The sequence below is a fragment of the Pholcus phalangioides genome, unplaced genomic scaffold (genome assembly GCF_987345545.1).
Source record: "Pholcus phalangioides strain wild (caught in Gottingen) unplaced genomic scaffold, Ppha-v1.0 ptg000015l_1, whole genome shotgun sequence".
Classification (NCBI taxonomy): domain Eukaryota; kingdom Metazoa; phylum Arthropoda; class Arachnida; order Araneae; family Pholcidae; genus Pholcus; species Pholcus phalangioides.
Window position 1 is genome coordinate 117,074,173 of NW_028301608.1, and position 129,126 is coordinate 117,203,298.

The 129,126-nt window shown below is 36.4% G+C and overlaps 2 protein-coding genes across 51 annotated transcripts; one reads left to right on the plus strand and one right to left on the minus strand.

Moving 5' to 3' along the window:
- Positions 1-4,180: 4,180 nt before the first annotated feature.
- LOC149077705 (uncharacterized) lies at positions 4,181-119,961 on the plus strand. 50 transcript variants are annotated; one of them, XM_089245291.1, is made up of 54 exons: positions 4,181-4,303; positions 13,660-13,683; positions 16,431-16,637; positions 19,876-20,046; positions 25,684-25,905; positions 27,561-27,584; positions 30,190-30,417; positions 31,381-31,440; positions 32,201-32,425; positions 36,950-37,141; positions 38,189-38,395; positions 39,208-39,396; positions 40,371-40,559; positions 44,710-44,898; positions 46,648-46,836; positions 51,621-51,722; positions 53,115-53,216; positions 53,497-53,601; positions 54,506-54,607; positions 58,319-58,429; positions 60,241-60,336; positions 62,279-62,374; positions 63,311-63,412; positions 65,492-65,584; positions 71,005-71,112; positions 71,756-71,854; positions 90,491-90,589; positions 93,271-93,369; positions 93,491-93,580; positions 96,863-96,961; positions 97,081-97,170; positions 98,627-98,725; positions 98,846-98,935; positions 99,530-99,628; positions 99,743-99,832; positions 102,643-102,741; positions 102,843-102,932; positions 104,320-104,418; positions 104,528-104,617; positions 107,477-107,575; positions 107,689-107,778; positions 109,366-109,464; positions 109,579-109,668; positions 111,402-111,500; positions 111,657-111,746; positions 112,172-112,270; positions 112,393-112,482; positions 112,649-112,747; positions 112,865-112,954; positions 114,057-114,155; positions 114,283-114,372; positions 115,231-115,320; positions 117,109-117,210; positions 119,742-119,961. In XM_089245291.1, the coding sequence occupies exons 1-54, from the start codon at positions 4,240-4,242 to the stop codon at positions 119,774-119,776; spliced, it is 6,090 nt and encodes a 2,029-aa protein (XP_089101417.1). In that variant the 5' UTR covers positions 4,181-4,239; the 3' UTR covers positions 119,777-119,961. The 50 variants fall into 50 exon arrangements, with proteins under 50 accessions (XP_089101417.1, XP_089101418.1, XP_089101423.1 ...); XM_089245292.1 differs by having other exon boundaries at positions 51,624-51,722; XM_089245297.1 differs by lacking the exon at positions 117,109-117,210.
- Positions 82,317-88,871, minus strand: LOC149077706 (uncharacterized). Its single transcript, XM_089245346.1, has 17 exons — positions 88,221-88,871; positions 88,031-88,132; positions 87,885-87,947; positions 87,711-87,773; positions 87,417-87,625; positions 86,850-87,333; positions 86,078-86,754; positions 85,646-85,993; positions 85,221-85,561; positions 84,794-85,136; positions 84,589-84,711; positions 84,346-84,508; positions 84,034-84,257; positions 83,846-83,945; positions 83,558-83,745; positions 83,208-83,311; positions 82,317-83,072 (listed from the first exon to the last, which is right to left on the minus strand). The coding sequence occupies exons 1-17, from the start codon at positions 88,299-88,301 to the stop codon at positions 82,783-82,785; spliced, it is 3,903 nt and encodes a 1,300-aa protein (XP_089101472.1). The 5' UTR covers positions 88,302-88,871; the 3' UTR covers positions 82,317-82,782.
- Positions 119,962-129,126: the final 9,165 nt, after the last annotated feature.

The window sequence follows — 129,126 nt, forward strand, 5'->3', positions numbered from 1 at the left end:
ATATGATGAGCGCAGTCGGAAAGGTATAAAAAACATCACACGCCAAACAAACAAGTCATTATAGAATCCATACTGAAAAATCCTAATAATTGAATGGATACAACGCAAGCCATTCGACGATACTTCATTTACAATACGTCGAAGCCGTACAAAATTTTGTATCTTCCCCCAGCACAAAAAAAATTAGACTTTATGTCCAAACATATACCTGCATAAAATATTCTTCGTTTCAAAGTGATGCACCGTGGTCTAATGCGTATAATCCACAGACGTAAATTTTACCACATTCAGAAGAAAAAAAATTTATGCAACGCCATATAATACGAATGCGGAAATTTCATTCATTAACAGTGAAATCTTTAAGAACGAAATGGATTGTTTGCCCCGTTTTTGTAGGAAAAAAAAAAAAGTCGATTTTTGTGCAGGCACCCCTCGATTTACGCGGTAAATTGGTTCCGCAAAATCATCGCGTAAAGTGAGTTGAATTTAACATGAGTAAGATGGGCATTGGGATTTCCTTTACAAAGATAAAAAAAATGAACCCAACTTCCAGCAGCAAAATAAATTTTTTCGGGATGAGAAAAAGAATTTGATTTAAACTTTCAAATAAATCTCACAAATTCAAGATATGAATGAATGCATTTATATATATATATATATATATATACATAATTTATAGTTTTTACTTCTTTCTGTATCTGCAGTAGGTACTTCTGAATAATTCTAGTACGGATGTGGATGTTTTCTTTCCTGAAGAGCTTGGTATGATAGGGGTTGGTAACTTTTTTTAATGAAACAATCGAAATTTGCAGGCGACAAGCCTGCATTCTTCATCTCTATAAAAACTTCAGTAGCAAGACAATTGCCAGAGATGTCTGGCAAGATCTGAAAATCCCTCGTATATGTACGTACGAGCAGTTAGCGAATACGTTTTTACGTCCATTGCCGAATTCCTACCTCCAACGCTTCTCTGGACAGAACGTATTTATGGTTTGTCGCGTTTCTTTCATCTAGACTAATTTTCTTGACTATTTCTACGAATTGGCCGTTCCTGCGTTATAACCCTCTTGCCCCCACCCAGTCCTGCAAGTACAACTGTGTCTCTAAGTCACTCTTGGTCCAGGAACGTCATTTCAACTTTTTCTGGGGGGGGGGGGGAACAAAAAACACGTATTCAATGTATGTATGTATATGTATATACCATTTTTAGTGTATTTTCAAAAGCCGGGGTGACAACGGCCCTCCCGACCCCCAAATGACGGGCCGGTCTTGATCACTCCCATGCTCACGCACACTCTAAGGTCATTCTTTTGGTCACTCGCTGACATGGGCTCTTCTGCTTTATAGGTCACTTTTGATCGTTTACACGTTTACACATTTTCTAGGTCTAGGGCAGGAGTCCACCAGCTTTCTCGAGTAACGAGCACTGCCAATGCCCATCATCAAAAGAGCGGCAGTCCTTACGGCATCTTCGACGTACTTATGCCTGAAATCTCCATAATTGTAATCATTGAATGCAATTTTTACAGGGTATTTAATTGAAGCGTTTCTCAAGAGCTCCCGAGCACGTAATCGGACACGAGCATTGAGCACTCTTGATGCTTCAGAGAGCACCATAGTGCTCACTAGTGACAAGTTTAAGATGGCTGCTATAGGTAATTTTTTTTGCTCATTCAAATGCTTGCACACGCTCTAGGTCAGGGGTTCAAGTTCAGGATCACTGTTCAAAAGCCAACATAATTTGTCAGTTGCAGAGTCGCGATCCACACCGCGACGCGACACAAGCCGCACCCGTAAAATTACACAGGAAGAATCTCAAATTTGTGTCCGCAGATTATTATGGTGAAAACGCGCAACTTAAACATTAGAAATTCCCCCCCCCCGGGCTCCACTTCATAAATGATAGTGATAGGAACCGAGAGACACCCAGGCTCTGTCAAACTCAGTGATATAAGTACATTGTCCCTGGGGACTCGGGTGCCTCCGGGGAAACCTAACCATTTATTCATCTTGAGAAAGATATATTACATACATGGGCAGGTGCCATTACGCACCTCGCCAGTAAACAAGTATAAAATTTGTGATCGAAAAATGGTGATTCATGTAAATAAATCACAAATATAAATCACAGGTTATAAATCACAAAATCATCGTAATAATCGGGAATAGTTCTTGATAAAATTTGATCTGCTTCTCTTCAGGGATTTTCATTGGATCAGTAACTATCACATCAATGAAAGCTGTCAATCTGCTGCAGGGATGATCTAATCGCTGCACCGTGGTGTTTGATTTGGTCCAAAGACATTCGCAGTAATTGCTGCCTGTATCCAGCTTTTCGATAAGCCAGCGTGGATCAAACTATTCTCGACTACTCAGGCTCCTCTTCTCTAAACAGATGTACGAGATCGCTGTCTGGGTGTAGTTGACGTCGTAGTCTAGTGGATCTCCTAACTGGCATAGGTGGCTCTCTATCTGGTTCTGGCTCCGGGACTGTAGTTCTGATATCCTCAGGGTGCTGCTCTAGAAAGCGGACCAGTTTACGTATTTTACTTTTCGAATCTACTCCCGCTTCAGGATGCAATCAAGCCAAGGTATTCGCAAATGTTCAGCTGGCTCTCTGAAGTGGAAAGCCGTTGTCTTGGGCATAGAGTTGCGTAGTGAAGAGGCGTGCCTATGGCCAAACATGAGCATTTATCACTGGGGATTGATTTGAACCTATGAAGGTTAGCCGGAAGTGGACCATGGCCCGTTACGAACATCATCATCTCACACTTCTTCATAAATGGATACAAAGGCCTATCCATTGTTTTTTCTGATTCCCAGCTAGTAGATGCAATGCATCAAAAATTAGTGTTTCTTTTGCATATCAGTCCGTTAAATTTTTGCACTTTGGAATTATTACGGTCTGCGTAACTTATAGTCGGTTGTAGTTTCGAGGTGTCATTGTGAGTCGGAATCCACTTCGAAAGAGTTTCGTCACTGTGAGCAGAACACCAAATATGCATTCAGCTAGTACTATATATACATAGGCCACCAAAAGAGAGGCAACTTGCCCAACGAGGTGGCGGAAAGAAATGGAGTAAAAATGCCCATAACAAAACTTTAAGTGTTAACTATACGTGTGTACGAAAAGGTATTGTGATGAGAACATTGCTAATTACTGTCGTCATTAGAAATAGTGAATGTAAATACTCTGTTGATCAGGTAGGTCTGCTGTGGAAAATGATGGCTTAAATAATGATAAGAAAATCAATTTAACACATAGTTATTTTAACTAGTCGCGGGCAGCATGCGGCCCGCGGACTAGCTGTTGGTCACCCCTGCTCCAGGTCACTCACTGACCTGGTCCTTCACTCTGTAGGCCACTCTTTTGGTCATCCACATACTTTCTCACGCTAAGTCACTCTTGTTCACTCACGTGCGTGCAAACTCTCTAGGTCAATTTTTTGGTCACTCACTGACCTAGTCTCTAGCCCCCCATCCCTGTCTGGGCAGCGGCGGATTTATTAAGGATCATACAAATTTAGCCACCCTTCTCCCATTCTACTAATTTTCTTCTTCACTCATTACTCAAATTTGCAGCCAATCTGAGCTTGCAGCCCCGGGTTGTAGCCCACTATAAGCATTTCCTGTAAATACGCCATCGTCTCTGGACTGAAATTCTCCTCGAAAAGTGTTCAGTAAATACAATTTTTCGTCTTATTAATTATTCGTTCAATTTGTTTGTGTATCTTTCCGATTGTAACGTCCATTTAACAAGAGCCCCACACACACACACCCACCCACCCACACCCTTTATCGTAAACTGCAACTGGATAACTTTCCAGGAATACTACAGGAAGCCCCAAACGAATGTGTGCAATTAGAGAACCGGCCATTTCTGTGGCGTGATGGCGAAGAAATAATAATAATGATTATAAATAAAATAATAAAAAAAGAACTCGCTTGGCTCAACCTTGATTTTCGGTCCGTGTGATGGACAGATCAAGAAAAAGAAAATTGGGAAAAGAACATCATGTGCTGGATTCTGATTGGTTGCGGAGGACAGTTTCGTCACTCGATGCCACCCGCCACTGGCAAAAAAAAGAAAGAAAATTGAAATACATTTTAATAAGAATTTCTTCTTTTAAAAACAAAAGAAGATAATGAAATAAAAACACAAGCAAAAAAATTTCGAGTTGATTTTCCGATAAATAAGCTTGGCTTTAGGTTCAGTGAAGCCTCGGCTCTAACACAGAGATGTTGATGTCGTCGCTTACGCTACTGTTGGGTTTCGTTCTCGTCGGATGCCGGGTTACAGCGCGTAAGTTCCATTTCAATACCATTCCTTGTTTATATGAGATTATTTGTTAGAAATATGAATCTTCATGAGACGTAGATCATCCTAACCATTTATTTACTACAGGGGTCTTCAACCATTCAGAATTATTCCCGCCCAACTCATACTGAGGTATTTATGATTGTATATGTCACGGGAAAAGCCCTAAAAGACTGGTAAAATGTTAGGTTTTACCAAAGCGAGGTGGTAAAAGAACGAAATACGCTTGTAAACGTTTTCACTTCGGACTTTAACCAAGTCAAAGCCCGTTATTAAGTAATCAATTGACCATCACGAACTCATTATATCCTGGCGGTCATTAATTACAACTACAATTAATTAATAATTGTAATTATTTAACAAATGAACTAATTAGTCTACATGAACTTATTAGTTCCCGACATTCTCATAAATAAATAAATGAATTAATTTGAAGTCCATACTGTTCGAAGTAAATTAAAAAGCCAGTTTTTAATCAATCAATTGGCCATCATGAATTCATTAGTTACTGCTGCTTGTTAATTGATAATTATAACTATTTAATGATTATAATTAATTGTCGATTAATTGATTACAATGATCAATTATTAATCAATTAGTTTATGATCATGAAAAATTGCTGAGTTAGCGTCACACAGGAACACGTAGTTCATGTTGGTTAGGTAATTCATTTTTTATTATTAAATTAATCATAATTCTAAACAATTAAATAAATTATTAATTATTATTATTATTATTATTATTATTATTATTATTATTTAATTATTAAATTATTAAATAATTATAATAATTAATTTATTACTATTGGCAGGAAACGGTGGGCGGTTCACGACAAACAGATAACAGCTCCATGGGCCAAATGTGGCCCTTGGGCCATGCGGTGAAGACCCCTGTGATTTACTAGATTATGAAAAGGGGGGGGGAATAAGGAGAACGTGTGACAATAAATGTAAATAAAAATATAATAATCTCAGCATGTGAATTCTTCGGTTTGTCATTTTAGTTCTAATTATACATAAAAAAATGAAACACATAAATATTGTTTTCCCTACAATTACTTGGTGCATAAAAAATATAAATTTTTATACGGTCTTCCTATCTTGTTATTTTCAATTGATCTGTCTTTTATGTGTCCAACAAAAAAATTTCTGACTACAACATTTGCTGAGGTATTTGAATTCAATTTTTCAAATCTTTTGGCGTGAAGAAATAAATCACTTCGTGTTCACACGCAAATTTTTCCAGCCAAGATGTTGCAGGCAATCTACAGGGTGATTCAAAAAAGATGGGAACAACTTTAAGAGGTGATAGTACACACCAATACAAACAATTGTCATCAGAGAATGCATGGTCTAACATGAAACACAAACGCGCTTCGAAACGGCCGCTCCGCAAACGTTAAAACAACATTCCTGTTGAACTTTATCGGGAGAAAAAGAACACCACGCATGCAAATGTAACCTGGGGAAGAAGAAGAAACCGTATGCAAATCTGCGTCACAGTGAATAAAAGGCGCGGACGCCAGCACCGTGAAGTTATTCCTGCGTGCAACCGTTCTAACAGTTGTTAAGTATGGGATAATGGAGATAATAATTAAATGCAGACATGCATTTAATTTAAGAGCTGCAAACGGAAGTAACACAGAGGTAGCACGAATGTACGGTGAGCGTTTTCCCCAAAGGCGGTTGCCCAATCCGAAAACATTTACGTGCTTGCATCGGCAGCTGTGCGAAACGGGATACTTTCTTGCTTCCCGGTCTGATGCACGTCGTACAAGGACTGGCAGAACAGTATAATTATTGTAAATTATTCATTAAAATTGCCAATTGTTTTTTTTAACATATACGCCATTCTTGTGTTTTCTCCTCGTATCCTCGGTTTTACTTTGTTGAGCCCTGTAGCACGTTTGCATTTCATTTTAGACCATGCATTCTTGGATGAAAATTGCTTGTTTTTATGTGTTAAAGTTTCCTCTTAAAGTTTTTCCCATCTTTTCTGAATCACCCTGTATGTTCATCTTCACATATAATTTTTGCCAGAATTTTATTGCTAATTTTATGTAGTCACACTTTTTCTAGGAGGCACTTTCTTCTGGAAGCTATCTGAACAACCCTTCCCCAAAGTTCAACTTTAAGTGCTGCCCTGTAAGGAAGCCCTCCCAAAGTTCATATTCACCATATTCTAACTCAACACTTACACAATCCGTTAAGGCAGGGCTTGACTCCCTGAGGTCAAAAGAAAAAATTCTACAGTGAGAAGAAAGCAACCCACACATATGTAGCACCAGGGTCTGATAGGGGTAAAGTTCTTCATTTTTTGTGGCGAATCAAAACGCATGGCCTAGGCCGGGGGTATTCAAATTTTCAACCATAGCGGGCCAAATTAAAACTATCCACGAAGCCCGCGGGCCACCAAGTTCAAACAGGATTTCCCTAATATTATCGAATACTTTTGTTCTGAAAATATTTCTTTCATTAAATCTGATTTTTATCTATTTATTTTGAAACAACTTTCACTTTTCCGATTTTTTTCGAAAATTATCTCTTTTATCAATTTTGAACTTCGTCCCGACAATTATCTGTAATTATTTTTTCATTAGTTTTAAATTTTAGTTGATTGCGAAATTATTTCACCAATTATTAATTTTTTCATCAATTATTAGTTTTAACATTTCCGAAATTACTCTCAATAATTCTGAAATTATTTCTATCAGTATATATATTACGGTAAATGTCATAAATCTGGGTTATTATGCATAATCACCAAGCATTTTGGTAAGTTTGATAAAGTTCCCTAAATTTATAATTTTTACCGGCGATTATGCATAGTAACCAAGCATCATTGCTAAATTTAATAAGTACCAAAACATCTTCACTTTTACTGACGATTATGCATAATATCACGTCGTTGGTAAACATAATAAATCGCGCTTATATGATATACACTGTACATGATAATTCATACATGTATTGTATCATTATATCGGGTTCGACTATATGCATCACACATACATACAAATTTGGAATTTTTTTCATATTTATGAAATTTACCAATTACACAAGGGTATTATGCATAATCACAGATAAAGGCGGTAAATTTCAAGTATTTATCAAATTTACCAACGCACTTGGTTACTATGCATAATCGCCGGTAAAAGTGATAATTTTCTCAGTATTTATCAAATTTACCAACGACGGCTAGTTATTACGCATATTCGCCGGTAAAAGTGACAAATTTATCAAACTTACCAAGACGATTTGTAAGCATGCATAATAACCGGTTATTATACTGTAACCGCTTTATCACATTTACTGTAACATATGTATATATAAATCTAAGTTTATTAGTTTCAGTAATTCTGTAGCTATTTCTTTCCATTGATTATAAACTTTCATCAATTATAAAATTATTTCTTTTTTAAAGAATAATAATAAAAAAGATTATTCTGAGATTCTTTCTTTCACGAAGGTGTTTTTGAGGATTTCTGTAAATTCTGTAAGTATTATCTTTTTGGATGCGGAATTTCGCCTCTCGAAATATAATGAAACCTCGCTACAACGAAACCACTCATAAATGCATTTTATTGCGACACAATGCCAATTCACAATAGATGCCAGCAACCGCATAAATTTGGTGGTGCTTGATGATAATTCTATCTCTCGATAAAACGATAATATTTCTACAACGATATTTTTTTCTCGGAGGATCGTTATATTGAGGTTTCACTGCATATGAAATCATAGGAGTCAAAAATTGTTTGGCTCCCTTCATTACGGCGCTTTTTTAATTTTAACCCCTTCGCTTGCAAGCGATTGTCAACAAATTCGGATGATCGCTATTTGAATCGGCAATAAATATTTTAACCTTCTCCTAACCTAACCGCAAGTTAGAAAAAGGAGAAGAAGGAGAGGGGAAAAAAGTAGAAGAGGAAAGGAAGAAAAAAACTAATAAACGAAAGAGTAAATCAGTTGATAAGAATATAAGAGAGTAGGTACAAAGCAGAGATTTCTCTTTTCACCCTAACCGCTATCTTTCACTCTTACATGTATATAGTAGAAAGATACATCATAAGTGTAAAAAAATCAATCTGGATATAGAAAAAAACGAAGAAAAAAAAATACATAGGGTTGCAACAAATCTTCGCGACGATGAGGAGAAAGGAAAGGAAACAGGTAGACTTGTTTGAATTTATTTCACTGGCGTTTGGACGCAATATTACCCCTTTGATTGTAAAGAGGTTAATGTATCAAATGCACGGCATTGCTGATGAATCTGGAAAGTATCTCACAGTTGTAAACGGAATGAAATGAAAGAATCTCGCGTTACAGATTTCCAGTGGCCAGTGATCTTTAACGATTTTTTTTTGTAATTTAATGGTTTCTTGTATGTAAAATAGTGAATTTTCTCAAAATTTTCGGCGGGTCACGGCAAAAAGCTCGGAGGGCCACATTTAGCTCGCGAGACACAACCCTGGCCTAAGGGTTCCGCTGAACTGTTTGGTTTAGGGGCCATGGCCAAACAATAAAAATCAATTAATTCTTCTTTTATTCCTTGTTGTTTATTATTTTTCTAAAAAACTCGAGCACCAATTTATATATATATATATATATATATATATATATATATAAACTGTTTTTTCTTTCTAAAACGAAGAGTTAAAGAAATAAAAACAAGAAGAGTTTTTTTGGGCACTTGACCTCGTCGTATATCTTTTCCATCATCCGAGAGATAGGTGCACACACACATACATAGTATATCGTCGATGTCCAGTAGGTGAAAGTTGAAGTTTCTTCATTTTTTTATCATGTTCGAGCATCTTCGAGTGACCTAATAACTTAATTCTCACAAAAGGTCACTCGTGTCGAAGGAAAAAAAACGAACACGATCTCTCTCTCTGTCTCTCCAGTGTATCATCTTTTGGAGCTCCAATAACAAGCTCATGGAATATTGTTACGAAAAATGCATTCCACCAAAGCAATAAAAATGTTCAAGAATCTCACGCGACAGAAGTGAAACTTGCATATAAATTTTGCAACTCATATTTTATTCTCGGGTTTTTAAGTTGTAAAATGATGCAAATCAAAACATAATTTTGACGTCACCGATCAGACCGAATTAATTGGAGGGGGGGGGGGGGGGAGGCGGCATGCCAAATATGGGCCCCAAGCTATTGAGTTTTCACCATTTCTGAAATTATGTTTTGCGTAAATTGTCATATTTTCATTAATTTTAAAGCTACTTCTCTCATTGATTTTCGATTATTTTATAAATTATATATAATTATGTATAAATAATAACCCTTATGGACCTGCGAAAGATATTCATGTCCCTTGGGGTCAATAGTGTGTGTGTGTTACATGTTTGTATATTGTATAGATGTTTGTATTTGTGTAATTAAAAAAAAATGAAATAAATATACGGTGAAACCTGCAAGAAACTGAAATAATATTCCGTTTTAGACATATTTCCGTTTTATAAAGGTGCAAATCATTGGGCAGACTATATTTTGATTCCGTTTTTAAAAGGTTTCCGTCTCATACAGTGTCCGTCTTAGACAGGTTTCGATGTAAATAAAAATAATTACATATAAATTGTATATATGATAAATAATTTGTTTTCGTTTATAAATTATATTATATTAATTTATTCATTGATTTTTTTTTGGAGAATATAGTAAAATTAAAAATTCATGAAAGAACAAAAAGTTTGATATTTATTACTTTGAACCAGTCAGAATTTTCATTTGTTCGTCCATTTTTGTGTGGTCACATTGTTTTGCCGATCGCGCTCGTGACGATCGATGGAACTTTCACACCAACCAAACTTCGTTGTTCTTCAAACTGAGCAGTTCCATGGCCACCCCCTTCGCTACCCCCCCATCCCCAACCCACGCAATTCCGTCTAGGGAACTGACTTTTGAGTGAAAGGAAAGCTTATGCTATTTCCGTTTCACATTTTTTCTGACGTACATTTGAAAATTCGCACCCTCCCTAAAGAAGTTTCACTTCAAAAATACGAGTCCATTGAGTGACCATTGGCCATTACATATAAGTTTTGTAAATGGCGTGACATCCAGGGCCCGACTTTGACTTGCTTGATGGGTCCCTGGGCAAAAGAGGTATTGTGGACCCCTTCGACTGCGGTCGAAGATAGGTTGTCAGTACATGTTTGTACACGCCTAAATCAAAAAGGATATGTACTAGTTTAAATGAGAAATGTAATATAAAATTTTTCCATGTGTAAATATCTTGCTATATAAATACTCTTTTCACACTCTCACATGAGCAAAATCATTGATAACGTCATCAAAATCAAATTTTTGTTATCTTAGCTTAAATACCAGATGCGTATTTACTGTTTTGTCACCTGTCGGCGCTACGTGAATTTTGCCACCCTTCTCTCATTCTATTCCGTGACCACTTATTCCTCGAATTTACCGGGCCTCAGCGTATTTACACTCCCAATAACCCGCTTGGCCGCCACCTGTGTGTGTAAGTGTCTATTTTGGTCATTCACCTGATTGCACACTGTTCTGGGCACTGAGATGTTTGCATACTAGGCATGTTTGCTCTAGGTCACACTTTTGATTACTCACTGACAAGTTGTTCATTCCTTATGTTACTCTTTTGGTCATTCATATGCTTGCGCGCACACACTCTAGGTCAAGCTTTTGATCGTTCATCTTTCACTGACCAAGTCCATCGCTCCCTGGGGCTACCCTTTTGGCCATTCACATGCTTGTACAGGCTCTAGGTCACTCCTTCGGTCATTCAAATGCTTGCAACCACTCTAGGTCACTCTTTTGGTGAACAAAGTTATTCATATGTTTGCACACACTCTAGGTCACTGTTTTGATCGCTCACTGATTTGATCTTTCACTTTCTAGGTAACACTCTTAGTCATTCGCATGTTAGCACACGCTCTAGGTAAGGGCATAAAAAAATCTGAGACGCCAGGTCACCATGGCGACTAAAAAAAAAACATCGGCGCCTAAAATTTTATTTGTTTGATTATTAAATTGAAGTCTTATGACACAACACCAAACTTTTGGAACTTTTTGCAATTGTGAAATTACTTATTTATTTCAAATAATTACAAAAAAAGCATTCACAAAAAAGAACAAAACAACCAAGGAGACGTTAGTTCCATACCGGATATTTGAACAGGTGCATGTGGCTGTCGTGTACATTTTGACAGCGAATAAATGTTGCATCAGTTTTGAACAATGTCGCCCATTCAACGAAAGCGTTGAATTGGTGATTGTCACAAAGTGTTAGTCGATTCCTCGATGAATAATGACTGAGATTATTGGACCGGTTTTTTTTCATATTTTGCCTCCCTCAAAATTGATGGTCATCTTCTACCCGTTTTGTTTGTGAGCACCGCACCCAAGAGTACTTAAAGTTGGGCCAGATTTCACAGGTAATAGATAGGAGAGCATCCACATTACTCTGTAGAACGGGGTTGAACACCCCTAGAATCAATTCGCGAATGTGATCCGAATTTCTTACGTGAAATTGAAATTGGCACCCACAGATATGAAACTCTTTCGATGGTTATGTCCACTTCGATGCTCGCGAGTTATCGATGAACAATCTAACACTATTCGTATGATGATTTATGATGATTTAACTTAAAGCACATGTCAGAGTTTCAGTATGAATGTTATGCTTTTTTCCCTTTTGATAATATGAATAGACAATCGGAGGTGAATTTATGGTCTTAACGCCCTTCTTCCGTTCCAGTCTAATTTTGTGACCGTAACCATGAAACAGTTATGTAGAGCCTAAGCTACAGTTATGTACCTAATTAAATTTATTCAGTCCTACATCTCCTTCATCTTGGGGATCACTAATGACGGGAATGTCCGAATTCCAACAATTATAGAATTTTTTAATTTTCTGATAAGTAGCAGAAACCCCCAGAAAAAACGCATGATTTTAATTTTTAGTTCAAAAGTTTAGACTATCTCCATTGCACAATCTGCTATTGCACGCAGGATTGATCCTACTCTCCTCATTCTCCTCATTGCTGTCTCAAAAATATCATGGTACAGAGAATAAAATTTGTACCATGCCATTCTTCCGTCATATTTTTTTCCCCATTTTTCTCATCTCAATTTTCTTCATTTGTTTCTAACAGCCATTTAGCAATTATCTAACTAAGGTTTAAAACAATTTTATGCAATTGCAAGAACTAAAATGATTCATATCACTACCTTACAAATTATCAATTATACATTTGTATATTACAAATATTTACTGTACCAATGTATAATAAATGAGCATAAAAAAAAACAAACAAAATCAATTGACATATATTCTAGCACAGTTACTATTTCAAAAAATTAAATGTGATTTATACGCGGCTAAGATGAGAGCAATACGGTTAACATTCGAGTTTATACATACGCTACTTCAAAGAAAAATATAGTTCAAAATATAATTAAAAACGATTTCTAACTATTTAATAACCTATTTACAATTTTACTCTTACGACTTATATCTCCTTATACTTACTTTCTATGAGGTCATATGAAGCTCATCAAAGCTCTTTCCTGTACTGTACATCATCAGCACGTTCTTTGGCCTTAGATGTTTTAATCTTTCATCCTGATCATAAGCGACAATTTCTTGAAACTGATCAATATTTGAGTTTCCAAGTGTTTCAAATTTTTTTTTTGAAATTCTGTTGACATATTTCAATATGGATTCGACCTTGAATTCTTTATGTTGTTCTAAAACTTCATCATATTTTGGCGCTCCTGTATAACGTCTTAATACTTTTCTTTGGATAATCTGTAGTCTGTACGTGTTTATTTTGGTCTTCTCTTATTGATCACTCATTCCTAAAATTTGCCGCCAAAATATTAAAATACGAATCGGCCAACCTCGAATCAATCATTCAAATTGTGTTGATTGTACTACACGAATTCACACAAAAGTACACAATGTCATTTCCTGCGTATAATCCGCAGATGCGAATTTCGCTATTCTGAGATGAGTGTCATCTTATAGTCCGCAGCGGGATATAAACCATAAATGCAAACAAACTTCATGTAACAATAACGAAATCTTAAGGAAAAAGATCGTTCCGACACGTATTTGCAGAAAAAGCCAATTTTTCGACTCTTATCTATACGCCATCTTTATACGTAAATATTTAAAACAAATTACTTTTCACAAATAAATTTTGAAAACATTTATATCTATCAAATCCTCTCAGAAATATAAAATATGCAGAAAAATACGGCACTTATATTGAGTTTGTTTTCATGTGGCCAATCGTATTTATTTTCCAACGTCTTCATTAACTTACAATCTTTTTTCTTTCAAATACAGGCTCAGTTACCGATGGAAGCGGAGGTAAGAGTTCTTTTTCTGTTATATACAAAGTGTACATCTACTTGTATTAGTATGTATTTTCTCTAGATCTCTTTGGAGAAATTTATTATATATCTGACTTTTTTTTTTTTAATGTAGCCTCATTTTTACCTGAATCAAAAGCTGTGTTTTTCAATCTCTATGAATCAAAATTCGCACAGTTTGCTGAAATAAACGTACGCATCAAATCTTGACCTAAGATTTAGGCCGAGCTCCACGTCCTGGAACTGGAACCATGCTAGGATTTAGACTGTGTACTTCCCTTTTTACTAAATAAAATTATTTCTCCAGTAAGTTTATAGATATGAAATTAAAATAAATCTGGGTCCTCGGATTAAAATCCTGTCAGTCTCCCCATTCTCTTGTGGAAGGTGATAGGTAGTGCCCGGAAATTTTCAGACAAAATGCCATAAATACCTATTTTTTTTGCAAAAGCACCCCTTTTTGAATTTTTCCTGATATAAATGCTTATTTTAACATTGTTTTAAATTTGTTCGTGAATTTTAGAGGCCGTATTCTTAGATATTTTGAGCAGGGGGGGGGGAAGCTTCAACAGACTTTTTAAAACTCTTTTAGTATTAATTATTATCAGAAAGACCCCCCCCCCCCTTCCCCTTCTAACCCGATTTAAACGCGAATAGGTGCAGCTGCCTGAAAAATAGAAAACTTGGTGTTGCCCTGCATGAACTTTGCTTTGGCAGGATGGTGCTGGACACAAACGTTTTTGATTGAGACGAACGCAACTATGTGTGAGAGAAGCTGAGAAAAATTATAAGTTTGTTTCTCCTTTTAACATATCTAGCTCATGTATTGGATAGCATTGCATATGTATAGCGGACCGTTCTCTGTCTCAAGAGGCAGGGCCGGTTCTATACATTTTTCCAATGTAAGCGAATGAAAATCGCCCCTCCCCTTTTAGTTGATGCCCTAAAAATCGCCCTATTCCGTTGGCACTCTAAAATGTCGGTTCCTTTCAGTTGGCGCCTCCTGCGACGGCGTAGTTCGCACGATTCAAGATCCGGCCCTGTCGAGAGGTCGTCAGTTGACGTCTTGGCTCACAAAAGCCGTGCAGAAGTTGGGAGGGCTCTGGTCCTGGGGCCAATATCGTATTGGAACCTATTTTTTTTTGCACCGCAAAAATATTGCAAACAACCATGCAAGTTATTTTAAATATTTAGTATTCAATTGAATATGGCGATAGACTTGAGTTGTGCTCGGAATTTAAAAAAAAAAAAAATTGAATTGACTAGAGACGACCTCAGGATCGTGTGACAGGTGCGGCCACACCGGACTCTGCCTCCCCCCCATTATGTCCGCATATGTGATAATATAAATGAAAACAAATTATTTATTATTTTTTTTACAACAATAAAACATGGGGGGGGGAGAGAAAGCCGTGTTTCAACTATAAAAAGTATTTTATTATCATCAGATCATTTCAAATTCATTCTTTTTCATGGACAGGAGAGGATTTTTCTATACTTTTTTGGACGCAAAGAACACCGTGATGCCTTTAGTTCCTCAACAGTTCGGCAATCCTTACCTATGTTAGTCATTGATTGGGATAAGATGGTCTTATACGTTCTATGCATCGAGATCCGAGCTTAGGGCTGGTTAGTCCAAACAAGGCGAGTTGAGCTACTAAAGTTGCCGTGATCTAGTGGCGTGGGGGTGAGATACTCGTCTGTCACCGTGCAGGTTGCCGTCAGAACCCAGGTTCAAACCGGGAGAAGAATGTAGATAACAAGATATTTTTTCCTAACGAGCTTGAGGCGACCATCGATAAATGACACCTTCAAACCTAGCTTGTCAATGGCAGTAAATTGGAGCGTAAGGATACGACAGGAGTTGGTGTGTGGTTAAAGTAGTATAAAAGCTACCACTTTTTTTTTGTAGACGCGGAAAGATGTATTAGGCCAATCTTGTGTTGAATACCCCGTTTATAACGCTTTAGTTATTTCCCCAAATGTGAGCAGATGATGCTCACGAGTTCCCTGAAAAATTTCAAACTCATAGAAAAGACGAAAAGGTCTGTTCGCTGAAGTTAAAAGCTCTATAAACCATTTCGGACTTTCATTACCATTTCTTATCTGACGTAGAGACATTTTCTGACCAAATGCCATTCCACTTCACTGCAGTCGTAGTACATGGCCTTCCATGTCGTGATTTTGGCTCAGAATCTATATTACTGGATAGCGCACAGGGTGTAAATACTTCATCTGGACCGTTGCGAAGCATTTGAAATTTCGTTAACACCCTTGCCTTTCATTTTCAACTTCCACAACTAACCTCTGTCTTGGTTTTTCGATGACTTCGACATTTTGATTTTGTGATGAAATCGGTAATTCTTCTTTGACATGACACGTGATCTTGATTGTTCAATCACACGCAGAGATTAATTTGCGTAAAATGATGTTTGTGCATAAACTTTTGAAACATTTGTTTTTCCATACTTTGAAACACCCTGTATTTCACTACACTATTAAGATTTTCGAAATTTGGTAACAACGTATATGTAGCCGTGTGCGTGTAAATAAATTTCAAGATATTTTTTTGCTGCGTCATCTAGTTTTCTCTTTCTTGCAATTTACTTACTGTGATTAAACTTTTGAAACAGACTGTATGTGTACTGATATCGTGGTTTAAATGGGAGATAACCGTGGTTTCACGGTAAATTAATTTTTTATACTGAGAGTTGTCATTCAAACAAGAATTTGTGATTTTTGCAGCTTTCACTTGTGATTACAATGGAGTTAAATACCAAGTAGGTGATCGGTTGCCAACCTGGGGACAGTGCTTGAATTGTAGGTGTAAAGAAGGATTCACTGAACCCAGTGCACAGCAGTGTGATGTGATTGACTGTGCCGAGGATTGGAAAGGCGATTGCGAAGCAGTATATGCGACTGGAGAATGCTGCCCCGTTTCGTGGAATTGTAGTAAGTTTCACTTTTTCAGAGTATTGCGAATTTAATAGGGCGCTTTCATATTTTTAATCCTTGAATATCGCGGTATAAATCCAAGACTAACACGCCAATTGTTGCGCATATGTTACCGGCAAAGTATGAAATCCGACATTCAGAATGCTTTGGCGTTATATATTGTACAATAATGCCTGGTCGTTTCAGACAAAGTATGAAATACCGGTTATATTCTATACTTTGACTGGGCATTCTATAGAATAACTAGCCATTCTGTAGAATGCCGGAATACAATCAGGCAAACGTTCTTCTTCAACGAAACAAAACATTGACGAAATTTTCATTATATAAGCCGCACGATGCCAAATGCGCCAAATGAAATAATATATTTTTGTTAAATTATAAATTTCAATACATTTTTGGTGGATAAGCCGCATGATCCATTCTTTTTACTCCGGGAAATGTTTCCCTTCGGAGCTCGTGAGTACGGATTTGTTAAGGGGCGATATAAAATATTCGATTTTCGTCAAATTAAAATTTCACACAATTTTATTCAATGCTGTACACATTCACCAGCCGCTGTGGTGGTCGAGTGGTCATAGTGACGGACTCGCATCGTGAGGATCCGGGTTCGAACCCCACCGGCGCCACAGTGGTGGTTGGCTGAAGTTGGTTTTCTGTGGTTTCCAACTTCAAGGCGTGAATGCGAGCCGATCTCCCCGTTAAAAAGTCTCGCCACAGAGAGCAATAGGCCTACTACGTAACAAATATTCAATGATTACACTTCACTCACAACTGCAAGTATAGATGGCAGCACTGAAATATCAAGCACAATACTAGCTACACACTCTTAGTGCACCTAACAGACTGTTAGGTGCACTAAGAGTGCAGCAGTAACAGACTCTGCCACGAAGCTGGGCTGGAAGAGATCTCGGCAACGGGATAAGTCCGGTGGCAGAGTCCCTGGCTTTCATTCATTCATTGTACACATTCACCAATAAGTTTGATACACATTGATCACTTTTAATTACGCATAAATCTCTCGCGATTACAGTTGGTAATTATGATAAATATGGAAGTAATCATGCGGAAATATCTCTTGTATTCTACCACTAATCAGTATCAAACGCACGTCATGGGTGCACTACACATAATTTGCTCTAAATATTAAGTTGAATGGAAATAAGTATACTATAGGTATACAAACGTATAAATTATTATCAGTCTTGTAAAAGCTTTCTTCACATTTAATCAAAACTGTGTGAAATTTTAATTTGACGAAAATCTAATTTTTATATCGCTCCTGAACAAATCCGTACTCACGAGAGCCGAAGGGAAACATTTCCTGGAGGATAAAAAATGTATCGTGCAGCTTATCCACCAAAAATGTATTGAAATTTATAATTTAACAAAAATGTAGGGTGTTTCAAAAAGAATCACCCGATTTGAAATGCGTGGCTAATCAAAGTTTTTTTACAAACAAAATTGAAGGTGCTCAATATGTCCACCTTGGGATGTACGGCATATGTCTATACGGTAGTTAAATTCGTCCCAACTTTTTGCGAGCATGTTTGCATTTGCTGCTTCCGTTATGAGTATCTTCAGTTCGTCTAATGTAGGAAATAACGAAAGTTCGAATAAAATGAAAAGGGGAGGCACATAAACGTAGTCTTTTATAAACCCCCACAAGAAGAAATCGCACACTGTGAGGTCCGGTGATCTTGGAGGCTAGTGATGTTTAACCGAATCGTCAGGTCCCATCGTTTAGGAATGCGAATGTTCAAAAATTCTCGAACGTCCAAGCTCCGGTGTGGTGGTGCCCTGTCCTGCTGGAAAATTAAGTCATCCGAATCGGTTTCTAACTGTGGGAAAAGCCAGTTTTCAAACATATCGAAATATGTGATTTCCGTAATAGTGGTCTCTATGAAAAAAAGGGGGTTCATACTTTGCCTGAAACGACCAGGCATTATTGTATATAACGCCAAAGCATTCTAAATGTCGGATTTCATACTTTGCTGTTAACATACGCACGGTAAACTCAAAGTCTCGCAACTCATTCCCCGCAACAGGTCATTCACCTCGCAACAGGTCCCGTGGTATAGAGCTTTAATGTACAGGGCTGCAACTAGGAGGGGAGCACGCGGGTCTGGTGTCCCTGGCACCGGACCATAGGGAAACGTAAATTTTATTTTTTAACCTTTCCCTCAACGTTGCAAGAGGGCGCGAAAATTCGTGCTTGCCCCTCTGACCAAGCGTCTAGTTGCGGCCCTGTTAATGTATTTCATTCCCCGTTAGCGGACAGTAAAATCAGGAGCACTAATTTCTTTCTAAACTCTAATTTATTAATTTTGGTCATAAACCGAGAATTTATTAATTCAACCAAGATTATATTCAATCCCAAGCTCGTGTTGGCAAATATAATAAATCGTCGATAAATTACTTAATTAACTGAACGTAACTATGCTCCAGGATATTGAATTCGAATGGCAGTGTTGGTTTCGTTTGTTGATACGAGGTGAAGAAAGCTGACATTACAAGACTGATAATGTTGTTATGAATTTATGTGTGCGTGTGTTTTCATCTCTTCTTCACACCTATTTTAATTAATTTAATTTTTATTGCAAAATATGTGCAACGCATGTATCATGTACGGGTAAAAACAATTGGTTTAATGAAGAAAAAAAATATTATAAATTTGCTCACTTTATCACACCTTCCAATTTTACTTGGAAATTATGCATAATCACCGGTGCATCCCTTTTACACAGCAACATATACTGTACATTTTAACATAAAAACGTATAGGAACCAATTGCAACTGAAGCCAAACGTCGTATAAACGACGTTTCACTCTGTCTGTGTGTGTGTATCGTACCTCCTCTTAGTGGACAATCCCCGTTAGCGGACAAAAGTTTTGGTCCTATGGGTATCCGTTATCTGGGGTTTCTACTGTAGTACCATTACTGTATGAATCTCATGACAGTATTCATTTATGGTAAGACTAAGTATATGCAGTCGATTCCTACTACAACCAACTAGACATAATGAGTCTCTGGATATAACGATCAAAGTTTCACTCTGTTCCATTGGGTGTTCTTTTATTAAATCACATGTAGCGAACGAAAATTTCTGCCCCCCTTGAAATTCGTTACAACGGGGTTTGACTGTATATGATATTCATATATCGGAAATATTACTGTTTCGTTCATTAGCGGTGTTATTCATTGATAAACATTATATCATTTTGTTGTTGCAGCCGTTTCATCAGGAGTGGTGCCACTATCATTACCTTCTTCGGGTGTTTGCAACTGCCCGTGGCGTTTTTTCAAGCATTATGCGGCTAAAGAATGCAAGCCCGTGTACGAAAGAGGCTCCTGTTGTCCAATCAGATTCGAATGCCCGAATGTGCTCAATATCGATCAATCAGGTGCGTTTTTTTAAATTATTTTTTATAAGTAAAATCAGTTTCAGTTTCGCAAAATCTTCACATTATAGTTTTCACCTGTCCCAGTATGATGACCATAAGTCTCGTTTGGCCGAACGGGACTTATGAAAACGGGACAACTTTGTTTTTCTTTACACATAACTAGTTGCATAATGTTCACAATCGTGACGTTTTTCTTTTTTTCATAATGCTCTAAAACGGGATTTTTTTCTTTGAACTAAAATCCTGCATTTTTTTTATCAGCGATTGTGAAGAGTTGCAATGAAACTGCCTAATGTTTGACGAAATTACGATAGACATTTTTTTTAATGTACGGTATGTTGCATGGATCCCTTCAGAATGTTTTCCAAGTGGAAACTGAATCTAAACAAGTGCTTCCAGTCCATGTCCCATTGTGGACCATATTATCTTCTCGTAGTCTTCTTGAAATATCTAGGGCCTTCTACCCTCACCTAAGAGTGAGACCCGAGACCTTTTTCACTTATCGAATTTTATCAAAACTAAATTTGTAAAGAACAAAAGTTTTATAAATGATCCATTCTCACGAAATTGGACAAAAAATGGGGAAAATATCACAAATAAATGTAAATAGAAAATCCAAAAAAATTCTGAGAGACACTTCTTTACCTGCTGATGAATAAAATATAGGCAGCAGTGAAGTTTGTTTAACATTAGGGGCGAAAAAATTAATTTAAGTTTCACCATGTTAAGGGATAGGCAAATCCGATGTGGTATGCTGCCTATTCCAACACTAATTAGATGCTTACTAATTACATGCAACACTAATAATGCTTGACATTCGCAACATGCTCTATCTATTTTAGTCGCTCATTTTCATTTCGGACAAGCGCCTGATATTCTGAATATTTTTATTTTATCAATTGCATTTTTATTTCCTTTTTTTATTTGTGTTTCTCGTTCCTTTTTTCATCGATTTTATGAGAACAAATTTCTAATTTGCGTTTATTTTGCTAAAGCACGAGAGGCATTCCCTTAATGCAAAACCTCTAGATGAAACATTACTGCAGCTTGATATTCCAATAGAGAAATCCGGATTTTTTTTTCAGTTTTTATCTCCTTTAACTTACGATCAGGAGAAAGACATTTTTATATGTTTTGCAACACTGATCAAAAACTGAGCATGTTGAAAACGTGTTTTTCAGAAATAATGGAATTCCCTGAAGTGAAACGTGCGTTAAAGGGAAAACAATTTTAAATTTTTTATTTCTCAAAAAAAAAAAAGAAGCCGGGAGAAGGTAATTTAATAAAAATATTCTCCTCTTTTTTTCATGAATAAATTCGAATTTGTTAAATAATTTAAAATTTTAATTGATTCAAAAGGAAGTGCAAGTGATGGCAACATCCTTCTTAACCTTTACAACAAAAAATTTGGCAACTGGTGTTGTAGTACTTGAATGAATGTTTCTAAATTTTCATTTGGCTGTAAACTATTGATGAAGAATATTTGAAAATATGAAAAGGATGAAGCATGAAAGTATATACTAGTCTTAAGTACATAATATTGAGAAAAATAAAAGGAATATATTTTTGTTTTAGGATATAAAAGTGTTATACTTTTTGAAATTCGAGAAACGTTTAAGGACATTTCCTTAACAAATGAAAATTGGTTCAAGAAAATTTTAAAAATCTATTGCCGAAAAAAATTAAAAAACAGAGTGATGACTTAACAAGTTCCATTAAAGGGGAACAGTTCCATTTTTGCTAAATTTAAAGTAGAAATGAAAAACGTATTCCGGAGAATACGTTTTTGTTTTACAAAAGTAGGTAGCACGTAGGAATGGTAGAAGAATATTTAAATACCTAGTTTCTTGATCAACATTCAAGGGAGTTAGTTATCCACATTTGAATTTTGGAAACGTTCCGTTTCGAAAAAAAAATTAGTGGAAAAATATTATCTTTTAATTAAAATTTGTGCTGGTCAAGTCTGAAAAACTGGAAATTTCTACGTCACCTGTTGATTTCATAAAAGGTTTTAACTATGCCCACTAATTGTTGCTCCAGTATTGCCGCATGGCTGGCGGGATAAACAATTAGCCAATTGGATCGCCAAGCTATCCAAATGGCATGCTCACGGGTCAATACCTTCTAAAGCAGACCCCTTAAAGCAACACTTGCAAAGCTTGCAATACCTTGCTCTTGAAGGCGTTGCACGGGTACGTACACAGGAACACCAAACAGGAACCACTCAGGAACAACGTGAACATGCTTAATTTATATACTGTGTCAAACTAAATTCTAATGTATATCAACCGTTTAATTTAATGTGATAATAATGTGATAGTTTTTCCAAATTAAATTATAAATTAAATTAAATCAAATGATTTAAAATTTTGAAATTCAATTTCAAGTGTGAAAATATTTTTCGATGTGTATATTATCCTACTAAACTTTCCGTAGGTTACAACTCGTGTTTCCACACTAGATGAAGCTATAACACTGTTTAGAGGCGGTACAACGCTATCTCGCTGAGTTTTTCTCAGTCCCGGGGAAAGCGGGAATTAAAGTCCTCAACATCCCCGGGATTCAGAGATTATCGCAAACATATGAGCAATTTAAGTAAATTAGAGGGCAAACTACAGAAAAATAATTAATATCAGAAAGATATGGAAAATTAAGGTTTATTATTTTAAAACCCATAGTTCTAAAGGAACATAAAATTTAAATTAATTCCCCGATGAAAAAAAAATTAAATTTATTTTTTTAGAATTAATTTTTTCACTTTTCCCCGAAGGTTCGACTCCAGAAAAGGTAAAAATGAGAAAGAATTATGGTTGACTTATCTAAGCATATATCCCAATATGCGTATCGTATTTCCTTTTAAACGTGTAAATCTTTTTGTCGTAGAATTTACGACACCTAGTGGTTATCTATTCCATTTATTCCCAACGAGTGAAAAAGAATATTTTAAATGGGATTCCTTAGTGGAAAAACTCCCTAGTGAATCTCCAGTTTAAATGAAAAATATACGCAGTGCGGTCCTGGGCACATTTTAAAAATTAATAACGAACCAACCAATTGGCATTACAAGGGGTGCGGCTTGCACTAAACTACTTATCATAGTATAGAGCAGTGATTCCCAACGTGGGCGTTAACGCCCCCGGGGGATGGTAGAATGTTCCAGGGGGGCGGTAGAAGCTACGGGTATAGCCTAGGATCCTATGGGTTGGATTGCGTTGGGGGGCGGTGGGAGAAAAAATATTTCTGAAGAAGGGGACGATGGGACAAAAAAGGTTGGGAAACTATGGTATAGAGCATAGTCTCCCAAACTTTTTGTTCCATCGCCCCCTTCATCAGAAATTTTTTCCTCTCATCGCCCCCCAACTCAAGTAAACCCATAGGATCCAATGTTAAATCAGTAGGTTCTATCGCCCTCTTGGACCATTCCATCGCCCACCACGGAGCGATATTGCCCACTTTGGGAAACGCTGGTATAGAGTATTCATTTATTGATAAATTAAAATATGTTCCAATTTTGCTCATACGTGTCGCTGTAAAACGAAAAACTCAACATATGAAAATGTGCAGGGCCGCAACTGGGGGCAGCAGACGGGTCACGTGCCCCGGGCGCTGGACCCGAGGGGACGCAGATTTCATTTTATACAAATACAAATACAAATACAACGCCACAACAGGCAAAATGCCCAACGAGGTGGCTGATAAAAAGATGCCCATAAAAATATGGATGTCATATGTTTCAGAAATACAGCAACCCAATTAAAAATGCAATTAACACAAATTACAAACAATATATACACATGATAAAATATTATACAATGCCCATAAAGAATACTTATGGTTGTCTTATTCTAAGAATGGATAGCTTCTCGATTTACCCCAACATGTTTATCGTATTTCTTTTTAAACGTGTCAATTGTGTTACAATTTACTACCTCCGGGGGTAAGCTATTCCATTTATTAACAACCCTATTGGAGAAAAATTCCCTGCGACACCATAACCTTGCATTGTCCCTCACCAATCGACTGGTGTCCCCTTGTAAAAGCAGTCGATTGGCGGTGTACTAAAAGTTCATGGTCCATCCTATCCATCCCATTGAAAATTTTGAACACTTCGATCATATCTCCTCGACACCTGCGTTCATCCAATGTAAACATATTCAAAAAATGAAGTCTTTCTTCATAACTCAAGCCCTGTGTACCAATAAGGAAACGCGTAGCTCTTCTCTGCACCCCTTCAACCAAGTCTATGTCCCTCTGTAGGTATGGTCTCCAAAACCTTACAGCATCTCGATCCTCTTTGCATTTTGAAACATCTCCTTCAACATTACAAGGGGGCGTCAAAATGCGCGCTTGCCCCGGGTGACCAAGCATCTAGTTGCGGCCCTGAAAATGTGAAAGTATGTATGCATGTTTGTTCTTTATACAAATCTACAATTTCATACGGATCGCCAATAAAGTTTGCATATATATACCAAACAGGACCGGAATTGAACCATAGGCTACTTTAAAAGTTCGTCAGAGCTGGGCAAATGCCCGAAATGGGCAAAAAACCGTCGGGCAACAATGGTTCCTGTGCCCTAACAGTCACTTTCGGAACGTTTACTTCGGTTACCGTGGTTCCCTATTCAATGCGTTTCAGACATGCACATGCCTTTACAATGGTTTGCCTCTTCTTTGATATTACGTATAACAGTTTATTCTATTATAATGGTTTGTAATTTTTTCAATCCTCCCAGCAATTGAAGAAAACCAGGGAAGTGCTGGGTATTTTTGCTAGTAACACATTAAATGCAATGCAAACTGTTAATGTTTATGACATAATTTACGTTACTATCACATTTCAAATTTAACGTCCATATTTTAGCTCGAGCTATATCTAAACGGATGAAAGGGTGCTCATGTTGAAATAATGGAGTTTTATGTAGCGCAAAAATTATCATAAACATCAATTATGCACTGTTTGTGCTGCATTTTATGTGTTACTCGAGTTTTTCGTTTCAAAGCGTCACCTGAGAGTGAAATTTTAACTCTTTTTTTATTTATCAAAAAAGAAACACACTAGGCCACACATATCAGTATTTTTGTGAAAACCGTACCTTTTTATATCAATTGGTTAATTTGTTATTAATTTTTAAAATGTGCTCAGGACATTTCGTCTATCCTGTATATTATTTCTGTACCATCTGGTCGTAATTCACTGCACTTACATTTTCCTATGGATGGAACCCCGCACCAATCAAGGTTTTTAGTCTTTGGAACCCTGTGACCCCACAGCCTGCAGTTGTCTCTTACCAAACGATACTCAAGCTCCCTAGTCGACGGGAGGTATTAATAACTCATACCCTCCCACCATCTACGTTATTCTAATGTAAACATGATAAAAAATATCAAGTCTCTGTTCAAACCTCAAGCCTCGTGTACTCACAAGACACCACGTAGCTCTTCTTTGAACCCCCCTCCCCCAAGCTCAATTCCATGTCCCTCTGTAAGTATGGTCTTCAAAACCTTACGATATACTCCACCAAAACCCAGATATTGTGTTTTATGTTATACGCAAGTATTGTTATATTTTTTGATCGACTGAAAATTGAATTTGAATGAATAAACGATTTTCATGGGAGGTGTGTGTTGTGTTTCCAGTGTGCCACTACGATGGGAAAACGTTCCAAATTGGAGAACAGACAGAAAGTGGCTGCGTCCCTTGCACGTGTGAAGAAGATTACGAAGATCCTACGAAAGCAAAAGTGGTATGTGCTGCTGATGGTTGCGCTTCAGACATGTTTGAAGACCCTCGTCTCAAGGATGGACGATGCTACCACGTATATGAAAATGGCTCGTGTTGTGCTACTGGAGTGAAATGTGGTAAGTTGGGAATTTTGAAATTAGAATTAATTTTGATTTTATTACTGTGACATGAATGTCGCTCTCCACTTTCGGTTTCTCGTTCCGTTCGGCATATATACGCTCTAGCGAAGGAAAATCTCTATCTCCTCTGTAGCTTAGTGGTCAGAGCACTCGTCCGGCAATCGAGGGACCCTTGTTCGACTCCCGGTAGAGGCAGAGATGAGTTTTTTCCTTCCTTAAAAAAAAAAAAAAAAAAATTAACATCTCAAATAATAAATATCTTCACAACATCCAGTCTTCTGTATATCTTGTATTTTATTACTGTTGTTCAACAGGTTCCAAAAGTTATCATCGAGGGCGTGAAGGTGGTGTTACTTGATAAAACAATGAATGCTTATTCAATTACATTTCACCTTAATTCCACCGTTCTATTTGTTTCTGTTCAAGATGCGTTAATCCTATGCATATTTTTTTTATCTCAAAATCTATATTTCACGCGTGATAATTACTGGAAACTTAATTATTGGAAAAAAATAATTGTAGTGTGCGTGGGAAATTTCTAAAAATCATTGTTGTACAATAGGCGAAGTCACATCATAACATTGTCGAACCTGACCTCGCTCAAGGTCATCGAGAAAGCATTGTTGTTGAACAATATACTTGTTATACGACGCGGTTGCTAAGTGTAACAATGCTGTTGGTTTAAGAAACAATTGACCGAAATGGCCTCCAGAGCGGAATATGAAGGAACTGTTGATCCTAGCAGGAACGTTTTTAATATATAGTATCTATATTGATTTCGGTGCTGTGTGCCGCAACATTTTTTGCGTGCCAAAGATTGACAGGGACTCACCCGATTTCTTATCCCGAGCGGTCATTCACCCACGGCTCCATTACCTGCTCCCTTGCTAAAGTTGCCAGCTAGAGCAGATTATTATCAGACGCGGTATCCAGAATAAAAGTTAATCACGGGACTCCACATGACAATGACTTTCCCTAATCCAGGGGCTTTTACCCCGAGTTCTTAGTTCCACGGACCCTTGGCACTAATAACACGAAATCGGCGGACCTCCTGTACCAATAAAATGAAAGCCAGGGACCCTTTATCTTTACAAAATAATATTGGGTAGATAGTAATCTAAAAGCAATGAGCTGGTTGTTTTCTCATCCCAACTCTCGGACCCCTTAAAATCTCTCCAAGGACCCTAGTAAAAAAAACCCTACTTTAATTCCTTATATTTATGTTTTCATGAACATTTCCAAAGTTGAAGTGCAACCATCTTGTTTTATTATTGCAAAACAAAACAAAAAAAAAGTTTTAATTTATCATTACTATTAGAGGGAGTGCAGGTCCCCCTTCCCCAAAACGTAGGGCTCAGTCGAACCTGTCGCACACCCTTGAGGGTGTGTATGGGGTGATTCCTTTCCACCTTTCTTTTGTTTTATATATAATTTCTTCAGATGTTTGGAATTGAGAGGGTGATCCGATTACTTTGAATAAATTCTACGAAAGCCTCAAAGTTAAAACGGGAGTAAAATATTGCAAAGCTCAGAATTTGTACGAATTTTGATATTCTCATCAGTAGAGCTAAGTCAATTGATTTTTTGTGACCAAAAAATTTCTCTTTGTAATTATTATCAATATTTCACAATATTTTGCATTTTTATTTCAGATGATGCCAACTCAGACTACACTGGTGAGAAAATGATTTTTTTCCCTCCTGCTTATTTTTAATGGGACTTTTTAAAGGAAAGGAAAGTAAATTAGTGCACATAAAGCATATTAATATACGTATTGGTTCATGAATTTACTCACCTTCTCATCTCACACAGTACTAGTAGGATCCCACAAGTAACATTTTTGTTTGGAGGAAAGATGGAATACATATTTCGGTCTTGGTGCATGTATGTAATTATCTTCCTCATCACATGAAAGAAGGTAGATGAAAATGAGCGTGAGAGTATGAGACATTAGATCTCTTCGCAGACGTCGAATTCATAGTTCTTCTAGGATGCTGCTTGTCTAAGTGATGTAGAGAGTAGTCATATACACATCAACCAAGTGACAGCAGGCGGGAGCATAACAACTACCCTTTTCTCCAGAAAAATTGTCATTACTAGAGCCCGAACTATATGCAAATGAATCAATTTGCATATAATCGTAGCCAAAATATGAAGTTATCGGTTTTTTCCCATCACAGGCGGGATTTAGGGAGTTAATACAGAAATGATTTGTAACATTTTCCCAAACATCAACTGTTTTATTGTAACGATATTTTTAGAGACAGCGTCAAAAATGTTCATTTGTTTTAGAAATAGTTATTTCAACGCTATTTCTAGAGAATATCTATTGTTACTGGTGTATTTCGCAACTGAGCAACTACGACTAACTAGAATTTAAAAATGCCTAAATAAAAAATATGTAGAATATATATTTACATATGCAGTACATACACATGTGGTGGTATTTGTAAGTGACTATGCACTAAGAAATATAAAATATGAATTTTTTTTAAAAATATATCTCCTTTTTTTTTGCATGGTGATTTTTTAACGCATATTTCTCTTTTTTGGTAAATATTTTGAAATTTTTAACTTTTTCGGATTTTTTAGTGCATGTTTTGTGTTCTTTAATACATATTTAGAGATTTTCTAGTGCATATTTCCATATTCCGCCACTTTTTTAGTGCAAAAGTCCAGGCTCCACTACTCTTTGGTCCCCTCTCCTACATTACACAGCACTAATGATTTCGGCATAATGAATCGAAAAGTTTACGAATAGGTTTCATCGTCAAAATTCTTGGGGAGTGTTTTTTCATAACTATTAAAGTTAAACATTTATTATATTTTTGTTTAAAACTGGTAAAAATACCGAAATTCTTCAGCTGGGTCTCAATGATTCAAAGTGAAAGAGACCACCTCAGATTTGAGATATCTGATAGCTTAAAAACAACAAGAAAATGTGCAAAATATTAGTTGTAATTAAAATAACTAATATTTTACACATTTCCTATTACGAAAAATACACGCATGCGAGCTATAGACCATTTTTATAAAATTTTCGCGCCGCACACGGCGCAAAAGTTCTGCTCCTAGGAGAACCCGGCTTTAAGCCGGTCGTCCACTGGAAGCGACTTGAAGCGATAAACAAGTCGCGCGCAGTTGTCTGTATTCGTAAGACTGATTCCATTGTACAGAAAAGAAGAGAGCGTCGTACACTACAAAAGATCTTTCCCAGCGACAGCAGCGGACGACCGACCAAAATCGAAAGGTGTTAAGCGCGTCTTGCCTTATCTGCGCAGGCGCAATGAGGTTGTTTAAATTTTTTCGCTTGCTCTGTTTTTTTTCTCTTCCCTTTGATCGGTCTCTTTCTATCTCTCTCTCTCTCTCTCCTTTCCCGCGTAAACATGGAAGCTGAATTGATAATTACCGTGTATGGGTTGTGATGCGGTAAGTAGGTAGTAACCGATTAAATATTATTCATTTACTCCCAACATCAATGCCTTGTAGGAATTTATGTTGGATGTCTCATTAAGTATGGAATCAATAAAAATACAAGTCCTCTGGAACCATTTCTCAAAATTTTAGTTTAGCAATACTTCTGCAAGATTATTAACGAACACACGGAGTGTAGTCGTGAATTCAGTAGCGTCTAAAGTTCACTTTCATTGGATGACGTCAGCGCACCTAGGCGTCTGACTCAATGTCGACTGTTATCACTCGCTTTGCTTGCCGCTTGTTGTCGCTGCCAGTGGATGACCGGCCTAATTCATTACGAACAGGATTGCAAAATTCCTTTCATACTGAAATCACTTGTATTTGTGGGAAAAAACTGAAGCAATTTGCGCTCTTGGGAAAAAGTATATAAGATGCTGTATTGAGAAGGAAATTCTAAATATCTTAACGCCTGAAGTTATCCAAAACTTTGATCTTCCAGGATTCCGAATTTTCGAAACTTTACTGCAGTGGCTCTTAATTATTGCCTCTATCTGGACAATTCACAGATTATTTGAAGGGTGTGCGTGTGTGAATGTCAGTTAAAGTTCGCAAAGTACTCTAAATTTTAATTTGAAGATCACAAGGGGTTGTGGCCTGATCAGCTATATCTATTTGGTGTAGGTTTTTGAGGAAAAATAAACTTGTGTGATTATGATTTGCGCACTACTATTACGATTTTGACGGACAACTTCCGATTCATTTAAACACCTTTTTGTTTCGCAAACAAACAATTATTTGATGTAAAATGTCGCACAATTTTTTTTTCCGAATGGAATTCTTCACACAATTTATCTATCATTTCAGATAAGATCACTTGTGTGGTTGACGGTAAAATCTACCACGATGGTCAAAAGATTTATCCTGAGGGCATGCCATGCAGCGAATGTTATTGCAATGAAAACTGGACCGGTGTCCATGGCAGCACCTGCCGTCAAATAAACTGTAACTTGTTAAATGACTTGGACTTACTTCAAAAAGGATGCTTACCAATATATCACGAAGGAACTTGTTGTCCTGTAGAATGGCATTGCAGTGAGTGAACCCCTTTTTCTTACTTAAGTTATATCTATTATATATAAAAAAAAAAAAATCGGTTTTTTATTCTATATATAATCTCTTTCTCTCTCCAGGTGTAAAATTATATTAACTTCTAATAAAAATAGTTTATTTGTGCAGAATTTAATGTTTGCTAAAAGTTCATCCTTGGTTACATTGTGTACATTGTCATTTGGTCATTTGAAACCTTGCTGGGATTACGCTAAAAGTTTTATAAAAATTCTTTTATTAAGCAAATGCAACCAATAAGCTTTTTAGTTGCATTTGCTTGAATATAACCGATAAGCTTATTGGATGTATTTTTCAGATTTTATAAAAGAACTTTCACAAAACTTTTAAAGTGTAATCCCGGCCTCCTACATTGTCAAGTATGATATATTTACAGGATGCATTAGCTACCAGCACGCATTACATTTTACTGGCGATTCATTGATCCTTGATCCTAGAGGCATTATTCCTATCAGGCGCGGATCTAGGGGGGGGGGGTGATGCATCCGATTCAGCCCTTAGATATCATTTTAGGGCTGGCGGTATTAGCCTATACAGGGTTAGCATAAATGAATTATACGATTTTAAAAATTAATGTTTTCAAAACTATTGCTCATAATATAATCAGTGATACATAAAAATAAAGAAAAATATTCCAAGTTTTTTCCGTTACAAATGTGTTCGATGTGTCAACCCTTCGTAACACGACAAACATCTAATCTGTAATCAAGTTCATTCCGCACATCTTGCAGCATCATGGTCGATGGTTTAAAAAATGGTTAAAAATGCAGCAGCTTCAAGTTCATTGAGTGGTTTTTGGTAATGGTAGTTTATAAACAATTGAAGAGTGACTAAATCCAAAGTGACCAAAGTAAATGAATCACATTCTTAGTTACTTTGATCGCTATATATTTGCTCTACTTACTATTGCTATTATCTCTCTTCCTTTAGTAACTGGAGAAGAAACTTTTATTCCTGTAATGAATGCTTTTGGTGATTATGATGATCCAGGTAATTTTTTTTCCTTGCATATGAATCAAGTTACATTCTATTTACGATTGCAACTTATTGTGATTATATTTATGAGTCTTGAATACATGATATCCCCCCTCAACAATTGGGCTGACTGTTTGAAACAATGATCCATATTTTATCAAAATTTTTTTTATCTTCTGAAAAAGAAGAAAAAAAGCACTCACATACAATAAATTGGTGCCCACCCGGGGGCGGTGCTACTTTTTAAGTTGCCGTCACTGTCCCCGGTTCAAAACCGGGGGAGAATATGGATAAGATATTTTTTCGCTAACGAGCTTGAGGCGACCACCGTTAGATGGCGCCTTCACTTTCAACCCAGCTCATTAATGGTAGTAAATTGCAATCTAGCGATAAGGCCATAGTTGGTGTTTGATGAAGTAGTCGTTAAATTAAATTGTTTCAGAAAATGATTGCGATGAATTTGATCCCTCCAACTGATTTATAAAAGGCAAATTAAGAAATTTTCCTTACTAAATTTTTTATTGCCGAAAAAAGGAAAATCACTGAGAGTTAATGGGATAATTAGAAATCAGGTAAGAGACATTATCTCGATGTTATTATCCTATTTACATGAAAAGTTTTCTATGTCTACAAAATCCTAAGAATATGACAATAAATAAATTTGATGACACTTTTATTGTAAATCAGAAACCATAAAATTAAATTGAAAGAGGGGCTTCATACCACACCATAATTGCTATATATTCTCATTGTTTATTTATTTTTCTAATTTCAGAAGGCAAAAATAAATGCAAGTTTGAGGACAAGAAGTACAGCATTGGATCCATTCTCAACATCCATCACCCCACTCATTGTGTCAGCTGTACATGCATGACTCCACCAGATTTCACGTGCATTCATAAGCGATGCCCTCCTCCACCAAACAATGATTGGATCAACTGCAAGTCAATATACAATGAAGGCGAATGTTGCCCAAAATATGACTGCGAACAAGTAACTCGTAAGAAAACTTTGAATGAGCTATTTCATAATCGCAACTGCCATAATTTTCAAAGTCCTATGTATTTATTTCAGTCAATTTTTTTAAAAATGAATTTCATGTTTATGTAGTAGTAATTGATTCAAAAGTTTCATTCAGGTGATTACCCAATTTTCTTATGGAAAAAAACAACAACAACAAAAAACCCTGATATTGCACGAACAACACAAGCAAAAATAAAACAAAAGTTGTTTTTTGTGTTTAAAAAGAACTCCAGAAATCCATTCAATTGAAGGTCAAAAGAATTGTTATTATTACTATTATTATGTTTTCCATACCTTTCCATATTCTGGTTCATTTTGATTTCTATATTTTTTCGCTTCGTAAGATATTGTGTGATAATAATAGTTTTCCCAATTCTTCCAGAATCATTCTTGTTTTCATGTTTCGTTCGGGTTGAGTTCTCACTATTTTCAACCTGCCACATCAATTCATATTACTGAGAGACACTAGTGATATATTGTAACTCATACATGCTCACCCCCATGGCTAACGGCTCAAATGTGACTTCGAAGTCATGTGATATGGCCCCGCAAGCTCAAACCTAATTTTGTAAAAATAAACTTGGTGTCACATTTTTTTAGATCACTGAAGTGACATATTTACAGATCATTTTAGTGTCCCACGCAGATCACTTAAATACTTAGCCCGTGACACATTTACAGATAACGTGACTGATCCGCGGCACAATTCCACATTACTGAAGCGGCCCGCAGTATATTACAGATTACTCAAGTAACCAGCGACACTGTTTCAGATCACTTAATTACATAGCCCGTGAAACAAATACACAGTGTAGTCTTCCTCAACTTCAGCAATGAAGAGCTGAAGCTTTTCTATCTGAAGTATGTTTCGCCATAATATCCAGAATGTTTCTTTCTGAGCAGATGGCGGCTGTATGCTGAGAAAAAACATGCCTCTTTGTACTGTTGCCACCTTGGGCGATTACTGTGAAAATTAAAAGCGGCTAAAATGTCTCTACTCAGTGAATCATGCTACTACGCATGTTATAAAGGAAGAAAACTTGTGTTCTTTGGGTGTATTGATTTGCGCTCCTGCCAGGATTGCAGTAAAGACCCGGGTTTGATTCCTATTGGAGACAACACTTTTCTTTCCGAAGTTTTCCTCGACATAATATTCAGAAAGTCTCAAACTCTTGGATACCAATAGATACTTGTTATTTGGGCAATTTGAAAGTTTACTGATTTGTTCACCCAAGTTTCAAAATTAGGAAGAGAATTATAGACGTTCCGTCTTCAAATATGACAGAGATTTTCAATAGGTATCAGTAGAGATCCTTGAAATACCATGTTGACTCATCCATTATCTTGCTCAAAGATAGTGGAAGAAGAGTGTTTTCAGTACTATAGCCATAATTCAGAGGCTCTCAATCTTTTCTGACTCGCGGAGCCCTTTTCAGTGTATAATTTCCATGGCGGAGCCCTGTTTAACTTGAGGAGCCCTTTTAGTATATTATTTATATGGCGGTATACTTTAGGCATCTTTTTTTGTTTATCAAATTTATTGATTTATTTTATTATCCTCGAGTAGCCACGGAGCACCAGGGAAGTGCACACGGAGCACCGGTTGAGAACCGCTGCCATAACTGATCGCTGCTCCTTAGGTCGATCGTCCACTGGAAACTATTAGGAACGAAAATAAGTCGCGTGTATGCGCAAGACTACTTGACCACGACTTGTTTTCGCTTCTAGTAGCTTCCAGTGGACGACCGGCCCCATCCTCCCCTTGTTTTAACGATTTTCGACACATCACTTGAATTTGTTCAAAGATGGATGACGAGTCCGCTCTTCTTTATAGCCTAAGGGTACGTCCATAGTGAACCGCTTCTCGCCACTCGCTTTATCGCGGCTGAAAATAGATCGTGAAAACTCATTGCGGCGGCCATAGTGCGCCCGCCTACCTGCTTTTACCGGCTTAAACTGCTTTTACCCGCTTTAACCGGAATGAATTGTTATTTCTTTTTCTCGCTTGACCGACTCACCGCTTGCACTTTAAAACGGATACTTTCCTCTAAGTGTTCGTTTTAGAGTGGAATAGTAAATCGACGGAGTTGATTGACTAATCGTTGATTAATTATGACATAATAAGAGCAAAATCGTTAATCATCAAGTAATTAAGGAAAATTAACAATTATAGTGAATCCTATTGGAGTTTTTGTGAGAATTAATTATTGTCAATACTAATCGTTAACTAGATATGACATAATAAAAGGGATATCGGTGATTAATCATTAATTAAGGTTAATTAACGATTATACTGAATCCAACGGAGTTTTTGTGACGGATAATTGTTGCTAATTCTAATCGTTAATTAGTTATGACATAATAAGCGAAATCGTTAATTAATCAAAATACCGTTGGATTTCGTTTTAGCGTTTAATTCGTTAATTAACTAATTAAGTTGATTAACTAATTAACGATAAAACGAAATCAAACGGATTTTGCCGTTAATTAACTAATTATCGGCCAGTTTAGTTTTATCGTTATTAGTTGATTAGTTAATTATCGATCATGATTTTAGTTTTATCATTAATATAAACTAATTAACGATAAAACTAAATCAAACGGAATTTTGTAACGATTAATTCTCGTTTTTCTAATCGAAAATTTGTTGTGGCGCTAAAAGCGAAATCGCTGATTTATCAATTAATTAATTAACTATAATTAGCGATTACACTAAACCTATTGCAACTTCAAGGCGAGTCCATGTACATATTTTTTGTTGTCAACAAAAACACAATAGATCCCCACATGATAGCTCTATGATGCCAACTGCTCATGCAAGCAGACGCTCCCGCGAGCGGTGCACTATAACCACCACCGGCTAGAATCGCGCGACGTCATCTCGCCTTCTACAACTGCCGCGGTTTAAGCAATAAAGCGAGAAGCGGGAAGCGGTGCACTATGGACGTACCCTTAGGGAGAATTAAGTACGAATCGTCACTGAAATGAAAGCTTTTATATCGTGAAAGTGCAGGTTCGATCCGAGGATGGTCACTCATTCGGTAGTCGGCCGAAGCTGGTTTCCTGTCATTTGAGGTGCAAATGCCAACTATCCTCTACCTTATTGAAAAGAAAAAAAAATTGTCTTCGTAATAAAAATTGTTTGTGGTGTACAGTTGCGATAATTGAAATAAACTACGTACACAAAAAATAGAATTTGCAACCTAAAAAAAATATAAAAATTACGAAAGATATTTGAATATCAAAACTTTAATCGCTAAAAGTTTCTGATGAAATCTTTATCTTAGACCAGGGTTCTTACATCAACAAACAAAACCAACGTTGCCATTCGAATTCACCATCCTGGACTATAGTTCACCAACCATTTTCAATCACTGCTGGATGAAAGTCTCCTCTAAATTTTTCCATTCTGCTGTGTCTGATGCTTTAGCCATCCAGTTGACTCCTGCCACTTTCCTGATCTCGTCAATCAATCTTGCGTGAGGACGCCTTCTCGGACGTTTAACACCACGGGGGTAACCAATCTAGAATACTTGTGGTCCATCTGTTGTCCTGTCTTCTTGCAATATGTCCAGCCCATTTCCATTTCAAACGTTTGATTCTTCCATGATATCATATACCTTTGTGTGGTTCCTTATCCAAGTGATTCGTTTTCTGTCTCTCCTTGTGATGCCTAGCATACATCTTTCCATGCTCCTTTGTGCTGCCTGTAGCCTTCGTATCGTCTTGCTTGTGAGTGTCCATGTTTCGGCTCCGTAAGTCAGAGCTGGTAGCACACACTGGTTAAACACTTTTCTTTTCACGCATAATGGCATGTGGCTTTTCAGAGTTACACAGTTTTTGCCGAAAGTGTTCCATCCGATTCTGATTCTTCAGTTCATTTCATTAATGATTCCGTTTTCCATGGTAATTTCTTGTCCCAGATATGCATGGCTTTGTAGTTCTTCTATCTTTGTGTTGTTGAGCAAGATCGTCTTCTTCAAAGCAAAGGAGTTGAAAATCACTTTAGTCTTTTGCAGATTCATTTTCTAACCCACCTGAATACTTGCCTTTTCCAGTTCTTGTATCATTTCTTCTAGTTCGCATAGATCTAGTCTGGATCTCCCAGTTCGATTCCTCAGGACCATAGTTACGTGTAGTTAATTAAATAATTAATTGAAGATTTATTATATTTACCAACACGAGATTGGGATTGAATATAATCTTAGTTGTATTGATAAATTCTCGGTTTGTGATCGAAATTTAATAAATTAGAGTCTGGAAAGAAATTAGAGTATGCGAGTCCGCTATCGAGAGTCTCCGCTAACGGCGAGGGAAATATTTCAAAGCCATATTACCGGGACCGGGGATCAGAAAAGTGTCCGTTAACATTGAGTGTCCATTAGTGGGGAGGGATATTTATTATTTTTTAATTACAAAACCGAAACAACTTTATCAAAAAAATATAATAATAATTGTGTTCTTATAAATTTTTTTTTTTGCTCTCTTTTTATCTAATCAGCATCTTCCACATGCGATCCAGTTAGATGCCCAGACTCGTGTTCAGAAGTTGTGTATGCTAATGGCTGCCCAATGTGTCGGTGTCAGGATCTTCTGTGTGCACTACCGAAGTGTCCATCTGAATGCACTTTAGACTATTTCTCTGGTTCTGGCTCTTGTCCTACTTGCAATTGTCCTGGAAGAGATCCGACAGGTGAGGATTGATTTAAAATTTTCATTTTGTTAAAAGTTTTACCCAAAAAATTAAGACATAACAAATAAAGAGGACAAATGAAAGATCGTTCAAAATTTATCTTCCAGATATTTCAATCATCTGATTTTTTACGTGCAGACAAATTACGCATTTTGGACGCCTCATCTTTGTTTATTTTTGTTTGTTTGAAATTGTGAGATATCCAATAACCCCAAGCTGAAATAAACTGGTGGGGGATGATTCTTTGCATACTTTATTTCATAAGAAATAATTTTGTGATAAACATATGCGCGTATTTTTAGAATTTGAGTTCAATAATGTACTTTTATAGAAAGAAGCGAGGGAACTGGGAGGTATTTTCAGTCAAAATTTATTGTTTAATAAAGAAAACCGAGTATTTGTATTTGATTGAAAAGCTACAAAACGTCTGTTTGAAAAAGGATTTCGACAAGATTTAGTTTAATTTAATGAAAAAAACGTAATACATAATTCGTGCTGTCAGATATTGGCTCTTTACATTTATCCTTATTATGTACAGTATGTGCTTCAAAACTAATTGTTCAAGAACTGTACTTAGATACAACCATAATCTTAACAAGACTTAATCTTAATTAGACAACCATAATATTTTTTATGGGTTGTGTATTATATGTTACTAATAATTTTTTTTGGAGATATATGCTTTGCTATTGGATTGTTGTATTTTGGTTATATTTGACATTTACATTTTTTGTGGGCATCTTTCTTCAGCTACCTCATTGGGTAATTTGCCTGTTATGGCCTTTGTATTTGTATTTGAAAATGTATACAACGAATTCTGTTCAGTACAATACAGCGGAAAACTATTCATTTACAAAATGAGAGAAGAAAACTTCATAATGAAAAGAAACGTTTTATTTGAAATAAGTAATAAATAGTACAAAGATATAAATAAGAGCGTTTGGCTCTGAATTTTGTTGATTTGAAAATAACGACGCAAAACAAAAGTTTTACATTGGAGAAAAATGTCCACTAATATTGAAGTTTTATTCTATGTATTTGTTTCAGTTGTGCCCAGATGTGCACCAGTGCGATGTGGACCGCAATGTCATGAAGCTATTAGTCCGCAAGGTTGTCCAATGTGTGTATGTGGATCTCTTTGCTCACCACCTAAATGCGATCCAGGTTGTCACGTGGAAACCTTTGTTCTAGAAGGGCAATGTCCAAGCTGTGTATGTCCAGATACACCCGGGACAACAAATTCTTCTAACCTACGTGAGTAGTAAATTGCAAACTTAATACTAAAAGCTTAATTTAAATGTTCTCAGCTGAAACATATTCTGTTGGAATAGTTGATGTTTTCAAAAGATGATATCACTCTCTGCTATCCATGCGGAAGTTTTTGCCTTCGTATGTATAGCAGAGAGTGACATCATCCTTGGATAAGTCACCATCTGGTGGCAGAAATCAGCAATTGTGAGCTCTGGCCTGAGTTACGTCCGACCGTCCATGTACGGTCCCGTTCAGCACACAGGAACTCCAAGGAAAGATTGAGATTCACTGTTTTTGCTCTCACTCGGCAAGTGAGAGGACGTCGGTTCAATTTCCCGTAGGGACAGTTGAGTTTTCTTTCTTCCCTCTTCACATTCATCTTCGCATCAGCCAGCTGTTAATACCCTTCGTAGTTGATATTTTGTATGATAAAAAATTGATAAAAAAATAAATGAGCTGATATATAATTACATAATTACTAGGTCTATTATATTTATGTAGCTTACAGGATATATTTACCAAGCCTGGTAGGTGGAAACATAATCCTAATTAACTGAAATTTCAGTCTGGAGAGACTGTGGATTACCAATTCATTGGTGTGCTTTATCACCAATAGATGTGTGTATATCTTTGGTTTTTCTTAACCATTTATCCCCTTTTCAAATTCCTGAAGGTCTTTTATACAAAAAATTTGATGCACAGTGAGCTGTGAAATTGTATAAAAAACAGATTATTCAGAAAAATTTTTTTCTATATTCTTCTCGAATCCAAACTACATTTATTTTATTATCATTATTTTTTTACTATTTTTGCAGTTCCAAAAATTATGTGTGCTCCAGTCAAATGCGGATCTTACTGTGTGGAAGTGACCGGTCCCAATACCTGTCCGATGTGTGATTGTGGTCCACTTTGTTCTCCTCCAAAATGCGATCCTGGATGCAGACTGGAAGCCGTGCCTTCATCTGGTCCTTGTCCTGAATGTATCTGCGACAAATTACCTCAAAGTAAATTTATGTTTAATTCATATATATCTTTATATCCGAGGATTATACGCAGGAAAATACGGTAATGGGAAAAACTACGTTATTTATAAAATTTTTTACTTATTCCAAATGAGATCCGACTCGAAAAATGGTCACAAAATTTATTTTATGCAAATAATCCTCAGAATAATATTGAGTTGCTCTAATGTTTTATTTTAAAGCTGATTACAGAGGTCTACAAAAACCCTAGTTTTTGAAAGCTTTTTTTAGTTTCGATTTTTGTCATTTTCAGTGCTGATTCCAAAAATGCAATCCATTAAATAGTAAGGGTTTTCACAAAACGATTTCATATATTTTGGGGGAAATAACCCAAATCCAAATATTTTGGAATTTTTATTTTATCACCTCAGAAATACATGCTTCACATTTATATCCTAACTCTGTCATTGTACTGATAGTCCCTAAATTCAGAGAAATATGAAATACATATGATTGGATCATTCAATGAATCGCTTCGTTCAGCGAAATATCTTTGAGTTATGAATATATAGTAAGTCATTGCCACAGTATCGTTGTGATTTGTATGCCGCTTATGTATTACCATTGAAATTTGATTTTCACTTCATCTCAAAAAGTAGAGTCCATCTGACAAAAACCAATGACAGATTCGGAATTAGCACCCAAAAACTACCATAAAACTCACTGGAATATCTTTGGAAATGATTTACTATGTTTGTTTATAACGCGTAGTTCCAATGTAGTTTGTATGCTGCCCATACATTATTACTACTGAAATTTAATTTTCATTTTATCTCCAAAACTGACGTGATGGAATTTTTTTATGACTTTTCCAGTAACTAGCATCGAAAAAACTACTAATTATATATATTTAAGAAAGCTTTTTCATCGTACACCTATGTTATCTATAATTTCCCCCAATAATATACATGTATACATATATTTTTTTGATTTCTCTCCTGTTTTTATTTTTTTAGTTATTCAATGCGCACCAGTGCAATGCACTGGGAATTGCCGTGAAGTGAGAGTTCCTAATGGTTGTCCTATGTGCATGTGCGCAGATATCTTGTGCTTACCTCCTAAGTGCCCTCTCGGCTGTGAAATAAACAGAGATGTAGTACCTGGGAGTTGCCCCGACTGCCGGTGTCCACCAACAATTCCAATGGGTAACTATTTATTTAATAATATTTTAATGCATCGGAATTAAGTGGCGTCACTTCAATTCTTTTCCCAAATCTATAAAAACCCAAACATCGAGGGAATTTTATCATTTTATTTTGGCATCGAGTTCGGATTTTGCCAGTACATTATGAGATTCTCAGAAATCAACATAAACCTTTATTGTATAGTAAATCCCTCGTTGGACGTTCAGACTCACTACTGCATTATGATGAGAAAGAGTTCGGCAGATTTTAACAAGAAATCCAATCGATTTATGCTACTTACGAATTGTTTTTCCCTTCTTCAAACCTATTGCAATAAATTGAATGTGACTGAAAAAAAAAATTGGTCATGCTCAGTTTACTTTTCACTTTTTAGTCTTTTCTACCATCAAAGAAGATTCTTAGCTTATTTTGTTACTATTAAAAAATATGTGCAAAACATCATAAGCCATTAATCTGTTTCTTTCCTTGGACTAATCGAATTTATATGAAATGACATTGTATTGCATCACAACAGAACCATAAGTTAATTATTTATTTATCTCGCACAACAGGCATGTGCACAATTTCAGTGAAGGGGAAAAAAAAACATAAACAGAGCACAAATAAATATTAAAAAAATACACTAATAATAAAAAAGTTCAATGCAAATAAATATAGCAATTGACTGTATTAGGTTTTAAAATAGACAGTGAAAAAATTTCTGAAGTGTGTCCATGTGTGAATGTAATTGAAAAAACTACAAATACAAAAACAACGCCACAACAAGCAAAATGCCCAACGAGGTGGCTGAGAAAAAAGATGCCCATAAAAATATGGATGTCATATATTTCAAAAATATAGCAACCCAATTAAAAATGCAATTACAAACATATATATATACATGATAAAATATTATACATTGCCCATAAAGAATACTTATGGTTGTCATATTCTAATTATGGATAGCTTCTCGATTTACTTCAACATGTTTATCGTATTTATTTTTAAACGTGTCAATTGTGTTAGAATTTACAACTTCCGGGGGTAAGCTATTCCATTTATTGACAACCCTATTAGAGAAAAATTCTCTGCGACACCATAACCTCACATTGCCCCTTACCAATCAATACTGGTGTCCCCTTGTAAAAGCAGTCAATTGACGGTGTACTAATAATTCATGGTCCATCCCATTGAAAATTTTAAACACTTTGATCATATCTCCCCGACACCCGCGTTCATCCAATGTAAACATATTCAAAAAATGAAGTCTCTCTTCATAACTCGTCTCGTGTGCCAATAAGGGCAAGAGTAGCTCTTCTCTGCATCCCTTCAGCCAAGTCTATGTCCCTCTGTAGGTATGCTCTCGAAAACCTTACAATGAATGAATGAACGCCAGAACTTTGCCACTGGACTTATCCCGTTGCCGAGATCTCTTCCAGCCCAGCTTCGTGGCAGAGTTTGGAACACTTTATTTAGTGTCAAAAAAAAAACCATACAAACTTTTTTACAACATATTTTCCCCGGACAATTGGGTACTTTCGCGATTAACAAATTTTGTGGTGATCGAAAACCTTACAGCATACTCCAATCAAGGACGAAGTAAGCCGTGAAAAAAGAGGAAGAGTGACTGTAGGAGAACGCGAAGAGACCTTTTTCAAAATGAAACCGAGCATTCTATTCGATTTTTTGACCACAACTGAGTAATGCTCAGAAAACGTAAGCCGCTCGTCAATGAGAATTCCCAAATCGGTGACCCTAGTTGCATCCAGGATTGTGACACCATTGAAGTCGTAAGAGAACCGTGGGTTATTAGAACCAAAATGAGGGATCATGCACTTGTCAACGCTAAACGTCTCAAAAAAGTTTAAATGCATTTATTGTCAATGTAATTTATCGAAAAAGAGAAGGATGACCACATATCAGCAGTGTGTCCATTATTTATATACAGCAGTGGTTCTCAAACTTTTTCCACAAGCGGCGTCCCTTTCTCTAACCAACAACTTATCCGCGGCTCCACAGAGCAGTATAACAAAGAATCTTTTCGAAATACCATTGTCAGAGTCCCCGTTCTGCGCGGCACCCCCCTTTCCCCCCAAACCTAGCACAACTGAGGTCCATCGCCACGGGCAGTTTACTACCTAGTGAGTTGTGTCGGAAGTGTAAGTATATGTACCTAACAGTCTGAGTAAGTATCTAGTGTCGTGTCTGATTTTTTAGTACTGCCATCTATATCTCAGAAGTGAAGTGAGTGAAATGTAATGATTGAATATTTGTACCGTTTGTAGGCCTGCTGCTCTCTGTGGCGAGACTTTTTTAACGGGAAGATCGGCGGCACCCGCTGACAAAGGTTGGTGGCGCGCAGTTTGAGAACCCCTATATAGGGAGTATAATTGGGAAATTCCACTGGGGTATCGTTGATCCTAGAGACATACTTCCAATTAGAAAATGCATCTAAATAATGTGTGGGACTCAACTACGTCAATCATATTGCAAAGGGTTGTAATAGTTATTAAAATGAAAAAAAACAAAAACCAAATAAACAAAAAACAAACTTTTTATACGGACAGTCTGTCCTAAAAACCCCAACTCGACAGTTGTTGAAAGGCCAACAAAAAAATTCCATGTTTCTTAGTGCAATATTCGATGAGATAATGTTTACTCTACCCACGTCACTCTACGCAAGTTATTTTCCTAAAATGTTTTGTAATGTGTGTTTCAATAGGGCATTATTGAAACACACACATGTGTTACATTCGCGTTTCAGGCATAACTTAGATAGCAAAACAAGATATCCAAACAGTTGATAAAAAACAGGAAAATTTGTACATTCGTGCTTTCTGCATGCGGCAGATGATATCAAGTTAGTACTTTTACAGGGCGACTTTTGAAATCGAATCACCCGATTTCAAAATTGCATATTTCTGAAAAATTGCAAACACAGATTAGAATGAAAGTAATATGCGAATATAAGAGGGAAAAATGTGTCTACGCTTTATGAGCAATTTTTGTTAATGATCGATTTCAAATGCAGAATCATTTCGAAATCGGATGATTCTTAATCACCCCGTATACGAAAAATAATGATTATACACCTCGATATACTTCCATTTTGCATAAGGGACACTTACGTACATTAAAAAATAAATAAATATTTATAAGATATTAAAAAACATTGAATATCTTTGGAAGTAAATTTCGTCCAATTAAAATCGAAACAAGCGTTCGGAAAAGGGATTTAAGGATAACGTGTTCACTAGCAAAAATCGCAATGTTCCGAAAAATCAAGACTTACTGTCAGCCAATGTGGGGGGTCGCGGGGCATATGGTCAGCCTATGTAGGGGTCGCCGATAAATTTTTTGTTCAAAAAGGGGTCGCGCTTAAAAAAGTTTGCGCATAAAAAAGTGGAGTTTTTTTTCTGGCTTCAGGAGAGACAGAGCAACAACTTTCGAGTTGGGTTTTTGAGGACAGACTGTCCGTATAGAAAGTTACTTTTTTAAATTTTAATAACTATACAATCCCTTCCGATATAAATAACGTATCTGAGGTCTACACGTAATTTTGATATTTTTTTTTATAATTAGAGTTTCTTGGATCAACGGTTCACCTGTAAAATGTAGCCAAAGCATTTTCCTTACTACCCTATATATGCTGCAATGTAGTATATAAAGCATATGTACAATCAGTATTGGGTGCCCGAAACTTTTAGTTCGCGCGCTATATTTTACACAGGATGACCTTTACGGCCTCCATAAGAGATAAATAACATTTACGCAGGTTGAACATCAGTGAAAAACACTAATAAAATTGGTTTGAAAAATTTTAATCGGTGCTGAGGTTCTTTTTCCATAGTTATCAATGCGCCGAATTGATGATGATGCATCATACAATTTTTTTCCATATGCATGTTGCCTAAGAGCGCAATAAACTTTAAAATAATGATAAATTTTTCGAAATCACTTCTGTTGTCGGTTGAAATTTTTGAATTTGTCAGGAGCGTGGCCGGAGTTTGTGCAGCCGCGATTTAGAAGAAATTATCGTATATTTGACCCGATGATTATAAAAGTTCATGCAATCATAGGCAATTCATTTGTCTCGCCAATTCTGCCTTTTTTAAAAACGTTAATTTTTGTGTTTATCGTATTTCATTTATTGACCTTTTCTGCTCCATAGAAAAGCCAATTTGCGACCCAGTGAAATGTGGTCCACATTGCCGTGAGGCCGTCAGTTCCGAAGGTTGTCCGATGTGCATTTGTGCACCTTTATGCTCTCCTCCTAAGTGTGCTGCTGGTTGTCATTTACAGAAAGAGGTTGCAGAAGGCCAGTGTCCGGGTTGTGAATGTCCTAAAGACGATGCAAGAGGTATTCAAGTCTATTTTACAATGTTTCATAGTTGTAAACTTGTATCGAGCCCTCCCGATATATTTGCCGCAATCTTTATCATATCTATTGAAAAATGGGTCTGAACTATCTCAATAGTTCCGATAATAATAGTAATTTCTTTTAAAAAAAAGACGTTTCTTTTCTCCCTAAAAAAATTATTTCTGTTTATTGACAGAAAATTAAAATTGAAAATAATTATATTATATATTACATTATAAATTATATTATGAATTTTTTTAAATCATAAAAAAATACGTGTAAAGAAAAATGTTGAACGCCCCTTCATATCCCATGGGAGAATTTGTAACAATTTTAATTTGATTTGATTTTTTAGAATTTATGAGAAATAATTTCAGAATAAATCAGAAGCAATTCAAGGAATTAAGAGAAATAACTTCAGGATAATTCTGGGATTATTGAAAGAAATGATTTGATAATTATCGAAAAAAAGGAATATTTTCAAAAATTGGTGGAGGAAGTTATTTCATAATTATCGGAGGAAGTTATTTCATAATTATCGGAAAAAGTTATTTCGCGATTCATGAAAATTCATAATAAATGAAAAATATTTCCAGAATTCATAAAAAATACTTTCGCAATTATAGGGAAATATTTACAGAATTATTGAAGGAAAAATTTTCAGAATTAATATTTGATAAAGGAAAGGAAATAGTTTAAAAAAATTCTGAAAACTGGTGAGTTTTTTTTTTTTTTGCCGATTGATGGCAACGTTTATTAATTGCCGTTTTTCTGTATTTTGGCGCATTTAAGATCTCAGTTTTCTTAATCAAATCCGGTCATAAATTCACGATGAATGTTTGTATCGTGAAAGACATTTTTGTTTACTGTTATTTGCAGTATCAGCTCTTTATGTTCCAACCATTGAGCAATTGCAGTATTAAAACAAGTTTGTCATAAATTTTATTAAAAAAAGGCACCGACTGAGTAAAATAATCGCGAGGGTGTCTTAATTTTACAGTCCGTCTCAAAAGTTTAGTTTTACTTTTCTTAAAATAACAAGAAAAATGCGGCGAGTATAATTAGCACCTTTTAATAGATAATGCCTGAAACATTTCTACATTTATAGGAAAAACAATTTCTACGAAAGACCATTTATAGTATCAAAAAATGACTGTCTCAAAAATTTAGAGAAAATTCAGATTTACAAATATTACAAGTTTTTAATAGCTAATGGACTTTTCATTTTTTCCTAACAACCTCAAATACACTATCCTCCGTGGATCTTATTAAGTTCTGTAGGGTTTCAACATAAAAACTGTACCATGCTTCCTCCGATAGAGCTCTATATACAAGTCGACAATTTCTTTTTAAATGAAACCGATAGCTTTCCGCTTTTATACAATCACGTCTCTGATACGCCACATAGACGCAATCTTCGAAATTTGCATATAATCGGAAGTTTTTCTAAACTTTTGAGACAGCTGTTTTCCAAAATTTTCAGTTCAAAAAATCCAAAACTTACTTTCTTTGACAATGACCGAAGTTTAAAGTAGGTTTTTACATTCTGACAACAAGCAAAAAAAAAATCAAAATTTGAAACGGTATCCATGGTGTGGTTAAAAATCTATAGTGTCTAAACTTTTGAGATGGACCGTATTTCCGATATACCATAGCCCGATATTATATTTGGGACGCGGGTGCAGTTATTTGAAAGTCTTGATGCCAATAATGAATAAAAAACCAGCGAATGATTCTTTTTATTTTCAGATTTTAAAATTGAGTGCGGGACAGTGAAATGTCCAATAATGTGCATAGAGGCCCGCGGAGAAAATGGTTGCCCGACATGCGTATGCGACTACCTGTGTTCACCTCCCAAGTGTGGTTATGGTTGCCGACTCGAGCACGCAACACCAAACTCACCATGTCCGCAATGTGTCTGCGACGCAGTTTCAGAAAGTAAGCATCCCTATATGCAATTAAACATTTTTTTTTATTTCATACAGAAGAGGTGAAGGAATAAATTTACAAAACATTTACAAGCTTTTCTGTAGTTTTTTCTTTTTAAATTGACCTTTGAGAACCAAACACACCCCGCTTCCCATCTCATTGAGATATCGAAGCGTTCCTGAAGGATGGGTGTGTTTTTAAATTGACCATATTTGCCAGTCATTTTCTTTTTAGAAATCCTTTATTTTGTTTCTTAAGGGTTCCTCACATTTCTGTATCAAGCTTATTTTATCCATAGAAACAGTTATGAAAAATTCATTTATACTAGTGCATATATTAGTTTATAAGACATGTTATGTGATAAATATGGTTAAAAATTAAATATAGTAAAATTACCAAAATCGCTAAGCATTTTGGTAAGTTTAATAAATTTCCATAAATTTATCACTTTTACCGGTGATTACGCATAGCACCCAAACGCGGTTGGTAAATTTAATAAGTGCTAAAAAAATTTTTACCGGCGCTTATGCATAATACCCAACTGTCGCGCCGCTGGTAAAAATGATAAATCATACTATATGATATAAATATACATGATAATTCATACATTTATTGTTTGTTATATCTGGTTACGGTCATAAAATTTGTTATCATTATATCGGGGTCCGACTATATTCATCACACATATTAGACTCATTTGGATATTTCTTCACATTTATTAAATTCACCAATTACACTATAGTATTATGCATAATCACAGATAAAGGCGATAAATTTCTAATAATTATCAAATTTACCAGTGGCACTCGCTCGGCTTTTATGCACAATCGCCGGTAAAAGTCAGTTTAATAAAAATTGTTCTCAGTATTTATTAAATTTACCAACGATGTTTGGTCAATATGAATATTTGCCGGTGGAAGTGATAAATTTATCAAACTTACCAAGACGATTGGTAAGTATACATGGTAACCGATTTATCACATTTACCATAACATATACACATGCATATGTTACGCTCGGTAAATGTAAGGAATCCGGCTATTATGCGTAATTACCGACCTTTCGGGAAGTTTGGTAAATTCCCTTAAATTTATCACTTTTATCTGCGGTTATGTATAATACCCAAATGTTGTTGGAAAATATGATGAATCACATTAAATTCATCACATTTGCCTGTTATTATTATGCATTAATTGCCATTTCGTATATGATGAACCGGTCTAATTGCCGGGGTAAGATTTATTGTATAGATGACCGTAATTGTGAGCCAGAGTCTGAAGTCTAAACCAGATATAATGAACTCTGATTTAATGAAAATCAAACACACTAGACTTTTTTTCATAGTCATCAAATTGACCAATTACACAAAGGTACTATGCATTATCACCGGTAAAAGCGATAAATTTCAAGTATTCATCAAATTAACCCGATACGCTTGGGTATTATGTATAATCACCGGTAAAAGTAGTAATTTTTTTAGGATTTATCAAGTTTAGCAACGACGGTCATTAAGAATAACCACCGTTAAAAGTGATATATTTATCAAACTTAACAGGACAACCGATTATTATGCATAATCATTAGGGCTGGGAATCGACTAAAATTTTTAACTGGTTAATCAAAGTGTTTTAATCGATTAACCGACTGATTAATCGAATTTTAATCGAATATTTTGTGTGACCATATAATGTTAATAAGATGATATAAAATCATATTTTATTTATTTCCCGAATTTATCCGGCAGATTCAAACAAATATAGGAATGGATTAAAAAATTAGGGCTGCCTCCGCTTGAAGAATTTTGATATGCTAAACATAATTTTGTCAAAATCTGTAATGTCTTCATTTGGATCTTGTCGTTTTTAAAAAAAAAATCGGTTATTTTAGGTTACTCACTGATTTCGAAACTAATTTCGATCATACTTTTGCTTGCTCTACTGTCTTTTGGCAGTTTCAAATGGCTTTTGAAACTGCTCTCAAGTGGTACATGAGAGAAGAGGAGTTGATGCTAACAAGAAAATATGAAAAACTACTGCTCACAGTGAAGACGATAAATTTTGGTCTTCTAAAACTCACATTAAACTCAATTTGAAACTGAGATCATCAGTTTTGTTACCATCATCAACCGGTCGAAAATCAGTATTTGATCAAAATATTGATTCAAATACTTTTTAGTATGGTCACTCATCCAAAATGTTATGTATAAGAACGTAAATTGTATAAAAAATCTATTCAGTTTTTCCAAATCTTTCAAACAAATCATGTTAATTCACAAACTTATAAAAATTTTAATCGAATTGATCGAGTTCATTAACTGAACTAAAGTTTTTAATTAAGATCAACAATTTAACCGACCCGATTAATCGATTAATCGGACCAGCCCAAATAATCATATTACATTATTTTATCTCATTTACCATAACATATACTGAATTTATGTAATTTATACATGTAACAAAGCTGATATATCCCCAAGTAATCTTTTTATCTCAGTATGCATGCTATTAGTTGTTTGTGAGCATGTGCACACACACTTGATCTGGACTTCCGGAAGTTATTTTATGAGATTTTATAAGATTTATTTTAATGGGAGATCAGTTCATTTTCCTAAATTTATCACAATTTTGGGCAAATTGGGTAAACTTTTTCAGGCACCTCGTTGGGCAATTTGCCTGTTGCGGCCCTTGCATTATTTTCTATTTGCAGTTTAAGTTGGGAAATGCCAGGAAATCAATTCTGTTGAATATGCTTTGCATGTTCAAACTTTGATCCGGGGCGCTGTAGCCCAGGCTCGATAAGATACTCGCCTAAAGTACCAAAGGACGTTTAGAGGTATTACGAGTTCGATACCCGGTTCGTCCTTGTCAGAAACTTCCCTGACACCGGGATGCAACAGAACAGTGGCATGACCACAAAAAAAGATTGTTACCGCAGGGAGTCCCTTAACGAGGGGTTCGCGCATCAACCTCTCGGTTAATATAAAAGAGAAAAGGCTGCCGTTCGAAATCGGCAGTAAATTATAGTTTCCGGTCTAATTAGCCCTTGTGTGCAGAAAATGATCGTGGTGAGACAAAAGCGATCAACTCTGATACTTTTGTACATGAGGGCACGATATATCCCGCGTGACATCCAGATATTGCGTACTAAAAACTTGCTTAGCCAATGAATTCCAGAAATAGCTTAAAAAATATGAGATAAAACTTGAGGAGGGAAAACCGGTTTATATAATCATGTTAAATATCTCTATGTTTGAATTTTCGGAGAAAATTAAAGTATTTTTTGAAACTAGCAATGATATTCCAGTATTTATCATTTTTCCAATGTGCGCTGCTATACCATATCATTTACGAAAAAAGTAAGAATCTTGAAAAGTATTTTCAAGAAATTGAATTTTTTTTAAAAATCTAGAAATTGAAGCATTGATTTAATGGTGCTTTTGTAGCTTCAACTTGCTCATCGTAAATGTCTGCGATTATATACTAAAGCAGAGTGTCTCAACCTGTGGTCCGCGAAACCAGAGGTGGTCTGTGACGATGGCATAGGTGAACCACAGGCAGACGATAAAATTATTCACCAGTTGTAATTGATATTAATAATATCCATATGGATTCAAATTACGATCTTAAACACGGAATATCACTAAACTTCGCCAAAAATTGAAATTTATTGCTTTAAATGCAATTTACTAATTACTGCTAAAATTGCTGAAGGAAATACAGGCGCTAGAAATCACAGTTAGCAAAAAATGTACAGTATTTCATGATAAAAAAATTTTTTTAGTGATCTGATGGCTATATTTTCTTGAGAAAAATGCGGTAAACTTGTATCTTAAACGATAATCCGTAAAATAATATACGGGACATCGTCTATTTGTCATCAAAAACATTGCCAAAAGTAGGGATAATTATCAATCATAATTAAAATTGTTGAAAAAATAGTTAAACCCGACAAATATGTGAGATGAATATTTATAATTTTTGTCATAATTACCATAATAAATTTATATTATGAAAACGCTGTGTTATATTACTATATACTACTTTGGTAATCATTACAAATTCAGATAGGTATCGTTGAAAAAACGAGACCAAATAAGTATAGTAAAAAAAAAAAAATCGGAACAAAGAAAATAACAAGTATGTCTAGTAATACGGGACACAAGTAGTCCTTCAAATTGTTCCAGACATTTTATTGGTCTTTGTTTTCAGAAAGGTTCAAAATTTTATACAAAATACAAATACAACGCCACAACAGGCAAATTGGCCAACGAGGTGGCTGACTTAAGAAAATCATGGATCCCCGAGCCATTTTGGAGGCCCTACCTACTACTGCTACACCACACATGATCTAGTGTATTAATTAAATGCAAACAAATACAACGCCACAACAGGCAAAATGCACAACGAGGTGGCTGAGAAAAAGATGCCCCCATAACGAATATGGATGGCATATAATTCAAAAATACAGAAACCCAATTAAAAATTAAACCCAATTAAGAAAGAGTATTGACACTGTGTTAGAAAGAGAAATGCTATTAAAGATATTTCTTTGAATAAATAGAGCAATAGAAACTTCTCAGGTCCGCACATTTCTAGTACATGTTATGTCTGAGTATGTTAGAGATTTTCTAATTTAACTTAATCTTAGTACTCAGCAGATGGATTTCAGATTATTGATACATAGCACAGACCAAAACAATTATCAGATAAAGTTAAAAACTTAGTTTGTAATTTTTAATTATGTGAAACCGTTATTTTGTGCGTTTTAGAACAATATATTCTTTTTGATTGTAGTAGTTGATGAAGTAGCTTGTTCTCCTCCAATATGTGATGATCCTGGTTGTAGAATTGATTATACGGCACGCCCCTGTCCTGCTTGCGTCTGTGATGGTGGAGGTAAGCACAGATTCCAAACAACTTTATATCGTTGAAATTAAAACTGCAAGTTTTTTCTGGAGCTAACGGGTCAATAAAATACAACATAAATCGAATACGGATTATAACGAGAATATTCTCTTCTACGAGTGGTTTGCATCGTCAACGAGCCGTCTTATGTAAAAGATGCAAACAACATGCATGGTTTATATCGAGTAGCAAAATTTGGAAGCATTTACCATACAGTCAAAAAATAGAAATTATTATCTTAATGGCTTGACAAATCGAAATGCATGTCTTGTTGGAGATGGATAAAAATGAAGACCACGAGAACGGTTTTGCAGTAGTCATGCTAAAAAAAACCCCATCCGATTAAAGGAGAGATTTATCATTGCCATGGAACAGAGATAGTAATTGAAAATTTTAACTGTTCGGACGATTTGTAATTCTTTTGTTTTTTGAGAATACAAATTCTATGCAAAAACCGTTTGCAAACAAACATTCATTTACGGACGAATTTTTTTTTGTCCCACCGATGTCTGCAAAAGAGGACTTTTACTGCGTTCGTTTTGTTTCACTATTTATGAGTTTCTGAGGCAGGGTGGCCAACCGACGGCATTCGTGCCAAAAGGGGCACGCACGCCACGGTATCAGGAGTGGCACGCGAAAGCTTCTCAAAAATTAAAGAAATTCTTTTCCACGTTTGAAAAAAAAGAAAGAAAAATTCTCTCCAACTTTTTTGAACAATCTATTTCTTATGAATGATGGTCTTGTAGGCTGCCAAACCTATATTTAGTATGGTAGGCATTCTTATGACTTTATATTCAATGTTTTTCTGTTCTCGTCTTCGGGCATAGTTGCTGGTGTGTGCGAAATTCAGGATCGTCCGACATTGTATATCCATGAATTCTTGGGGGGGGGGGAAGGAGGAGGTAAGTGCTAAGCCCTCTTACAAAGTCTACTAGGAAGGCGAGCTCAAACACCTCGAGTCCTCAGGTTCCGGTGTCTGCGTAACATGGTGTAGGTAAGGTGAACTATTACCGATGTAAGCACATACACGCAATCTTTATTCCGATAATCGAATTTATGACTAACAATAAAAAATAATTTAAAACTCGAAAAAGTGACAGACTGAACATTTTTACAGAAAAAAAAAGCTGAAAAATATTTTGCAGGAACGGAGAGAATTATTTTGTCCTGTAAAGACGGAATGTATGGTCTGCATGTAAAAATTCGTAGATTGACACGTGCACCTAAAATAATCTTGATTGTGGCACGGCTTTGAAAAAAATGTTGGCCACCCCCTTTCTAGGATGACAGTATTATCTACAGAAATTGCGTATAACATCATTTATGTATATGTCCGTTTTTTTGGTTTCTTCAATTTTGGTAATTTTTTTTTCCATTTTTTAGTACCAGACATTGCCTGTTCTCCTCCGATATGTGATTTCCCGGGTTGCCAGATAGATTATAATTCAAAGCCATGTCCTCAGTGCATTTGCCTCAGTGGACAAAGTACGTGTTACAAAAATATACTGCGTAATTTACAATTTCATGATTTAAAATTAGCGTGAAAAGCATTTCGTGTGAAATTCATAATATATATATGGTGTGGTTTCCGTAAAATTGCTTTCACTAGAAGGCAGAATGCCATAAAATCAGAAATGAACACTTTGATCATTTCGGCTTTCTATTTGCCTAGAAAAAAATTAGGTGCGATGGAGATTATGCCTTAAATTTCTCTGTTTAAATTTCAAAATTTCTTATATTTTCGTCTGTATATTTTAACTTTCAGGTGCTATGTGTTCTCCTCCAAGATGCACAGAGCCAGGATGTTATGTTGACTATTCAAAACAGCCTTGTCCAGAATGTGTATGCGATAATGACAGCAACTTGGGATGTATGTATTTATTTATAATTTATTCATCAGAATACAGGGTGTCCCAAAATCGACTGACGGTTTTCAAAATGGCGAAACGACAAGGAAACGGTGATAGATATTAAAGTCATTCTATTGAAGTATAAATGTGCAAAGTCAAGAATTTAAGACACGCCAATCATGTTGCAAGGGAATGCATATAGTCACTAAAATTAAAAATTAACTTTTTATAGGACACTATATTCCCAAAAATCCAATTAGAAAGTTGTTGCCCTGTCCCTCCTGCGGCCAAAAAAAATTCCACGTTTCTAACAGCGGATTTCAATATTCCCTGAGATATTCGAATTTAGACAAGAGTTCGGAAATAAACGTAGTCCGTTAGTGTTTTTTTGTTACTTTCCAACTTCCTCCGATTTTTGAATTCAAATACCTCTGTGAATATTGCACTTGGAAACGTGATTTGTTTTGTTGGCCTCAGGAGAGACAGGGCAACAACTTTCCAATTAGGTTTTTAAGGACACGGTGTCCGTATAAAAATTTACTTTTTTCAATTCAGTAACTGTGTGCATCAGCTTGCATTATGAATGACATATCTGAAATTCTTGACTTTGCACATTTATATTCCGCAAGAATGAATTAGATATCTGTTACCGTTTCTTTGCTATCGCAGTTTGGAAACCGTCAGTCGATTTTGGGACACCCCGTAGTTTGTAGTGCCATCGATTTGATGATGAAATGTTTGTAAAGTTAAAGGCTAGAATTTTCAGGAGTTTGTAACACGTATAATGACATTGCAGTTGAATCATTAGATGTAGGGCAGGCACATCAACCTTTACCAGGATTACCTCTCTTAGAAGGAAGGTAGTCCAGAAGGGAAGTAAATGAATGAAAGTAAATTATCACTCTTTTTATTTTTTTATTTTAGCACATTCCGTTCGTTGCTCACCACCGAAATGTGATCAACCAGGATGTAGAATCGATTTCACTACCAAACCTTGTCCTTCTTGTACATGCGATGATTCACAGGGTGAGTTGATTATGACATGAAAAAAATGTTTCTGGGATTAATTTGTATAAGCAGCTACCAAAGTAAATAAATAAAAATAAAATTACAATAAGCGGTTTATGCAAAAAATTATAAATTTACAAGATGTTTGTGATTGAAAATATGTTGAAAGTAACGAATAGCAGTCATACTATTAGAGATTGAATTAAGCAGTACCCATATCACAGTAAATGATAAATTTCAATTTTAGTATCCCATAGGCATAATATGAACGCCCGTGATTGGGGTCTGCCATGCAAATCAGTTTCACTAAAATTTATGCAGTTGCAGAACCATACTTTACGTATGGGGTATCGATCGATTCGATTGACGCGTTTGTGAGCATGTTTCTTTTGTATATACTATATATAAATACGTGTTACGGTCCAAGTCCAACGCCTTTGCGCCCAGACACTACTTTACCGCACACCAACTCCGGCCATATATCGCCATCTCTAACCAGTGGAGTTCGGTGGAAATGAAGATGCCATCTATCGGTGGTCAGCCCAGGCTCATTAGGTAAAGAACTTCTTGCTGATATTCTTGCCCGGATTCGAACCCGTGGACCTTGACATGAAAAAACCTTCACAGTGGAAGACGAGCATCTTGCCATTGCGCTTTTCATCCGGAGGCTGCACTTAAACTTCGTTAAGAGACCGAACATTCCCTGGCCAATTCGCGAAGACTAACTCGGACCAAAACATATGCACTAATATTAATTCAGAATATTTACATTTCTTATGTATAACACGTGGGCTAACCAAGGAAAAAAAGTGTATTTTAATGCTCTGCAATCAGTCTTGATAAGCATAATCTATTGTCGTTTATTTACCGTTGTTTGTATTGTCTCACAATGCGGATCGATCTGGGCAATCGCGCTCAGTGAATACAGCGAAATAAATGATAGAAACAGGTAAATACGGGCTACTTTTTTTAGCTACAAAAGTAGTTTTTAGCTGCAAAACGGCGCGTGCTCAAAAGTATATAGACAATCGTTTTTTATAAATAACAAATCAAGCATTTTACATTTCGATCTCAATTTTTTTATAAATGAATGTCATGCTGGTAAAGGCATATCACAATTGTTTAGCAGAATTTTGCTCAAGAACTAAATCAATGAAAATTAAAAAATAAAAAGCAGCCTCTTGTCTCGAAACCATGAAAACATCAACAGTTTAACACGTGTGCCGTTGCCACGAATCGTTTGAATTACTTGATCGGATATGATGAAAAAATGTGACATCAGAGTTCCGGGTGAAGACTCGACCTTTGTCCATACTTGGACGTGATACTCTTTCAATGATTACGTCGTAGCAGACACGTTAAAATACACAAATGTCGCGATCTCTTGGATTTCAAGCAAAGTGTACATACTCTTTTGACAGGCTATTTATCATTGTTTTAATTTTCATTAATTCAGTTCTTGAGAAAAATTCCTGTTGAAAACGATTGTGAAATGACTTTATGTGGGCATGGAGTGAATATACAAAAGAATTAGAGATCGGAATGTGGAGCGTTTTATTTGTTATTCAAGAAAAACGATTGTCCATATACAGGGTGGGCAAAAAGTCCATAGAAACTTTAAAAATTCATAAACCTAAAAAATAACCGAAATAAAAAACGGGTTGCCGGGTTAGCATCGCTAGGTCGTGGGGATTTTTTTTAAGACATGAAAAAACAGCCGATAGGTGGCGCTGACGTACACAAGTAAAAAAACATAAACGCAAATAACGAATAGAATGCCTCCAAATCGTTTATTACAGCAGTATGTGGTTCACGTGACCACCACCACCACAGGGGTTAACACATTGCAGGCGAGTCACAAATCCAGCAACGGCAGAGTGCAGCGGGTTCGGTCATGACACCTCTCGGCGGATCGCATCTTTCAGTTCCGACAGATTGGATTGACCGGATCGATACACTTTTCTTCGACTTACGTGTACGTCAGCGCCACCTATCGGTTGTTTTCTGAATTATTTTTTCCCTTGACAAAAAAATTCTCGTGACCTAGTGATGGTAACCCTGCAAACCGTTTTTTTATTTCGGTTATTTTTCCGGTTTTTATGCATTTTTAAAGTTTCTACGGACTTTTTGATCACCCTGTACTTTGAAACAGGCTATATATATATGTACATTAATGCTTTTTTTTCAGTAATTTCCTATTCGAACTATACACAAGATAACATTATGTTTACTCGTATACATGTATATTCTGAATATACAGCGCGTCCAAGAAGTCTTACAGAGTCCTTTTTTTTCCAAGTGTTGGTTGTAAACGAAAACTTTCAGTTACAAAAATATTTTAAGGCAATTGACCACGTTCAGGAAAGTTTTTATTATTTTTTTGAAAAACACTGTGGTTTTTACAAAACACGTGCCGTTTGAATCATAATATCGTATAAAACAGTGAAATCGAGTGAAATTTCTAAAATATTTCTACAATTTTTTTGAGATATCTCTACCACATGTTCTCGAAATTAGCTTATTTTTATCACTTACGCCAAATATTGCACACTGAAAACAACAGCATACATTCAAACAGTTTTGATATTACGTGTTTCTAGGACATGTTTATGCTCAATAACGACTCATTTTTGCAATGAATTAAACGTTTTAAGGTACATAAAATATTCTCTGAGATATAGCAGTTTTTGTAAAACAATACGTGAATTTTGACTAAAAAATCCGTATTTTTTTTCAAACAAGCTGTAAAATATTAAATTTCTAATTATATAGCCAAGATCCTAGCTCATTGCATAGCTAATGAAAAATTTCATGAGAATATCTTGCATAATTTTTGAGAAATTTAGTTTCGCGTGGAATAAAGCAACTAAAAAATGAATCTTCGCAAAACGCGTTTGTAAATTGTTTATTGCTTTTTTTAAACCAGATGATTTAAATCAGCTATAAATTTGTTTTTACTTATCGCATTTATAAGAATAAAACAGTTTAGGGTTGCGTGTGTAAAAAATTCTTTCAAATAAATTTATGAAACAATTTTCGACAATTTCCGAAAATTCCGTCATTCGAACGTAGGCAGTTGCCTTAAGTAAGTTAAATATTATTGCTCTTTTACATAAATTTTGTAATTTTTTCATAAATTAATTTGCTTAACTTTTTATATCCCCCCTCCATCTATATAAATAGGAAAAGTTTAATGGAACATATTTCATCACCGTTAGGACATAAATTGAGTGAGTGACCTACAAACCGAGTAATCATTGCATTAACACTTGAGACATGCTTTAAACCGATATCTAATTATTTGGTCGAGCACAAATTTAATTACATTTTGCTGCTCGATTTGCAAATGATCCCGAATCCTCCTCTCAAAAATTTTAAAATTTACTATACCTGCCAAGTATGGAAATGGAATATGCTTTGTTTCACATATTGCTGCAAAGACAAACGTTTTCAAAATATGACTATAGGGCCTTCAGACGAACATAAAAGTAAAATTTTGTAACTTTTAACAGAAATTAATTTGTTTATCGTCAGAAAAGTATCATAATATGAATATTTACCTCATTTAAGAGATTTTTGCTACTGGAAGTTTTTGTCTACGACCAACGGTTGAGAAGAAAAAGGCCTGGGTAAGGATTGAGACCTCGAAGCGCTGTATAGATTATTATTAATTAAATTTTCTTATTAATTTGGTTCAGATAATTTCTTTGTTTCATATCTTATTTATAGTTCCCATCCCTTGTTCTCCTCCCAAGTGCACTAAGCCAGGATGTCATATCGACTACTCAAGGAAACCATGTCCAGAATGTGTGTGTGGAATCGGTGGCACCAGGCTAGGATGTTAGTTAACACTCATATGTTAACATTAATTTTTCACTAACAATCATCATTGTTGGTTAAAATTGGTTAACACTCATTTTCCACTAACAACCCTCATTGTTTGATATCAGTATTCTTTCCATGGTCACTATGATAATTTCCGAAATTTTTCATTGAAGTACAGTTATATGAAAAAAGAAGCAGAGTGGTGTAAGAAAAGTCTATAAAATATCGGATCTCTCTATGCAATATCAGTAATTTCTCAGGATGTAAGGAAATTATTCGGAAAAAACTGCGTTTAAAGTGAGCAAAAGAGGATACTGCAAAGCATACATGCTCAACCTACAGTATGACCCGCGAGTAAAATGTGGCTAATCCTGATAAAAAATTCCTCCCCTCCAGGTCAACAGGAATGCATATATAGATAATCGACTACTAGATTATATTCCTTTCTATGAAGGCAGCACCCATTGTGTCCAATCATATCCAGTCGAACTTGGCTATATCGAAGTCCGAAGTCACTGAAAAAAGTTGGAATTATCCAATTAATATATCCTGGATCCGTAAAATGACTACAAATTGTAACGTAATCATCAACATTGACATAGAATAATAATTATCAATATTTAAAATTTATTATCAGTTACGAAACTGTTTTCCAAATTCCCAAATTTTAATAATAAACAATAATAACATTATTAATAATAATAATAATAATGATGATAATAATGATAATAATAATAATAATAATTTATTTTCTACATTATTTCACAGATTTGGAATCAGCATCACTGTAGAATTTCTTGACCATGCTCAAAGCCTGATTTACGGAAACAGTTCAAGATTATCCGTTATGAAACTTTTTCCAAATTTTGTTCATTCTTATGCTATCAAGGAAATATACTTTCATTAATGTTAAATGGAAATTCAAATTAATTATTTTATTAATTTAAACTTCCTAATACTCTTAATGACGACAAAAGGATTAAGATTTTGAATGTTACACCTTGATTTATAGGTTGAAAAGCATAATCGGTATTAAGTTGTCTCGATGCACTCCATTCGAACAATGTTAAAACAGGCATTAAATTATCAAAAAAGAGTAGAGGAAAACAAAATTTTAAAACTCATTAGTTTTTAAAAGTTTGTTGTTTAACAGTTTGATCGAGAAAAAAAAAGCAAATTCTGGCTTCGCTTCTTGTAGTTTTCCAAACTAAATTTGCTCATACAAAAAAATCATGACTCTCTTTCCCGTAACTTGGAATTATCCAAAGTATTCGAAAAAAATTCAAATTGAACAAGAAAAATTTTAACATTAAATTAGAAAACTCGAGGAGAGTTTGTAAAGGTTCGAATCCCAAAATTCGAATTTACCAAGTTGTACTGTATATAGATTTGAAACTTCTATTTCAAATTTCCATTGATTAAAGCAGGGTTGGAACTAGGTCGGGGGGGGGGGAAGCAACTGCCAAGGGAGGCAAAATTTAGGGGTGGCAATTTTAGATGGGAGCAAAGAACACCGTTATAAAATTATCGAATTTGTAAGGTGTGGGGGCCGCAAAAATAATAGTTACAGACCTGATTAAAGTATCTATAGTAGTTAATATATAGTCTAACTATCTTATAGAACTATGCTTCTTATGTTTGAGTGTGAACGATTATTTGAATTAGAGGACTTCGTAATGAATCCATGAGCTACTGATTGAGTTTTTTCTCCTTTTGCCTCATGAATGATGTTTACCTTCTCACATTTGTTTTCATAATTACTTTTATAAGGAAGTTTTCTAAAAATTTGAATAAATTGAATCCTAATTTTTGTTTTTTTTGTGCAGTGCTTCCAATCCCATGTTCTCCACCAAAATGTGATGATCCAGGCTGTAGAATCGATTACACAACTCGCCCTTGTCCGTCTTGTACGTGTGATCAAGGTGAGTGTGTATGCATGAAAATACGATGTAGTGAATCAAGCTTGAGTCGTTGGTTACTTTGGTTAAGGTAAAAAAGAGTCGAATTGGGAAAATTTATAACCAGAAAAGATGGAAGAGTAACCGAATGAAATTTTTAACTTCAAAAAATGCATTATTTTATATGTAATGCATATGCATAACCATTTTTTATACACAACATTCCACTTTTCCAGTATTTTTGAAAATATAAACTAACGATTGCATATTGAATATGCAGGGTGATTATATAATTTCCCTTGCCACATTTTACTGGTGAAACTTTGATCCTAGAGGCATACTTTCAATTAGAAAAAGTATCCAAATAACGTGTAGAACTCGGATGCATCATTCATGTTGCGAGGGGTTGTAAGATTATTAAAACATAAAACATTAGCTTTTTTGTTTGAGCATTTTGCCTGTTGCGGCGTTGTATTTGTATTTTTATACGGGCACCCTGTCCCCAAAAATCCAATTAGAAAGTTGTCGTCCTGTCTCTCCTGAGGACAAGGAAAAAAAATTGCGCGTGTTCAAGTGCTATATTCGCAGAGATATTTTGAAGTAAAAAATCGAAGAAAAGTTGGAAAAGAACAGCATATATCAGGGGAAAAAGCATTGTCCGTTAGTTCACTCTGTTCTTTCCAAAATTTACTTCATTTTTTGAATTTAAATATCTTAGCGAATATTATATTTGGAAACATTGAATTATGTTGTTGGCCCCAAGAGATATAGGGCCACACAACCAGGGCCGGATTAACCTATATGAAGGCCCTAAGCACACAAGTGATTTTGGTACCCTCTCCCCCTCCATTCCTTTACTTTTAACCTTAACGCATGACCCGGGACTCCACGTGACAATTAGATCCGTTTAAAATTTTCAAGAATGAGCATGTGAGCATGTAAATTGGTAAGCAGGTATTCTTAAGTGGGGGGGGGGGTGGACTAAAAAAAATCATTTCACTCGAGACTTATGATCTCACGGCTTGGGAGCCTCGAATGTCGGGAAGGCCTCATGACAATTCGATCTGGTTATAGTATTGAAGAGAGTATGTATGCAAATTGGCAGGCAGGTATTTATAGCTGGGAAGGGGGGGGGGGTTGCTCAGAAAACTTATTTTTACCCGGGGGGTCTCTGATGCTACTGAGACGGCTCTGAGCTTATTTTATGGAAATGGAGCAAAATTTCTCAATCCAAAAACTGAGCAGTAACACGAGTTCTTGTTCGCAATTAACTTTCACCCTCAGGGCCGCAACTAGTGTTACTTGGGAAGATCTGAATCCATTCTGGCGCGCCCCCCCCCCAATTTTTAACGAAAAACTCGGCACCCTTCCTGGTCCGGTGCCCGGGTACCAGACCCCCCCCCCTTCCTGCTCTCCCTTAGTTGCAATCCTGGTCAATCTTTCCATAAAGATCTTCAAATGTACAATCAAATGCTCTTCAAAGTTTGGGATTTTCTACCGGATGATTGATACTGGGGGGAAAAATTCAAATTAAAAAAAAAGAAGTATTATTTGATTATTTTTGCGATGCCCCTTTTCTATTGATGGCCTACGCACGTGCTTTTTTGTGCTTAATGGTTAATCCGGCTCTGACACAACATTTTAATTTGGTTTTTAAGGACAGGGTGACCGTATAGAATGTTATTTTATTTTATTTTAATAACTATATAGCTCATTGCAACATGAATGACGTATCTGAGTTCTACACGTTATTTGGATAATTCTTCCAGTTGGAAGTGTGCCTCTAGAATCAACGGTTCGCCTGTAAAATACGGCCAAGGGAAATTATAGCATCGCCTTGTATAATATGAATTGCTCTTTTAAACTGACAGTTTTTATACCTTTTTCTTTGAAATTTTTGTTCTCTCACATATTTTTTTCTTTAGAAAAGAAGTAATAGAAATTTTTTGATACGCGTTTCTTACAGAGCCTCCGATCCAATGCTCTCCTCCAAAATGCGATGATCCAGGTTGTAAGATGGATTACACAACCAAACCTTGTCCGTCTTGCAATTGTGATGAAGGTAAGCGCGTGAATTATAATACTTGCACGTACAGATCATATATACAGTACTATATAAATTGTTCCCACCTTCACAAATAAGGTGGTTAATAGAGATAATTTATAAATAAATTGGGAGTTTGTTTCCTTCGTAAATAATATCAGAAAGGAGAAATTTATCCATAAAAGATAAATGCGTACTGTATTTATGTATTTTGTATGCAGAATAAAAGAGGAATGAGAGAAAGTTGGAAAACAAGACTAGTAAGTTTATAGCCAAAAATGTATTCTTTCGAGAGATATTAAGGTATTTACACTTTATTTCTTGAATGCCAGAAAAACTCTCTTGAAAAAAAATGAGATTCCTGGCAAGTCATCAAATGAGTTTTTTTGCCAAGTTGCAGTTGTTTTTTCTCGAGTTGATTCGTGTTTTATATAAGGATACTAAAATATAAAAGATCTTGATCTCAATAACGCAATTACTATGATCTGTTAACTGTTTCTCTGCAGTCGTCACTTAAAAGAACCAGGCTGGGGGTAATTTGTTATATTCTGATGTACTAACTGATTGTTTGAAAAACAACTTTACATTTTTTTTTGTCTTTAATTAGAACTAGAATGACGGCTTATTAATTTACACGGTAACTATTTGTTATCATTATTATAATCATCTGTTTATTATCATTTTCTTCTTATTTTATTTTTCCATAATGTGGTAGATATAGGGTTAATTTCGTCAACATGTGACTTTCTTTATATTGGAATAACTTGAAAGTATATAAAGTAAGAATTACTAGAAAGGAAGATTTGCAGGCGTCGCATCAAATTTATTTTTCACGTAGATGAATCCAGTTTCTTCTTGGAGTAAATTAGATTTCCCCCAATATCTACTCCACATCAAATATTTGTGAAAAGTGGATTACGTAAAGTAATCTGAAAACATTTCTTTTACTTGCAGAACTGCCTATTCCTTGCTCTCAACCAAAGTGCGATGAACCTGGCTGCAGAATGGATTATACTACCCATCCGTGTCCATCCTGTGTCTGTGATGGTGGTCCAGGTTTGTGAATTTCATGTTTTGCCACACTAAAATTTTATTAGCGCACAGATATTATATTTGATCAGTTTTTTAAATGTCTCTCTGTTCCGTCGCGATGTCTCCCTTGCATTAAAACAGCGATTCTCAACCTGTGGGGCGCGCCCCCACAGTTGCCCCCACATTTCAGTACTATCGCACCCCCCCAGGGGGGGGGCGCGATAGTACTGAAAGGGGGGCGCTAGCATATCGAAATAAATATGTATTATTTAAAAAAATGATTATTTTACTCTGAAAGGAAAGCAAAACAAAATGCATTATAAGATAATAAAAAATAAAATTCGCATTTACACTGATATAATACACTTCAAATAGGACTTTATCAGTACTGCACAATGTATTTAATAATTAGAATACATCCCATATTGTTCAGTATTTTCGTGACTTTCTCAGAGGAAAGATTGTTTTATTTTCGTTTAAAATAAGTTGATAAAAGTAATTTTCAGCAAATTATTTGAATGTAATATTCCATATGAAAGTTCCAAAAATTTCATGGGGGGGGGGGGGAGGTGCCCCTCTGTGCAGCACTTGTGGGGGGAGGCGCGATGAAAATTATGATTGAAAATTGGGTCGCAAATACTGAAAGATTGAGAAACGCTGCATTAAAAAAAACGACATGTTAAAAACTTTACTGATTTTCTCTCTTTTATATCGTGCACAGGAAAGACAAAGCAGGTACATGTTTCAAGTCCAGTAAAAGAATATTTAAAACGGATATTATATACATTGTTTTTGATTTTATGGTAGTTCACACTGGAATGATAGAACGGGCTTTTTTTAATTTCCACATATATCGTAAGATCCGGAGTGTAATTCACGGTGGCGTATAATCCACGAATGAAAATTTTGCAACTTTGAGAAAAATGTCATTCCTCAAGGTTACAGAGAATCGTTATATCGAGATTTCCCTGCATTCATATTTATAGTCATAATTATCATAATATAATTTATAAGTTGGAAAAATAATTTTAGTCCTTGATTTTTCAATGAAGAATAAAAATTCAAGAGAGAGAGTCGAACATGTAAACGTGTGGATACCTTTATCACCAATAATGAATTGCTAGAAAATGAAAAGGGTCGTGGTCATGTATTTTTAGCAAAAAATTCTTCCACTCGCACCTATACGTCGTCAGTTATGTATATGTAAAAAAAAAACAATTTTCGCAAATTATTAATTTTCTTTTAATTTCAATAGTTACTGATAAAAGCTGCGTAAAAAAGATGTAACGTGAGATAAAACGTAAAAAAAGAAGACAACAGCACACAACAAAGTGATGGAGAAAAGTTTAATGTTTTGTCCTTAATTTTTTTAGTATTTCAATTACGATTGGTGATTGTGCCTACTTGTGACAATGTTTTTGGTGACAATTGGCGATGCCCAGTATTTTACGGATTATTATTTAAGGTCGCAGTTTACCGAATTTTATTTTTCTCAATGAAATACATGTGTGGTCATCAGATCATTTGAATATTTTTTTCGAGAAATACATTTTTGTTTACTGTGATTTGTAGCAACCCTTTATTTTCACACCCTTCAACAATTTTAGCAGTAATTAATAAATTGCATTTAAAACAATAAATGACAATTTTTGGGAAAATTTAGCGATATCTCTTATTTAGGATCGCAATTTCCTGCGTTTTCCTCGATATTGTATAGTGAAACTAAGTGTGAAGGTGTAATTTTATTAAATACCATATGGATATTACTAATATCAATATTACAACGGAGGAATAATTTTCTCAAGTCTGCCTGCGGACCGCTTATGCCATCGTCGCTGACCACCTATGTCCGTGGCCCATAGGTTGAGGAAACGTTGATCTATGCAATATCTGAGTTTGAGTACCATCTATCTTTTGCGAAAGAAAGCTAAGCTTTCTAAATTCCAAGCTTTTGTTGAAAATCCGGGAAATTTTTCAGATTGCACAGGAGAAGGAGCTTGTCTCCAATTATTTGCGCATTAAGAGAACTAAATTACTTTTGATGCATATATTTTTTAAAATTTAAAAATCAGTGTGTGATACTCTATCATTTATTCTTTACAGATTTTCCTATTCCTTGCTCGCCTCCCAAGTGTGACGAACCAGGTTGCAGATTGAATTATACGGCATATCCTTGTCCAAAATGTGTTTGTGATGGTAATTTCCTATATTTTCTTCAGTCTAGATATGTTAATAACGGCCGTATTGCATTGCCGGCGTATATCAGTGTATTATTGCAATATAATTCCTCAAAAAGAGTGAAAAATTCTAGTTACTTAAGACAGTATATTTTTTTTATTTAATATAATTTACATTTTTTCGAATAATGCCTCAGCTATAAACTTTCTCCCAAACGTAGCATGAAATTCACGACATTCCGTATTTACACTATTATTGGACATTACCTCCCGCACAACCCCCAAAATGTATCTAGGAAATTGAGGAAAGCGGTCATCATATGTGAGAGGAAAAAAATGTATATCGTTGTAAGGGATTTATCGTTGCATCGAGTATCGTTGTAATGAAATTTCATGAAATATAAACTGTATATCAAAAGAACGGTATACTTCCGGAAGGGTGGGGGGGGGGGGTTAAATCGTCGGTGTTCAGGCAGAAGTCACCAAGTCTTAATCTGTCGTTTTGAGATATAGGCAATTTAAACTTTTGAGTCATTATGAAAAAAAGGTAAAAATTATTTTACAGGTTTTAACTTCTGTGTGTAGTAAATTTACTGATAAAATGGTAATTTACAAAACATGACTGGTTGATGTCGTGAAATATGCGATCGACTGCAGTAGTCCGTCAAAAGGTTATTTTTTGGACTTGGTGACTTTTTTTTGCCAAAATATAAACTGATTATGTGAACTGTTTTGAATCAGTAATAGCACGACTCTACACTGATTTTATCGCCGAAAATATCTCAGTGATTCTAGGGTGACTTTGGGGTGTTGAATCCGAATCTGGTTTGGTTTTCTCAGATTGGCTCTAAGTTTTGGGATGAAGTGAAAATTTAACACACATCAATATTAATGCATAAAAAGTAATAAAGTAGTAAAATAGTAAGCATGCAAATCTCCCATTGGAACCGTGAGAAATGTAAACCAATAATAAACTTAAGGTCAATGTGTATGTATAAACCACTGATGTCCGAATGATGATAGAAATGTAAAAATGTAGCGAATAAAATAAAAAAACCAAATAAAAAATTAATGGTAAAATTCCTAACGCTAAAATTTCAATGTTAGTCGTTTGGACCAAATACATCAATCGGTAAAGCTGATACATTTTGGTTAATTTCAATCGCCAAGGAAAAATACTCAAAAGATTTTGTGAGGCAGAAAGGATAAGAGTGCATACAACTGAAGAACCAACTTATTTTCCAAGAATTATTGCAAACCAGCCAGATATACTGGACATCATGTTATCCAAAAGACTCAATATATATGTAGAACCTAGAGTGCTAAATGAATTGGATTCAGATCATCTGTCAGTTGAAATAATTATGGACTTTTCAATATTGCACAAAATGGTAGTGAATAAAATTACAAATTGGAAAAAATTCCAAGAAAAATTGCAACAGGCACCGATTCTTACAACAAACCAAAACGCAAAAGAAGAAGCGGAGGAAATGATTGAGAAAATAACAAATGAAATTTTAGATTCAGTAAAATATGCAACTAAAGAAAAAATTGCACATCCAAATCCTCTGGGACTTCCAATGTGGATAAAGGATAAAATCAGGGAAAAAAACAGACTACGTAAAATGTGGCAGAGGACATGGAATTGGGAATTTAAAAGGCAATACAACAGAAAGGCTAAACAAGTTAAAAAAGACATTGATGAACATACAAACATTCGATTTTCACAATTTCTTGAAGAGGCTTCGCCACAAGATGGTACATTATACCAAGTTTATCACAGAATGAAAAATAAAAGAGATAAATTACCACCAATCAAAAACTCAGAAGGAGTGCTAGTGTACAGCAATGCAGAAAAGGCTAAAGAATTTGTTAAGATCTATGAAAAGCAGTTTTCGCCAAATAGAACTATAAATCAAAATTTCGTTCGAAATATTGAATCAGAGGTCAATGATTTTCTGGAAAATGAAATTCCAGTAGACTATACAGTATTCAGACCCATCACAATAGAAGAAATAGAAGAAAATATGGCAAGTATCAAGCCAAGGAAGTTACCTGGATATGATAACATTACATCAAAAGCAATAAAATTAGTAACACCGAATGTCATTATATCAATAGTAAATACATTTAATTTAATCACGGAAATAGCATATTTTCCAAGCATGTGGAAAAAAGCAATAATAAAAGTAATACACAAAGCTGGGAAACCCAAAGAAGAAGCCAGCTCATACAGGCCAATAGCTTTGTTGCCCCATTTGTCAAAGTTATTGGAAAAATCGATAACAACAAGAATTGTGGAAACTACAAATCGACTCAAACTAGGTCGCATAGAACAATTTGGTTTCAAGACCATGCATGGAACATGCCACCAACTACTAAGGGTAATAGAACATGTCCAAAGAGCTAAAATAAAGAAAGAGTATACAGTAGCAGTGGCATTAGACTATACCAAAGCTTTTGATTGTATATGGCAAGCAGGCCTACTTCATAAAATGATAACCAGAGGATATCCACCAATTATTATCAAATTTTTATCATCATATTTCTCAAATAGAATTTTTCAAGTGCAAATTGGAGAAGAAAAATCAGAAGTGGGAAAGATTACAGCAGGAATTAACCAGGGGTCCAACTTGGGTCCTTATATTCATAACATATTCATGGATGATTATCCAAACATGGCCAATGGACTTTTGGCTATGTATGCTGATGATGTAATACTAATGACATCAGACGACGACCCACAAAAGGCACTAAAACAGGTTCAAGATGAAATATATAAAATTGAACAATGGAACTATTTCAACAAAGCGAAGTTAAACCCAGGAAAATGTGAAATGGCATGGTTCTCTTCTAGAGTTCTACCCATAAATACTTTTGTTAATATCATGGGTCATATGATATACCCTTCCGAAGGTATAAAATATCTTGGAGTATACGTGGACAATAAACTGAATTTCAAAAAGCACGTGGCAAACAGAATTAAACATGCCACGATAAATATAGATCAAATTCTGAGATTCTGCAACCCCAGAACAAAGTTAAGCATAAAAAACAAAATATTAATGTACACACAAGTAATTAGACCATCTTTACTGTATGCTGCTCCGGCAAGGGCTTATGCCTCGAAAGGAAATATCTATATACTACAGGTGTTTCAGAATAAAGTTCTGAGAAGGTTCACAGGAGCACCGAAATATTTTAAGGTAATAGATCTACATAAAGAATTGAATGTGGAATCAATTTACAAATATGTGAAAAGAACAGCAGAAAACTTCTTCAATAGGTTGGAAAACTCAAATATTTACCATTTCCAAGAATTAGTTGCATACAACTATGATGAAAGAATGAGACATTTAAGACCAAAAAATGTACTGATGACTCAGTACAAAAAGGAGTTTTAAAAAAAAGAAAGAAAGAAGTCTAATGGAGACATATTTAGGAAGTTATGTAAATAGGTAAGTGATGACAGGATTTCAAGGTTTTTTACTAAAAAATTTTTTTTTTGGTAAAACAAAAAACCAGTGTCACTAATTATTTTCATTTTGTAAATAGTCAACATACCAGTTAAGAGAATTTACTGGTAAAGGGTTAAATAGATCTAGCACTAGGGAAGAGTTAGATCATTTTTATTTTTATTATGTATAATCATTATCGCATATAGCCGCATAATCAGTGTTAATATTTTGAGAATATATTTTTTTTGTAATTTAGAAGATAACTGCAGATGTTTTGTATTTCATGTTTCGAATTAATGAATAATAGAATTGAAGGCAAATGATAAATGAGAAAAATATCGGAAATATTTTGATGTTGAATGGTATTGAAAAGTGAGAAAAAAAAAGAGAAGGACCAATGATACATGAATGAAGTTGGGAAGAAAACCTAAAGATTCAAAAAATAAAATAAAGATAGACAATGTGGCGAGTTGACTAACATGGATCCTACGGGCAATGACAGAGTGCGCAAGAAATAGTGACAAAAGAAGTCTAATAAGCTTTTCCTGGGGAACTGCAAAATTGCAGTAATTAAATATATTAAAAAAAAAAAAATTGTTATCCAAAGCCCTTTAATCGACCACGCCAATAGTGGTCACAATGATGAAGGAGATGTAGACCATTATTAAAAATGGGTCTGGCGCTCTGTATAACTGTTTCACGGTCACAGTCGGTCACATTTTGGTTTCGATTCTGCCTACCACATGTGTCAGAGAAAAATTACAACCTTCAATATTTCCTGGGAATGAAGCCAGAAAACGCAAGATCTGCAACCAATGTCTTCTATTGGAAGTATAGTTCACTGGACTGAATACAGTGAACTCTGCTTGAAATAAAAATTAATAATATAAATCACCAAGTCCTTTGGATGACCCATGCACATTGACAGTAAATCGTCGGCGTTCAAGCAAAAGTCACTAAGCGCAGTTTTGAGATTGTGTCAATTTAAACTTTTGCGTCGTTATGCATAATTGTAAAAAGTACTTTGATGATTTCTAACTCCTACAGTAGATAACTGCTTCGTGGTTCATTTCATTAAATAAATAACTGGAAATTTTTTTCTGATCGATTGCAGCAGTCTACCAAAAGGTCTTTGGTGGACTTGGTGACTTTTGCTTGAACACCGACGAAATCTGTTAAAAAAGTGGAACACTAAGTGCACTTATTGATTTCTGCCTGATAATAAACGTGCTTACAGGACTTGGAATACAGGAATGAAATATAAATACCTCTGTTGCGCTTAGCACGGGAAATTTAATTTCGTTAGTGAACTTTAGGTATAGTGAACAGACTGCCGAACATTAATTGGAGATGTTGCTGGGGTAATTATCTCGAAATCGCAATTTTAGGACTTAGTGACTTGCCTGAACACCGATAATATACAGTTTAGCCTTGCTACAACGAACCTAGATTATACCGAAATTCTAGGCTCATCCCGTAGGATGGATAGAGAGGATCTAATAATTTATGAAGATTGTTTATTGTGAATCAAATTTTTGGTCCCGGGAAGTTCATTGGAACAGGATTTGACTGTATATATAAATAGCAGTAAAGCTACAGCTGTTGTCTCTTTTTTTAATCCCGTGATAATGTTCCCACAGTAATTGCTTTTGATTTTATATAATTATATTTTTATTGTTTTTATTCGCGTCATCCAAAGAATAGGTCGTCTTAAATGTGAAGGTCCTTTGAAAGTCACGTAAATACGGTTTGTATTCATGCAAAAAACATAGGTATAAAACTAGAAAGGGATTTCCTGATAAACTGATTTAGAAATTAAAACCAAAATTTTGTACATTATAAGTTTTGGAAACTGAAGTGATCAAATTTTTATTTTATAAAGAATTTTTTCTTTTCTTTTATTATATTTTTTCGTACGTTAAACAGCATGCTCACACATTACTTTCCATTCTCATACGAATGAACTTTCCATTACTTACAGCTCTCAAAGTATCTTGCTCGATGCCAAAATGTGACGGACCAAGATGTCGAATAATCTATCGATCAAAGGGATGCCCGCAGTGTGTATGTGATGATAGTGATGGATATAGTAAGTGCAATTTATTTAATATGGAGAAGCCTAGTTTAACTATTGTTGTCGTGGATTTGTTTATTTACGTTTGGTTAGAGATGCATAGTTTTCTTATCATTTCTTATTATTTGTTTCCGAGTAAAATTTTCTATCGGTAATTGTACATAAAACCTTCTTAACGACGTCAGTAATTCCTGGACTCGAGCATTTTTAGTGACTCACCAGCTCAATTTATAAAAATTTTATTTATTTTAAAAATGCGAAAGAAAACCCTCAAACCTTAGTTTCAAAAATCTTGACGTGTATGTGTATCAATAAAAATCTTATATTTTGGGAGGGTGCTCTGTTTGACACGAGTTCGTTCAGACGCCCCGACGGTAACTACGATAAATTCAAGTTGGGATCTGGCAAAAAATAACAATTTCAAAAAACAAATATCTATAATTAAAACAAAACCATTTTATGTGAGTTTAGGAAATAGTTGAATACTGAGCATTAGTTAGTATATCGGTGAATAAGAAGAAAAAAAAGCATGCTCAAAATGATCACAAGTGACATCCAATACCGAGGAGCCGAGTCTATAAAAATATTTTGTTTAATTACGGTTGTAATTTTCAACTGTGGCTTACGTTTCATGTTTTTTTTTTGCCCTCTCTTTCAGTTCCATTTGTATCTTGTTCCATGCCTAAATGTGATGCCGGCTGCAAAATAAATTACAATGCAACTCCATGCCCATCCTGCGATTGTAGGGGACGATCTGGTAAATAACATCTGTATCTTGATTTTATATGATTGTTAAAGGTTAAATTTTTAGAATACAAATTTTGAACTTTTTCATTCATATGTAACAAAGAATTTCCGAACCACATTTATTGTCTACAGCCACTGTGCGTGTATGGTCAGTGTTACAAACACACGGTTTGGAAAGCGACGCATAATAACGCATTGAACAATTTTTAGCTCGTCTCGAATTTCAATATTGTGACGCGGGCATTGCTTTGATTCTGAGGCCTGGGGAAACAATGTGAATTTTCATCAACTTCAGATATCTCTCATTGTACTGCAATTCAAAAATTTAAGATATCTTGTTTCCTCATAGGATTTACACAGAGCTCCGAATGTGCTCTTTTTTGCTCATCATGCTTTTCGAAATGTATATATCTAACAGAATTAATGTTTTTTTCCAAGCTTGCAAGGAAGAAAGGGTGGAAGGAATACGAAATATGGAGTATGAACTTTGTGAAATGTGGCTATAGTATCAGGACTGGACAAATCTATTGCCCGACATGCCCAAAGCATGTACTGTTTTCAACCACATGTCCGATGCTGGCACGCAAAAAAAACAAAAAAAATTAGAACCCTTTTCGTGTTTTGATTATCGGCAGCGATACAAGATCATTCATTTTATGATTCACTACAACAATAGTATGGGTGCTTAATAAGCTGAATGTGGGGTTTTGTGGCATATAAATAGAGCGTGTTCGGAAAGCTTACTGGGGGTGGGGATACTAATATATGACATGTAAAATGAATAAGTTATTTGAATTCTTTTCAATTGAAGGTATATTTCAATAACCGGTTTAAAAGAAAACAGTTTCAGTAAGGACTTGGGTTTGGCGATGGTACTTCCTAAATATTCGTTAAGAAGCTATTGTAGTTACTCTTATTTAATTTCCAGCTAGGACTTTGTAAGGCGGTTGCGATGGATTGTATAGTCGATGCATTTCAGTATATTTTATCTTTACGACCCTTAATATCAGGCGGCCTGGTGCTGCTCTCGTTCCTCGCACCTGTCCAAGTCCGGTCTCGGAACGTAAATCGACTGTTTCTACGAGCTAAATGAATAGTAACTCACTGACTCTTTTCAGAACGCGGGAAATTATAATTGACTGATCTTAGATTTTCAACTGGTGACCGCATTAAGCTTTATGAGGATCAGCATCAATATTCTAAAAATTGATGAATTTTTGATCCTGCATCTAAAAAATATTTTTCTGACGAAAGAGGCAGTAAGAGACAAATAAGATTGGGAAACTCTTTGTTGGTTTTCATCATATTTTTCCGGATAATGTCTTTCACACAAGTCCTTGAAATGAGTAAGGGACGAAACAAAATGCAGGACGTCATAGATTTATTCAGAACAACTATTTACACGTATTCATAAGCGGAGATTTTACTATACACGCTAACAGAGAGCCTCTGAGATATGGCTGTTCAACCACAAGAGTTTGTCTTTTTTTCTCTCAACTTAGTTTTGCTTTGGCGGCGCTTTTATATGGGAAAATCGAGATACTTCTCCATAATTCTCGCGAGAGAGAGAGAGATCCCATTCTTTGCTTTTCTTTCTACTAATTTCTCTTTGCACTATGACGTCACTAAATGGAATGTTAAAGCAAAGGTAAAAATTGCTGAATTTTTCCTTATCTTTCAACTTAATAGGATAAGAAGTAGTAACTGAAAAAAACAGATGAAATAACGGGAAAATCATAAGGTCATATTTTTGAATTTTAAGGTCATATTTTCACGTTTTTGAGGTCATAAATGGTTGTATATTTGCAAGATTTTTAAGTCACAAAAATCCGAACCCTAATAATGACTATTTACAGGCAATAAATGATATAATAAAGGATAAATTAGGACTATTTACATAATTTTCGTAACAATATCAATTGTCACAGCAGTGACATGGAAGGTTCAGATGATAATTTATATTAAAATTTTTGTGCGTTCATTATGATGTTTTTTTTGAAGAAGATTATGCGAATAACTATTACATGAAGCTATTTTGTGCGCTATTTTTAAACAATGAGGAATAATTTATTCAATGGAATAAGAGTAAATCCGGTAATATTTAGGAGCATTTTTCGGGCATGTAACATATTGATTTCGGCATTTTTTATTTAACCCTTTCAATACTAACGGGATATATATGTCTTAGTAAACGTAAAAAAAATCAGTCTAAAATGAAGTCACGTGTCCGACCGGGCATGTAATGTTTTTGATATTTGTCCAGCCCTGTCTAATCAGTTACCAGTAGGTGGTGCTGCTACTGGTCAGTTAGATATTTTTAAATCCAAAGTTAGCCCATTCAAATATTTATTTTTGTCAAACGTGCGTCTACTTTGAAGTAGATTAAAAAATGGATAATTTTTCTAGAGGATCTGGAAGCTTTCTTTGTCATATTTGTAGTGCCGCTGTGGTGGTCGAGTGGTCATAGTGACGGACTCGCGATGCGAGGATCCGGGTTCGAACCCCACCGGCGCCACAGTGGTGGTCGGCTGAAGTTGGTTTTCTGTGGTTCCCAACTTCAAGGCGCGAATGCGAGCCGATCTCCCCGTTAAAAAGTCTCGCCACAGAGAGCAACAGGCCTACAACGTTACAAATATTCAATCATTACACTTCACTCACAATATGAAGTATAGATGGTAGCACTGAAATATCACACAACACTAGCTACACACTCAGATTGTTAGGTGCACTCACTTTGTTCCAGACTCTGCCACGAAGCTGGAAGAGATCTCGGCAACGGGATAAGTCCGGTGGCAGAGACCCTGGCGTTCATTCATTCATTGTCATATTTGTAGGTGTACATTTGGTGCAAAGGGGTTGGAAGTCCATGCTTTACTATCCGAAAGTTGTGAATATAGAATTCTATAAGGATATGACTGGTCCACATCGATCCTCGGCGATTATAATTTACATTTGATCATAAGATTTGACGTTTGATCTGTAGGGGACTGGCATTTACAGTCAGATGACTTCGCTCTTGTGAGTAATGTCTGAACGATTTCATTGAAGCCTGCCAATGCTGTTATGTGCCGGGTCTGTATTGCACACACAGTTGTTTCCAGCAAATTGTATTGAACAATTGTGTCCTTCGAAATGTGAATGACGATTCATTGGTTTTATGGCATTTAATGCCGAACAAATGAGGGCAAAAGTTTTGGATGATAGCTGATGGCAGTGGAAGCACATGTTTTGGATATATTTTCTTACTCAGGTAAAGTTTACTTTAGATTAGAAAATGAGTGATTGAGCGACATGATGATCTTGATCACACCACTCATGATGAGCTGATGATAATTTTCCTGCCAAAGCCATATAATGATGAATCGCATAAAGGCCAGCGGACCAAATATGGCCCTGGGGGTTATCTGATGTGACTTGCCTTCCTCAAACCTAATTTTGTAAAAATGAACTAAGCGGCACATTTACAGATCGCTTAAGTGTCCCGTGGTACAATTCCAGAGCATTTAAGCGGCCCATGGCACATTTTCAGATCACTTAAATGACCCGAGGCAGTAGTATGGGCCCCACTCCACCGCCGGAAGTGACGTCACACTTCCGGTGTTGAGATATAGTACGAGGTGTCTTATCTCTTTTCCGGTGTTAAGTGGCAGCTGTTGTTAATTAAATGACTTCCGGTGTTGAGATATAGTACGAGGTATCTACTATAGTACGAGATGTATAATTACAAATTATCTCTTTTCCGGTCATTAAGTGACATCTGCTGTTAATTAAGTGACTTCCGGTGTTTATCAAGTGACTTCTGTTGTCTATTAGGTGACCTACGCTGTTTATCTCTACAGAATGCCGACATCCGGTCATTAAGTGACATCTGCTTTCGATTAAGAGACTTCCGGTGTCTTATCTCTACAGAATGACGACATCCGGTGTTTATTAAGTGACATCTGTTGTTAATTATCCGACTTCCGGTGCCTTATCGCTATTGGCCGCTGCTGCCTCATCGCTATTGGCTACTGATACCTTGTCGCTATAAACTTCCGGGGGATCGGTCGTCATTTTTCTCAGTACAGAGTGTTTCATTATGCAACAGGAGACGGATATCGCTGTGACGGCCCAGAGAAAATTTTTTAGCCGTGAAGAAACCGGAAAAGCCTTAATCGGGATCATCGTTGTGTCCGTGATTATAATTATCACTTTATCTAGCCTTGCATTGACTGCGTACGACGACCCAAGCTTTAAATTTAGAGGAAACTGTTCCCGTTCCGAATCTCTTGGTGATGGTGTTTTTTTCACGAGATGTAATACAATTTATGATATTCGTGTTTTTGTCAATAACACACCGACGATAAAAGGAATAAATTTAAATTCCAGACAGATGTATAAACTTATCGAGCATGCAATCGATATCTTGATATGAATAAATATTTGGACTGAATGAACTTGTTGTGTTTCATTTTACTACGCGTGAAGATTATTCACATAACATTTTAATAAAAAAACTTCAAACGACAGAAATAAAAGACAACACAATGTATCGGCAAAATCTCTTTATTACTTCTTGAAAAACATTCGTACAGCAAAATGTTTTTTCACATACTGATAAACAGCAAAATCATTTCCTTTTCTGTTTAGTTTCTTAACAATACTTTCTAAACTTACATTTCTACTTCTCTGTATCACGAAGAACACAGCATACTGTCCACATACATTGGAGGTAGGTGATTGTAGAGGAGTCCAGTTCCATAAAATGTTTTTATATCTTCTTGTAAATGATGCAATTTCTTTTCCGTAAGTCTCTGGTTTCTGTCCGTAAGAATCGAAAAATTCCAAGGTGTTCTTATCCGGAATGTTGATTGCCATCCAGTGAGAACCAGGTTCTGTATGCTTATCTGCGTTCACAACTAAAGACGCCGGATAAGTTTGAATATGCAAAGGTAACATGTCACATGGAAACACGCCGATGAAATATGGTGTTTCCCGCTCTAAAATTGTTTTTATTTGAGACGAATACATATTTTAACTGCTGAAATCATGGAGGATGTTTCGTGCCTGATTTATTTCTACGACGTTGTCGAACTCCAGGTAGACAATGACAGAGACTGGTTGGACAAGCGGGGATTTAAACTTTGTTTCCAGTCGTAGGTTGCCGTGCCTGATCAGATTGAAATGATCACCTTGGCAGAGATCGGCGCTGAGATCAAAGGCGTAGATAGCGTACCCCAATGGGAACTCACTTCGAGAGATGTCTATACCCCTGTCTTGACAGGCTTTTTCAGTCCCTAAAAACAAACTATGATACGCTCTGACATATAATCCTTGATCATATTGGGGCTCTAGAGGCTTGAAAGGTACTGGCTGTCCGTCAGTATATGCGGCTATGAAGTTAAGATCGTAATGTTTAAACTCGAACGGCGATTTGCTATACGATCCCGAAAAAGCGTCGTTGTCTACTAAAGCGACTACCACTCTCTTGGGTAATTGTCCAACGACGACACTGTCTTGAACCCACGACATGCTACCCTGATGTAGCGAGTAAACTTTACATATTACTCTGTCTATCGGATACTTGGCTGGAGTATGGCTCAGAGCTTTCGCATGTCCCACAAGCACACCAGGAGACACTTTGACATGTCTTATGTATAAACAGGCGTCACGGAGAATGACTTTGAAGTTTGCATCTTTGTCTGGTGAAAGGAGACAGAATTCTGACTTGCTACGTATTATTTTTATTCTTAGAGAGACAAGATTCAGTAGGAGTCGCTGTTGACAAAATATGTCTCCGTGAATAGTACCCATCATGTCGACGGTCTTACTTTCTTCGATGAACGCTGCTCGTTGTATTAGACCTTCGTTGGGATCCTCTGACTTCGGGTCCACATCACTCATTTTTCCGGCAGTGTCTTTGTAAAAGAGTTCTGTAGTCAGTTGGCTGGTTTTGCTTTCGTTTCCGTGATTCAGGAGTTTTTCTATCATAGCTCGGTAGGGGTACGTGTTACTGGAAGATGATATCAGACGGTCATTCAGGGAAACATCAACTTGGGAAAACATGGATTGCAAGAATAGGTTCACAGGGGCGACTTTACTCCCTTTATCCAGAAAAGTTCCATCGCCTTTCACGACCTTAGCTCTCACATGAATTAACGTTTGAGAGAGATCCAGATACTCGTCACCACTTCCGCCAATGTTAAATTCCAGTGGGCCACCATCGGAGACGTTTGAAATTGGGTAATAGGTAACCCATTTTCCACTTTCTATGGTAGTCTGTGTTCCAGGTAGAGTGAAAAGGTTGAGTTCAGATTTTGCCAGTTGAGGAGAATCCTTCAAGAGAAAAGCCATCACGGATCGAAAATATCGTGTGTGTTCACGCTGGGTCGTTTGGCTAAAATGATGCGTTTCACCTTCTTACGTTTCCTTTTATGTCCCGCTCCAAACATGGACCGAGTCTTGGCCACTGCTTTCTCCGTCAGTATCTTACCAGCTTCACCCATTCTTCTTTTCGCTGCTTTTTTGACGTTTTCCCCTTTCATTACGTCATCAACAATATCAGCGCCGGAGCGTAAAATCTGTTTGCCAACAGTTTTAGCTCCTTTTTTTAGAAAAGGTAAAGCTACTCTAAAAAGACTGCCGAATATGTTTCCTAGTCCATATCCTCTCTGCATTACAACGCCCGAATAATACGGCAGGCCTTGGCCGGCTTGTTGGACATAATAGTCTTCAAACTGTTCAGTGCAACAATGGTATGGAACCTTCATCTTTCGTATCTAGTTCGTAAATGATAATAGGTCGATAAGACCGGTGTTTTTATAAGAGTTGTCTCATGCGGAAGTGAAGAATCAGAATCGATTTTCCTCTACTGAAAGGTATGTGATTTCCCGAACTGTCTCGAATTTCTATCTCTATAGTCTGGAATTCTTTTCGAGCAATAGGGAGATAGTGAGGTCTATCATAATGAGAGCTTATAACCTCGTTATCTTTTCCTTTCACGCGAACGACTCTCAGTAGTGGAGCTTGCACATCTCCCACAACCTGAGGCTGCACGATATCTGAATAGACGTACAAAACTGGAAAAAACACGTTTGTGTCAGCAACGTAAGGACTTTCGGTAGTTTCTTCGATCAGCAATGGTTCAAATCCCAGCAGCTCCGCAATGCCAGTTTTTAACAAAAGTTTTGCACCATCTTTTAGAGTTATTTTCACTTTTCTCGTGTTTTCATTGTAATTAAACACTATTTTGTTTCTTAAAGCCGGTATCTTCATACCGTTCAAGAGATCGGGAACTGTCTCGTAATATCCGACTGGAACGTTTCTTCCATGTAGTTTGTCATCACCCAGATCGAATCCGAACAGATTATTTTTTTCGGTTATGTTGTACCATGTGTGAGAATAAACAATCTCCGAAAGTGCACACTCCCATTCACCAGTCAAGCTTATTGGAAATGGCAGTCTTGTGACAAAATGGGATATAGTGTTTTCAGGATAGTATGATCCTGAACTGTCGCTGGGGAGTGTTACATAGAACGACATCTTGTTGAATGACTGATAAATGCGCAAACACTGTCACTTATATACGCTTGAGATGACTCACCCATGCGTTGAACTTGCTGTCGTAGCCTTTAAATTTTACGTAATACTCCATTCTACCTCTCAATTTGCGTCTTTTTAGAATTTTTTCTACTTGATAATATTCGCTCGGCTTCACCTTCTGCAATTCAGATTCGTAAAAAGTACCCTGGACAATCTCACCGTCAGAGTCGCTTATCCTGTACACTGGAGGTAAGCGCTCGAGTCTCTCTTTAATAGTGAAAATCTCTCGAGTCCAATTATGTTCATATCCTTTCTCGAAAATCATTTTGACGCGACTTATGCGGACCGTATCTCCAATGTCAAACTTGAATTTTGTCTTCACGGGTTTCAAGATATCCTTATACAGTTCATTCCAAACGACCGATTGATTCTCTTCGGTAACAAGAACGGGTTTAGTCTTTATACTGCGGTGCCACGTGTTGTTGTAACTATGTAACAGATCGCTTAATACGTCTATGTATTTGTGCGTATTATTATGTGTGAAATATTTAAACATTTTCTGTTTTAGAGTTCTGTTGAATCTCTCGACGACAGAGGCTTTTTTCTCGCTCTCTGTTGAAAAATGTGTGATATTCATCGATTTTAGATAAACTTGCAGAGTTTTATTTTTGAATTCTGTACCTTTATCGGTCTGCAAATACTTGCATACGCGGCCTCTGAAAATTTTTCTGAACGCTTCGGTAACTTCTTTTCCGGTTTTATCTTTTAAGGGTATGGCCCAAGCGAACTTTGATAAAACATCGATACAAGTAAGTAAGTACTTGATGCCTTTGTTTTCCTTCTTCAGAGCCTGCATGTCTACCAAATCGGCTTGAAATTGTTCGTTTATACCTCCCACTATCACTCGATTCCTCTGAAAATTCTTCCTCGATGGCTTGTGCAAAGTATATGCTTCGTTACCCTGCAATAATTCTTTGACATCTTTCAAAGTCACGTTTTTACCGACTTCTCTCTGTCGCCTGTGAAACGCGTTGATTCCGCCAAAACTGGCCGGTTCGGAGGGACTTGTATATTTCTCCATATTTTTTCAAAATCGGACATTCTTTTCCTAAATCTTATCGCATCCTCGAGCCAAAACCCTCTTCTATCCTCGCCTCCAACTACGAATATTGATACGTTATCGCTAAAACACACCTGTTTCTTAGCTCTGTTCATTAGCAAATGAGAGTATAATTATATCGTGTGAGAATATATACTAGAAAAAATAACACAGGTTTCTAAATTTTCACATTTTTATTGTATTATAGTTACAAGCATAACCATTGAGGAGACATTATTTGTTCAACGGAATTTTTAAATGCTTCGTTTCCTCTAGGTACTTTTCCAAATTTCTTCTTTCGCAGATTATGTCGTGTTAGTTCCACGATATTTGTTCCCGGGACAACAACGCCATCTTGAACAAGTTCGCCATCCTCATTCCAAAACAGCTGTCTATTGTTCATTTTCAAGGTGTCAACCAGTTCTCTAGCTCTTTTCTTCTGACTCGGAGCGACTTTTCGTATGATCATGTTCTCAAAATCGGGTCTTATATCTTCTTTCTTTTCCCCTAAAATTTTAGTATCCACATTTTCGGCGAGTGCTAGGTACCTTTGCAATACCTGTAAATACTGTTTCGCTTTTTCATCATCTCTCAGACCTTTCTTCTTGAGAACAGTGCTGATATCACCATCTAACTTGCTTAGCTGTTGTTCTACAGCGTTCAAATGTCTATCTGCCGGCACGATGACGTATTTTTTAGCGTGCTCCATTTATGAGGGAAGAGATAACGGATATAGCTGCTGGTAAAAGTAGACTGAGAAAACCGTTACCTCTCTGGACTAAAATACGCCGTTTTTTATATAGTGGGAGATTCTTCTTAGACAGATTTCTCAGACTCCTCTTGTGACGACTGAGCTTAGCTTTCTGAGTTTTCGTGACAGGAACGTTACCTTTTAACACGTTAAGACACACTTCGCAGAGGGCCCGTATGACACTGTTGCTACTTTTCTTTATCAATTCAGTGCGCTTTCTGCCTCTACAGCAGGTTAGCTCTTTAAGAGTTTCTAAATTTTGTTGTGCATACCTCGACATCTTGATCCTCACTGACAGTCGAAACCTCTTTCTCGTATATACATAGCGTATTTGACGGCCTTGATCAGTGCGCAATGGGGATGATTAAAGCCGTGTTTGAAACAGCGGACTTTAGGATTTGGTAAAGAGGGGGATTGAGGATAACCGATGAGATCGTAACAAGGCTTCCCCATCATCCGCTGTATGAACTTGCACTTATCTTGACCTTTGCAGTAAATAACAGAATACGAATCCGATAACAATGAAAGAATACCGGAAAGTTTGTCATAAGGTATGTCGCCGTCTCTCCAAGAAATATGATGTAGCTTAGACATTACCCATGTAGCAGACGCTCTTTCTTTACTGCTCAGTTCGGACCATTCATAAGGTGGCTGGAAAGTATAGGCCCCGTAACTACTACCAACTAACGAAAAGTAAGCCAGTTCCTTAACTATAAATCCTCTCGAACCACATTGGAAACCTTCAAAGTCTATGACAAGACCCCCTTCCATGATGTGACCACTTTGGCTGCTCGACACGAAATGAATTTATCTGGGTTGGTAAGCGTAATATGTATCATCCTGGAAAAAACCGGTTCTCAGTCTTAATTGTTCTTCCGTATTCGGTTTCAAGTCTATCAACAGGTAGCCGTAAGCGGGTTTGCAGGCATCATTAAAAACCTCTTGAAAAAATGCTTGTCTACCCGGATACATCTGCCTAGCTAAATGTTGAACTTGGCTTCTATCTCTCGGATTTTTGAACAAGACCAGATAATGTGCATTCAAAGATATTTCTCGCATCTGACTACCTTTATGAAAGAAATTTTGAACGATGAATATCACAGAAAGGTTTCTGTGGTGGCTTCCGCGAATAAACAAATTAGTTAATCGCCTGTCATTGCCTAGCTCTGACATCAGATCATCGATAACGAATAGCGTTCGTGAACCGATGTAAGACTCGTAATCTGTAGGTAAACCTTCTACGAATTTGACACCTGAAATCTGTTCATAAAACGATTGATAAATACCATAGAACCAGACAATTTCCGTAGGAAATGGATCAATCATTTTTTCGGCTATGAGTCTCGAAACAAAACGGGTTTTTCCCGAAGAAGTCGGTCCAGACACTATACATCCAAAAGGATGTTTAAGCTTCAACTCCTCCATCGTAAATGACAGATATTTCTGTTTGCATAACATTAAATACCAAAATAACACAAGAACGAGAGAAACAAATCTATAACAAACAATAAAAAATTTATTCATTAGAGTAGAGGTCTTCGCCGTTATTGCGATAATCAGAAAAAAATTAGTACCCATAAGGTAATGTTGTAAAATCAGGCAGAAGAACCCTCTTGTCATATACGATGCCGTATTTCTTCTCTTCTACTCGGGTTGTGACACGCCTCCTTTTCACCTCTCTTGTAATTTTGTATTTGTCTTGAATGACGACCTTCGTGGAGAAATCCATTGACTGTACTAGAGCCTTCATAGTGTCGAAGTTGAGAACTTCCGAATTCTTGAAGTTTAGGGTGAAGCCGCGAATCTTGCAGTACGTTTTACCGTCAGATCTCCTGTAGGCATAGTTTTTGGCTCCACCTGTTGTTATAAAAGTAATAAGAATAAATTTTCCGTTGATAAAATAATGAGAATTTTTGTTGATAAAATAATGGGAATTTTCGTTTATGAAATAATGAGAATTTTCGTTGAAAAATAATAAATTGAAAAAGGTACCTGACACAAATTCGGTAATCACATGACCATCGAGCTCATCTGTAAACTGTCCCAGGAAATCTCCCAATGGCGGGTCATTGTCACCATCGCTAGCATAGATGATTCTAAAATAATAGAAAAATCAAATAAATGAAAAATCAAATAAATGAAAAATCAAATAAAAGAAAATTCAAATATAAAAGAAAAATCAAATAAAAGAAAAATCAAATATAAAAGAAAAATCAAATATAAAAGAAAAATCAAATATAAAAGAAAAATCAAATATAAAAGAAAAATCAAATATAAAAGAAAAATCAAATGCAAGAAATGCTCACATAAAATTAGTTTCATAAAAATTTATAGATACTTACGAGTCCGTGTCAAAATACAACAAGGCATCGCCTAGTTTCTCCATCTCGGAGTATAGCTTCAAGCGAGCCCACGCTGTTGTAAAGGCAGCCAGGAAAACATTGGTCCTGTCGGTCTGGGGTATGAAATCCGACTTGTACTGCCATTCAACTGCAGCAACGTTCTCAGTTGGCAGATACAAGTCCTTGACCTGCAAAAACAAAAATATTTTTTAGTTTGATGAAATCAAATGTGAACATGTTAAATATTTTATGAAGAATCATAGCACATAATAATTATTAAAAAAGTACCTCTATCGCAGGATCATTCATCATCTTATAAAAATCGGAGGCTTTAGTCAAGTACGACAACTGCGACTTATTCTCCTGCATACCCCAGCGACCCCAGAAGCTGAAAAAAAGAATAGTTTGTTTTACTCTATCTTAAAAAAGCAGAATATTTAAAAAATACATAAAGATGTTGAAAAATTGATAGCTACCTATTCAGACATAGCTTCGCCACCTGTCGACGTCCGGGGTTAATATTAATGTTTCCTGGCTCCAACTGGATTCCTTCAACCTGGTCATATTGCTTCACGTATGAGTTTTTCTCCTCATTCGTGACGCAGTTAGACGGCCAACCCGAGGACTCCTGCTTGATTTTCAGGAAGGCGTTTATGTAGGGGGCAAAAAGACCTTCCCGAGATTCTTCGAAATGATAAACCTAGAAAAGAAGTTAAAACATATGACTACACAATATATTGCTAGAGTAATAAAGTGATGAGATTAAAGTGATGAGATTAAAAAAATACCTCGTAAATTTTCATCACGACGTAACCTTTTTCAACTGCCTTCTTGAGCTCTTCTGTAACCCATGTTCCCGTAATACACCTTTCCTCGTCGTTGTGGTGGCATTCGTTAGACAGTGTTTCCACACACGAACGGCATAGGGGAAAAGTCAGCTTTCCGCCGGATCTAGAAAAAATGAAACTCATTAGTACCTGTTATAATGATATGTGAAAACAAATAATAAGAAAAAAAATCATTCCATTTACCTGTATGGGAGTACGGGCAGATATAATCCTCTTGGTGGCTGTACTTTGCACTTTATGATACCAAAATACGACCCCAGCTCCCCAAAGTTCTCCGTAATAATCCGGGGGTGGCCAACCGGATATCTGCAAATGAAAGGAAAATTCATTTAAAAACATTTCATACGTTAGGTCATAATAACTTATAAATAATATTTAAAGTACTTACCTGCAGTATTTATTGACCCACGGGTATAATGACGTGAAGTCAATGTATTTTGCTGTTCCTTGGTAGAACAGCTTGGTGGCATTTGTTCTACCACCATAAAATGCATCTCTGGGTGCCAACCTGTCGACATAGTGGAAATCCATCAAGAAACTTTTCAGACCCCCGTCCGTTTTCTTCATGGCATTGAAGTCATGCTCCCACATGACTTCAAGCCTGTACCCGCCTTGACGGATTTTCTGCTCTTGTTCTGATGTTTTCTTGTGGAGTTCCCACATGTATGTCTGCGTGCTAGGATTCACCAGGTCCCTATCGAAGCACTGCGGGCAGCCGTGCCAATAGCATCCTGAAAAGAAAAAAGAGAAACATGAAAAAAAAAAATAATAATTAGAGAAAAAAGTTTTGAAAATAAAATCCGAAAAGTAATTACCGTGAAACAGATACACCGTGTTTGTTTCGGTACAGAAACCGTCCACACTGAGACCAAGCACTCTTTTTTCTCCAGTCCCGTTTCTGGAATGGTGAATTTTTAGGTTGTTCTTCTCACCCAGGTATGACAACCATTCGATACTAAGGCGGCTGCTGTTGGTTTGATTCACGTAACCGTTGACGGGCACCATCCCAATTGACCCCACCTCAATGTACTTCGACCTGTACGTTGCCATACAGGCCGAGGCTATGGTGAGGTATTGGAATGGGTCGACACCGGTTAGCTCCAGGAATTCCTCACGAAACTGCAAGCAGCACCGTCGAAGAATATCGACGTCTGACCTAAAAAAAATAAAAAATTTTAAGTACAGTGAAGAAATAATAGAACAATAAATAAAACGTATTATAATATAGAAAAGGACTTACTTGCAGTATTCGTACATTTCGTGTTTGAACACGAATTTCCCGTTTTTTCTCTGCTCATACCAGCCATCGAATTTCGCCTTCATATCGGCGTTGAATGTTTCCGGGTTATAGAACGCTTTCTCCGGAAGGGCTCCATCGTAATCCTGATTTTCTGGTCTGTTGAGGAGATGAGGAAAGAAACCTTTCTTCAACTCTTCTAGACCGAAAGTCTTTGGTAGTTTGGCCAAAGCCATCGGGAGAAAGTTGAGGCTGTCTATAACCCGGATTTTTAGGGTGTCCAGCCGCAAAGCCATAATCTTTGATCCGCACGGCACAACTGAAGGTTTTACTCCTTGCTCTAGGAGATATCTACAAAGGAAAAAAAACAACACATAAAAAAAACAGTAACGTGGTATTTATGTAAACATTTTCGAATAGTGGTAAAAAACTTACTTGAGCAGGAACTGGCCATCGAATCCCTTCATGTTGTGGGCGATTGCGGTGTATCCTCTGTGTTCCTTGCGGAACAGCCATGCGCAGAACTCGTTGATGGTGTTGTAGCCACTGAAGACCATCTCTTCGCCGTCCGCATATTGAGCAACTGCAAAGTTGACAATATGCTCCCCCGTTGACTGGTCTGTCTCAAAATCGAAGAAGATGAGCTTGTCGGTGGGGGCCTTCACCGTCTTCTTCTTGAGAGAGCATAGGTGTTGTTCGTCATGATGGAAAACTTTGCAGTTGCTGCAATATTTTTCCCCGCAGACGTGCTTGACACGAGGCCGCTCTTTCTCGACGAGAAACCTCTTGCAGGACGGGCACTCGTAGAATTGTTGGCAGAAAGTTTTGCTCTTGCCTTCAAGACTCTTGTGCCTTGCGTAGCAGTCGGCGGATCTACATGTCCTGTGGCAATCCCTGCATAATTGTGGGTCTACGGGGATGCATGCTTCGCTGAAGCAGGTATTGCATCTCGTAGCACATTTGTGTTTTTGAACGTGATCATAAGCTTTGTCGCAGTCCGGACAGTAGAATTTCGATGCGTGAAAGCCCTTGGGAGATGTTATCAGGTCGTAGTGCCCGCCATGAAGCAACAAAAATATTTTTTTGTCCTTCTTGGCCGTCTTGAACACCACCTACATAAAAAAAGACATAAGTAAGAAATTATATAAGAACATATATTACATTGTATAGTATAATATTAGTATAATTCTCGGTGATGATAAATTACCTGGTAAAATTCTTCGGAGGACTTGACAAATATTTGCACGTCCAGGACCTCGGCAAATTTGGCGATTGCATCAAAACCACAAGGACCTTCGGGTACTCCGGCTTCTCTATACAGATCCAAAGCCATTTCCCTCTGTATATTCTTACGGCCGTCTTTCACCATCGAGAGCTTCGGATGTTTGTCTAGGACAGCTTTGCCTATAACTATTGCCCTGGCACAACAGAGTCCGTCTTCGGGCGTACGTATGATTGACATCTTTGTCAACCGGTCAGACGATATATTGACGATCTTTTGTCGGCCTCCTCCTCGTGGTAATCTGACTGTGATAACGTCAAACCTTAGAGAAGGGTCGTCCAGAGGTATGGAGTTTTTACTCTGCAGCACTTTCATTATTACTGCCAGCAGCGACTCAATCGTGAGCGAAGCCACTGGAACAAGTGATGTAGAGATTGGCCGGTCCAAATTGTCGGATGTCATGACGATTCTGAAAAAGGAGAAAATAATCAATTATTCCAAATAATTCGTCACTTTGAATATCCAGTCCCTAAATATCCAACAAATACATACCGTATTCGGTCCTCGGGGTGCAACCCGCTAGTTGTCTCGTCTATCAGTTGCCTCAACAACGCTCGCAAAAATGCCACAGCAGCTATTAAACGAGTTGACGGGTCCACCAACTCCTCCGTTCGTATTCGAGCTGTGAAGGTGATCTGTTCCGCATTAAAGCGGACATTTTTCTTGCGGGACTTTTCCTGCAACACGTATGGTTTCGTGTTCTGTAAGAGAAAAAACGAAAATGAGTATTGTGGGGAAACAGTAAAATAATCAAAAATAAACAAACTCTATTTCAAGAAAACTTACTGCATTTTGTCTCGATGTACCCTCGCCAGGGTCCCTTACTTGACCTATCTGATCCTCGGGTTCCTGTTAGAGAGAGAATAAATGTTAGAATATGTGAAGAGAGAAAACAAGTGTTTTTTGTATATAACAGTCAAATAATCAGTAATAAACATGTTCTATTTCAAGAAAACTTACAGTATTTTGTCTCGATGTACCCTCGCCAGGATCCTTTCCTTGACCTATCTGATCCACGGTGTCCTGTTAGAGAGAGAATAAATGTTAGAATATACGAGGAAAACAAGTGAATTGTAGAAAACAGCCATAAGACAACTGAAACTAACCTTCTCAGCTTGGTTCATATCTATTTCTTCCAAGAACGGGTTTTCGATGAGTATCAGTTCTGCCTCGTCCATGGTAAAATCAGATCCGAACAGATTAGAATTCTAGAAAAAATACAGTATTATCATCAGTATAAAAATCAGTGTTAAATACTAGGTGAATCTTTTAAATATATGAATTAAATAAAGTTACCTCGTCCCAATCGATAACATCAGGCAATGAATTGTTGTCAAAAACAGATTCCACGTCGAAAACATTCTGGAAAAAAAACATAAATTTAATACGCTACATTAAAACACGATATCTGCACATTTAGAATTGATGAATATATAGGTACTTACATTACGATTTTCCATCTTGCTCCGAGTCGAAAAGAATGATGAAGTCGATGAGAGAAAGCGAACAAGCTAGAACGGTGAAGAAAAAGCTAATGGTATCTGTCTCTCACAGACCGCGCTATTTATATGGTAGGTCCGGAAGTAAATAGGGGTCTGTAGAGATAAGACACCGGAAGTATCTTAATGAACAACAGATGTCACTTAATAAACACCTGAATAGAGATAAGGCACCGGAAGTATCTTAATAGAAAACAGATGTCACTTAATAAACACCGGATGTCGTCATTCTGTAGAGATAAACAGCGTAGGTCACCTAATACACAACAGAGGTCACTTGATAAACACCGGAAGTCGGTTAATTAACAGCAGATGTCAATAAACACCGGATGTCGGCATTCTGTAGAGATAAACAGCGTAGGTCACCTAATAGACAACAGAGGTCACTTGATAAACACCGGCAGTCGCTTAATGAACAACAGATGTCACTTAATAAACACCGGATGTCGGCATTCTGTAGAGATAAACAGCGTAGGTCACCTAATAGACAACAGAGGTCACTTGATAAACACCGGCAGTCTCTTAATCGAAAGCAGCTGTCACTTAATGACCGGATGTCGGCATTCTGTAGAGATAAACAGCGTAGGTCACCTAATAGACAACAGAAGTCACTTGATAAACACCGGAAGTCACTTAATTAACAGCAGATGTCACTTAATGACCGGAAAAGAGATAATTTGTAATTATACATCTCGTACTATAGTAGATACCTCGTACTATATCTCAACACCGGAAGTCATTTAATTAACAACAGCTGCCACTTAACACCGGAAAAGAGATAAGACACCTCGTACTATATCTCAACACCGGAAGTGTGACGTCACTTCCGGCGGTGGAGTGGGGCCCATACTACTCGAGGCAGTTCCAAAACACTTAAGCGATCCGTGACACTTTTAGAGATACTTTGAGTGACATGTGACGTAGTTTTAGAGCACTTAAGTGGCCCCCAGTGCGGTTCTACATCGCTCAAGTTACCCGCGGCAGATTCTCAGATTATTTAACTGATCTGCGGCATATAATTACGAATCACTTGAGTGATGCGTGTCACAGTTCCAGAGCACATAAGCGACCCGGACACATTTCCAGATCACTGGAATCCGCGAAACATTAGAGATCACTAAGTGGTTCGGTAGGGCACTTATCAATAAGGGGGCAATGTTACTTCAAGTGCCCACAAACTATCGAAAGGTTTTTCTCGTTTTTGGCTCACCAAGTAAGATGCTGTTGAAAATATTTCATATTTTTATAAAGGATGGTTGATGACGTAAGCATTATCCAAACCCCTTCCCCATCAAAACCCTTTCCCTCGTAATACTTGAATGGCCCCTAACGAACTTTTAAAGTAGCCTATCGTTCAAGTCTTGCCCTGTTTGGTGAATTTGCAGAATTTGAAGAAGATCGCTCTAAAATTACTTTTTGTTTTCAGTCCACACATACACGCACAAAAAAATAATTTTATACGTATGGGGGATTAAGCAAATCTCAACTGAAATAACATCAAGATTTGGGGTGATTATTATTCATGACATTACTTTCAAACTTGATTTTATTGTTATGATCATTTAATCGTTTTTGTCGCACTTCGGTCATTTTCTGCATACTAGGGCTAATTAGACCAGGACCTACAATTTATTACCGGTTCCGAATGGCAGCCTTTTTTCATACACATCGAGAGGTTGGCGGTGCGCTTTTTCTGTGGTCATGTCGACGCTTCTGTTGTACCCCTATATCAGGAAAGTTTCTAACAACAACGGACAGGGTATCGAACTCGCGACACCTTTAAACATCCTTCGGTGCCTCAGGCGAGTGTCTTATCGACCTGGGCTACCGCGCCCTTTATTGTTATGGAAAACCATTTTTCTCTCCTGTTTTTGAATGGAAAACAACCAATAGAACTCGACTTCTATGCTGGTTGTTGCAATATAATATGTATACAATATTTATGTAAAACATACTTCATACATAAAATAAGTGAAACTGTACACTATTCTTTAGCGTATAAAAAAATGCACTTGTGCAGTTCTCTTGTGTGTTTCATAATTTGAATTTATTATTATCGTATTACAGCTCGTCAGATTCGATGCTCACCACCGAAATGTCCACGTGGATGTAGAATAGACTACTCGACACAACCTTGTCCATCATGTGCTTGCAATACTCCACCACGTAAGTGTTAATGGCACGTGCAATGTAATTGTGACCTTCCACTTCTAACCTTTCTCACTTTTTTTAATTTTATTTAGGTTATTTTATTAAAATATTTTTAATTTTTTAAATTTATTTATTAGTTTATTAATAGTTAATTAATTAACTGTTAATTAACTTCATTATTAGTTTATTAATTGGCACAAATGTGAGAGCCGATCTCCCCATTAAAGTCTCGCCACAGAGCAACAGGCCTATAGAGGCACAAATATTCAATCGTTACACTTCACTCTCTTCGCTTCTGAAATATAGATGGCAGCACTGAAAACCAGGTACACACTATATACGCACTCAGATTAACGTTAGGTACACACACTCACGACATAACTCTCACCATAGTCAAATGCCCACGGTGATAAACCGAAATCGTGCTCGGTTTGAAAGAAAGAAAGTTTATTAATGGTGCATTAATCGTCATTTGGCTTCACAGCTTATTAGGCTTTGTTTGATTTTTATTTATGTTCCTCATCTTGAAAATAATGGAAAACACATACACATAATTTGTACATTAGGGATTTCATCGCTTCTCTAGCCAACAATAATTTTCACATTCAGTTCTGAAAAATTTAATTTATCTCTTTTAAGGGCTGCGGAAATGCACTGTTTTCATAATTTGAAGGAAAAGAAGCAATAACTAGATTAAATTCGGTTTAAAAAACAGGAGTTTGGTTGAAAATGTGATGGAAACGCATTAGCAATTAATATCGTAATCACTGTCGAGTTGGTATTGCTGTTTAAGAGTGACCGCACATCCTTATTTAGGTACTTATATGACATCCATTGGGTACGGTTCTAACCCCCCAAGCCGAGATTATATATAGTGTTATTTTGCAGGAAGAAATTTAAACCCCCTTGAGAAGAAAAAAAAATTTAACCCCCGCCTATGATGACATCCATACACTTATACCCATAAACTTACTTTTGATACCCTTATTTTGGACTTTTACATTCGTGTAGTCAATGCAAAATGTAAATGCTTTGTTACACATGTTCTTATGTTTTTCAGTTACATAAAATATAAGAATTATACGGGGTGGGTACTATCGACTACACAATAACTAAGCACGTGATTACTTCTGAAAAACCCATACAGAAAAGTGTTTTCAGATTTTTGAATTGATCAATGATTATGGAGTTATAACGTATTAACAATTGATGACCATTCGAAACCTGCCAAAGTCACCGAAAGTGTACCAAACGTATAACTTGGCGTTTTCAAGCCTATAGGAATGCTACAACCCTGAAAGTAATCAAGAAAGCTAAAAGCTGTGCAAACCAGGCCCGTAGCCAAAAATTTCATTCGGAGGGGGGCCACTTTCATTTCGGGGGGAGGGGACCAAAGCGATAGAACAATAGATATGGCCATCTTTTCCTTTTTTCGGCCAGTTTCTCACATTTCGGGGGGGGGGGACCAGGAAACAAAACCTTTTCTCTCAAAAAATTTGACTAAACACGGAGGAAAGAAAATGACCACATTTTGGCAAAAAAGTGTTGATTTTGAGAGAACAATTTTTCCAATGGATCTCGTTTGGCTAAATATCTGGTGATAAATTTAAATATAAAAGTGTAATAACTCAAATATCTGGTGATAAATTTGCCAATATGGGCAAATGGATCTGGGGCGAAGATAACACGTAATAACAACGTTTACATCATTCTACACGAAAAGGAAAAGCGTCAATCGAGAAAGAAAATAACTAAACTTGCTTCTAACGGGATTGAATATTTCAGTTCATTTTCAACCACTGCCGCTATTCAGCACGGGGAATTTTTGTTTTTTTTTTTCGTTGGGTGTATGGCACATAATTGACCGTTAGAAAACTGACGCGTCACAAAATTTCAAAACGTTATAACTCCGTTAATATTCGTCCGACCCTAAAACGGAAAACACTTTTCTTTGTCGGTTTTTCACAAGGAATCACGTGTGTGGTTCAATTGGGCGGTCGATGGTATCCACCCTGTATTATAGCTAGAAATGGCCTGTACGTCATAAAGTTTGAGCACCTACTGCTGTAATTATTCTTCTGCGAATTAATGATTTTATGATTTTTTTTATTAAAATGTCTAACGATTTTTTGTCTTTTTTTATTAAAATGTCTAACGATTTTTTGTCTTTTTTTATTAAAATGTCTAACGATTTTTCATTAATGATGTGGATCAATAATTAATGATTAAAAAATCATCAATTTATTTCAAAATAGGACAAGAGCTATTTTTCATCAGCTAAATGAAAACAATTGAGCCGCTATTCAGTTTTAATTTTGAGCTGGAAGCTCCTGCCTAATTTTTGAAACTGCAAAAATGGATGTAATGATTGCAATGCTGAATTGGGGAGCCGCTCATTCTTATGTCTAATGCTAATTAGCCATTTTGTGTGCATAAAACGACGCAGTTGCTAAGCAAAGTGCTCAAATCACTAACAAAATTTCTTGCCGCTTAAGTACTTAAGCAGCTTGTCAAACTGAAGAATTTTCGAAACTTTTGATGGACCCGGATGGTGGAAAATGCAGAATAGAGAAACTTTTCAAATTCCGATTTATGCTAATTTACCACTACTTTTAAATTTAATACCCACGATTTTTCATATTTTTGTGAACCTTGTGTAACTCGGATATTTTGTTAACATTGTTTTGGCGCTCCAGGACCTGGAAAGAGATGTTCAGTGCCAAGGTGTGGTCCAAGTTGTGAGGTTGACTATAATGCTTATCCGTGTCCAGAATGTAAATGTGAACTTCCTAAAAGTAAGAGGCAAATGTCATAATAAATTTTCAGTTGTACAGTTAATCACTTGAGATAACGCTGTTAGAAATTGTGTGTACAGCAGTGTGGTGAGTTATTTTACGACATCAAACATTCTTTCAGACGATGGGGTCGTGTGTGCCACACCAATGTGTGATACTGATTGCTGGGTGGATCCCACGATGCTTCCATGCCCTGCGTGTAAATGCGGAGGCATGTATTATTGCTTTATTTTTTCCCCCAGTTCTTGTTATTCATAAACATTCCGAAAAATGAAGCGAATTAATTGACGGTATTTTTTTGTTGTTGTTGTTTTAAAGCTTGCTCTAATTATATACTCTGTGAATTGATGATTATTAATTGAAAATATGGTAATTGGGATCTCTCGTCAACTAAGTTGATAAACTAACGTCCATTGAGCAACAAATTCCTATCTGCCTTGAATTCTTGTACATGAAATGACGAAGTCGTAGGAAATTTTTAAATAGCTATCAAGAATGCTTTGTTCTTGCAGCGGTTCCTAGTTGGGGGCACCTGGACGCCAGGGGTCCACGGCCTAATTGTAAAATTATAAAAAAAAAAATCAACGCTAAGTTAAAAAAAAAGAATAATATAAATAAATTGAAAAGAACAGAGTTTTAATCAAACTAAGGCCGGTCGTCCACTGGAGGCGTCAACATGCAACAAGCTACGCGAGCGGCAACAACTGATATTGAGTAAGACGACAAAAGACATCGGACGTCGTCCACTGAAAGCGACCTTTATCACACGCTACTCAGTTCGGACTCTATGCAGACGTGCATCAAGAATGAAGAAATATTGAAAACTATTTTTTTAAAACATTAGTCAATTCCATACATAATGAGACATCTGAGGAACTCGGAGAAAGCTTTATTGTTGTAAATAAATAAATAAATAATATTTAATCGATTACGACTTACCATCACAACAGATGAACGGCAATTATCAAATTTCAGCTTCCATGTTCACGCTGGAAGGAGGGGGGGGGGGGAGGGATGAAAAAACACAACCGTACTGCGCTTTCACCTGAAATCACTAACTTCACTAGCTGAAGGTCGCTGCCAGTGGACGAAGTTTTCGCATTTTCTGTGCAAATGGGATCAGTCTTGCAAGTACAGACTGCTGCTCGTGTCTTGTTTAACGCTTCGTGTCGCTGCGAGTGGACAACCAGCTTAGGCCGGTATTCACCGACATGGTTTAAGCTATAGTCACAATTTTTTGATAACAGATCGACACGGATTGGTTAAATTCAGGTTTTTAACTAATGTATGTAGATCTCTTATCCAAAAATTGTGACTACAGTTTAAACCATGTCGGTGAATACGGCCCTTAAGGGTGTGAACATAGTACGTCCGTATTTCAGATTCTGGAAACCCGCGTCGTCTCCGATTGGACAAAAAAAAAAACCGATGACATCTCCCGATTGGAGTATGAAACATTTTTTTGTTCTTTTGCAGTCCAGTACGTCATTACAATCGCATCACATTTATTAATTACAGATAGAATGTCCTCAATTGTTCGAGAATATTGTCTGTGAAAGATGGCTGTAGTTTCTGCTGCTATAAATGGGGGTCCATGGCAGACACCAAGATTTCTGAGAGCTCAACTACTAAAAGTACACTCATGTCCATAAATTAAGGATAATGCCAGCTCCGGCAAATAAAGGTTCAGAAACAAAACAAACGTTACTTATTCATAAAGCCCATTTATTGAACAAAAGATAAAGAACAAAAACGATGGTGTATGTATGATACCATTCATAAAAACTACGATTTTTGCTCCCTGGAGCAATTGTAAAATATATCTCCTTTACAAAAACTTACTATTACATGGTTGGTATGATGGTTAATACATTGTATGTCTCCTATGCGATGAAATACAGTCCGTACAACGCCTAGGCATGCTGAGTATCAAATTATCGATCTGATCTTGGGGAAGATCACTCCACTCAGCAAGCAATGCCCTCCGAAGTTCCGGTACACGTGTAGGAGGTGGGTGACGGGCTGCAACTCGTCGGCCAAGCATGTCCCACACATGCTCTATCGGATTCAAGTCAGGTGAGAATGCTGGCCATTCCATACGGGGTATATCCTCAGATTCAAGGCATTCGTTTACGATGTTTGCTCGGTGATAACGGGCGTTGTCATCCATAAACACAAATAAATTGTGCACCCATGGCACCCCTAAACAAACGTACATGTTGTTCCAGAATGATGTCCCGATAAATTTGGGCTTTCATGGTTCCGGTTTGAACATGCAGATCTGTTCTGGAACCCAGTATAATTCCACCCCAAACGAGCAATGCTGCACTACCGTAACGGTGTCGTTCAATGATGTTGTCTTGGTGGTAACGGGTACCTGGCGTTCTCCATATGAAAGTCAGACGTGAATCAGACTGCAAGCTAAACCTGGACTCGTCGGAAAACCCACTGTGATGATGTCCACATTGCATGTTCTCTACTCCAGGCTAATCGCTGCCGACAGTGAGTTGCCGTGAGCGGAACACATCTGACAGGCCTGCGAGCATATAGACCAATATCTCCCAAACGTCTGTAGACGGTTTGCCTTGAAGCTGTGGTACCCGTGGCTGCAGATAGCTGACGAGACAGGTCGGATGCTGTGCTCCGTCTGCTTCTTTTGGCAGTTACTGCCAAATACCGGTCTTCATTCGGCGTTGTTACTCGGGGGCGACATGTACTGTAACGTCTACTGACATTTCCGTTTTCCTGGAATCGTTTCCAAAGCCTAGAGATGACACTTTGGACAATTCCAGGTTCCTCGGATACTTCCATCTGAGTACGCCCACATTCCAGGCGGCCGATAATTCTACCACGTAAAAAATCATCCACATGCGTCCTCTGTGTCATAACTATTCGCTTATGGCACTGAGCGCCTTACAGAACTCTTGTGAACATTTTCACTTCCTTGCCACCATTCCTTATATACCCCTCTCTTACACTTTCGTCATTGTGACGTACTATCGGCATCATCTGGTGGCTTCCTGAAATTTGCATATCATTCTTGCAGATGTGTGTGATAATTCTACAGGTGAAATTTTTACATTAGATTTCGATTTCCGTGTGATTCTGAATTATCCTTAATTTATGGACATGAGTGTGTTTGGGAACCACTGCTTTAAAATACAGCTCCGGCGGCAGAGTTTTGGCGTTCATTCATTCATTGCGCTAAAATACCAAAGCAGCTTGTCAAAGTAGACAAAAATCCTGAAATATTTCCTAAACCTAGAGGGAGGAACAGATTATTATGTCATCATTCATAAGATTGTAAGAAAAAGATAACTTTTTTTCTGTAATTTGAAACGCTGTTGTAAAAAATTAAATTTCCGTCTTGAAGTCACTCATTGATTTTCTAAAAAAGATGTAGCAGAAAAAATGTATATATACCTCCAAATTCTATGCATTTCCGAACTATGTATGACTTCGGTACTTTATTGGCATGTTTTTGACACTACAGGGCCTGGAATAAAATGTTCGTTGCCTGAGTGTGACCCAAGGTGTGAGATTGACTATAATGCTTATCCTTGTCCGGAATGTAAATGTGATCTTCCTGGAAGTAAGAAATCAACGCCATTAATATGAATATTTAAGTAAAGTTGCTTTCTGTGTAAAATGACATTCTTGGTGTGCGGCAATGTAATTGGTCAGTTTCTGATATCAACAACATCCTTTCAGACGACGGTATTGCATGTACTACTCCCGTTTGCGAGCGTGGTTGTTGGATTGATAGCACAATGTTTCCGTGTCCTGTCTGCAAATGCGGAGGCATGTATTATTGCTTTATATATCTGTCCCTAGTTCTTTCTCTATTTATGGGTGCACCTAAAAACGAACCCGTAACTCATCAATAGCATTCGACGCTGTTTTAAAATTAATTTCCTGCTTATTTTGAGAATTGAGCACTTTCTAATCAAAATGTATAAGTTAACAGTCGTAACTGTGTTTATAATATTATAAACTTAATTAATGCGAATTCGTGAAAGGTTCAATTTTGTGTAAGGACTTCTGTTTACTTCACGCTCCTGTGAAATATAATTTGTGGACGAAATACTGAAATTAAAAAAATTTCGTGTGCGGGAAATTCACCTACAGCAATTTACCACCGTACAATTCACAACCATGCCATTCACCCCTAGGAAAATTCACCGGATGAAAAATTCATTACTGGGAAAATTCGCCGACAACAGTTCGACATAAGTGAATAAACGAGCAAATGAATGAGTGAGTGTGAGCAAGTGAGTCACTGAGTGAAAAAATGAGTCCGCAAGAGAGCTAATGAGCCAATGAGTGAGCTAATGAGTTAGTGAGTAAGCTAATGATTCAGTGAATAAGCTAATGAGTCAGTGAGTAAGCGAATGAACTTCATAATAGTGTTTTCTATATTATTAATTCAACTCACTAGAGTGCTCACTCTGTTATACACTCAATCACCTGGTTGCTCACTCACTAACTAGGTCTCTCAATCTCACTCGCTCACTAGGTCGCTCACTGTCACTCACACTCAATCACCAGGCCATTCACTTACCGACTAGGTCACTCGCTCACTCTGTCATACGTTCAATCATCAGGTCATGCACTTGCTAGGTCATTCATTCTGTCACTCCCTCACTCACTAGATCACTCAGTCTACCACTGGGTTGATCACTATGACACCACTGGGTTGATCACTATGACACCACTCTGTCACTCACTCACCAACACTAACCACTCTGTCACTCACTCACACACTTAGTTTGCTCACTCACCAACACTAATCACTCTGTCACTCACTCACTAACTACTATCATTTACTGACTCACTCGGTCATTCCTCGCTCACTTACTGGTTCAATGACTCGTGTAGAACTGGTGTCGGTGAGATTTCCGTCAATGAATTGTTGTCGATGAATTTTCCTAGCGGTGAATAGCGTGTGGGTGAATTTTCCGTAAAAACCATATAATTTGCCTTTAATATGCTAGAGCAGCTCCTCAAACTAAACAAGATTGGGTGATCTCTTGACCTTTCATAAACCGGGACAGCAAAAAATTATGTAATCAAGCGAAATATACCGAGAAAGATTACAGGATACAATAATGTTTTTATATTCTACATTTTTCAGAATTTCTCACGTGTAATTAATCCGCTACAGAATATACAGTATGTGTAGTCGAAAATGCATTTCCTACAAATTTGATTTGTGTGTAACCCGGGTATTGTGATTTATATTATTTTGGCACTCCAGGACCAGAAATGGGATGTTCAGAGCCAAGGTGTGGTCCAAGTTGTGTGATAGACTATAATGCTTATCCATGTCCAGAATGTAAATGTGATTTTCCTGAAAGTAAGAAATCAACACCACATAGTGAATATTAAAGTAAAGCTCTCTGTGAAAATGATATTCTTGGTGTGTGGCAATGTGGTTGGCCGTCATTTTTTTGATATGAAATGACATTTTTTTCAGACGATGGTGTTGCTTGCACCACTCCGATTTGCGAACCTGGTTGCTGGGTCGATACCACGATGGTTCCATGCCCCGGGTGTAAATGTGAAGGCATGTATTATAACTCTATTTCTCCCTAGTTGTTGCTTTTATGCATAAAGAATGAAATAATGAATAAAACTTTAATAAAAAAAGTAAAATTTTTATTTTCAAATTTAAATTTATTTTTAATTTTGGGAATCAATAACATTTTAACAAAATTGGTCGTTGCGATTTTTTATATGTGCTAAATAAAACTAGTACTTTAGCGGTTTTTTTCGGTGAATATTACATAACGAGTTCGGTTTACTTGGAATCCCTGCATATAAAATAACAAAATTGCTCAAGCGAACGAAAATAATTTTTATGCCTACAAAATACTAAAGCAGCTTTGCCAAACTAAGTAACAATACTCAAATGCTGGACCTTTTATGAATCAGGGTGGTGAAAAAGTATGCTGTTAAGCAAAATATACAGAAAGAGATCATAAAGGCGGAGAAATTTTTCAATTCAAAACATTATTATTATTATTATTTTCATTTCCTAACTTTTATTGGTATGCTAGAAATCATCTATTGGTATGCTAGAAATGACGATGTAGAAACTCGAAATGCACAAATTTCTTAAGTAACTAAGGTTTTTATCATAATTGCTTTGACACTCCAGAACCTGAAATTGGCTGTTCAGTACCAAAGTGTGGCCCAAGCTGCGAGGTTGACTATAATGCTATTCCATGTCCAGCGTGTAAATGTGATTTTCCTGAAAGTAAGAAAGCAACGCCATTGTGATTTTACTGTGCCTATCTGTGAAGATAACATTCTTAAGAGATGTGCTGCGGTGTGTGGTTGGTTCCTTTAAAACATCAAATAATTCTTTCAGACGACGGTGTTGCTTGCACCACACCAGTTTGTGATCCTGGTTGCTGGGTCGATGCAACGATGGTTCCATGCCCTGGGTGTAAATGCGAAGGCATGTATTCTAACTTTATTTATCATTGTTTCTTGTTATTTATCCGCATCCAGGAAAAAAAAAAAAGATAATTAATTTACAGCATCGGATGATGATGTAAATTTTAATGCTGTTATTCAAGTTTGCATGATATTTTGCCTGCGAGATAATACATCTTATGAGAGCATTGTGTTCACTCAACGTAGATTTTCAAAAATTGATTCATAGTTTTGAAATTTTTTATGGGACCAAAAATTAAATGCAATATGGAAAAAAATTAACGAAAATTATATAAAAAACCTCCTCATCAATCATATATCGCTGTCAAACACGTACATCCAGTTTAAAAAATTTGCACGTAAAAACAATATTTGGTCTTAAAATAAGAGTTCTAAAATGAAACGTATTGTATATCAACAAAGTGCAACCCATTGTCTCTTTTAAACAATTTTGAGACTAACAACTTTTTTTAAATCTTTTTTTTATATCTCTTGAAAGTTCTAATTTTAACGAACTATGCCAGTGGTTCTCAGTGTGCGTTGTGGCTCCTACGGGCGTCTTCAACCAGTGTCAGGGGCATCACGAAGAGTTGGTGTAGTGCAGGGTTTTCAACCGCTGACGCATCGGGGGCCATATTTTCAGCCCGCGGGTCACTAAACTATGCTATACATATATTATCAAAGTCTGGTTAAAAATTTTGAATTTGATTTTTTGAATTGCAAGAAAATTTTCGTATTTTTATTATTATGATTCGACGCTTCACCATTCCTTTGCCTTCCTTTCCTCTGATATTTTTCATGTTTTCAGTGAACCTGGGTGATTTGTTTATACCCATTTCCTCCCCCCCCCATAACGGCCAACCCCAACTTAAACGTAAATTTTAAATTTAATTGTTAAAATTTTAAATCCAAATAAACACTATAATAAAAGAGCTCGGAGGGCCACAAGTATCCCACGAGCCCATGCGTTGAAGACTTCTGGTGTAGTGATTTGCGCCTGTTCAGAGCTTTGAAGTGATTCTTTTCCAGTTACTTGTATTCTGCGGAGCCACGGGTGGAAAAGGTTTATTTTGATTTAAGAATAAAATGAGTGAAAGTAAGAGAATATGTACGGATACACATAAATATAAGCGCCCCCCCCCCCCCAATTTCAATACATATTTTATTTCATTAATCCGAGGTGGTCTCAGTCCCGTTTATCTTAGATTATCGAGATTACTGTAGTTGTCATAGTTGAAACTTTCCTTTCTTGCGATGTAGGGCATCATAATAACAAAAAGCGGAGGGTTGATGCTGAACTCTTTTTTTTGTAAATATTTCAAAAAATGAGTAGTTGGCTAGAAGATACGAATGAATGCACAGCAGTACTCTTCATCATTTGCCATTTAGAGCCCATGCCAGTCGTAATGCCCAACTGAACAGAATACAAATTTATACATTAGGAGCATCATTGTACCAATAGATTTTTATACCCTCCAATATCATTGGCTCATCTCCTACAACAAAAGAAACTGCAGAAAAGTCAAGCCTAAATACTTAATTATTTTGTTATAATATTTTTATAACTCGGGTAATTTATCATCATTGTTTTGGCAATCTAGATCTTTACATTGGCTGTTCAGTACCAAAGTGAGGTCCAAACTGTGAGATTAACTATAATGCTTATCCATGTCCAGAATGTGATCTTCCTGAAAGTAAGAAATTATCGTAATTGTGATTTTTCGGTACATAACATTCTTAGAAATGTATGCGGCTGCGTGGTTTATCATTTTCTGATATCAAACGACATTCTTTCTAACGACGGTGTCACAGGCACCACTCCGGTTTGCGACCGTGGTTGCTGGGTCGATACCACGATGGTTCCGTGTCCTGGGCGTAAATGCGGAGGCATGTATTATTGAGATTTGTTTCTCCATATTTCTATTTCTATAGGTGTACCGAAAAACGAAAAATCAATTAATTAGATGCGGCATTGAAATTAATTTTCTCATTTTTCTAAGATGGACATTTATTTACAATGAGATTACGGTAGTGATTATTTTATGAACTTATTCAATGGATGATTTTAGCGGCTCTTTATTTGTGTGTGGTTGAACTTTGTGCCAAAATTTCTGGGGATGTAATACCATAGCTAATGGGTGAGCTTTGCTTTACTATGCTAGAGCAGCAGTCAAACTAGTTAAGGTATTTAAACCTTTGATCTTTCGTGAAGGTTTTTTTTGTTCATTTAAAATCACGAGTCCGAACAAATTCTTTCCTAAGGCCTGCATTGCACTACGAAAGTTTTATAAAAGTTATTTTGCAAAATTTGAAAATGCAACCAATAAGCGTATCGTTGTATTCGAGTGAATGTAACATATAGACTTATTAGTTGCATTTTTCAAGTTTTATCAAAGAGCTCTCACGAAACTTTTATCTCGTAATCCCGGAATACGTCTGGTGATCTTTGATGTTAAGTGCTATGCAAGTTCATTGCCTTATGCGCAAGGAGGCCCCTGTATTTGCTCTGGTGAGCATAGGCGTTGTGGTGGCCCAAATGTGCGCCAAATGTAATTTAGAACTGAGTACGTGCTCTTGTTTCTGGTTGTGGCCCTAGCCTCGCTATTGTTTGCGTCCCTCCTAACCAGATCAGGCCCACAGTTCTGTTTCAAAGAAGAGCTTTTAGCAGGTGCTAGATTGCTTTCACCCCTTTGCTGTATGCGCATACAGCAAAAATGGCACTGAAACTGAAGCAAAATTAAGTAGCCTAAGTGAAATGTACTGTTTTTTTTTTTTAAATCTTTTTTGTGAAGTATCGGTAAAGGGAGTATTTTAATTGTTTTGGTACATCAGGACCCGGAATCAGATGTTCAGTACCCAAGTGTGGTCCAGGTTGTGCAGTTGACTATAACGCTGATCCATGTCCAGAATGCAAATGCGATCTGTTTAAAAGTAAGAAATCGACGCCATTAATTTGAATATTCATGTAAAGTTTTCTGTGTAAACAACATTCTCAGTATGTGGCAATGTGGTTGGTTATTTTTTGATTTCAGAAGACGGTGTTGCATGCATCCCTCCTGTTTGCAAGCGTGGTTGCTGGGTTGATAACACGGCGTTTCCTTGTCCTGTGTGCAAATGCGGAGGCATGTATTATCTCTGCGTAGTTATCATTTATGGATGTACCGAAAACAAAATATCATTGAATACGGTTTTAAAATTAATTTTTCCTCACTTTTCCGAGCTCAAGCACTTTTTTTTTCATTGAGATGAGACACTTGTAATATTTTTATAAAATTAATGCGTAGTTTTTGCTGCTGTTTTTGCATAAGGATTTCTTGTCCATTTGATATTTCTGTGCAACTAATGACATAGTATGGTGGGTGAAATTTTCAACATGTAGGCATTGCCTCCAGTATGCTATCACCGCTCGTCATACTGAACCAGATTACGCAAACCTTTAACTTTCCATAAACTGAGGCAGCGAAAAATTATGTTGCCCCGCGAAATACACTGAGAAAGATTAGGGAACAATAAAAATTTGGGTATCTTATTGACATTATTTAGGCATTGTAGGGCCCAGAATGAGATGTTCACCGTTCAGATGTTTAGAATTAGGGAAGTCGTCGCTGTTGCGAATTGGGAGTGTATCGTATTCGATTCACACAAAGTTACGGATGTATTGAAAAATAAAACAATAATTAACTAACAGCATTGAATGCTGTTTTTCAATTTGTTTCACTGGTATGGCAACTGTTAGGTTGAATTTTGCGTTCGGATTTCTTGTCTACTTGATGTTCCTGTACATGAAAGGACGCAGTTAGCGGATTGAATCAGTACCACTTAGAAATAGCGCGTCTCTCCTCTTCTGTAGAATGTGGCGTAATGCTGAAATGGTTGATACGAAATATTTGCCTCCAGTATGCTAACGCAACGCCCGAGTGGCGCCGTGGTAAGATGCTCGTCTATCACCGTGAAAATTGCCGTCAAGACCAAGGTTCAAATTGGGGAAGAATGCAGATAAGGGACCGTTTTTGAGTATTACGTCAGCAATTTTTCAGCCATTTTTGACCCTCCCCCTGTCAGCAAAAGTCAGCAAAACTCTGGCCCCCCCCTCCTCCCCTTGTCAGCAAAATTTCGTCATCTCTACCTCCTATTACATATTGGTAGGATCAGACACTGTACACGGGAAGGGAAGGAGGGACATAGGAGGGCTCCTGCCCCCCAAACGATAAAAAAAATCAAAATTGCGAAAGAAAATACCTTTACATGTTATTATAATCAATACAATTGTTGATCTGTTTTAGAATATAGAAACTTTAAAGTCTCAAAATATAGGAACCCATATTCGCCCATCCTTTTAGGAAAACGCTTCGATATCTTGCAAAAGATGTGGGGTGAGAGGAACCTGGTCATGTCATGCAGAGCAAAAAGCAAAGAATACAACATTATTAAATTAAAATGTGTAGTGAAATTCAATTGTCTTGTAAATTATGAGTAATGGGAGTATTTCTGATTGTTTTGGTACTCCAGGACCCGGTAATAGATGTTCGTTGCCAAGGTGTGGTCCAGGTTGTGCGATTGATTACAATGCTAGTCCATGTCCAGAATGCAAATGTGACCTGCCTGGAAGTAAGGAATGAATAACATTTTTCGGTATATATATGTAGATATATCAGTTTAGAAATGAGTGTGTCAATGTGCTTGGCGATTTCATGATATCGAAACAACATTCTTTCAGACGATGGCGTTGCATGCACTATGCCAGTTTGCGATCCTGGTTGCTGGGTCGATACCACAATGATACCATGCCCTGGGTGTAAATGTAGAGGCATGTATTTGTACTTTTTCTTTAGTTCTTGTTGTTCATTGATGAGAACGCTTATCAATCCACATTCAATAGAAAACAATAATCGATTCTAATGCTATAATTAAGTGGTCCCCAACGTTTGGCATGCGTACTCCAGGGGTAAGTGAAAAAATTAACAGGGGAGAAGAAGTAAAACATTTTTTAACAGGGTCTCTCTTCTCTCTTTCCATTCCCATCTCACCTCACACACACACACGCGCGCGCACAACTTTTAAGACGATGAAGAACTATGCTCTAATTGAAATATCATTAAATACACTATTTTTTTTGCACGTGTTTTTGATTGTATATGCTACTAGCTATAATACCCGGCGCTGCCCGGGTTTTCTTGAATGAGGCTTTTTGTATCACGTGATATCTCCCTCTTTCTTTGAGGGACATGCAAACCGTGTCTAAGTTAACCAATATGGCGACTTCCTGCGCGACTTCATGAAATAAACAAATGTAGATTTAAAGAAACGTAGAAATGAATATATATATATTTTCCCCCTTTTTTAAGGGTCGCTCAGTATTTTGACCCCCCCCCCGAACTGCAAGTTATCCATCTGCCAGTTTCAGCTTCCAAAAATGCTTAATTAAAGCTGTGGAATTTTTCGATGTACTTTTTATGGGCCCATAATTAATTTTAAAATATCTTACCTCACATGAATTTATGCAGTTTGAATATCAAAAGACAATATGGAGACATTAATTTTCATGCTTGAGAAGATATAAATAAAAAGTTGAAATCAATGTTATTGCATGAATGTCCAACTCAAAAGTAGGTTCGGCTAATTACTTCATATTTAATCTCCTGGGCTTCGTATACCTCTAAGCGAACTGAATATTTCAAAAATCGAGAATTCAATACAATTTTTAAAATTATTGATGTGGCAGGAAACTCCCAGTAAATTTCCGCATTTATGCAGTAAAATCTGCAATTTTAACACTGATATCTATGGGGATCATCCTTTGCCTGACCAAAGTGATGCTGAAGATGATTCTGACGACTATTGGAAAAAGTGGCAAACCATTATAAAGGCATAAACTATTATACATATTCACTGGCAGCGTTAAAGAAGCGACAAACCATTGTAAAGCCATATACACGTCTGAAACGCATTGCTAGGAAACCACGGTAACCAAAGTAAACGTTCGGAAAGTGATTGTTGAGGCCGAGAAACCATTGTTGCCCGACAGTTTTTTGCCCATTTGGGGCATTTGCCCTGCTCTGACAAACTTTTAAAGTAGCCTATCGTTCAAGTCGGGCCCCATTTGGTATATATGCAAAATTTGGCGACGATCGATCTAAAATTGTAGATTTGTATAGAGAACACACACACACACACACACACACACACACAGACACACAGACAGAAAATCAATTTTATATATATATGATATGAATGTCGCTCTCCACTTGTTAATACAAGATATACAGAAGACTGGATGTTGTGAAGATATTTATTATTTGAGATGTTAATTTTTTAAGGAAGGAAAAAACTCATTTTTTTCCCGGAGGGACCCGGGTTCGACTCCCGGTAGAGGCAGAGATGAGTTTTTTCCTTCCTTAAAAAAAAAAAAATTAACATCTCAAATAATAAATATCTTCACAACATCCAGTCTTCTGTATATCTTGAATTTTATATATATAGATCCTATGTATGTATACTATGCCGGTATAGTTTCAAAACATAAAGGAATCCATTCAGTTCATTAAATGAAGCAAAAGTTTGAAATTTCATTGACTCAATCCCATTTAAAATTAAATATTGAATTTGAAAATGCATTTTTAAATAAGATTCAGTCAATCAAATCCCAACCTTTTGCTTCATTTGATGAACTGAACAGTTTTCTTTATATTTTGAATTGATTTCCATTCAATTACATTGATGTCATGGTATTTTATCAGGTACGCAAACTGTTTTTAATGCAATTTTTCGAAAATTTACAAAAAATCAAGTATCAGATATATGAAACTTTGTACTGGCATAGAGTAGCACGTACAATCAGAAACATGTGTAAAACATTTGAAATAAATCAATGGTTAAATAGTATTTTTAATGATATTTCTATTAGAGCATAGTTTTTCACCATGTTAAAAGGTATGAGACCCTTTAAGGAGTGTAGGACAATCATGGTATAATCTACAAGGATATATATGCAAGCTGTCTACAAATTTCTACAGTACTATTCTTATAATGCCTTTGAGGGATACTAGTATGTACTTCCAACGTATATTTTGGGTGTACGACGCATTCCATTCACGTTGGAATGGGATGTGGTAAGCGAGAATTCTACGCATTTGTATGGGTTTCGTAAGATTTTTGTGCATTTTTAGAATGCGCCTACATTCCACGCATATATTCAGGTACATGAGATTCCTATGCAATTACAGGGCACTTGAAGCATGAAAAGGCTGTGAAACTCTACTCAAATTCACGAAAGTCAAGATCTATATGTTTGTCATTTAATTTATATGTAAGTTATGTGTAACTCGGGGATTTTTGACATTATTTTGACCATGCAGAACCTAGAATAGAACGTTCAGTGCTAATAGAGTCATTGGAAAAGCTGACCCATCATTCTTTGATGGTAATGGGGCTTACTTGAAGAGTCAATATATCAAAGAAATTTGCATCTAGCATGGAGTTAATCCCTCCGAATGTCCGCTAAACTTATTGCATCAGTCCGTTACACCACTTTCTTCAAAACGTGGTTCAGAAAATGACGCAGAAAATACAAAACTATTCAAAATGTTTTTAGGCCTACACATTTTAATTATTTTTTCCTATTGTGTATCATGTGTCATGGGATTATTTTATTCTTTTGGCGCTTCAGAACCTGGAATAAGATGTTCCGTGCCGAAGTGTGAGTCAAGTTGTGTGGTAGACCATAATGCTTATCCATGTCCAGATTGTAAATGCGACCTTCCTATAAGTAAGAAATCACCGTTATTGTGGTTTTTCATTGTCATGTGTTAGTAACATTCTCAGAAATGTTTGCGGCAATGTGGTGTGTTATTATTTTGATATCAAACGCCATTCTTTCAGACGGCAGTGTTGCGTGCACGACTCCGGTTTGCGAGCGTGGTTGCTGGGTCGATACAACAATGCTTCCGTGTCCTGCGTGTAAATGCGGAGGCATGTATTTATTGCTTCATCTCTCTCTAGCTCTTGCTATTTATCGATGTACCGGAAAACTAAATAGTAATTAATCGAAAGCGTCGCATGCTGATTAAAATAAAATTTTAATTATTCTGAGAATTAGGACTTTTCGATTCAAATATGTAAACAGTTGTAACTTTTTTATGAACACATTTAATTCGTAATTTGTGCGGTTGTTTAGTAGAATTTGGTTTTTAGACTGACATTCCTCTGCGTGAAATGGCAAGTCATAGGCACTGGAACCTGGAGGGGGGGGGGGCTGAGGCTATTTGAGCCCCACCCCCTTGTAATTTATGAATACACAATGCATCGCACCATTCTGCCTCCTGCGTACGTGTTTGAGTCCCATATACGCGGTATGAATGGCGGTTTTCAGCCAACTCAATGTTTTCTTTTTGTCAGCGCCTCTGGATACAGTTGATATCCAATAAAACCTCGTTACAACGGTACCCGCTATAACGATAAATCCTCCTGCAACGATGTTTTTTCAAATCTTTGTAATTGCTTATAGTCTAATGTTAAACACCTCTCGATATAATGATATACTTTACTACGACATATCTGTATATAACGCTATTTTTAAGAGATTTTAAAACCGCTATAACGATATTTTCTCATATTTCGCTCTGAATCGCTTGAATTTAATTTTAACTCGTCACTTGCTTTTATTCTTCCAATAGCGTTCAATATAACATCGGTGTTTTGCGCCGCATAATCACCGAAAATTTAGATAAAGCTTTTGGTATTGCCACTTTTTCCGTACGACAATAAAGTGCAATTCGGTAAACTTCTTTATAGGGGCAATGAATCTAAATAAATTTCATTAATCAATTAAATAATTAAAGTTTTTTGCAACAAATAAAACTTTAAAGAACGATTTCTGATGGTACTAACAACTCAGATTATGAAAAGATTCTAACAAAAGATAAATTGGGTGGCATTTGATGACAAAAAAATGGTGCCTCTCGGTATACCGATAATCTTTCTACAACGATATTTTTCTTGGTACGCAGAACATCGTTATACCGAGGTTTCACTGCATAAAATGCAAAAATGATTCGCATTTAATATGCTAAAGCAGCTCGTCCAATTAAACATGTCAGCTGAAAACTTTGGCGTTTAATAATTAGGTAGTGAGAAATTATGCGATCGAGCGAGAGGGATGACCAGGATGTGGCAGCACTAAAATTCACATGCAACACTACATTTAAGTACTAAAATTGTTAGGTACGTATGCACAAATCTCCGGCACAACTCATTCGGCAGTATTGTCCATAACGATAGAATGAAGTGCTCAGTTTGAAAGAAAGATATAAAAATGACAAGAGACAAGAATATATATATATATACTGTACTTATATTTTTTCAATTTCTCCTGGCTATTGATCCACAACATATGAACCGGATATGCAATGCCTAAAAGTTTTGATTACGTGTAATAGGGATATTTTATCGATATTATTTTGGCAATCCAGGACCCGGAAATTTTGATCGTTACATTTTGATTTTTTTTTTGGCAAATTTTAAGTAATTTAAGTTATTTACATTATTTTGGCAATCCAGCTCCAGGAATGAGATGTTCAGCGCCAAGGTGTGGTCCAAGCTGTGTGGTTGACTATAATGCTTATCCATGTCCAGAATGTAAATGTGATCTTCCTAAAAGTAAGAAATCACAGTAATATTGTGATTTTTCTGTAACGCTATCTGTGTAAATGACATTCTTAGTGTGCGGCAATGTAGTTGGCAATTTTTTGATAAGAAATGACATATTTTCAGATGATGGTGTTGCATGCACCACACCGGTTTGCGATCCTGGTTGCTGGGTTGATACCACGATGGTTCCATGTCCTGGGTGTAAATGTGGAGGCATGTATTATACAGATTCATTTTTCCTATTTAGGAAGAAAATATTGCTTTCAGCAGAAAATATTGCAAAAACAGCATCATGATCCTATGCGTAGCACATATGAATATAAGAAGAGTGTCCACACCACACACATTAAATATCCAAACTTACTTAATTTGTAGACCAGTAACATCTTCATACATTTGAAGTACTTGGGGATTTAAAATATAGTTAACTACTAAGTTACTTAACCCGCGTAATCGGGCCTTGATATCAAGTCCCATGAGCTGAGAAACACTTGGAAATATATGTAGTTAAATGTACTCTATTGTCACTACAAATTGCTTTCCCTCAGCTCACCCTTGAGCAGTTTTAGTATTACTGCTGCGTAGAATTCTGTTAAATAGTTGTGTATTAAACAGTCAAAATATAACCATTTAGGAAAACTGATCTAATTTCTTCGTCATTTTCAATTTTGCTAATTTTTGCGATAGACGAATCATATTTGCCCCCCCCCCCATCTCTCAGGGCCATCATTTCAACTTTTTCCGGGGGGGGGGGGCAAAGAACATATACTATTATGTATGTATATATATATATATTTGTGTGTGTATATATATATATATATATATATACCATTTTTAGTGTATTTTCAAAATATATTACTGTTTGTGTGCGCAAATTCAGGGCTGTCTAGAGGTGTAGGTCCCCCGGCACGCATGCTGAGCTCTCATATGAATGAGACATGAATGAAAAAAAATTATTGCATTATACAAGATTCTTAATTTGGATTGACCAGTACTGAAATACAATGGGAGGGGAACTACAGGGCATTTATTTCTGTACCAGGGACCATGATGCTTTTAAGACGGCGTTTAAGGGTTCAACTTATTACATTAAACATTATGCTGTTTTAATATTGAATTTCAGAGGGGGTTTGAATTTTCTTTTACCTCTGATCTAATAAAATTGACTAAGCATTCAGTAACAGCTTTTAGCAACTTTCACAGACTAAATTTAGACATGTTCTTGGGAACAGTTTCTTAAGTCAGTGACTTTTGTACGTTATTGAATGGGTTTCTTTTTTCCCTTGACTGAGCAATTGAGATGATATCAGAGTATTTCTTCAGCACCCTAAGCAATTTCTAAGCAGGTCAATATTCTGTATAATAAATAACCAAAAGGATCGCTTTAACACGTAAGCTTCATTAAAAAATTATCTATTTCACCTCTTGCGAAGGTATTTTATATACTCACTCATTAATATAAAAAGTTTCCTAGTTCATTTTGTTGTTTCGAATGAGATGGTCTACTGTGTTTTATTTCTAAGTTTTGATTTTTTTTCCCATTTCTCGAAAATTTTTACGTTTTCCTAATTTTTGTTCTTTTTTGTTTCTTGAAAGAATCAGGAATCTTCCGCGAGGAAAAACAACTCAGATGAATTGATAAATTGTAACAAATGCTGAGTGAAGCTCCAATGATTAATGAAAATGCTTCCGCTTCTAATATACTAGAGCAGCTTGCCAAACTAAAAAGAAAGATAAATTATAATTATCAGGCAAAATATACCAAAAAAAAAAAAAAAGTGGCAAGAGAGCAGAGCCTTTCCATCGATTGGTTTTGCAAGTGGAGGAGACTACAATGATTCATTGATATCCTACAGAAGATGATCAGAAAATTTCAATTCGTGTTCTAATTTGCTTTACAAAACGTATCATTCTGGTGTTTTATTGGTATTATTTTGGTACTTCAGGACCTGGAATCAGATGTTCGAGGCCTAGGTGTGGTCCAAATTGTGTGATCGACTATAACGCTAGTCCATGTCCAGAATGTAAATGTGACTTTCCTCGAAGTAAGAAATAAATGTCATAATGATGTTAATGACATACATTTTACGTCTCATTTACAGCTTTAAGTTTATTTTTATTATAATCACTGAAATATTAGAAATGTGCAGCAGTGTGATCGGCCACACACACTTTATACTTATCAAACAAATTTTTTTCAGACGATGGTGTTGCATGCACCACACCAGTTTGTGATCTTGGCTGCTGGGTCGACACCACAATGGTGCCATGTCCTGGGTGTAAATGTGGAGGCATGTGTTGTAGCTCTATTTCGCTTTTATTCTTTGTTATTTATCATTGCACTGAAAACGAAAATGGTAGTTAATATCATTTTATGTTGTTTTTTTAGTTAATTTTCAAATTATTCTGAGAACTAGGGAATCTTTCAGTCAAAATATGACAATTTCGGTTTCTTATATGCAAAATTAGCGAATGCTTTAGGACGGATTCGATTCACAGCAGAAAATTTGCGCCCACTTGCATTCGTTTTCCCAAAGTGTATAAGAGAAAAAAAAAGAATCCTTTTATCAATAAATTTACAAAATTCTTGTTTGATCTGTTGATCAGCTGAAACATATGCATGCACATAATACGTATAAAAAAACCACATTTTGATTTTTTTTTTTTTGGCAAATTATAAGTAATTTAAGTTATTTACATTATTTTGGAAATCCAGCTCCAGGAATGAGATGTTCAGTGCCAAGATGTGGTCCAAATTGCGTGCTTGACAACAATGCTGGTCCATGTCCAGAATGTAAATGTGATCTTCCTGAAAGTAAGAAATCACAGTTATATTGTGATTGTTCAGTAAAGTCACCTGCGTTGTTAAAACCAGTCTTAGCAAAGTGTGCGGCAATGTGATTGATCATTTTCTGATATCAAATAACATTCTTTCAGACGACGGTGTTCAATGCACCCCTCCTGTTTGCGAGCGTGGTTGCTGGGTTGATAGCACAGCGTCTCCGTGTCCTGCGTGTAAATGCGGAGGCATGTATTTTGATTTATCTCTCTATTTATGGATGCACCGAGAAACGAAACAATAATTAATCAATAACCTTTACAAATATTTCTAAATATACATTTTTAAGCCCTTAATTTTCGCTGTAATTTTGAGTAACTTAGGTATTTTATTGATATTATTTTGGCACTTCAGGACCTGGAATACGATGTTCGGTGCCGAAGTGTGGCCAAAGTTGCGTGGTTGACTATAACGCAGGTCCATGTCCAGAATGTAAATGTGATCTTCCCAAAAGTAAGAAATCAACCCCCATTGTGATTTTCGGTACAGTTATGTGTGTAGATAACATTCATAAATACAAATGCGGCAATATGTTTTCCCACTTTATGATGTCGAACTCAATTTTTCCAGACGATGGTGTTGCATGCACCACACCGGTTTGCGATCGTGGTTGCTGGGTTGATACTACGATGGTGCCGTGTCCTGGTTGTAAATGCGGAGGCATGTATTGCAGCTTTATTACTATGTTAAATTAAAATCTTCCGCCTGCTACTAAAAAGACAAATCATAAAAGTTAATCTCAAGGAAAAACCATGCATTCTAAGGCATTTCGTCAAACTATAAGTGTCACCCATCTTCATATGATATTTATATATCCACTATCAACTATTACACTGACAGTGGAGGAGGGGGGGGGGGTGGGAGGAGTTCTCATTCTGGTTATTTACTAAACCTCAATTCCAGGTTGCTCAATGTACGTTTGAGATGAGAATGTGAGAGCGGTCTCCCATTTAGAGAGTCTCTCAACAAATTTCACACGGTACTTACACGAAAATCATAGGGGACATAGATTTGAACGATGATGATGATGCCAATTTATATATACACATATACATTTTTTCAGTCGACTCCACACCTTTGAAGCTGGAGGGGGTGGGGCAATGCCCCTTCCGTATCTCCACCCGTGACGAAAATCCAGGCGTGTCACCCACACTTACAATTCTTTTATGGAAGACAAGTGGAAGTACTTCTCGAACACGAAACACGCAAAACTCTGACATCATAATATAGGCCTAATTCACACTAAAAAAATTTCCGGCATGCATCAATTCGTTGGAATTTTCCCAGAGGAGTGTTTACGACCTTCGTGAACGGTTCAGTAATACTCTATATCTTCTGAAGATGATACCCCTGGTGTGTTGCAACGCGTTACGATTTGACATCTTCCCTTGCTATTTGCTTTTACCGTTGTTTCTCCTTTATTGTGGTAGCGCTATATTACTCCTTAATTCTTGTTAGGTCATACATTGCGCTGAAAAACGAAACAATAGTTATTGCTCAATTTACAGTTGAAAAATATTAGGACATTATGGATAATATTCTAAATTTAGTTTTCTATATATTCTATGGCTCGATTTTATCGAAAAATCAAGAGTATTGCTTTAGCTTCTAAAATACTAGAGCAGCTTGCCAAGCTAAGCCAGATTTTGAGCTTTCATAAACACCAAAAGGGGAAAATTATGCTGTCCATGCACACACGCTTTCAAGTTTTATCAATTGCATGTTATTCGAGTGTTTTATGATGATCGTTTTGGCACTCCAGGACCAGGAATCAGATGTTCTGTGCCGAGGTGTGGTCCAGGTTGTGTGGTTGACTATGATGCCGGTCCATGTCCAGAATGTAAATGCGAACTTCCTAAAAGTAAGAAATCAACGCATCACTACAGTTTATTTGTTGAGATAATATTTTTAGAAATGTGTGCAGTGGAGTTGTGTGAGCGATTTTATGATATCTAAATGATATCTAACAGATGATGACATCTTTACAGATGACGATGTTGCTTGCTCCCCACCGGTATGCGGTCCTGGTTGCTGGGTGGATTCTACAATGGTACCATGTCCTGGGTGTAAATGCAGAGGCATGTATTATCGAATTGTTTTTCTCTAAATTGTCATCAGTGTAATACACATCCAGTATAATAATAATTCAAAAAAAAATTATCAGGAATATTTGAAATTAAAGCATTTAGGTATTAAATAAATACAAGATTGATCGATAGCAATCGCTATGTTTCTGTTATCCTGAAAAGTATTGGTGTGAAATCTGAAATCGCTTGTCTCTTCTCTCTCTCTTGCAGCGGTTCTCAGTACTATTTTTGCCGAAAGATTCTCAGAAAACTGTGTCAACCCCTGTTATTGCTAACGAGTACCATTGTCAGACTAATTTTTAGTGAAAGTATCAATGATGAAACCTAGGTTAAAATTCAGATATTTATACTAATACAAATACAAGGCCAAAACAGGCAAAATGCCCAACGAGGTGGCTGAGAAAAAGATGCCCATGACAAATATGGATGTCATATATTTCTAAAACACAGCAACCCAATTAAAAACAATTAAAAACTGAAAGCTATATATACATGATAAAAAATTATACAATGACCATGAAAGTATCGGGTATGATTTAATGTTTCGTTTCGAAGAGTGATGGGAAATGCTCGGGAAAATGGTGCCGGTAAGAAATGTTGAACACGACATGTATCTGAGATGAATATACATATTTTTTTAAAGTAAATTATCGTGATAATTCGTGAAAACTGTCTTCATCCGCGATTTCAGTAAACATTACAAATTCAAAAGACATCGTTGAGAGAGAACACTTTCATTGTCAAAATAAGTAAATAAAAAGGTAAAGAGAAGAGGTATATATAGGGATGTGAGCAGTGGTGTTATGTGTGCGATTTCATCATATCTAACAGATGGTGGCATCCTTACAGATGATGATGTTGCTTGCTCCCCGCCGGTATGCGGTCCTGGTTGCTGGGTGGATTCTAAAATGGTACCATGTCCTGGGTGTAAATGCAGAGGCATGTATTACCGATTTTTTTTAATGAATTTCATCAATGAAAAAACATCCAATAAAATAGCAACTGAAAAATATTTAGATTGAGAATATTTGAAATTAAAGCATTAGGTAGTGCAATATGTGTTGATTCAGGGGCTCGTTTTGGAGAGGGAGGGTTAATGCTCTGAAAGAAGGTGCTGGTAAAGAATGTTGAACATGACAAATATCTGAGATGAATATATTTATAGGATTATATCAGTTATAACATCTTTCTGTCAGTGTTGTGCAGCCCAATTCTATTTATTCGACGAGCGAATGCGAGCTCGTCTCTTCTTTAAAAAATCTCGCCACTGAGTGCAACAGGCCTACGGCGGTACAATTATTCAATCATTATACTTCACTCATAGTTAGAAAAATTGATGACGAATGGCAGCACTACACATAACAAGCATTACACTGTAACAAACTTAACGTTAGGTTCACAACACTCACACGCCCATTCCAACATGTACCGACGATTCATCAAACTTGACTTATTCTGATGCTAATTAACGTCTTTCTGACATATCAAGTATTGGAAAATTCGCATTGATCATGAGGGTCTATCGTTAATAACTACTTGTATTGTCCACAAAAAACTAACTGGTCGTACCACATGTGAAAATCTTTTCAGATTTTTCTTTTGTTAGAATAGGCAGAGTCCAAGTAATTCCTCCCTACAGTCAGATCATAACACTGAGCGCTATCTTCAGCCACAAATATGTAGATTTATGTAGCAACATAATCGATTTCCAGTTTGGCTCTAATCTTGCCCAGATTTATCGATGACAGTTCATCGATGCTGCCGAAACCATACAAGCGTTTGGTTTCTCGTTCTAGTTTGAGGCCCGACTTCTTCACCACGGAATTCTTCAGAAGAATCACAATCCAGTGTCGATGATGTGAACGATTTTCTCCCCTCCCCCTACTGTTAATCTTGTCACGCTCGAGATAAGTTGTAGCAGATGAGAATCATTATTCAAATTTTTTGACGAACTTTCCTTCACCGACATATTCTGGAAATGTTTTTGTGTACGTCCGGATCCCCCTACTGTCGACAAACAATAATCCGTCTTTCCTTGGGATGTTCTCTAGACAAATGTCCAAATTCGTTAGTTTAAGTATTGTAACGACTCAGAAAAAGACCTCTCTTATCATATCGATTTCCTGAATCATCTTTGTCACGTCAAGCATCTCTGAAGTGACAAACGAACACGATTTAAATCAGCTCAATATATCAAGTCACACCATAATCAAGCATACCAGGACTGTCGTAAGACACAGGTTAGTTTTACTCTTCTGTTGAGTACGTTGTCCTTGCGTGTAAGGTAGGGTTTCAGCTTGGCGCTGCCGTTATGTAGCGTTAAGCCCTGTGGTCGATCGAAAACTATAGATCTGCATCTTTAGCAAAAAACCACACGACGGACATTAAGAGGGTTGGCACCATCTCGAATCTGGCTCCATTGGCTTTCGATTATTTCCGTCTCGCCTAGTCAGATCTGTACTGAGCAGGATGGTGGCGTCCGGCTTACGAAAGTTCACCTGAATACCCTTAAGGGTGGGAAAGGGTTGTGTTCTTGCATACCATAATCAATATTGTCGAAACCCAGTAACGTGGGACGGTGCCTTTATACTGTGGTACCTGTCTCGGTACTCGTCAGTAATTCATCCCCGAACACATGGCTAGTACCGAATGAATTTTTTAATGATATATATGAAGAATAATGGATTTAGCAAAGCCCTGAGAAACAGACTGTTTTCTTGTAAATAGGGTGGCGATATCCGAGCAGGCGTCCGGTGCCGAAACTCATTTTGATCGGCAATATGCGACGTGTACCAAATTTTGCGAATTCCAAAACAGTCGTGTATCGAGGTATGAGTATTGTAAAATCAGTTTCTTTATCATAAAACTGATGCTCAAAAAATGTGTCTATACTTTCGAAATCGAATTTTGTGATTGTTTATTTGTATGTTTTGATGATACAGTCGAATCCCGTTATAAAGAACTCCAAGATACCAGATCACTTCGTTATAATGAAATTTCGTTATAAAGGAATCCCAGGTTTTTTGCATTACTCCTATGTAAACTTATCTGGGGGATTAGAAAAGTGTTCGTTAAAACGAGATTTTCGCTATAATGGTATTCGTTAAAACGGGATTCGACTGTACTCGCTTTGGAAGTTATTGTTACAACTTATTTCTCTGACAACAATTAAAAAGAAAAAACTTAAGACTAAAGTCTGGATGCGTGAAAAAATTGCTTGATAGAAGTTTGTTTCATACGTCCAACAATTTTGTCAAATTCTGTCGAAATTGTAATGTTTTCACTAATCAAAAAAAAAATTTCTCTTCAAATGATCCCGACATTCTTTACTTGTCAAGACAAAGCACAAACTTGAGGTAACTTTGTTTACTGGAATCTAACATGGACAGCCCAATGTGTTATACCGATTGCTGAAATTTTCCCACGTACATCCTGAAAAAGGCTTTGTCTCCTTAATTCAAAAAGAAATTTTTTTTTTGTTTATCTCTAAAGAAGGGCTGAAGGTCAATCCCTGGGAAGTTAAATCTTCCGATTGTGGTTTAGGATGACAAAATTCGGATAGCTCATAAAATATTCGTTATATCGAGGTTTTTTATTCGTTTAATAGGGAGAGGGTTTGACCTCTATTTTCATCAGCATTTCAGAAAAAATTCCTTAAATAGAGGAATTTGTTGGATCGGAGTTTGTTAAATCGGGGTCCGACTGCACGTTTTGCGTAGGACGTAACAAGCCTGCTTTGCTAACAACAATAGCGTAATAATAGTAATAATTTATTTGCATATGGAGCCAGAGCCATGCAAGGATGGCGTACAAAGATAAAATATACTAGTAATAGATTACAAATCATACGTATACAACTCGTAGGGGACACAGAACACACACTTCAATTTGAAAAATTCAGGACCTGCACAATATCATTACAAAAAAAAAACAATTTTCCAATTTGATATTCAGAGCTATGCGAAATTTTGAAAATTTAGTTTTGTCTGGTGGGATTGCGGAAAATACACGATTTTAAGAGGTCGGCTCTCCGTAAATTAAACAAGACATTCAAAAATAATATGGAATACTTCGAACGAATGACCAAAGTTACAGCTAGGGCAATTCTCGCCACGACTTATTATGACACATCCACTCGAAACACTTGAAAAACCTCTATCCGTACTAGTTTGAAAAACCAAACGTTTCCAGGGTATAGGTACATTAAAAAACAGATAATTTTCTGATGCAACACTGAAAAATATTTCATTATAATACACGTATCCAGTTGATCTCAAAATTGATGAAAGATCGTGTTGAATTGTTAGGCCTATGTATCTTGAAATTATGGTAGGAAAATATTTCTTAAGCGCCGGGTGCAACCTGCAGATCCCAAACGAATATCATAGGCCCGATTGTGGCAGTTATGCAGTGGTGAGGGGACGTTTTAAAAGGGCATTGTAACAAATCTTGGCGAGTCTGTTATCCGGAAGCATTAACATTTTATACCAGAAAAAGTGTATTTTTTTTTAAGAGAAATTGATATTGGGCGTCTGGTGGATTCACGTCTAAGAATATAGCCGGGGCAATATCTGGACATTGCAAATAATTTACGGAGAAACAACTCTTGAACTTTTTCAATGTGTAAAGAATGATCCAGTGACCAGATCTCGGAACAGCGAAATTTGTATGACAGAATTAAATAGTCTTAATGCCACAGGAACAGATTAATTGTATGGCTTACTGGCTTACTGAGTAGCTGAATAACTTCACTCGCGGCCTCCTTGACTTTGGCCACAACACGATTAGTATTATTTATATATTATTAAACACACTTTAAAAAAATTCACACTTCGAATAATCCGGATTTTTGATTGCGTATAGTGATTCCCAAGTTCGTGCAAGAAGTTTATTCTTGAAGCCCTATTTGCTACCCATCGATATGCGCGAATTCATTCGGTGTATACCATATGCATGACACCACTTTTACCGACAAATATTAAAAGACGATTGGCTACAGTCCAGTTATACAGACGTTGGTAAGTGAGATTTAGCTCTGTATCTCCAATATAAGGAAAGAAGAATTTAATATCGACAGCAAATTGTTCGAATAAAATGGGGTAAATGGAAAGAGTGATTTCAAGTGCAAGAAAGACGCACGGAAGTGGACTCAACACTGAACCTTAGACACACCTTTCTTCTCAGAGAAAGATGTGATCAATGCGAATTTGAAGAATTGTTGTATAGAAGTATTACTGCCGTTTACAGAACATCTTTCCAGGCGCACCTAGGTCGTAGGCGTAGAGTTTTCTGATTAACACGCGAATTATGATATGATGTACTTGTACATGCAAAAGTGTGATTAGTTTTTTTTTTCCCAGGTGGTCGAAGACCCAATTGGCGCTCCGGAAAATAATTGAAACGAAGTTCTGAAGACGAAAATTTAGAGCTCGGCATTTTTCTGTGATTTTTTTAATTTGAAAGGGAAAAAAGAACTTGAAATTGTTTGGTTTCTCTGTTTTGCCATCATTTTTTTTACCTTGTTGTGGACACTTTTTTTCCAGCTCTGAATAATATGCAATAAAAATTTAATTTTACTCATTTTCCTTATCTTTTATTGTTTTTAATTTTATAAATGCCACCTTTCAACAATTTTAGACAGAAGCTCTTCAATTTGTCATGCGTTAACTCATCTCACAGCATGGTATAAATTCATTGTGACCTCACAGATGTTATGCCTTTCACGTGAGAAATGAAAGAGAGAGAGAGAGAACTAGGATGCAAGAGAAGACCAGTTGTGATTGTTAATCAGTGATTAATAATCAGAATTGGAGGTACAGTACCATATCATTTAACCAGGGTTACCAACCGTCCTCCTTTATGAGGACACGTCTTCCTTTTTGGTGTCATCCTCCTACGCTTTAAAAAGTTCATCTTTTTGTCCTTTTCAGGTTTCCGGCATCACTTTTTTTTGACTCTGAAACATCTCTTCATTGGCATGAGTGTTTGAGTGTGTTTCCCCCCCCCCCCTCCCACACATTTTTACACTTTACCGATGCCCTCGCCTCGAAATTCCCAGACGAATCCAAGTTGCCCCCAAGCAGGGCAGATGTGATCTAACCATGAGCCAGTTTGCCCCAGGATAACTTAAAAAAGACAGAAAAACAGCTCTAAAAGAAGGAAACTGCTACATCCATCTTAAGAATACCATTGTTTGCTCACGAACAGCAGATACCGTGTACTGAAATGGGGAAAAGGGGCACCTATTCTATTCAGAAATAAAGAAAATACGATGCAAAAACAACACTCAATGTTGATTCCTCGGAAAAAAAGGGGGAAAAAAGAAAAAAAAAACAACAACTCCCAAAAGATTAAAAAACTTTTGAGGGTATAGAAAGAATAACCCCTCCTGGCTCCAGGCAAAATAATAAAACACCTGTTACAGTGAGCAGAGTTCATTGAAAACTAGTTAAGATGGGTCTTTGCTTTTTTTCTTTTTTGCTCCAATTCATAATGTCTGTGCTACACATACGTCAAAATGTTGAGACGTTTCAAGTCAGTAGGTGCAACATATTACTTTTTGCATAGTACGGTTTTTATACTTAATAGACATCTACTATATCATCAATATTTGTTCCTCTCTTTGTTGACAACTTATCGGGTGAGTTCGAATAACATTTTTCATAATTCGAGCCCCGATTCTACATAAATGAATACGTGCATATGCATTTGCAAATTTTTACGTTTTTCAATACTAAATATGTGCATGAAAATGCATGAGATGAAATTGAATAATTTCGGAATAAGTATATAATTTCTTCACATTTCTAAACATGAGCAACACATCACTGATCGACTCCATCATCCTAGGCTGAAATTGGAGCAAAATTTCCCATCACCGGAAAATGTGAAAAACAAAATTTATTAAACTTACAAACATGGTTGATAACTATGCCTAATAGATGGTGGTTATGCATAATAAACGGGTTTATCAAATTTCCGTGGTTCCCTTTTTCGGAAGAAAAGTGGCGCCATCCTATTTCACAAATTCAGTACTGTTGAAAAGAATTTGTTTCTCCAACAAAAATCTGGCATTAAATAATCTACCAACAGAGTTTCATGTTTCCCCATCACTTGCATTGGGAAAAACTGCGAAATAAATTTGATTCATTTTCTCTAATTTAAATATTATCTGCTTTGAAATTTACACATTGAAATTGTCTTGATTTTATCAGCTTTTTAATACAAATATGAATACAAATACAACGCCACAACAGGCAAAACGCCCAACGAGGTGGCTGAGAAAAACATGCTCGAAAACGATGACGTTTTGGGTGCCATCTATTGTTAATACAAAGGATTTTAACAGCTGGCTGATGCTAAGATATATTTTGGAAAGAGAAAATTAAACTGTGCTCCTGCGAAGAACTGAACCCACGTCCTTTCATTTTCTGGGTGAACACCCTAGAGCCTAGACCACTAGACTACAGAGGCAACGAATCTCTTAATCTTTCCTCGGAGGTTGTGTGCACTGAACGGGGCCGGACCGTACACGGACGGTCGGACCTAACTCAGGCCAAAGCTCACAATTGTTGACAATGCTACCAGGTGGCGACTTATCCGACGATGATGTCGCTCTCCGCTATCCATATAAAGGTTTATGGATAGCGTAACAGCCAGCTGTTGGAAACCTTTGTATGGATACCGGAGAGTGACATCGTCGTAGGATAAGTCGCCATCTGGTGTCATTGTCAGCAATTGTGAGCTTTGGCCTGAGTTGGTCCGACCGTCCATGAACGGGCCGGTCCCGTTCAGTGCACACGCGCTCCAAGGAAAGATTGAGAGATTCGTTGCCTCTGTAGTCTAGTGGTCTAGGGCGGAGAAAGAAAGGCCGTGGGGTCGATTCCCCACAGGGGCACAGTTGAATTTCCTCTCTTTCCAAAATGTATCTTCGCATCAGCCAGCTGTTAAAAACCTTTGTATGGATAGCGGAGAGTAACATCATCGTCGGATCTGTTGTTGGAATTGTTCCAGACACTGCTACGAAGCCGGGCTGGAAGAAATCTCGGCAACGGGATAAGTCCAGTGGCAAAGTTCTGTCGTTCATTCATGTTAATTGGAAAACAATGCTTCTCTGAAGATCATTAGATGACAGGTTTCTCATCACTTGCATGGGTAAAACCTGTAAAATAAGTTTCATTAAAATTCTCTAATTTAAATAATTTTAACTTTAACATTTGCGCATTGAAATTTTTTCGATTGTATCAGCTTTCCGTGTGATACATATTGATTAGAGGGAAAGAGATGTTTCTGTGATCACTATATAAAAAATAGTTTTAATTATGGCATAGTGAACTTACCAGACTCAGTAAATGCCGAAACGATAACAACAGATATAGAATACAGTAACAAAAAACTTCTAAGATTCACAGCCATCTATAGACCACCAGGCAATCCAATAGATCTAATACACTTAAAAAGAATTTTTGACTGCAATCGCACATGCATCATAATGGGTGATTTCAACTACAAAGATATTTCTTTTGGCTGTAAAAAACACAATAGACAAGGAAAAATACTAAAAAAATTTTGTGAAGAAGAAAGGATAAGAGTTCATACATCAGAACCAACATTTTTCCAAAGAATTATATAAATCAACCAGGCATACTTGACATCATGTTATTTTAAAGACTGAATATTTATTTTGAACCCAAGGTGCGAACTGAACGAACTAGACTCTGACCATATATGCCTGTGGAAATTATGATGGACTTTTCTATACTCCACAAAATAGTCAAAAACAAAATTACAAACTGGAAAAAATTTCAAGAGAAATTACAAGATTTACCAATTTTACACCATGCCAATTCACAAAAGAAGAAGCGGAAAATATGACAGGTGAAAAGTAACAAAATCAATATTGAAAGCTGCGAAAATTGCCACAAGAGAAAAGATTGCTCATCCGAACCCCCTGGGACTTCCAATGTGGATAAAAGAGAAAATTATAGAAAAAAATAAGCTATGAAAAATCTGGCAAAGGACTTGGGACCTAGATTATAAACGACAATATAACAGGAAGGCCAAAGAAGTCAAAAAAAAGATTAATGAACAGAGACTAATGGACATTTTGCACAATGGCTTGAGCTGAAGATAGGTCATTATATCAAATCTATCACAAAATGAAAAACAAAAAGGATAAATTGCCTCCCATCAAAAACTCAAATGGCAATCTGATTTATAGCAATGCAGAAAAAACAAATGCTTAAAAGTCTATGAAAAGCCACTTTCACCCAACAAAACAATAGCTCAAAATTTTGTCAACAATATTGAAACGGAAGTGCATGATTTTCTGAAAAATAATATTCCATTTGACATAACAGTATTCAGACCCATTACAATAAAAGAGATCGAAGAAATATGGCCAGTATTAAGCCAAGAAAATCACCTGGATACGATGGCGTAATATCAAAAGCCATAAAATTGCTCACTCCAAATGTTATAATATCGATAGTAAACACTTTTAATCTCCTCATAGAACTTGCATATTTTCCAACAACGTGGAAGAAAACAATAATAAAAGTAATACCCAAGGCAGGAAAACCAAAAGAGGAAGCAAAGTCATACAGACCAATAGCTTTGTTACCACATTTATCAAAACTTTTTGAAAAATCTATAACCACTAGAATTACAGAAACTACTTGCAGATTTAACTTAGGAAGAGTGGAGCAATTTGGGTTTAAAACAAAACACGGCACTTGCGACCAACTTTTAAGGGTGATAGACTATGTGCAGAAAGCAAAAATAAAGAAAGAATACACTGTGGCAGTAGCACTCGACTATAGCAAGGCTTTTGACTGCATATGGAAAGAAGGTCTATTGCACAAAATGATAATAACTAAAGGCTACTCGCCAACATTGTCAAATTTTTAAATTCATATTGTCCAAATCGAATATTTCAAGTAGAAATAGACGAAGAAAAATCAAGAATAGGAAAGATAAGTGCCGGAATAAACCAGGGTTCTAACCTAGGACCATACATCCATAATATATTTATGGACGACTTTTTTTTTTTTTTTTTTTTAAACATAACAGAAGATCCTCACATATTCCCAAGGGATCAGCATGATCCGTCCAGGGAATTTGTAAGTGTTAGTAGACATCCATGCCCGAACCGGGATTCGAACCCAGACCTGCACAGTGAGAAGCTAGTTCCCTAACCACTCGACTGCCAGGCGGCAGCTGTAATCAGATGATTTCTGCTGTAAATCAGGGTCTCCTAGGAATGTATGCAGACGATGTGATTTTAATGAATTCTGATGATGACCCTCAAAAAAAGCAATTAGAAATGTTCAGGATGAAATATATAAAATTGAACAATGGAACTATTTCAACAGAGCAAAACTCAATCCTGAAAAGTGTGAAATGGTATGGTTTATATGACATGAATGTCGCTCTCCACTTGTTAACACAAGATATACTGAAGACTGGATGTTGTGAAGATATTTATTATTTGAGATGTTAATTTTTTTAAGGAAGGAAAAAACTCATCTCTGCCTCTACCGGGAGTCGAACCCGGGTCCCTCGATTGCCGGATGTTTTTTTTCCTTCCTTAAAAAAATTAACATCTCAAATAATAAATATCTTCACAACATCCAGTCTTCAGTATATCTTGTGGTATGGTTTACAATGAGAAAATTACCTATAAACACATTTGTTAACATCATGGGTTACACAATAAATCCGACAGATGATATCAAGTATCTGGGAGTATTTATGGATAACAGACTTAATTTCAACACACCTCAAACAGAATTAAAAATGTCACTTTAAACATCGATCAAATAGTGAGATTCTGCAAACTAAACTAAATTGAGTCTTAGAAACAAAATACTGATGTATACCTAGGTAATTCGTCCATCACTATTATATGCAGCCCCTGCTTGGGCATACGCGTCCAAAGGAAATATTTACACATTACAAGTCTTGCAGAACAAAATTTTGAGAACATTTACTGGAGCCCCAAGATATTTCAAAGTAACTGATTTACATGATGAACTCGATGCGGAATCTATATACAGGTATGTGAAAAGAACATCAGAGAAATTCTATGAAGACTTGAGAGTTCGAATATTAATCATTTCCAAGAACTAGTAGCATACAATCATGAAGAAAGGCTGAAACACCTAAGGCCGAAAAATATACTCGTGACCCAATTTAGAAAAGAATTTTGAAAGAAAAGAGAGATCTCTCTTGCAGGTAGGTATGAGACAGAATATTATATAATTTGTCTTGATATTTAGTTTTGCTGTTAAAAAAGTTTACAGATAACACGATATTCTTTATTTCTATAGAATGTATAGATATTATTCATATAATCGCTTTATTTATATTCGCATTGTTCTCTTGTAAATAAATATTGCACCTTGAAAATATGATATACATAAATGTTTTATATTGGTCATATAAATTATAATGTATTGAAAAGTATTAATTGTGTAACATTAGGATTCATGCTAGACATAGTTGCAAATTACCTGCATAGACTAAAAAAAAGAGAAAGAGATATCATGACAAGTTGAAAAGCAATTGATATGACAGAAAATGTTAAGTAATTGACTGATTATACGTGCGATGACAGAGTGCGCAATCGGTGCATTAAATTTATAATTGGTTTCAAAAATTAATACACGGAGCTGTCCTTGGGTAAACTGCACATTGCAGTAATAATTAATTCAAAAAAAAAAAAAAAATTGGGGGTAAATCCCAAATTATTGTAACGACCAGGCCAATAGTGGTCACAAAGATTGAAAAAAAAAAATTCTGTGAACATTTAAAAAAAACGGCAGCAGAAAGACCATATCAATCACAATTGGTGTACTGGTTGCCGTTGCCGTGTACTGGTTATTTATATTGTTTCTATTTAAACTTATCTGGAGGATTTGAAGTTTAACCGATATTTTCACTTTAACGGTATTCGTTAAAACGAGATTCGATTGTATATAAAATAAATATTTTACAAGAAGTTGATAAACAGTATTCCGCCATATTTTTGACTTTCCCTCCTTCCCTTCCGATTGTTCTTAGGAAATTTTAGGCGCACTCCACTTTTGTTTCTCTCAAATGTGAATCCGGCATAAACCACTTATAACATAAATTAATCGATCAACAGAATTTCATGCTTCACACACATCACTTTCATAGGGAACATCTATAGGATAAATTTGATTCATTTTCGCTAATTTAAATATCATCATTATTGAAATTTGCGCATTGAATTTTTCTTGATTGTATCATTTTTTTAGGTGCCATCTATTGATAAATTGTAAAAAAAAGTTTCTGTAATCACTAGATGGCAGTACTACGATTATACACCGATATATTATTTTAGAAAATTCAGTACTGTTGAAAACAATTTATTTCTTCAATAAATATCCTGTATAAACCACTGATAATATGAATTAATCGACTGACACAATATCATGTTTCGCATCACTTGCATTGGGAAATATTTCAAACACATTTGATTCATTATTTTCAGCTTTTTGAATTTCCACATTGAAATTTTTTTGATTATATAAGCTTTTCGGGTGCTATCTATTGATAAGTTGGGAAGAATATTCTATGATCACTAGATGGCAGTAGTAGGACCTTATCAATCACAATTGGTGGTTACCATATCAAATGACGTATTTTACGGGATGTTAATGAACACTGTGTTCTCCCATATTTTTTCCTCGCTCTCGCTTCTGATTGTCATGGTATGTTGTAACCGTACTCCAATGTAGAAATTCAGTACTGTACTGTTGAAAACAATTTGTTTCTCGAATAAATAACTTATATCATGAATTAATCTACCAACAGAATTTCATGTTTCTCACCACTTGAATTGGGAAATTCTTTCAAATTAATTTCACTCATTTTTTTATGATTTAAATATTATTAACTTTTAAATTTGCATATTGAAATTTTCTTGATTGTATCGGCTCGCGGGTGTCATCTATTGATAATTTCGAAAACAACGTTTCACTGATCATTAGATAGCAAGTTTTCCATCATTTTTGCATGGGGAAAAACTATAAAAGAAATTTCATTAATTTATTCTAATTTGATTATTATTCAAGTTCGAAAGTTGCAATGTGCAACTTTCAAACTTGATAATACAATTGTATTGCGCATTGATTGCATCAATTTTATTTGTGCTATCTATCGATAAAGTGGATAAAATTGTTTCTGTGATCACTAGATGGCAGTATTAAGATCATATCAATCCAAATCGGAGGGACTATATCAAATCACGTTTTTACTTATTTTTGCCCTTCCCCCTTCCCAATGTTCATGGCATGTTGTAAGCTTACTCTAATGCCACATGCATTATTTTTAGAAATTTAGTTGTGTAGAATTTGTTTCTCCACTAAAAATCTCGCATGAATTAGTAGACCAACACAATTTCTTTATCCCCCATCACTTGCATTAGGAAAAACTTTAAATAAATTTGATTCCTTCTCTCTAATTTAAATAATATCAGCTTTGAAATTTTCACATCGAAATCGTCATGGGTGTATTAGCTTTAGGGATGCCATCTGTTGATAAATTGGAAAACAATGCTTCTCCGATCGTTAGATGGCAGATTTTACATCACTTACATGGGTAAAAACTGTCGAATAAATTTCATTCACTTTCTCTAACTTAAATATTACCGACATCTAAATTTGCACATTGAAATTTTCTTGATTGTATTAGTTTTCCAGATGGCATCTATTGATGTTTGAAAAAAATGTTCAAAGTGGTAAAAAAAATTTCCCTAGAAAAAAGAAAAATAATGCCAGAAAATACCTTAAAAGGAAAGCAAAAGAGCGAATTTTCTGAAACGTAGGTGGACGCTTGAAATGACATCAAAAAAGAAGACATATCCCCCTCCCAAAGGGGGACGGTTGGTAACCTTATATATATTGTTACGATCTATAGACAATAGATGGCACAATGTATTCGATGGCTCTCAGAAATATCGAAACCTGTTAATACCGGTTTCGGTTTGCGGAAATGTGTGTGATTGGCGGAGAACTGGTGGAGGGTTGGAGAGGAGCTTCCAGAAGTTCCCGCCCCTTCAGACAGTGGTTCCGCACCTCCGTACAGTGGCGCCCCCAACTAGGAAACTAAAGTAGAAGTTTGTAGAATGTTCCTTTTCTCGAAGTTTCGACAGACCTATTAGGGAGTTGTGAGATTTTAGGCTCGCATATAGAGAGAGACTGGATGTAAAGTCAGTTGTGATTTAACTTTGCGAGAAAGTTGTTGGCTCTCCGATTAGCTTGTAAATACGAGTAAATTGCTGTTCTGTAAATAAATCTGTGTTTGTCCGTCGAACAACTTCTTGTTTTGCAATCTCGAAGTCTTGTGAAAACATTATTCGGAACAATTTGGTGTCGGAAGTAGGATACTTCAAGACTTGCATGAAAACGAAAAAAATGGACATGAATGAAATGCGAGAACAGCTGAACCAACTGATGTCTTTGATGGGCCAAATGAAATCAGGCATCACCCCCATCAGAGAGCTGAAAGATCTCCTGAAGAGTTCCAAGAACGATCGTGGGATCCAGAAAGACAAGACGTTGGGAATCTGGAAACGCCACGAAAAAGGCCACCTGCAGAGCGTATGCTCAGTCACAGCTACCGGTACGGAAGATGCGCCATGCTGAGTGTACCACGTCTCACAACTGAACGGAGGAGACGACGGACTCCATGTAAGAGGTGAGATTGATGGACTGCCGT

What these genes read in the sequence shown, in the direction of transcription:
- LOC149077705 (XM_089245291.1), top strand. Translation starts at nt 4,240, where the DNA reads ATGTTGATGTCGTCGCTTACGCTACTGTTGGGTTTCGTTCTCGTCGGA. An exon ending in TGTCTGTGATGGTGGTCCAG is followed by an intron (nt 63,413 to 65,491) that starts GTTTGTGAATTT and finishes TATTCTTTACAG; the next exon opens with ATTTTCCTATTCCTTGCTCG. An exon ending in TGCTTGCAATACTCCACCAC is followed by an intron (nt 90,590 to 93,270) that starts GTAAGTGTTAAT and finishes TTGGCGCTCCAG; the next exon opens with GACCTGGAAAGAGATGTTCA.
- LOC149077706 (XM_089245346.1), bottom strand. Translation starts at nt 88,301, where the DNA reads ATGTTTTTTTTCCAGAATGTTTTCGACGTGGAATCTGTTTTTGACAAC. An exon ending in GTACATCGAGACAAAATGCA is followed by an intron (nt 87,626 to 87,710) that starts GTAAGTTTTCTT and finishes TTTCTCTTACAG; the next exon opens with AACACGAAACCATACGTGTT. An exon ending in TTGTATTTTGACACGGACTC is followed by an intron (nt 83,312 to 83,557) that starts GTAAGTATCTAT and finishes CTATTATTTTAG; the next exon opens with AATCATCTATGCTAGCGATG.